Below are 144,179 nucleotides of genomic sequence, written 5' to 3'. Positions count from 1 at the left end.
ATGCATTGACTACTCCTTTCACTGCTCATTTTCTATTTGCTTTCATCAGCTCTTGGCTGCTGGGTGAGATGTTCTTCCTCTTGCTTGTCCTGTTCTTTACCTCACAGCTGCTTGTTTTGTTTTCCAGCTGCACCTTGGGTGCACCTGCACACACCTTTGCTCCTCTGGTTGTTCCACTGTTCACACAAGTATTTGAAATATTCCCACATTTAGTCTGGCTTTGCCATAACATTTACAAAGTGCTGCTACACTGTAATAAATTAGGATGCTAATATTTGGCTCCAAGGCAAAGTAGTATTAATTATATCCTGATTGATGAACTTCTAATTTATATGTGGCTGCTGCTCTCTGTGCAATGCAGGGTTTGAAAATTATTGTGTAGAAGCCCATCGGTGCAGAACAATTCCACTTTATTCTAAAAATGGAGATGATTATTCCCCAAATATTCTGAGACAAATACCAAAGAGGGTGTGTTCAGATCCCTGTCTTTTGGCCAATACCTTGAACTACTTGAGATTATGGATCTGGAAACTTTGGCTCTGGACCACAACAGCAGCCAGATGCAGTCATAATTCAGTCATAATTTTAGCTGTAATTTAGATAATTTCATTATAATACCTGGCCATGATGTGGAGGGGTCTCTGCCCATGGTGGGGGTTTGGAACTAGAAGATCTTTCAGTTCCTTTCCAACCCAAACCAATCATTCCAATATTTCATTGGGAAACTCAAGTTGCATTGATACAGATGCTTGGATTATATAGCATAATGTTACAAGTATTGCATGATATTAGATATTAAATTTTAGATATTAGATTTGTTAGGTATTTTGGGTAATAGAATGCTAGTCCTGCTACCTTTATTGACTGAAATGTTGCCAAGTGTCATTATCTTATCACCAATTTTCAGATCTGTTGTTTTATCCTTAAGTCACCAAATACTGCATTCGATGACTATGTGAATGGTTCCTTTCTTTTAAAATTAAAAATAAGAATGTCCAACATCCACTGTTATAAAAACCAGCCTGGAGGGAGATAAAAGGGCTTCCATGCCTCCTTATATCTTTTTTTGGTTCCTTAGGCTCCCAGAAATGGCCATGGAGGTGTGGTGGGTGCTCATGTGACATTCCTCATCCTGGCAGTTGGAATCCCAGCAAGAGAATCACATCTCTTATAGATTAGTCCATCATTAGTCCTGTCACACCAGGCCCTTGGAAAAAGTTTCTCTCTGTTTTTCTCCTAAGCTGAATAAGAACTACCATGAATATTAGTGTAAAACAACGTTATTTGACCAATACATAAATATTTCCCCTCTTCAAAGGTTTCTTTATTACATTCAGATTGAACTTTGGAGGGGGCTTGGAGCAGTAGTAGAAGGTTTCCCTGGCCATGGCAGGGGTGGAATGAGAGGAGTTTTAAGGTCACTTCCAACCAAAACCATTCTGGGACTCTCTGATTTTGTAGTTATATTTATATATATATACATACATATATATATATATTTTAAAAATTGAGATTTCCAGGCTAGATCTGCAGACAGAGAAAGCTTTCATTTTCTTTTTATAATACAGACAAAGGGATGAGATAAAAAGTTTTCCCATCTTCAGAGGAAAAGAAAATGTCTCTTCTTCCTTTCATGGCTTTTTTGGTGTTCATTTTAAAAGCATTCATGGGAAACAAGCGAAGAGGTGAAAGATTACTAACTGTATATCCATTTTATTGCAACTTCTGAAACACATTATTGCCTCCTGAATTGTGGAATAACAGGCAATCAGAAGAAGGAAAAAAAAAAAAAAAAGGGGGGGAGGGGGGAAATCCAGCAAGGACTAGACAGTCTGCTTTAAAATACTAGGATAAGATAGATTGGAGAGCCTCCAGTTATAAAGAATTTGCAGAGGTGTTCCAGTCCTGTTTCCACATTTGTAGAAAAAGTGTTTCTGTGTCCTCAGAGCTCAGAGGGGGCTGAGCATGGTGAGGAAGGAGCCCCAAAGCAGCAGGAAATTGGAGCTGCCCAGGCCCCAGGGGGATGCACACACAGTCAGTTTGCTCAAATTTGGCAACTACTCCTGTGCCCAAGCACCAAATTTCAGGGATGTAGAAAAGTGCTTGTTTCATGGACAGAAAAGACACCAATAAACCCAGCCCTGCAAGAACCTCACTTACCTGCCCTGCTTCTCCTAAAAACGGGGGGAAATGTGACTGGGAGAGCCTTTGTGCTTAGAGAGCAGCTTAGAAAAGCTCTGCCTGGAATGGAAGCTGCACAAGGGTCCCATGCAAACACCTGCCCAGGTGAGCTCTGCTGTGACCCCAGTGCAGCAGGGAGGGCAGAGGCAGGGACTGCACTGGGGAAGGGTTGTTCCAGCCACTGCATCCAGAAAAGCTCTATCCTGTGGGTGTTGGGAGAAAAACATTAAATATGCACAAGTGGTGCTGGCAGTGATGCTCTGGGAGAATTGGGAGCACAGACTTTGCCGCTGCGGCAGATGATTGCCTCGCTCTTTCAGGCAAAATAACAAAATATTTTGTCAGATCAGGTTCACAGAAACATATTGATGACTGCACACAGAGCCACGGGGTCTCGTTCAATAAACACTGAGGCTCTAATTGGCAGTTCTCAAGTAGACACAGCACCAGTGGCCACTGGAGGGCTCAAACACAGCTCAGGAATTGTTATCCCAGGTCCTGGGCTGTGCTCAGCCACCAAGGAGGAGACCTAAATGTCATCACACACCTGGGAGTGAATATTTGGGGATCTAATCTCAAGCATTGTCATTAGACAAGTCTAGGCATGAGGAGGATGCTAAGTTGTCCTAAAATGTAATTTGTGTACTCCTCTTTTGAGCTCCTTGTTGCTGAAGAACCTAAACCTATAGGACCTTCTATTCCTGATCCCCATCCCCAGTGCCTCCCCATCCCTGGAAGTGTCTGTTGGGGGTTAAGTTTGCTTTTCTTCTGTTCCCTCTTAGCTATAGAATTTTTCCCAGAGTTGCTGGGAAACACTGGCTGTTGGTATTTATGGGGACTTGAGAAAACAAATGGTTGGCTGTGCCAGTAAAAGGAGGGCAGGGCTTGGATGGAGCAAACTGGGATAGTGGGAAGTGTTCCTGCCCATGGCAAGGGGTGGCACTGGATGGGCTTTAGGGACCCTTCCAGCTCAAAGTGTTCTGGGATTCCATGATTCCATGACAATGCCATCACTGTTAGGCTCAGTGCTTCAGATGTAAAGCATCATTTCTTGTAAGACTTGCATTAAAAATGTTTTAATTTATCCTACTCTAGATCTGTTTAAGGAAAAATGAAGGCAAATGTTAACACATGGCAATTCTACCATTTTCACACCACAGCAGAGTAAGGTGCAATGTCACCAGAGAAGTGTGGCTTCTGTTAAATCAGATCATTACAAATTGGTGTTTTATTCCCTTATTTCTTGACTGCCAGAAAGCCTGGACAAACTCTGGATTCAAGAGGAAGAGGTTAACTAAGGAGATATTTAATAGTCCTGTGACATGAAGGAGATGTGTCTTACCTAGATGTTATAAAATAATATCTCATGCATTTTCACATGAAAAGAAGTGAAATGTGCTAACAGATTTTTCTGGGAATTGCTGTCACCTCTGGGTTATTAATCACCCTTATAAAGCAGCATAGAGATAACTGTTTGGATGAAGTTAAACAAGTCCATTTAGGAAGTACATTGACAGTATCAGTTAAAAATATCATCAGCTGCCAAGGCTGATGGCTGCAGTGCCAAACCAGGTTATATTTAACACTGGGAGCTGAAAGGGTCTTATTCAGATGGGAGTCCACCACACCAAAAAACATGGATCTTGGAGTGTGAGAAGGATTAAATTCTCCATGTTGAGTTGAAATTTTAAATATAAAGACACAATATTAGTTTAGGGAGTGTTTTGGTTTCAAAGACAGATATGAAAGGCAGGAGTCTCTCTTGAAATGGAAAATATAAACCCCCTCCCTCCAAATTATTATAATTTTGAAATTAAGGAGCACTCAGATAAAGATTTGGGAATAGGGATAACAGTTCTTTACTAGAAAAATAAAAAATAAAATAAAAATACAGTAACACAAAACAACAAAACACTGACAGAGTCAGAATACAACACTTGTATAAATACGTGCTTATGTGTAAAATAGAGATAGAAATCTGCATCCATATGCATATGTTAAAAATATTTCATTTTTATGAGTATTTATAACATTTAAACATACATATATAGAGAAAGAGATGTTCTGGGAGGTCCTTGAAGTCCTTCTGAGTTCTTTATTTGTGCCTGCAGCCAAAAATGAAAGTCAGAAAAAATTAATCAAAAGAGATGTTGAACTGACATTTTTAGTCCTTTTTCCAATGAGAAATTAATTGGGCAGCCACTTCTTTAAAGAGCAAGATCAAAGATGCTGAGTGCTGCAATCATGAAATCCATTCAATAACATAATTGATGAAGAGCCAAGATATTTTTTGCCGTACCAATCACACGCTCCCACCTCCCAAACTGATCTAAAGAGACAAACAGGAAAAACCAAAATCAAACACACACAGAAGTGAAAAAAAAAAAAACAACAGAGAAACCCCAGACCTAATTCAGATCATGGAGATGCAAAATATTGAAAATATTGCAAAGGATTCATCTGATAGGAATCTTTCTAAAAACAAATGAAACCATCAAAGTCAAAATTTGAACTGCTCAAAAATAATAATGCAATATCAGGGAAGGAAAAATAGAAAAGGTTTTTGGGAATGAACTCATTCATATGTCCATAGTAATTGCATGGGTATGGAAAATATAAGCATATCCCATCCTAAGGGGGAAGAGAATGGGCCCAAAAGTGTGGAAAATATGAGGATACAGTGGCATAGCTGATAGAACAATACAGGAAATAGAAAAGATTTAAAAGGGCTTAAGATGAATAGTTGGTTCTATCAGTGGGAGACAGTTTCTTGTTCTCTAAAATACAAATTTATATTTTATGCCCATTCATCCCCAAACAAATCCTTCATCTATAATATTCATTATAATGTACACCTTGCATTTTCTGGGAGATGGAAACAGACAAACTTTTTGTGCATCTATCTCAAATTAAAACTAAGTTTTAAAGCCATGACATCTATGAAAATAAAGTAAATCAAGTTTAAACATTAAATTTGTGAAAAAAAGGGATTTTCAAAATGTGCTTCAGTGTTTAGCCAAAAAAACATCAAAAATATACCAAGAGTTTCCGGTTCAGGGTAAAAGTATATTTGAAATTGTTATTTGGTTAAAATTGCAATAAGATTTGTATAAACAGTGAAGTTCTTTACCCTGTTAATTCCTGGTTATATATCATGAAGTTCCTGGTTAATACAGTTTTCCACAAATGATTTTATTCCTAGAAAAAAAAATCCCACTTTGGTAATTTCTTGTTTTACTTCCAAATGTGAATTGTATCATTTGCTCCACAATGTGTATTGGAAACCTTGTCTGGCAGTGTATTACTAAATCAAAGTTGATTCATAATTAAAACAAGTATTAACAACTGCTGCCACATAACTCAGCCTGTTACATTCCTTCCCTGAAAGAAAATAAAAGTCATGTCATGCATTGTTTATTCTTGAAAGGGAAAAATTTATTACATTCACAGTCTTCTCTTGTAATAGCTTTTAGAGCAAATAACTTTATTTTCATCTCATTTTTGTAGTGGAAACTGAAGTTCCATATGCATTTTCTGTGACAGCAATATAAAATATCCCAAGGCATTTTTCCAGCCCTGTTTTGTGGTGCAGTTCTGTTGGAGTTTAAATGCATGGGCCAGGTTTTGCCCAGTTTAGAATCAACATAAAGAGGATAAATAAAGTACCAAGATTCTATTAAATAAATTGGTTTTTGCTTAAACAATTATCCTTGCTTATAATTTGAGAGCTAAAATAATCAGAAAATAATTTGAGAGTAAAAACGGTGAGAAAATAATGCTTTTAATTATCACAAACTGAGTTTTGTACCACTAACTGACTAGCAGGGAATTTTTTTGTAGTACATCAATTATACAAATACATCACATTAAAGAGAATACTCATGCTCTCCTCCAATATATTTGGATACATTTCCTTTTGGGTTTTCTTTGTAACCTATAAAGTTTATTCAAGGTATTTAACCATTATGACTTTACCTCTTCATTTAAAAATAGAGTTTAAATTCATAGTCTTTGAATTTCAGGTCTGTGGTTCCCAAGTTTTGATTATGCTTCTGGGAATATGAAGAAATTGTGGAACCAAAGAATATCCTGAGCTGGAAGGAACCCACAGGGGTGCAACCCCAACAATCCCCCTCTGTGTAGAAGAATGATCTTAGTTTTGCATAGGGTTCATTTCCATACAAAGCAATCCATTTGAAATCCCAAGATGAGGAATCTGCTGACAGGAGATGAGGAAAAAATATTTTAGATGGAATATCTGCTGAACTGTGGCTACATTAAACCTCACCAAAGCACAAGCTTTTGTATCCCTGGTCATTTTGAATTTAAGTTCACATTGGAAGAAACAAGCTTTGTTTCTTACAATTTTATAACTGAGTTAGGTTTTTTAGAATAATATTTAATATATATTTAATAATATTTAATAATGTTTAATATATATAATCTTTATAATCCTTCTCTTTGTTTAAAACATTAATATTTCCTGAAATATGTATGTATGAGCTACCAAAGGCAGTTCTGGTGCTGCTGTTCAGAAATATGACTGTAAAATGCAGAGTGATCACTCAAGTACGGAATGAGAACTTAAAAACTGTCAGCCTAAATGATGGAAGATGGAATGTGCTTTTCCCTGAGCTAAATCCTCAGCTCCTACCTGGATAAACAGGAACCAAATTAAAGAGAACAGCACTTACAAGAACATCTTGTGTTTAAGTTCAGTGAAAACCATACTGACCTTCACTAATGGGCTTTATCCTCTCATAAAATACTCTCCTCAAATTAAAAAGAGGGAAAGAAGTGGTCAGTGCAGCAATTTCTCCAAATCAGAAAATCTCTTAACTGGGAATTCTTGCACTGATGTTCTCCCCTGTTTGAAATCACAGGAAGATATGTACAGGAGGGGCCGGATTTGAAATGGATTGGATGAAAGGCACACCAGCTCTCTTGACTCCAGGAAAAATCAAAGAGCCAAACAAATCAGGATTAGAGGAGAAGCAGGAATAAAGTCCATGTGTATGGCAGTAAATGTGTATTGCTGAAGGAGTGGGATGCTATTAAGGCATGAAAAAAACAGAATTGTGTTTCTTCTAGACAGCAGCTTTACAGGATTTAGGTCTTTCCATTCTATTGGCATCATAGCAGCTCCAAGGAGCTGGTACTAATGGGAAAATGGGAGGGAAAACATTGGTTAAATGGCAAAAAATCCAAATTAAATATGTCTATAAAGACTTTGGTAGAACACCATTTATCACTCTTCATTGGCCTTCCTTCACAATTTGGATGATTCTTCCCCAGTTATTTACACACCATCACCTGAATTGGATAACTCCATCCCTGAAATGGGAAGCTGCTGCATTCCTTCTGTTCTGAGTTCCATATTCCCATTTGCTCTCTGTCCTCACTCTGACCCAGTAACTCTGACAGTGATTTCTGTGTGATCAGCAGTCAGGTGTGTTCTACGAGCTGCCAAGACTGACCAAATGTGTGAGAATAATCCCTAGCTTGTGTGAGAATAATTGCTAGTTTGTGTTCTGGCCATTCCTCTTGGGAATGCAGCTCCACCTCCTCAGGCAAGTGAAGACAGGAATAGAATTTCCAGGGAAGCCACAGCAAATAACTGAGATTGCTTCAGTACCTGAATTTCCTTCAGTCACATTAAACAAGAACAAATCTTCTGTCTTTGCAAACACAGAATCCAAACCCGGGTTTCAGATACCAAGCAAGTATTTTTTTTGTTTGTTTGCTTGTTTTTATTTAATTTGAAGCAGAACAATCCACACACTTTCACATTGTTGAAAAACCCGGAGCCAGCATCTATTCTGTTAAGTCATTCCATTGACTGAAAATGCTCAATGTAAAAAACATCACACCTGGAAAATCTTGTGACAGATTCACAGTGCAAGAAATATGGTGTTTAAAGAATTTGGGATGAATTGAAGGTTTAGTACATGTTGTTTCACCCAACACTGAAGGTAACTCCCACTCTCTCACATTCACCCTCCCTGGTAACTCAGCTCTTTCTAGTAGACAAAGCATGGCTCAACCTTTTGAAATTAAGACATATTTTCTGATTATTTTAATATTAAAAATACAGCATTATTTTTCTCTAATATTATATAAAAATATTTTACTCCATGTAACCACTGACAGAGCTTTTTTCTTGGCTGACCTAGGATGGAAATTACATAATAAGATTTTCTGATATCTATTAGTGTAGGGAAATTAAGAAGCCCCTAAGCATGGATTATTAGAATTAAAAGAGCAATTTTTAAGATTTTTGCTATGATGAAGACTGAGACATTTGTGTCAACAGCAACACAAAAACATTCTGTAAACATCCTAAAGAATCATTTCCTTTTTAAGAAGTTATTTCACACAGAGGAGTTTATGAAAATACAGGAAGACTGTAGAAGCCACGATTCTGCCTTTATAATTTCATTTTTGCTGCTCTAAAGACAGTGGGAAGCACAGCTTGTGCTTCCTTGGTGTCTCTGGCACTTGGAGTCAGGAGAACCATGAAATGAAGCACTTCTGAACTCTGATTTTGTTTGTTTCTGGTTTTGTTTTTGTCTTACCAGAATGCAATTAATGATGGTGAGAAAATACAGTTTTCTCCAAAATATCAATTTCCACCTTGTTTATGACTTCCCTCTTGAATTAAAAAAAAAAAATATCTTGATTTGTATTAGATGCTGAGAATTTTTAAAGTTTTTCTTGGCATACTACATGTACAAGAAATAAAAGGTAATAGCCATGTGAAGAAGGACAAAGGAGATCCAGGCAGCTGCAGGATACTGCCTTTTTCCCTTTTCTCCCTAGTAAGTCCGGGATAAAACCCTTCTGGGGTTGGGAGGACAGTATTTCCTTCTACCTGCCTCTGGCCATGCCCCTGCACACAGCTCTGCCCAGCACTGATGTGCTGGGGAGGTTTCTCCTTAAAATCCCATGATTGAAGGAAAGGTATTTGGAATAAAGATTTTTTTTTTTTTTGCAGTAATCCCTGAATAGTATCTGTCTTTTTTTTTTTTTTTTTTTGGCTTCATTCAATGTAAATAATTCCATTTGCATAATTCAGGTACAGTGTGGAAAAGCTGCTGATCCTTGGACAACAAATGATTTACTGACTTAATAATTTTTCTTTAGGTCTTCAGAGTTCTGCAGTGCCAGGTTTTCCATATCCTGGGAATCACCTATTTCATAAAGAATGTGGATTACACTTAATGCCTAATTTCAGACTTCATACAGAAAATTAAATAGATTCATAACTCAAGTTTGTCTCAAATAAACAGTTGCACACAGGAAACATATCCTCAGGGTAGCTTAAGGGACAATTTCTTGAGAGAATTTGCAGCAGTAAACAAGTGTGGAGTAGAAGTTTGTCTAAAATTCTTCAAGATAAAAATTATGACAAAAAGTGACTTAAATAATTGTGATTTTACAAAGATTTCAAAGTCAAAGACATCAAACCAAATTTAATGAAAGACTTTTGAATTAAGAGCTTGAATGATGAAGTTTGGTGGTTTAACTCTTCTGTTACAGTCTGCAGCAGATCCAGGAGGAACATGACATTCACAATCTTGTGTACAAAATGAAAAGGGAGAAGAATTAGGAAGGATTCCAGGGTGAGGTCCTGGCACAGGGTGCCCAGAAAAGTTGTGGCTGCCCCTGGATCCCTGCAAGTGTCCAAGGCCAGGCTGGATGGGGCTTGGAGCAACCTGGGATAGTGGAAGGTGTCCCTGCCCATGGCAGGGGGTGGCACTGGATGGGCTTTGAGGTCTGTCCCAACCCAAGCCATCCTGGGGTTCCATGATTTCATCCTTGCTTTAAAATGCAGCGTGGTGCCAACCCAACCAGATGAGAACTGCAGGAAACAACTCATGGTGCTGTTATTATAAAATAAGTCAAAGCACAAGGATGCATATCATTTATCATCCATTATTTAAAAAGAGATCCACTTACCACAATTAATTTATCTAAGAAAGCACCATCAGAAGCCATTTACACAAAGTCTCAGAGGAGATCCATGTGCTTCTGTTAATGTGTGTTGAGACACTTAGAACAGGTGAGTCCTCAGGATCAGTTTGCCATTCTAAAGTAAATTAAACTTTTAAAGAACTTTGATGTCCCTTACTTATATTAGCAGAGCTCTCCTCTCCAAAGGCCACCAGTCATCCTTTCATTCTCTCTTCCATTCTGCTTTTGATGCTGGAGCAGTAAAAGTTGAGTAGAAGATCTTTCTGAATTTATCTTTTCTTGTTAGGTTTGCAGTGGAATTTCTCTGGTGGGTAAATAAACACTGGGAGTTATCCAAAGAGTCTAGGGAGATGAAGAGGAAGCTCATGGGAAATAGTGGCTTGCAGGGATGACTGAGAGTGAAGTAAATGACATCCCAAGGGACCAAAATGAGCTCCTGGACTCTCCACCTGCCCCTGCCTCCATCAGCCACTCAGGACATGCAGATCTGGGTTTGGAATTGATAAAATAAATGTCTCTAAAGCAGTGGGGACTTCCACAGCCCAGAAATGACACACCTTGGGTATCATCTATCTTATACTAAAATCCCAAAAAAGAAAAGGAATCTGGCTTCAAGTTTGTATTTATCACCTCTAATTCTTTTTACGTGCTGAATTATTCCTTCATTAACATGACAAAGAACATGGGAGAAGGAGAAATAATTTTCATGTCTAAATTTCCAGAAGGGACATTGGTTACTGCCACGTTCCACAGTGACATAATACACATTTTCTTGTCTTAAATGAGTTTTGTGATAACACGAAAACACCACCATAATCAATCTTATACAGCAAATTGAAATAACGACACTGGAAAAATAAAATCCATACATTAAGAACAAGAGAAAAGGTGCTGAGTTACAGATTTGGAGCAAATTTTGTAAGCTCTTGAGTTTTCATTCAGCCCATTCAGGCTGCCATAAAAGATGTTATCTTAATAACTCTGGATCACTTTCTACATGACAGATGCATTTTCAAAATCTATTAAACCTTCTCTCCACTAACAAACCTTTTTTTTGCCTAAAGGAAAAATGAAATGAGCAAAATGCTGCCTTTTCTGTAGTAATACAAAATTATGCTTTAATGGGAAAATGTTATTCTAATAACCATCCACGAAATGAGGTAATATACATTTGGGTTTCAGTTTCATGAAGGCTTTGATGATTGAATTAAATATAAAAATTAATATAATTGCAACATATTTCTATTTATTAGTTGAAATGTGTGCGGCACTGGCAGCAATGAGGTATTTTTAAGAGAGAGAAAAAAAATAAATAATGAAAGAGAAACCAGTCTCCCATGAAATCCCTAAAATTTTAGCTAACTTGCAATTACCTCTAAGAGCACTCATATTGAGTATAATTGTGAATTACTCTGCATCACATGCTTTGATGGCAATTTTGATTCTCTATGAGGGAGTGCAACTTAAGGTTTTTGCCTCCTTTTTTGAATATCAAGAATCAGCAAGTCCTAAATTCTCCCCCAATTAAACCATTTCTAAAGAATTATGTGTATCTCAAAATATTCCAGTTAAAGACAGAGGAAAAAAAACCCCTAATCCTACTTTTAAACCTAAGGTTAATATCTTGCCAAGGGAATATCTTATTTGGTAGTCTTCTAATAAAAAAAAAAATTTAAAACATCTTTGATTTTAGGAATAAAATTGATAGGGTTGAGCTCTGATCAACCTGATCAGGGGAAGGTGTCCCTGCCCATGGCATGGGCTTTAAGGCCCAAACCATCCTGGGATACTGGGATTTTGTGACTCTAAAATAATTTTACTGAAATTAAAATAAAAAATTGTCTTCTTTGATGTTTTTACTATTAAATATTATGCATTAAATGTGCATCATCAAGCATGTTTGAAAGCAAGACGATTGTGTATGTACCTGTTCCCAAAATACAGAATAAACTCAGAAGTCAATGTGTATTTCCCCTAAACTCTAGTGTTCTGAAGGCTCTTGTTTTACAATCTGCTGTAATATGGAATTTCCAAACAAGTAGGAGAGAGTCTGTGAAATAAAATATTGTTGGGATTGTGTTTCGAGTTTGAAGTTAATGACATTAGAAGATTGTAATCTCCAGAGAAAATGAAACATGAGAATTTCCTGTTTCTCTTGGGTGCCACTGATACTGATGTGGGTGTTGGTTACCTAAAAAATGTAAAATTGTGTCCTTTAATCAGGTCTTACCCTATTCTGTTCTTCCAGCTTTACTGATAAACACTGAAGATTTATTATTAAATAAACAATAATAAATAATATTAATAAATTAATGATTTGCTACTGGACACTCAGCAAATCCAGAAGCAGAGAAAGAGTGGCTATTAAAGCCACATAACAATTTTGGTTGTCTTTGTAAAATTAGGAATTGTTGGGTTTAATTGTGCTTTGCTAACCAGAGTTTGTAAAAAGTCCTGTTTGCTTGTTAATGTCTTAATTTAACCGTGGTTGTCAGTTAATAGATAGCAGTTATTTGTTGTGAAGAAAATCTAAATAGTTTTTCAGCCTATTGTTTTACTAAAATAGGTCTTCTATTGCTTAAAATGCCATGGTAAGGAAGTCTGGCATGCTTAGTAAAAGCAAAATCTCAGGTAAAAAACAGAAAGTGAACTGAAGACTCAACTCTAAAAATTCATTTGAGTATTGAATGTCTAATTCTGGAGTTAAATATTTTTTTATAGTGCAGGAAACAACATGATTACTTTGGTAAATGCTTTGGAGAGGAAAGATTCTTTCCCATTCTTATCAAAACCAAGAAGTATTTCAGTGTGCAGTCCATTAGAGGGTGAAGGAAATTATTCTTCTCTGGTCTGCACTTGCTGAGAAAGACAATGTCCTTTAACACTTTAGCCGTAAAACCCCCTCTCTAGATGATGCTTGCAAACCCTGGGGATTATCCACATGAAATGGTTGAGCAGCCACAAACAGATTTGAAATCTTTAAATCTGTGTCAAACCCTGTCCTGTGGACGATTTCAGGATTGACATTTTTCCCAGTTCTTCTGAGGAGTTTTCCTGACACCATCTCTCCTGGACTAAACTCATTTTTTTCCTGCCTCTTATAAAACAGAGGGACTTAGTTGAGTTTTTAAGAATCTGCTGGAGATAAGAAATATCAAATCCTCTGGGGCACTAAAAGGAATAAGTTATGACAGTTTTAAAAGAATATCTTTGGTCCAGATTACAAGACTTTATCCTAGGATAAGGAGGCTACAAGGGTCAAGCCCTTAAATTTGCTAAAACTGGTTAAATTTTTATTTTCGAACATTGGTTCTGTATCTGATGTGTCACCTCAACCACATCTCAGTTACCCAGAACCAGGCAGGCCTGATAACAGAGCACAAAACCTAATTCCTACACAATTATCCAGGCTAAGATGTGGATGATCTTCCTTGAATCTGTGTCCTCCTACAAAGCTGCTCTCAAGAACATCCCTGTGTATCCTCTTGTCCTTCCATCCTGGGACAGAAATGATTTGACACCTGGTTCTTCAGGATGTGCTATGTGAGTACAAATAATATGCAGCAGAAAGTGTTCCTATAAAGATGTGCAGAGGATGTAATCCAGACAGAGCCCAGAGAAGCAGGGGTTAAGCATCAGTAAATCCAGTACAAAGCCCACTTTAACAGTTATTAAATGATCTCTGTTGAAAAGTTGGATTTGTAAAGCTGTCAAGGGCTGCTACCACATGAGCACGAGGTGCAGGAAGGGAAAGTGATATCTTCCTGTAGATGCTTTGCTAAGTTCCTGGTATCTAAGGGAAAAGATGCTAAACTTTAATTAAGGAAAAAAAAAAAGTTGTATTGAGCAAAAAGATGTAAGAGGCACAGGGCTGATAGGAAATGCAGTTTGAGGAGGCTTTAGTGCTCTGCAGTTCAACTCCACAGCCTTGGGATCACGAGGAATTCTATTGTCCTGCCTATCTCCACACATCAGTAAGCAAATACCAGCAAAACCGTATTTCAGGTTGAGCTATTTGGAAATGCATTCCAAAATTCAGGTATTGGTGATGTGGTTTGATGGAGTGGTTAACAGATAGTAAGCTTTAAAGTTTTTCTCATGCCTAGAAGTACTTTAAATGTAATTTTAAACTTTTTAATTGATTTTTTAAAGATTGAAATTATATCTCAATGTGAAGATATGAATGAAATTATGATGAGAAATTGTATAATATACTGAAAACTGTAACGAGAAAGGAATTTGCTTATTTATTTTATTTACTTTGATTTTATAAAGCATTTCATAGATATAATACATTAGGCTTGGTTCAAAAACATTTGCAAGCTGATTTTGCCTGAAGATTTATAGTGCTCTACTCCTCTGGTATTGAGTGATTGTGATGGAAAGCAAAATAAATACATTCTAAGTTATTCTGTAACTTAGGAGAACTTCCTCCCCTTCACCTGTGAAAAATAAAAACCGACTCAGTTCTATTTTAATACAGAAATGTCATATGTCAGGTGTGTGCAGTCATACAGAAAACGCAGCAGAGAATCAAAAAATCATGGCATGGTGTGGTTGGAAGGGACCTTAAAGCCCAGCCATTGACACCCCATGCAATTTTTAAATTTAAATATTTTAAAACATTAAAAACTTTCATATAAAAAAATAGAAAGACAAGTAAGATTTTGTTTATGGGGTTTGTAATCTTTTATGCATCAAATCAAATTTGTTATGCCACAAGAAGAAATCCAGGTGCTTTATTGCATTTATAAGAATATTAAGGTGGGCAAGGCTGACAGAGAGCCAAAAATAATTCAGTGAGTACTGCTGATAACTGAACCTGGCAATAGCTCACCGTTGTCATGGAAGAACAGAATTTCCATGAAATATATAATAACCAAAATCCTGCTGTAACAGATATGCTGGGATTAACATAGAATCATGGAATGGACAGGGCTGGAAGGGTCCTCAAAATCATCTCATTCCCACCCCTGCCATGGGCTGGGACTCCTCCCACTATCCCAGGTGTCTCCAAGCCCTGTCCAGCCTGGCCTTGGACACTCCCAGGGATCCAGGGGAATTTCTGTGGGCACCCTGTGCCACCCTTGCAGGGAGAAATTCCTTCCTAACAATCCATCCAACCTGCAACAGACACCCCAGAGCCTGAGAGAATGGGCAGATTCCAGTGCTGGTGCTTTGAGAAATTTGGAATTTCCTGTCCAAGAATCATTTATATCTTTGCACAAGGGTACTGTGTTTATATTTTAAATAGGAGCAAATTTGCTCCTATAAACTGGAAAGGCCAGATTGGCCATGACATTTCATACCTTGGTGGAAACAAGTCTTCAAAAGTTGTTTTGTCACTGGACAGCTCTCAAGACTCTCTCAGGAGCCCTCCTTCTAGTGCAAGGTGTCCCTGCCCCTGGAATGAGATGAGCTTTGAGGTCCTTTCCATCCCAAAACATTCTGCAATTCTCTGGCCACACTGGTGGGTTTTATTCCCACTTAACCAGAGAAAACATGCCTGTCAGAGGAGTAGAAAATACCTCTGCCAGAACTGAATCTGTTGATGCAAAAAGCATGCTTTTTCCAACCCTAAAATTGGCAATTTAGAAGAATTGATAAAATAAAATCATTTCCCTATCGTTCGATTTATTGTCATTACTGTTGGGAAACTTGAGTCCCAGTGGGAGGATTTTGGGCTTTTCCTCTGCTCCCTGTGCATCCTGTGGGTGTTGAGCAGCCAGGAATCAGAGGCTGTGCTGATGCAAATCTTGGCTAGCATTGTAAGCCAATATTTGCTTGCATTGAAACTCTGTGTCCGTGGGGGATTTATTTCCAGGTGCCATTCCACAGGGCCTGCCTGCATTGCTCTGTCTGTTCCCCCAGCATCACACAAGGGGCATTTCCCAGGGAAGTTTTATGGTGTGACTGAAACTCTCCCAGCTTTCTAAAACAGAACCAAGGTCAGGGCTGGCAATGCTGTGCTCCTTAAGGTCAGGTCTGTGAATGAGACAAGGGTTAAATTGACTTTTTGGAGCTCTTCCAGCACAATCTGCTATTTTCTGCCTTCTGCACAACACAGCAGGCGGCAAGGCTTGTGTTCACCTTTTGTATGGCATCTTGTAAGTGTGGAAGGAGCTTTATTTCTAACTGTGTCAGCTGCACAGCCCAATCAGTAACTCACAGGGACACATCAGACTCAAACACACAGGATTTCTTTGTTTTCTTTATATGTTTATACACATTTGCAGAAATTTCTGCCTCCCATTTCTGGGAGTGACCAATCAGAGCTTCATCTTTGCAACAAATCCATCCTGTTTCTCCCCCCCCCCCCCCAAAAAAAAACTGCAATGAGCAAAATCTTGTCCCTCCAACAGTAGCCACAGAAAAGAGACCATTTTTGGCCTAGAAATGCTGAAATTCAGTTTGAGTTGCTTGGTCTGTTTCTGATAGGAGCTGAGATTTGATTTCATGGGATTCAGGATTAACCCCTCCTTATTAACCATTTTATAAAGTCTCAGAAGGTTTAAGTGGTTTAAGCATTGTGCTTCTTTATTTTACCCTATGTAAATCACAATTATTTTTTAAAAAATGCACTGTATATAGATATGTTTAACTTACCCCAGCCAGAGAAAGGCAACTTTGAACTTGCCCCATTTTCCACAGACTAATGCAGAGAGAGGGAATGAAAAGCACTCTGGAATAATGCATGTGATACCAGCAAATAAAGTTCAAACTAAAGGGTTTGAAACCAGTATCTATTCCATATATTTTATGGTTAAATCCATATTAGTGTCAGACTTCAACATATGGCTTCAAAAGCAAGAAAGGATGGGCTCCTTTGTGAATTTTACCTCAGGTAGATAAGTAGAAATGATGGTTAGGGAGATTGCTTAGGTCTTGATCCTCTTAAAAAATGTTAAATTTCTAAATGTTTGAAAAAGTAAATCAAAGCATTTGTGTTAAAATTTAAGCACAGAGGGAATATTTATACACCTGCAGGAGAAATGAGAGAGGTTCATCACCAAGTATGTTGTTATTTAGGAGCTTTAAAGTTTATAATATTTCTAGAGACGAGTTCATGTCTTCCTGACATCTGTTTTCTTTGCTAGTGACATCAAAGTCCCTCATCATTCCCAAATCTATTTATGCTCTGAGAGCAGTAAAACCATGGAAAAACCATGAAATCAGGTGTCTTGCAGGGATGATCTCTAGGAAGGCTCTTCAGGGGACACTTCTGCCACTTGGGAGACATCAGGGGACAGCTGCTGGGGATCTTTGCTCTTTTGCTTTGCTGCATGAATTCAATGGACTATGAAAACGAGGTGATCTATCCTAAAACATTCATTTTCATTATGGAGCAGGAACAACCAAGTGAATCTTTGGCCTGTTATCATGAATTTCACCTGACAAAGCAAACTTTGCCAAACACTTGGACACCTCATGGACTACACTTATGGACCCTATGGAAAAAAAATACACTGATTTTTCTGGAATCCTCAAGGTCTTTAAAGGTCATTATTCACTGAAAAACTAATATTGTCAGCTTTTGATCATGTTGTATTTTAAAGATACTGATTACAGACTCTCATTTATTACACAGAATATATATATATATATATATTTTTTTTTTTTTACAGTATGAAGGACATTCCAGGAAGTGAAGAGATGTAAAGAGGGTAAGAGCATGAAGCAACTCATATAAATGTGCTTGATCTTTCTCCATGGAAAATAGAGAAAACAAAAGAAGTTTTGTAGTATTTCATCAGTTAAAATAATCAGATTTTACAGGCAGTGTTAACCAAGATATTGGACAGTTAATAAATGATCTCATATTAAATCTATATTTGGAGTCTTGCTGCAACAAGCTCATTTCTCTACAAATACAAGAACTGCCACTGCTTTGTATTTAAATCTGTCTGATCTACCAAAATAAATCCATTTCCAACCAGTCATGCAAGATGAATCCCTGTGTAGTAATCCATTCAAGCATGCAGATAACATCCATTATTTGATAGTAGCTTCTGGAACATTTGCTCCCAAAAAAGACATGCAGCGACAAGATAAATAAAGCACAAACCCACCGGTTTGAATTCACTAAAAAAAAAAAAAAAAACCAAACAAAAAAAAACCTGCAGGAAAGCGTTAATTTTCCCAATGGTGAGAAAAAATAAGGTTTCACCTTGCATTAGAAAATACAGGTGGGTGTAAAGAGACAAGAATGCAAAATCCTACAAATAACCTCCAAAGTCAGCTCTTCAAGCTGAATCACACAATTTTGGATCTTAATTTTGCTTGTAGGTTGTCTGTTGGTTTCTTAAATGTCTTGCATTTGCTGTTGTCCTGGAACCACAGGATATTGAGTGGTGTAGTACCAACCACAGGAATTACCTGTTGTATTCCTGAAAAGTGAGTGCCACGTGCTTTGTACCAGATAACAGGGAAAGATCAGCACAGGGATCTCTGGAAACTTCCCTGTCTTGACCTATCACCCACAAATTGCAGTAAACCACACCCTGTAACCACATCTCACAGGATCAGGTATTTTAAAATCTGCTGGATTTTAAAACCTTGTCTCTGGTGCTACAAATGCATGTAAATATCCTAATTACCAAACTATTAATGAGATATGCCAGTTTGTGGCTTATCAGCATATGCAGTGAGATAAAGATGATTATCTGGGAGTGCTGCCACCAGTTCCTAGTGATAAACAGGATAGTAATGGGGGTTTGAGTGTCACATTGCTCCCCAAACACCTCCTTTAGATTAAACAACCCCAGCCCTTCTTGTCAATAGCTGCACCACATCTTCACTCAATGAGTCTCTGTTGTGTGCTCACCTCTGCTGGAGGAATTTCAGGGAAGCAAAGGGAAAACATTTAATGATTTCAAGGTGCAGAAGATGAATAGTTTTGTCATTTTCTATTGATTGAGCACATATCTACAAACTATTCAAATGTTAATTTCATTACTATGAAATTAGGAAAAGCTCAGCAAACATCCATTTTAAGAAGCTGGTGTAGAAAATGCCAATATCTGCAAAAAATGACTTATATCCTATATATTTTTATATTTGTATGGGTATGCAAGGGAATAAGGAATTTGTGTCTTCAATTCAACTGTTTTCCTAAGTATAATAAATATAATATAGTATAATATAATGTAATAGAATAGAATAGAATAGAATATATAGAATATATAGAATATATAGAATATAAAATATATATAATGTAGATAATATATCTATTCTACTGTCTGAGGAGCAAATTCATTAAGCAAAACACATACTGACCATGGATGGTAAAGAATATCTTTCACAAAACTTAAGCATTGCATAAAAGAACAAGTTAAATAAAATTTCAAAAATAAACATGAATAGAATAGAATAGAATAGAATAGAATAGAATAGAATAGAATAGAATAGAATAGAATAGAATAGAATAGAATAACATGGTTCTTTGGCAGTTATGAGATTATCCTTACAGACAAAATTACCCCACCCCGAAACTGTAAAATTATATAATAATAATAATAAAAAGCAGCACATTTGCTACTTTATTTACTTTGAAACTTGTTTGAAAATACAATCTGCAGAGGCCTGACCTTCAATTTTTCCTTCTTTTTTTATTCCCTCAGCAAGGATTAGAGAAGGCTGACTTTGGAGTCAGACACACAGAAGGCAATCCCTATAAAACACAAATTGAACTTCAGCATAAGAATATAAATTTCAAAAAAAAATGAAGATCCTCCCTCCTGAGGGCCAGGTTTCCAGAGTGTTTGTGGGATGGCCCTGAGTAGCTCTTCATGTCACAGGCCACTGGGTCACCAGTGCAAAGCTGTAAACTGAAGCCCAAGGAGAAGCAATGGGATTATGCCAGGACAGTGTCCTAAAATGTCCCATCTTTTCCAATGAGAGGCTCCTTCACCACTCCTGGGCCATGCTGCTTTTTCCACCTTGGATCCAGCTGCGGCTTCAGCTCAGGCAGCACTCAGGAAACAAAACCTGGCAGTGTAAGAAATTCTTTGTGTCCATGCAATCAGAGTGCAAGGTGCTGAGATTTGTGGGAGCTTAGTCTGGACTGCAGTGAGAACTTCCCCATGGTCAAGGACCACTCACATAAACTCTCTTGCCTTGAATTCTGGGAGCAACAAATCACTGCAAAACATGAGCCCTTGATGTCAGCCAGAGGTGGAGAGTAAAGTTGACAGTAGGGGAACAATGAGAGGAATTCTGAAAATTATTTCCAACGCACTTGAGAAGGAAACCTCTCTACAATGAACATCTCACTCCTCCCAGGAAAGGCACTGAGGTGTAAATGTGACATAGAAAGGTAAAGCCTGACAACCCAACCCATCCCATTTTCCTGGAGGAAAACTGAAGGGTAAACACTTAGGTCAGAGACAACAAAAACGAAAACATTTTTTTTCTTCTTTTATATAGAATAGCTTTTTGTAATGATTTTCATTGTGTTAGTAATGAGACTTTTCTGTACTGATAGGATCATTTGGACTATTAAAACATTTAGACTATTAAAACATTATTAGGCTGCTAAAACATTAATCAGAATCACCATAAATTTTTCATTTAAAGGTGCCTGTCTGCTGTGTTCCTTCTGCCTGCAACAAGCTTCCGACTATAAGGTTTTATTTCACCATGAGCTTGGGAGGAAATAACAAAGCTGCTGCTATCAAAGTTTCTGTCTGTACAAGACACAAACCAGTCTTTCCCAAGGATTAGGAACCATCTGGGTCTTTGAAGATCACTACAGACCAAAGCCACAGCAGATCTCCAGGGGAACATCAAGTCTGAATCCTCTGATGTTTCCTTTCAGTGCTGTTGCTCTCCCAAGTGATGTTACACAGAAAGCTGGGACAAAGTTCACATCAGAGCCATTTTTACTGTTTGCCAAAAACATTCTGGGAACAGAGAGAGGCTGCTGAATTCCAGTCCTAATAGGCAGAAAACCTGTGATATTTCAGTGTGGTACATCTGATTCCAAGTCAGATTTTATTTCTGATATAACCAACTCAGAGAGAAATGCTACTCCCCTAAAACACTGGCCACAAATATTTGTGAGTGACTGAGACCATCACGATGTTAAATCTGGCATAAATATCTCAACAAAATCCTGTGGTGCCTTGCTGTTTTTTACTAGAGAGAAGGATTAGGAAAGTGCCAAAGTCTCTGTAAAGTGTTTCAGTATTGAGTGTAGGAGAGACAATGGCCATTGGTGAGAAACTGCAGGATACTCCCTGGTGATTCTGAACATCTCGTCAAGACAAAAATGAATTTAGACATATGTATAGCAAAATTCAGAGAAGGAAAAAGCCTCATTTTCACACTCTGGATAAGTTAGGGGAAAAAATAGAGACATGGCCTTTGGGCTGGACTGCTCAGCTCCAACATTACCATTGTCATGGACCAATTTGAAGTTTCACCACTGTCACCTCCATTGGTGTGACACCAGACTTACCTCTGTGAAGAGCTGATGCTGTCTCAGCACTAAACTCAGCACTGTGGCACCTTTGCATCTCCCCTCAAAAGGGTCAAAAACCTCCAGAAACCCCATTTCAAGCTTAATTTGCTGTGGTTCCTCCTTACTACAAGGAGCCTCAGGCTGCTCCATGCTGCTGTGTCCAGCACATCATCTTCCTGGTGAGCTGACACCCAGCCAGTCTGGCAGCTGGAAATGCAGCGGTCATCATCACAAACTTTGGAACCAAAGAATTCCATCGAGAGCTCCTTGGAATTAAATGTCTAGTTCACACAGATGATGAGATCGGGAATACAATGATTATTTTTCTAAAACAAAGCACTTCCATGACAAACTACTTGGTTTTATTAAGTTCACAGAAGCCTGAAATTAAACAGTGAAAAAGCTGAGGAAAAAACAACAATCAAAAACTCAGACACCTGAATGCTCTTTCAGCTATGGAAGAGTTTTGAGACCAAGATTATCTCATCAGAATTATTTTCCTGCTATTAATTATAAGGATCTCTGCCTTAAAGTAGTCTGAGCCTCCATAATTTTATGCAGCTGTGATATTATTTTATCAAGAATAAGGATTGAAACACCATATAACTCCCAGATAAAATCATCACCATGCAAAAAGAGATATAGTCTGTAGAAATGTACCTTTTATTTATCTTGCTATTCTTAATGGGAAGGGGAAGGGGAAGGGGAAGGGGAAGGGGAAGGGGAAAGGAGAGTAAAAATAACATCAGGACTATGGTTTACAAACTAAGGGAATCTGTACCTCAAAATGTACTGGAAGACAAAGCTCAGGTTGCCTTTTTTACTTGTCATTTAATATGCAAGTTCACACCACTTTGAAAGGAAAACACCCACGGTGCCAAGGAAGTGATGAGGTTCTTTAATTTCCTTTGCCTGTTCATCTTTAGAAAACAGGATTTTCCATTGAACTTGAGAACTGTGATTTTGTATTGGATATACTCCTTTTTAAAGCTTCTTTTGCACAATCATATGTTTTCCCACTTTTCTAGCATATCTAAATGATTTGGTTAAAATATACAAATTTTAATGAACAGATCAGACTTTTGTGCATATCTCATCAAAGTTCTTTGTTGTTTGTTCCCCAGCTTTTAGAGAGAAAAAAATTGCTCGCTCTCCCTGAATGCTCAACCACCTGAATGCTTCAAAATAATTTTTGATTTACAGGATATCAGAAGTCTTCAAGCGTTTCAAGTCTGAACATGACAATAGATTTCAGAACTTTGTTTTCCCAGCCAGGCTCTGACAAAGCATCTTGACAGGAGCACAAAGAATGAAGAAAACCCCAGAAATCTGGCATTAATACATCAGAATTCTGATTTGTTGTGTCCAAATCCCTCCCTACACTGGGACTTTAAAATCTGTGCTGCAATAAAGAAATACATATATACGTGTTTTTGGGGAATTAAACACTGAAAAGAAAGGGGATTTTAATAAGTTTCTGTATCTAACAGGCAGATGGAAAGTTGATATTGAATAGTAAATTCTTCAGATTGCGTTTTCAGGATAATCCCAATTATGAAAAAGAAAGAATGTTGTGATTGATTCAGGAGCTCTAATGTAGCAATATTGAAGAAAATGAGTAACTTTATATAGAATCACAGAATAATTAAGGCTGGAAAAGGCCTCCAAGACCACTGAGTCCAACCTGTGATCCCTTTGCAGATCCTTCCTGCCCTCCAGCACATCCACATCCCACCCAAGCTATGCATATGTAGTGTCCTGAAATCAGAGTTATTAACACTTAAATATTCATATAAAAACCAGTATTACTGTGATTTTGAAGAAGTTTCTTTTTCCTTGCCATTTATAACTTCCAATATACCTGCAACTTCCAAATATACTTTAATTCCAGAATAAACATCACAATGTATCATGGTAGCAATGCATAAATGTGACCACGAGTTCCCAGAAATGTTTAATGTCTTTAGCAGACATTTTTTGTCTGACCTCATGCATTTTTGTCTGTTTAATGCAGCTCAACTGACACAAATCAGAGGAGAAGTGAGACAATTTAAAGATCTGATTCAGGAAAACCTGTCATCAATCAATCTGATTCCTGAGGTGGTTTTGAGGAGAACTGTTAACACAATGAGCAATCTCAACATTTTCTTTATGCTGGTTTTATTCTGCCCATTGATTTTGTGTCAGAGAGAGCGCAGAAAAGACTTGCTCACGTGTAACAATGGTGTTTCTGTCAGGCATCAGTAATGGGCGCAGACTTCCACAGGTGAAGGGAGCAGTACATGTGGAACTGGGATCTCAATTTTAAATTACTCAAATATTTCAACTTTGAGGGACTGCCTGAAATTAATACACTCAGCAGGTATAAATGCCCAGAAGCATTTTAGGAGTTTCTTATAGAAACTAACAGCAGAATCATTCTTGTTCGGTTCCTGCTGGGAAAAAAAAAATAACAGGATGAAAGGAAAACCTCCCTAGCTTAATTGGAAAGGATTCATATTTGTGACAGATATTTAAAGGCAGAGAATTTGGAGAAAATGCATCTTAAAAATGTTCTGAAGTCGGTGTTATAGCAGTTCTTTCTTTCAATGCAGGAGCTTACTCAGGAACTCATGTTCAAATCCTGGATTTAGTGCTGGCAAGTTTGACATTTCCAATAACTCTTTAATGTGTGACAAATCTTCCCAGGGCTTCATTACAGAGCCTTGCCTTTGACAGGCATTGCTTCTGTAGCTACATCAAACTGGATTTCTTTTTTGCTTTTTGGGTGGAAGAACCAAGCAATAAGTACAACAGGTGGAAAATTAGGAATTTGTTGCATTAAAATGCCATTCAAGGCAATCTAAAATTTACTTTCTTTTAATTATTATCTTCTAAGAGAGGAAAAATCTTCAGCAAATGGTCATGCTGAAATGCAGGAATAAAAGCACTATTTGCTGAAAACCCTGTTTCACTATTCAAATTGACTGTTCAAATTCAAATTAACAAATTAATTTGATGGGAAATCTGTGAAGAAAACACACACACAAAAATAATCCAGACATCTATTTCAGAAGTCATCAAAAACTGAGCAGGCCTTTTCAAAACCCTTGTGCCTGTCTGACCTAAAATATCTCAGAATAGCTGAGAGTGTGAATGCTGAAATAAAGCTTCCTGAGGTGGCTGTGAGGCAAAGGCAACTCCACAGCAATAAGAGAATGAGGGAACTAAATAAATAATATGGACAACTGGATAAAGCCAGTAAGGATGAGGTAGGTAAAAAATAAAATGTGCCACTGGCGGAAATAATGCAGTCTGGATTTTGGTTTTTCAACTCAGACATTACTGAGAAAAAGATCTCAGAGCATGCATCTATTGTTAAATTTTCCTCATTTCATCCCAAACTCCTTCTCTCAGACCCTTTCTACTCTTCCTTGGATCATCATAGAGAGCTTGGGAACATCTGACTGTTAATCCCTTCTCCACATCATTTGAATATGTTTTACAAAAATTTTTAATGTCTGTGAAACTTATACAAATTTAAAAATTCATATGACCACCAGTCAGATCATTGTTAGGTAATAAAACTGATTTATAGTAATGCAAAGCTGGAAATTCTCTTTCTGGGTAAGTGTTATGAAATTATGGTTAATGTCCTGGGGTATTTAGGGAAATTTAAAATTTGAAATGGCTTGTGGGTTTAAGGGCTTTAGAAAAATGGGTTGTGCTCTTTTACAGAGGGTTAAATTAGATTCCTTTCTTTTTGCTGAGCCCCAGCTCTAGATTTAGAGGGAAATTCTGTGTTGAGAGAGACCTTGGAAATTTATTCCCTTTTCCATAGAATCATAGAATGGCTTGGGTGGGAAGGGACCTTAATCTCATTCCAACCCCTACCAAGGGCAGGGACACCTTCCTCTGACCCTGAACACTTGCAAGGATGTGGGGCAGTCACAGATTCATCCCAGATTTCAGTTATCTTTGGATGAAGGTACACATGTACAGAGGTTTGAAAATCTGGGTAAACACAAGCAAGTCCCAGGAATGCAAGAAATGCTTACGATTTAACAACACAAAAACACAGTAATGACTTTTTATGCTTAGTATTAACCTGCAGAAGAATATATGGCACCAAAAATGACTCATTTTTACAACTTCTACTGGAAAGTATGTCAAATTAAATTCAAAAGTGAAAAGAATATATGTTAATAAAATAATGCTGTATAGGGTTTACTGAAGGACAGAGGACAAAACTGAAAACATCTTTCTAAACAAATATGTATTGAAGGTAAACTGAGAACAGAGTGCTTCCTTCTCATCTTCCACAGTGTTCTGATAGATTAAAATTCAAGTAGAAGAGTTTCTCACACTTTATCATTCATTAATAATGTTATTATTGGTAGACACATGGTCTGGCTAACCAGTTACTTAAAGTATATGGTGGCTATTGAAATTCTCTATGTTTTCTTTTCTAATATTTCAAAGATAAATAGAACTGCAAATTAATTCCCCTTTATCATAAAATACTATAATAAGCCTGAGAATACAACATTGATTTGCTCCACTCATTACCTTTTTCTTCCTCTTCATCCTCTCTGGTTTATTTTTATTTGCCATTCTTTCAAGACATACCTGGAAACTTGGATCTGGACTCCATTTTCCTTTCTTCATTTGGTTTGTGCTGCACCAGGTCAAAAGCACAAATTCTGCCCTAGGACAGATGTTTCTGTGATCTGCTTTTGGAAGAGGCCATAGTAGCCTAAAACTTTGAGCTGCAGTGATTACAATGGGTTCAGGGATAAAAAAAGGGCTGGAATAAATATTTATTGGAAATACTGGGTTGACAAATCACTTGAGCCATCGTAACAAAAAATACATTTTGGCTTATGTGAGTAATATTGAAATATGTGTAGGTTTTGTTCAATAGAGTGAGGGGAAAAGTTACTTCTGGAGGTTTTTCTTTACAGAAAACCAGCTCTGTTTTTATCAATGCTGGAATAAATTCATGATATCCTTTGTGATTTCCATAGGTTGAACCAACACTTCAGAGCTTCACAAACAGCTTCAGGAAGCAATCAGGATTTCCTTGTCATCAATCTGAACCCAAGCTTTCATTTTTTTCAAAGTGGATAGAATGATCAAAGGTTTTTTTTGAACTAAAATGACCCAAAAAACTTTCATTCAAATTTCTTTGTAATCCCATGTTTACATCTCAGTCAAGGGCCAGGTTTGGGTAAGGAATGTAGAGCAAGCACATGTAAAACTGAAGGATGAGTTATTTCATGGTTCTCCAATGGGTGGGAATCCCTGACCAGAAAGGTTCATAGGAGAGTGGACTAGTCCAATTTCAGCAAAACTGCTGATCAACATCACAATTAAATCCAACCAGAAAACACCCTCAAGATGAATCATCCATGCAACCTTCCTAAAACAAAAAATTCCTTTCTTTTTCTGGAAACACATCTTCCCAGGCATCTGCCTCCAAAGACTGAGAGAACATATTAACATAACTTTGAGAACATATGCCCAACCTTTGGTGTCCAGGAGGAAGATTTATGGCAGAGCTATTTCCATGCTACAGGCTCATGGTAAATATTTTAGTGAAACAAGCCATAACTCTGACACCACCTCAAAAACCACTTACCAAAGCGTGTTTCTGGAAGATATTTTGGTACCAGGTACTTGTTCTATGTAAATGTTATTACATTAGAGAAAAAATGCAGCTAGCTCTAAGTTCAGATGCCTTGTGCTTTGGTGACTTATTGGAGATGTGAGTGACACACATTAGACCAAGCATTTGCAGTTTTCCCGCTAAAAATTGAAAGATATCAAAGTAATAAAGAAGGGATTTCCGTGCTCATAGAAACTGGAAAAACAAATAGAGAAGTTTATTTTTAATGCTATTGTATATATTCTCTTACACCAATTCCATATTCATTGCATTTAAAAGTGGCAGAAAGCTCCCCCAAATTACAGTCTTTCCAGAAACCTTTAAAATATTTCCCATTAATTCACTTGCTTAGCTGTACTAATAATATCTATAACTTGCTCTTTTTTTGCCTGTTTTTGCAATTGCATTTCCAAAGAAGCAAATTCTGTTGCAACTGTGAATTTCTGAAGAAGCAGAATTCACCTAACCACAGGAATTCAATTATTTGGGGTGATGTAGATATTGTGGGCAAGTCACCGACTTGTCTTCAGCTGCCACGTTGAAAGTACAAGAGATTTGGGTTGGTCCCCTTTCAAATCTGCTGCTCCTTTAAAGGTCTCAGTCACTGTGAGGAAACACAAAAGTGCCAGAAATCTTTGTTTAAGCTGCTGCCATTCCTAAAAGTTCAACATGTTCTTCACTGCCATATCCATATGTTTTTTGAACACTTTCAGGGATGGTGATTCCCACCACTGTCCCAACACAGGACCACCCTTTCTGGGAATAGTTTCCCTGATATTCAACTTAAAGCTTCCCTGGCACAACTTGAGGCCATTTCCTCTCTTCCTGCTGTACAATGGGACGGGACTCATCACCATAACCTCATTTCTATGGGGTACCAGGCCTGTTAAAATTTTCTCACCTTGTTTGCAATAGGAGGTTGAATCTTCTGCAGATCAAATTGTTCTGCAGAGCCAAGACAGGCTTTTTTCTTCCCAAGCACCATGTTGTCCACACCACAGGACTCCAGTTATGGAAAAGGACCGCCAGGAGCTTGACTTTCAAGGGTGTCAAGGAAAATGGGGGAATTTTGCCTTTGATGTGTGCTGAGAAGACTAAAATTTTAGCTGGTGAGTGGAGGACCATCTGCTTTAAATCTCCAAGTTCACCTGATCCATTAGTCAGGCAACTCAAGAGGATGGCAAACTTACTGATGCAGATGATTTTGTGCTCCTGTGCTGCATCTGGATTCTATGTTGTAGCAACAGAGAAAAAATAAAACCTCAAATAAAAATCTCTTTTAAAAGTGCTTGTAAAAATCAGTGTTTCGCTTGTGTTGGGCTGTCCTCTAACACAGAGGTCAACAGCTCAGTCAAGTGTGAATTCCAGGGGACTTTCAGCTCTGGTTTTTCTGCATAAAGGTGTTTTGTCACCGCACATCTTTTATGTTTGGCAGTTTTCTAATTCAAGCCTCTCTGGAGACACAAAAAGCTCAGTTAAATCTGAAATAGCTGAAGGACAGAACAATGCAGGAGCAGTAATAAGACTATGCTGTTTTGCTCTAACTTTCAACAAGACTTGCATAATGTTCGTGTTTATGAATTTCTGTGTGTGAAGTGAGATTAATACTTTTGCAGCACACTTTTAATTTTTTACCCTTCACTTTCATTTAATTTAAAAAAGCCCAGAGTTATAATTTCTCCAGCATGCTACAGCTTGTTGTACAAATTCCCTCCCCAAAACAGCCTTCAGCCAATCTTGGAAAAACTCTAATTAAATTCAGCAAAAGGAACAATGAGCAAATATAAATGACAATTTTAAATGAAATCCGGATTAGCGTGTCAGCAAAAGAAATTCAGTTCAGGCCAGAAAAACTGTCAAAACAGTACAAGGATTAGAACTTATTCTGCAGGAAATAAGATGCAACTTTAGAGATCAGCTAATTAAAGTTTCCACTTGCCTTGTTTGGCACATTTTCTGTCAGAGGGTTTAAATACATGTCATGGCCCTGTGTGCTCCAATGGTTTGTAATTGACTTGTCCAGCCTCTCCTGAGCCCAGCTCTGCTCCTTGTCCGTGGTTGAGGGGCTGCATTTCAGCTCAGACACATGAAGAACAGAAAATGCCACCATTTAAGCAATTAAATAGCTACTGAGTATTTTTGCCTACAGCAAAACACATCCTGGTCCTTGCAGAGAGCAATTATATTACAATACATCGATTAAGTGGTCTGAATGTGTCATAATTAGTTGGTATTACCTGAAAAGAAAAGGTCAATATTCTAATTCTCCCTTAAATGTGGACTTCCATTGGCAACAAGGGGTTAGAGGGAGAAGGAAATTAAATACTTGGCTTCTTGCAGGGTAATTGAAGAATTACAAATGGATTATTGTTGAAGTCCTGGGGTGGCACCCATTTACAATCTTGGAACTTCCTCAAGCAAAGAGATTTAAAAAAAAACCCAGCCAAACAAAAAGGAACTAGTCAATGGATGTAGCATAAAATCCTGTCAAGAAATTTGAGCCAGAAAAGCTGGATTTGATGAAAAATACTGATATTAATGCATGAATTACCTGATTGATACATCAGAGAGTCATGAACCTTGTCTTGCTAGGTTCCATTTGAGGTTCTATATTATATAATTAGGGTGCACCAACCTGCTATTTTTGGAATCACTCAGAGGACCTCAGGGATGGGATTTTGGTCAGCAGTGGGGAATCCCAGCATTCTGAGACCTTGACAGGAGGAGTGGAATGTTGATATTCCTGGAATCTATGTGGATTTTTACATCTGTTTTCCCTTCAGAGCCTGCCAACAAGCTCCTGCTCTTCTTCCTTTGATCCCTATTATCCAGTTGTTCTCTTCTACTCCCTTTGAAAGTGGTTTTACCTGTAGGATGTGAGTTTTTATCCCTGTAACAACCACAGATTGACTGTTGTGATTAGGGTGAGACTCCTGGGGTACCTACATGTCTACAAAACCTAACCCACAACTATTTCTTCTGGATGGCAAAGACAATTCAATTGACATTTTAAAAAATTACTTTTTATCTCTAAAAAGTGAATTTACGCCAAAATGTTGATTGGTAAACAACTGTTATCAAACCTGAGAAATCTAAAATTCTCTCAGTCTAAGAAAAACAAGAAAAGTCCTGAGAATGTGCAGGCTTTACAAAGTCTCAGGTTTTTTGATTAGTAAAGGCAAAACTGTTTTATAAGGTGATAGATGTGATAGTGTTGAGAGATTATTGTCAAAGGTTGCTGAGAGATTCATTCTTTTTATTCATCATGGAGGAATGATGAATAAAAGGATAAAAGGAGGTGTTTCTATTATACCCTTTATTATTAAAATATTAGGTTTAGTCTATTATATTGCAATGCAGTGAGTACAGCCACCATCTGGAGATTGACTGCAACAGCTGCTCTAAAAACATGGCTAATTCCATCCCATTTTTACAGGAAAAGATAATGAATAACATGGACATGTGAAACACATTTCCCACTCTTGTGGCATAACAGGGAGAAAGTTGCTGCTTTATTTACTGGCCCAGCTCTCCTGACAGGACATTTCACTGCTTTGCCAAAGCAGATTGACTTTGTATTTTCCCTGTAATACTGTCAGTCTGGTCCATCTTAAGAAGACAGGGGATGAAAACTGGATGGGCTTTAAGGTCCCTTCCAACCCAAACCATTCTGGGATTCTCTGATTCTGATCCTCACATCAACCAGCCCCCAGGGATCCAGTGTCAAACACAGGGACTCCTGGATATGGAAATACTTCTGTTTATTATGAGTGGATGTTATTTTGATCTTGTATTGATCCCATCTCACAAAACAATATGATGAGAAAAAGCAAAGAACAGAATCTGAATGTCAAACCTCTCATGTGAGGATTTGTGCAAAAGCCCCATAACTTGGGGGCCTGTTTTTCAGAGGGATTTATGACATCCTGGAAGTGCACCTTGGGAAGGAAATCCATCCTTTCTAGATGGGCCATTTCATTAATCCTTAAAGCAGGGTCCTGTTAAAGGAACTGCTCCATGAGGAGTGCTGCTTCCTCATTGTCTTTCAAAGAGGATGCCAAGGGTAAGAAGTTGCAGTAACCAGATCTTAAGGGTTAAAAGGGGGATTTAGTTTTTTGGGTTATTTTTTGGTTCAGTTAAAAAATTACTTTGGTAGACAATACAGTTGCTTTCTAAATTATCATCCAGATGCTGTCTACAAGGAGAATGTGGTGAATCCACAACAACAAATAACCCCCAACAACCAAGAACAAAGAAACCCCAAACCAAAGCCCACCCAAAACATTTCTTCCTGATCAGTACAAAAGGAAGAATCTGTCTTTTAGACAGTTAAATTGTTTTAGAGAGAGGGAAAAACACAAGTGTGAAATATTTCCACATCTTTTCCCGCAAAATTATTTCCTCCTGTGTATTTTAGTAGAAAATGGCATTGCTTTCCCCTGACACTTACTCACTATTTCAATCTCTTTAGAGTTCCTGGAACAGGAATTGCTTCCATTTCAGAATGTATGAAAGAATTTCAACTCCTTTCATGGGATGGATGTGATGCTCATTTTTCCCTCTGCGCATTTGTTGGATGGGAGAAATAATTTTCTACCAATAGTTCAGACCATTAACTTGGACTTAATATTTCTTTGAGTCCAATATTCTGTGTTCAACTGAACCATATGTTCTTGAAACACTTATCCTGAAGACACTGAAATGAAAAATACCTATTATGCTTCTCTTTCCCCTGTTTCTTTTATAAATCACTTTTGCTCTTATGAATGTCTGGACCTTTCCAAATCCCCAGCCCAGTTCCAGTCAGAATCCATCTTCCCTGAGTTTCCAGCCCTGGTTTTCTGTGTGACTTTCTCTGCTGAATTAGTTTTTCTGAAATATCTGTTAATGGAAAGGGTTAGACTCCCTGATTGAGTTGCATTTCAGTCTTCTTTTAGAAAAGCTGAACAGGTCATATTCTTTAAATCTCTTATGTTATAGGTAATTTTTTCCAACACACTTTTCTTTACATGGCAAAGATTGTATTTGTAGATGATATTTCCATATCAAGTGAGCCAATCCTACATTTCAGCTGAAAATTACCCATTAAATACTATCTTTTCTCATTCACTCTCCTGTAGGGGCAGATGGATAAAACTATTTTTCCTGTCAAGCCATTCAAAGTCAGACAAGAAGACTCACGTTGCTTTGCATGCAAGGCCATCTAGACATTGTAGTTATGATTCTTTGATTGTGATTCCATGATTTTGTAAGCCATCCTTCACTTTTGCTCCTGGTCATGTAAGTATATTTGTAGTATATCAACAAGAGACATTCTGTATATCCGTGTATATGACCACAAAGCATGTTTGGTTTTTATCTTTATGCTGTATAAAAGTGATTTTTTAAATCTCAGAAATTAGGAGCTGTTCTATTTGGTCCTGGTATCATTAGAAATATTTATTTTAGCACATCTAAACCAAGCAAGCAAGAATTAATTGCTCAGCAAACAGGGTTTTAAAGAAAATCGTATTTTACTAAGTTAATACCTAATAACAGAGTTGGACAGCCTGTCTGAAATACTTTAAGGTCAGGATGCTTCCCTAAGACATGATGTTCCTTGAGGCAAGGTTCCCATGAACTCTTGTTCCAGGTTTAGGAAGAAAATCCATAATTGCTGCAATATTATCCCTGTCCCTTGCAGCACATGGGATTCTGCATCCTCAGACATTAGAATCCGGAGCAAAGTGGGGACTAATTTCCTCTGCCCTTTCAAATCACGGCATCAGGGGATGATAAAGGTTGGAAAGAGCCTCTGGAAATCTCCATTCCACCCCTGCTCTGCACAGACAGGGGATGTCAGGGTGCTCAGGGCTTTGCCCACTCCTGTTGGAGTATCTCCAAGTCAGGAAATTCAACTGCCCCCCTGGCAATTTTTGCTGGTGTTTGAAGCCTTTTCAGGCTTTTCACTCTGTGGTCACTGCACAGGTTAGACCATATTTCTGTGTGATATACGAGCCTACAAAGGACCCTGTGGAGCAGTAACTTCTGTGCCCCTGACACTGGGCCAAGCCAAGGTCTCCCAAGCCAGGTAAGACTGCTCTGTTCTGTTTTCCAGGACCATCACCAAGAATTATAATCACAGAAAACAAAGTTTCTACAGATTGTTAGTGGTGCTTTACTCCAATTTCCCATTGCAAGCCTGTATCAGCTATGCACAAGTTCTTCATTACATCTCCCCAAATGCTCTAGAAAGTCTTCCTAATAAATTAGTATTTCACACTAAAATAAATCACCTGGAATCTGTCTGCAAACTGACCTAGTACATGATGATTTGTGCAACAGGCAGTGTTGAAACAGGTCATTTCTAGAACAGCAGAATGGTTTGGGTTGGAAGGGACCTTAGAGATGATCTTGTTCCACCCCTGCCATGGGCAGGGACATTCTTGCCCTCAACATTTAAGTTAAGCTTATTTGTGGCTTGTGAGACATTTAAATTACATTAACCTCATTAAAGTAAATAAGATAATGTGATGTCAAACTCTTTTTTTGTAACACTTTGATATCTGCAGAAAATTACATATTTTTAGGCAAATTAATTTATCAGCCAAGCACTGCTGCTTTCTTTATTGGAAAGAGTGCAATTTTTCTGCTTTCTGTTTCTCCCTATGTTGGGCACATCCTTTGCTCAGGGCCCTAGAATTGTTCCAGACCTGGCTGGATGGAGTTTGGAGCAATCCAATCAAGAGGAAGATGTCCCTGCCCATGGCGGGGAAGGTCCCTTCCACCCCAAAACAATCTGGGATTTCATGATGTACAGAAGAACATACCAATATTCATAGATATTCAGGAAATTTTAGTGACCTTATGTAAAAACTGAGACAGTATTTCTGGAGTTTCATCTACTGAGAAAGAAATGTCACATTTCACAAAACAGGAGAGGTTTGGGAGTCACTGTTTGCATTCAGGTGAAGTATGGCCAAGTCTCTTCCCACTTCCCCCAGGCATTTTTGTGCTTTTATTCTACTTAGAATTTCTTACATATACACACCTTATCAGAGGATTTACATATTTATAGAATTGTTAGAATTTTCCATGTGAAACAAACATACCTAAACCCAGTGATTTGGAAATCCCAAATCCAGGCTAAGTGTAAACCTAGAAACGGGCATGAGCTGAAAGTACAGCAAAACACCCACGAATTTTAATTCCAAAAATCAAGTTTCAGCTTTTGAACTTGGAACCTTGTACCATACTTCCCTTGTCACTGTTTCTTCCCCTTCCTCATCTCCCTCCTCCAAATTCCCCAAATAGGGAATTTACATCCTTCAGTCAAGACAAATGCTAATATTCACAGTGGCATTTACATATTTACAAGTAGGCAAAGTCTAATGACATAGAAAGACTCTGCTTGAAAAAATAATTGGTAGGTTGCTAAATCAAAAAAACCCCTTACATTTCCAGTAAAGCACAAGAAAGAAGAAAATCATCAATTTATATTCATATTTAGGCTACATGAATCTTAAGACATGCTTTAATATGCGGTGTGTTATAAACAGCTTTTTAAAGTAGTTTTCTTGTTTGCAATAGGGTTTGTCATTTCATGAGGTACTTAGTGACTGAAATAGACCTTAATGGAAAAGAAGTATTAAATTTTTTTTTGTTTGTTTGTTTTTTGTATTTAAGGAAGCAGACTGTACTTTGATGTACTGATAAACCATTAGGAAATACTCACTGCTGAGCTTCAGAATTTGACACCAAGTGTTTGTGTGCTCAGTTTGGGTGACCATCTGACGTGTATAAGAATTTTTCTTTTATATTTTTTATATGTTAAATTATTCTCATCTCATTTCAACCCCTGCCGTGGGTAGGGAACCTTTCACTAAGACCAGGTCTTCTCTGGGCACACTCTGTCAATGCCTGAGCTGAGTAAATTAATTCTTTAATAATCATTGAAATTCTAAATTTAACAGCTACTACAAAACTTAATGTCTGCTTTGTTTTGTGTTTTGGTTTGTTTTGTTTTTGCTTTTTTAATTTAGAATGGGTCTTATACACTAGGATCATGTTTTATTTATCTAAAGTAATAATTATTGAAACAAGAGCATCATAACCAGAGCAATTTATCATGTGGAGCTGACGGTCTGACCACAAGTGAAGTCCTTGTGCCAAAACCATTCTATTCTACTCATAAATAAACAAGCCAAATTAATTCAATTTAAGCTTTCAAATTAGTAATCTAACATGTGAATAAATATTTATGAGTAGGTAGCTACTCGTATCCACTTCATGTTCACAAAATAATGTACTGGGAGCTGATGTTACTCCTCCCAACCCTAGTCCATGAAACCACACAGCCCTTCCTAAACCAGTGAAGTTTTGGGCAGAATCACAGGAGGCTGTGGTGAAATCTCCCTGCCTGGAATGATAATCCTCATGCAATCTTATAACTGATGCAATTTGGGATAATTTTGTGCTCCCAAAAGGCAAAAGTATTGCAAAGAATGGCAATAAACAAACAAGTTTTGTTAGATCACTCTCATACTCCCCTAATTGCTCCCTTGAGATATTCCCACCTTCATCTGTCCTGACACAGCTGTAAAACTTGGTATTCTATGGGAGCTGATCCCAAAGCAGCACTTTTTCCCATACCAATATTGGTATAGTATGTAAATATATTCAGATAAAGATGTTGACCTGGGCTGGCTGCCAGAGCCTACCCAGCTGCTCTCCTGATCTCCCTCCTCAGCTGTGCAGGGGAGAAAATGAGATGAAAAACCTCATGGATGGTGATTTAAAAAAAAAAAGAAAACAAACAAGGAGGTCACTTACCAATTATAGTCACAGGCAAAACAGACTCAGCTTGGGGAAAATCAATTGAGTTGATCACCAACTAAAATATGTTTGGATAAAAAAAGCAAAACCAGATTAGAGCAACACCTTCCACTACACACACCCCTAAACTCTCCCAAGGGGAGATGGGCAATGGGTGTCATGGTCAATCCAGAAAAGCCCCTCTCTGCTGCTCCTGCCTCCCCACACTTCAGTAATTTTAGAAAGAATTCCCAATGAATACATCTAGGAATTTCATGGGAAGTATTCCCTAGCACAAGTCCATGGGCAATTAACTGATGCTTCTAAGAGTGAAGTAACACTTATTAAAATGCAGTGCAGTCCTCAGGGCAACCTGCTCCCAAGTTCCCTGTATTTCAGAACAAGACTGACTTGAACTTTATAGCAGAACTGAAAAACAAAAAATACAAGCAATAAATGGATTACTGACAACAAACCCCAAACAAATAGAGCAGACATGTTCAACTTCTACAGGACAGCAATCAATAGGACTTGTGGGAAGAAAATTATTCTGATCCTCTTCAGGAACAGGACAAGGAGAAACACTAAATTGGTGAACGTGATTAGGATAAGAAACCAAGGCTTCTTATTAAATTTCTAAAAACACTTTGTGAGTGGTGTTTGTTTTGCTGCTTATTTTTCTGTTACATTAGTCTGTGTAAAATAACAATCCTGAAATGTCTGGGGATATTAAAAGAAAACACTTTGCATCTATTTCTTCTCACTGCAAGAGCTTGGATGTTCCTTCAGTTGTGAAAGCTGAACTGCTTTTTGCTCTCTATGCAGATATTTGGGTAAATAATATGTACTTAACTACTATCCCCACTTCCAATTTGCCCACTTACGTCCCTGTCCAGCTCCAATAAGGTATTTCATAATTTTTATATGCTGAGGATTAAAATAATAATAATCTTGCTTAGCACAAAAAAATTACTTAAATTTTTACTCACTGGATGACCAAGTCACTCACAAGAGGACCAAGGAGGCACAATGATGAAATATCATAATGATATGGAATGGTTTGGGTGGGAAGGGACCTTAAAGCCCATCCAGTGCCACCCCTGCCATGGGCAGGGACACCTTCCACAAGCCCAGGCTGCTCCAAGCACATCCAACCTGGCCTAGAACTCTGCCTAAAATCAGCATTTAATTCCAGCTATGCCAAAAAACTTCACAAACAAGCTGGCAACAACAGACCAAAACAAGTTAAAAAACCTCACACTCCTCTCCCTGCAAAAAAAAAAAAAAAAGCCCCCAACAAACAAAAACCCGCTTCTATTTAAATTAAATAATATTTAATAATCCATCTGCAGAAGTTAGGTTCATGTACTCACACCAAACCTACCTGATGGGTTAGGGAAAAAAGAGAGAACAGAAAAAGTCAATTTGGCCATGCACAGCATGGCAAAAAGAGGAATTTTTATTTCACAGTAAAATCTCAGTTTGATGGAGCAGGGTGTGAAGGCAGGAAGCTTCTTCAAGACACCAGATTCCTTATGGGAAGATTGACCCTATCCAACTATCCCAAAAAAATAAGTTGTGTGGGTTTTCCTAGTGCCCACCCTGTCCACGGGCAGCTGTGCCATCAGTGCCAGAACAGAAGCTGTGTCCACAGTCAAGGAATGGGGCAGGAAAGAAAACCTACACCAGCAGAAGGACCTCACTTCCTTGGATCTGAAACATCTGGGGACACCAACATGGAACCATGGAATAGTTTGAGTTGGAGGGGATCTCGAAGACCACTTGGTTCCAACCCCTGTCCCTCTAGGACAGGGATGTATTTTAGTTCCACTCATTTTTTCTTCTTCCCTTCACATAAATTTTAACTGAGGAGCATAATCTAAATCCCTAAAAATCAAATGTGCCTAAATGTCAGCAGATTAAATGTTGTCAGTGCTATGCAATCATTTTGGATAGAATTTCACCTCGGACAAAGGAAACTGAAAAATCTAAACAGTTCTCTCAGGTGCATTTGAAGAGAAGTCTATGCATAATTTTAATGTAGAAATTAATAAATCAGAGTCTTAGGCAAAAATCTGCATATTTTTTTAACTGCTAATTTTTATATGCTCTGAAGATTAAAATTACTATAGTTCAGACTAGTTTAATGACCACTCAATCAAGAGAGGTCACTGACTTTTAAGTCAACCTTGGGAATGAAGAACAGAGTCTTGTTTTACATTTGCCTAGAAAATTAATGATGCATTAAAACTTAATGGCAGTGGAGTCCATCACCCCTCATAAATGGTCCATCTCCATGTGTCAGTGTGTACATTAAAATGATGTGTCTTGGAGTAAATGAGAAAGGGATCAAAAATTAACCCCATCCTCTGCGTAATTACTGTGAGGTGATGGTTGGAATAAGCACTCTGACTTCTGACAGTGATGGAGATGCTTCCCCACCACAGACCTCTAGCTGGGAATGAGCTCCATATGGAGAGCCAAAGTCACCTCATGAAGCTCTGCTGACATCAGCATGAGTCAGACCCCATTAGGGTTTTATAAAACCTCATTAGAAGGTCAAATAAAAGAGTAAGGATTGCGAAGTGGCGAAAAATATTTTCTCTTCTGCAATATTTATTCCACATGTCAAGTATTCATAAGACTCCCCTCTTGAAGTGAGCAGCAGCAAACACAAGGGTTGATTACTACTAAGGGTTTTCCTTTGAAATGCAAAATCTCTGCACAGATTGAGCACATCATCTGTTACCCGAGGCAAGGGTGTCTCTCAGAGTAGTCAGAACAAATTCTCCTGAGCCCTGACTCTCCCTCATGGCCGGTGTTGGGACAGACGGAGTGGAGCTCACCCTGCTTAGTTTAAAACATAAAAGAGAAAACCCCCCAAAAGTTTCCAGCAAACAAAACTGATAGGTAAACAAAGGTTCCTCTCAAGTGGTTAGGAAGCCAGAGGAACTGAAAATCTTTATGCAGACTGCCCAAGATACTTGTAGTGAGGAATCATGGAATCACAGACTATCCTGAGTGGAAAGGAGCCCTTTCCTCCTTGAGGAAACCATTAAATACAACACTAAATTCCTTCCTGGAAAGCACCAGGAAGCTGCCCAGAAGGATTATAGAATTGTACAGATCCTCAGAAGAATGCAGACACAAACACAGCAGTAACTAATTCAGAACTTAGCTCCACATCCCATATGAGTCATGCTATTAAACATCCCAGCAACAGAAACTGTGACACTAACATGGCAGATATTACCAAAAATTTATTTCAGACCCTTTCAGAGCACCTTTTCGAAGTGAAATACTTTGAAATAAGGCATTGTTTGATGTGAATTATCTTTAAGAGGAGTAGAAAATCTTTCCCAGGGGACTTCCAATAACACCTCCTGACCTCTTCAAATGTATTTCAGACTAGAAGCCCCAATCTATGGCTCTAAAATCCTTTACTGATAGGGGAAATGGAAAAGCAATAACTGGCATCAGCTGAGATTCTGTTACTTCCTCAGCATTATTGCCCACGGGCTGCTGGGTATAAGGCACTTCTGCCTGGAACAATAAGAAAGTATCACTGGTGTAATTTAATTCATTAGAGAAGCTTCATGATCAATCATCCAGCCCTTGCTTCTGCTTAAAAACATCCCCTTCTGGCTGCAGCAGTGAATTGACTGAGGAGAAACACGGGAATTTTATTAGCAGGGAGCTCCCATCCCTGGGAGCGTCACAGAAGATGGAGCAAGCCTCGGGACAGTGATTCACTGCACTCCACATCCCTCACCCCACTCAATACAGCCCAGGCAGAAATTCCATTACAGCTAAATGGAAATCAATTACACTTTTCATAGGCTAACTGCAAGTCAATGGTTTTAAAGGATGAAAATCCAAAGTTCACTACAAGTTTCTTATTACCGAAGAAATCATTCAAAAGCAACCCAAGCCCTGAATATTCGGGGAGTTAATAGTTTGAAAAAAGATCAATACATTCAGTTAACAATTGAGGGTAGAGAAGGCTCATTTATTAGGTAAATCAGAAATTTCAGAGATCAAATTATAGAGATGGATCTTAAGCCATAACCATTTTGGTCCCAGATATGTACATTCTGCTGGTTGGAAGAGACCTTTAAATCATCAAGTCCAGCCATAAAACCACCATCACCACCACATCCAGCACTAAACCACGTCCTCAAGGGCCAAACCCACATGTTTTTTGAACACTTCCAAGCATGGCAACTCAGATACTTCCCAGGACATCTTTTTCCAACGCCTTACAAACCAGAAGAGTTGTAAGAGTCTTGCTACTGAGGCAAATTGAAAAGGAGTCATTTTGCAGTCTGCAAGTGACCTATACAGACATTTTTAGGGATTGCAGTCAGACATCTGGCATCCCCTTCCTTCGTCCCTGTGTGTCTGCTCAGCTTTAGTAACTTTGTCTGCTCCTCTTGAATTTTTATTGTGTTGTGTTGGCTTTGAAGAACAATTACCTGCTAAATGTTGCTGGCTTTTGCTTTAGCTTTGCAAATAAATGTGCTGGTGGCCGCTAAATGAAGTGCTAGAAGTAAAAACTATCAGAAATTATTGCTCTCTTTGCAAAATGAAGCCTGCTTCTAATGCAAAGAAACTCTGGTACCCAAAATAAAAACCTCTAGAGCTTAATCGTAGAAAATATGTTTCGGTTAATATTGAATTATTGACCTTCTCACAGAAGTACTGCTAGTTCAGGCAGTTTCTGTACAGCAAGGAAGTTTAGCATTAAAAATAAAGCCTACTGAAAATAGATTGACTGTGGAATTTTGCGCATTTGTGATTTCCAGGTATGAGCATAATTTTTATTGCAAAAGCCCAGAGACAATCCCATAAATCATTGTCCAGCAGCCATTGCACCTATACCTATAATGCCCTGAGAGCTTAAAAGGAATGTCAATATGGGCTGCTGCCCAAATGGGTGGGTTTTACTCACACTTGTACTCTGCTCCATCAGATTTCCAGTAGTTTGCTCCCACAGCTGGCAAGATGGATGGGAACCATTCATGGGAACAGGAGTGAGGAGAAGACCAATTTCCCACTGAGAATAACCCCCATACAGGTTCAAGATGAATAAATCATGAAATCAAAGCATAAATACTATGTTAATATTACATATTCACATGTATATTATGAATAATTTACTGTGACCAGCTCAGTTCTTCTGTATCCTTTCTCCAGGGAAAGTTATTGTGATGGGGAAAAGAATTCACCTGTTCCTTAATCCAGTTGTCTTAAACATGAATCTTTAAATTGTATTCAGAAAAGGCCAGATCTCAAATTTTAAATGTTTTATTTAAATTTTAAAGGGCATGCTCTTTAACTATCAGACCAGGTTCCTTGTAAAACAGATTACTTTCATTATTAATTATTTTCTTTTCTGTATCATTTCAGTTAATTTTTCTACTAAGTTTTCCCTTATGTTTTCCTTACAGTGCTGCTTTACATAATTTTCAAATCTCATTCAAACCCAGATGGGATTTAAGTCTAAATGGATATGTTTGTTATGTAGCTTTCAAAATAATAGGATTGCCTGCAAAATAAAATATTAAAAGGACACATCGTGCAGTTTTACTTGCAAATCCCAACTGGATCCTTACAACCACTATTTCAATATTCCAAAAGAAATACCACCTTTTTTTGGGGTTGGGGTTTTTTTGGGGTTTGTTTGTTTTGTTTTGTTCTGTTTTGGTTTTTTCCTACCTTAAAAAGTCTGCACTTGCAAGTCTCAATGGAGCTGCCAATTTTCCATAAATTTTTCTCAATCATTAAGCTCAAGGCTATCAGAAGTGTGGATATTGTTGTACCCTAACACTGGATCAATGTCACGTTCTCCATGTAATTGTATATAATTTTCCTATAAATATCTGATTTTTTGTTTTACGCTTAACTTTTGCAATTTTTTTTTTTTTTTTAACAGGCTTACTGTTCTGAGCCTTTAAATTGGTCTGGGTTTAAGTAATTGCTGTGCTACATTCAACCTTTAACCTCCACACTGTACAAAACCACTAATGAAATTTTTGTGAAAATAAAACTTTCAATGATTGACCATAAACTGTCAAGTAATGTCATGCATAAGAAATATCTCAAAACTATTCATGGATATTTTTCTTTATTCTCAGTCAAAAGAGTTAGGTGATGTTACCTGTTCATTACTTCAGTCCCAGAAGTGGGGGGAAAAAAAAAAAAAAAAAAGGTAAAAATCTTTTGTCACTTAAAAAGTTGTCCCTTGCACGTTATCTCAAGCCTTTTTTAGACCATTACAATTTTTAATTAGATGGAATATTTACACTGAGACAGGAAGTGAAGAAAAAGGACAAAGTTGTGATAAACAGAACAATAATCAGAACAAAAAAATGACACTGACTGAACAAATTAATACCAGAAATTAAATATTTGTAGTTTTGAAATGGTTTCTCAATAAGTTGATTTATTCATGGTACTGTATGTTGTGATTATGTGCATGCTAAACAAGTTTTATAATAAACCAGGGATACTGATACAAATAATAAATATCAATAGCAAATAGTCTCCAAAGTATGATATTTTTTAAATATTAGCATATAAAATATATTGTATATTTTTGCTGGCCATTTTTCTGTAGCGAACTTTTTAAGATACATCTCTCACTGTATTGTGGTAATTAAAAATTAGCTTTATGATTACAGAGAGACAACTGGAAGGCTGTTTTTAAAATATAGAGGCCACCACGAGTATGAGGTCAACATGTTGGGAGAGGCTTTGAGAGTCCACTGACAGGAACATACTGAATCCTCAAGAGCTTGAGTAAAAATCAGAATTTTCCAATCCTTGCAGTCATGTAAATGTTACAGGTGGGTAGAGGCAGCTTTAGGGCACAGGGTGTGTTTACAACATCTTGGAGATGCCAAGATCAATAGCACAGACAGGAAGAACACCAGAATAACTCTCTGATTATTAAATTGGAATTCACCTTCACTCACTGCACTTGATCTGTTCTACTTGGATTTTAGTCCATTATTCTGCTCTGGGGGGATGGCTCTAATCTGAATGCAGCATCTGTGGCAGCATCAAAATATTGAATCCATTTAATCAAGAGTGCTTTTGGAGCCTTGCAGAAATCCAAAATAAATATCATGTCAGTATTTAGTGTTGTTTCTCTGTGCTTCCTCCACTAAAACAGGCTTGGTTCTTGCCAAAAACACATTTCACATGTTGGTGGAGATTTAAATTTGATTACAGAAAGAAAAGTGTTGTGGCAGAAGGAGCTAGGCCTTCAGAAAATTTCTGTCACAGGTTTTAATGCTGGAAGGGAACATCAGGACCATAAATCACATTATGTGCCCCCACGGATTCTTGCAGCAAATCTCAAACATCTCTAAGAGACAATCACAGAGACTACCACAGTCCTAAGTCCATTTTTCAAATTTAAAGTTCTTGCTGTTTATTCACCTTTAGAAATTTTCACCCAGTTTCTCCAGCTAAATTGAGTAATTCTAGTTTCTGGGCAATAAGCTTCATATCCTTTCCCACCAAAAATCCCCTCTCTGATCAAATAATTCTTAATATTACCTTGGAAATAAGTCTATTACACTATATTACAGAAAATAAGTCTATATGGTCTGCTCCTTTTTCAGCTCTCAATTTTTTATTTTCTTAGGAAAATGGAAAAAACCTGTTCACCCTGTAAGAGAATTAATAATTAGGGTAATAATTAATAGACTGGTTAAGAGTTAGCTGAATAATACTTCTCCAAATAAAATTTCCCAGATCATAAGTATATTAAGAACAATTAGCAGAGAGTTTGCAATATTATTTAAACAAGATAGACCAACATAATTCCTGCCCTCATCATGTGTACCCAGGTATTGAACTCCATGGGTAAATACCATTAGTGTTAGAACTCTACTCTAAACGTTAAAATTGTCTGGTATTTGTCTTTCTCACTCTACACTCTGCTCAGTGAAGATGCAAATTGATCTCACTAATTTTCCATTTGTTCATGACTTAGAGAATTTTGTTACTACAGGCAGAAGAATACCAATCTTCTCTTTGTAGGCTTTCTTTTCAGACCCACAGAAATACACTTGATTTTAAAGTCACTCAGAACATAAACACACTGTTCTCATGGCAATGAAATACTCATTTGCTGAAATAAATTCCTATATGCTGCTTTATTATTCAGTGTTCTCCTCTGTTATACTCTCAGGCTGTTCATGGCTGAAGTGAATTGTCACACATACTACAGAGAATTTAATTATAATTGAATCATAATTTGTCAAAAAAATCTTTTATTACAAGGAAAGGAAAAAAAAAAGTAAGATAAATTCTTTTTTTAAACTATATGAATTTTAAATGGTGTGCAATGACTGTATACAGTTAGTGGGGCCTGCTGATTTATAGAAGAATTGACACAAAGTTTTATCTGAACAGCGTCCAAAGAGTCAATGCAGAGTGGATACTGAGGGCTCAGATTACAACCATTGCATGACCTCAGAATTTCCCTCTCACTTCCAAATCAATTGGCATTATCTGCTAGTTAATGGAATTAATATACAAAGAACCAAGGTGGGTGTAAACTTGAATTCAAAAATTTTATTTTCTCTTTATTCTGCTCATAAAGAAGAAAAACCTTCATGGTTATCTTAAACAACTGCTTCCCCAAAAGTGGATCCATAAAGAATACAGCTCCTGAGTGAAGTGACTGATCCATACAAGTGGGTTAGGAGAATTCTGCTTTGAAATGGTAGATTATGCTTTTCTGAGCTGCAGCTCAATGCCAAGGCTTGAGGACAACATGCTCTGAGTGAGTGGTCACCACAATTTCAACCCTTTTACAGTGGGGATATCTGGTCCCTGGTGCTTGAAACAGATCAGGGGAACAGGAGAATAGGAACTCTGATTGGTGATACTTAAGTCTTTATCTAAATTTTAGGTATTTGACCAAAACTGCTGAAACCAGGTTAAATGTCAGCTGTGTCAGCTGGTCTCCAGTTTTTAGTTTTATGTGTGCTCTCAGCCCTCTGAGTGAGGCTACACAGAAGTCTCCTCTCCAGAAATGTAACAGCAGACAAAATCAGCACAGAGGACAAAAACTGCAAGTCCACCCTCAGTCTAAGTGGTTGAAAAGTGGTGTCAATGGGGTTCATACAGAATCAATTTCCAAAATCCTCCAGAAACTGAGTTTTGAAATACCAAGACTGTTGTCTTCCCGGCCTTCAGAGTGCTATCAAAACGACAGCTCTGTGAATAGCACAACCATAGTTTTGAGTTTAATTATCTCAGAATACACTCCTGTGTGCTGCTGTGATCACAAAGGTCTGGGGGTTAAGATGGGATTATTCTAAACACAGGTCCACTAAAGGAAAGCTAAATGGGGTACTCTATTGGTTTCTTAACCTAAAGCAAGCTGTGTCTGGATCGCAACATGTTCCAGGAGGCAAACAGAAGTGGAGAAGCTCAGGTATTCCAGGAAAGTGTCCCTGCCCATGACAGGAGGTAGAAACCAGAGAACCAGGTCTCTTCCAGCGAAAACCCTTCTGTTAGTCCATAAAATACTGATAAAAAGTGCTTACCTCCTACTGTGAAGGCATGAAATGACAGAATTAGTGTGGAAGTAGGGCCGCTTAAAGGATTCAGGAGCCATTTCCTTCATATGAGATGGATCTTGTGGCTCAGAAAGCAACTGAGGCGTGAGGAGAGTCCATGCTCAGAAGTGTGGATGTGCAGCTATAACTGTGCTCAGCTCTTTTTACTTCAACCTTTAGCCTCGAGGAAAGAAAGAGTCAAGAGGAATCAGAGGTGCCTCCCCAATATCTGCAAAGATAAGTGAGGCCTTTGTGGCTGTTTCAAGAGCCCAAGTCCATAGTCCCTCTTGCTCTTCAAGGAAGGCATTTCACAGATCTGACGGCACAGTCGCAAAGCTCGCAGCCGAACTGAGGCTTTCTTTCTACCCCTGGCAACGATTAACCTTTTCCCTCAGATCTCCCAAGGCAAGATGAAAGATCCCTAAAGATCAGCAAGGGAGTGTGACCCACTCTATTAAGGGCTTTAAACATTAAGACCAAGAGCCTGAACCCCATCAAAACACCAACAAGCAGTTTGTGTGCCGCAGAACAGCGGGAAGGATCAAAAAGCCCCCGCCCAAACTTTGTAGGAATTGTCCTGCTCTGTCCTGCATGAACTGGAGGTAATTGCAGAGCTTCTTCTGGCAGCATGGAGCATGTTTGAAGTAGTTTGACGGTGATCTGACAAAGACATGTAATAATGTTATGTCAAAGGAGCAGGAGTGCTGCAGGCCAGAGACACTGTAAGGCTGGAAAAGAACCAGGTGGAGTGGGGCTTCCTCTAGATTCCAACAGCACCACGCACCTTCTGCTGGCAAATGCAGGAGAGCTGCCTTCTCCTCTGGGAATGGTCTCTCTAAATTCCCATATTAATTTGGCTGTGGTTGGTTATAACCATAGTTTAGACCTTTCACGACTTGAATGCAATGAAAAGAATCACTTAGAATAAGTTATAGAGGAAGGAAATCACTGTTCTTAATAGTAATTTATGGGGTGACAGTTTGAAAATGATGAGGGAATGGCTGAAGTTGTGTCAGAGAAAGTTTAGGTTGGCTGTTCAGGAAAGGTTCTTCCCCAGAGGGTGTTTGGAACTGAACAGGCTCCCCAGGGAATGGGCACAGCCCCAAGGCTGCCAGAGCTCCAGGAGTGTTTGGGCAAAGCTCCCAGGGATGCACAGGGTGGGATTGTTGGGGTGTCAGTGCAAGGATAAGGGTTGGACTGAATGATCCCTGTGGGTCCCTTCCTACTCAGGATATTCCAGAACTCTGTGAGCAAGCCAAGTCAATGTATATTAAAAGATCCAATTATGGAGAAGCAATCCTGTAAGGATAACTAATTTATTAAGAGCAACAAGGGTATTATGAAATCGTGAATTATATGCCTCATATAACCTGTTAATTATGACCACTACATAGTCAAGGTGATATAAACATTAGGTGAATCCAGCTGATTAAAAAAATGATTATGTTTGCTATGTGAATCCCAGTGTGGCCCAAGTAAATTACTTATAGAAATAGCCAGGTAACTGTCAAGCTGTGAACTTTTCCTCCTGGAGGGGTGCTGTGCTCTGACCTCACCTGGGCCAGGTAAGTCTGCTTGGAAGCTGTAGAATTGAGTTTCCATTGTTCAACATGTTGTCCCAAGGGAAAAGCCTGCTGGAGCTGAGGTGTTTCTGTGTGACAAATACGATTGGGCTGAACATTATTCACAGCTTTGTCAACACTTCTCCGGAGTGTTTGAAGAAGTTATTCAAGAACTCTTTGAGTGGAAAAAAAAAATGTTTATTTGAAACATAATGGATGTGTGCAGAAGAAAATCAAAAATTGTGTAGATGACAGATTTTTTTTATAGCTATGGAATGAATAATGTTTTAATCCTTTGCACAGGAGAACGGGTGAGGGAACAAAATAAATCTCTTAAAGGTCACAGGTGGTGCTTTGTCTTCATAACAAAAAAGTTGAGCTCCACAGTTTATAAAGAGACTCTTTTTTTTCTGCTGCCTATAATAAGACCTACAGGCTTATTACTCTCCCCTTAGTATTATTTAAACAGGCCAGGAAACTATTTTCTTAGTCAGCTTTAAACGTATTGAACTGTTTTGTGGCTGTTTTGTGGCTCCTGGCTTTGGAATAATGAAGTTTTCAGCAGCAGTAATATCAACACCTTTGCAATAGTTTCTTTTGTTTGTCTGGAGCAAAAGAAATCAACAAAAACAGAGAAAAACAAACAAGAGTTTGTCTGTTTCTTAAAATATGGGTATTAAAGTCATCAGCCACAGGTGTTCTAATTAATGAAATAAAGGAAAATTGAGGAAGAAAAGGCAGTGTTCAGCACACTAGTTGTTTGAAAATGCTTGATAACATTGCAGTGGTTCCCAAATAAAGGCAAAACAAAAGCATAGAGAGAAAATACAGAGTTTTGGCCCCAGAACCATCCCTGGAAAATGTGTACAGTAAGTCAGAGTTGCTGAATGAGGCTATAAACTTCCTTGATCTTTCTGGTGGAAAAAAACACTGAAAAAGGATTTTGAAAGTAAATACAACTGTGTTTAGAGAGAAGAAATAAACAGATTCATCAAATATGTGAGAACTGGCTTTTCCCCTAACTAATGGTAACATTCCAAAACTTCAAAGATTTTAATTTATAAAACCTGTAATTCTTAATTGGGATGAATCACATCTCAAGATGTGATTCCAACTTGCTGAAAATTATTTGCAGGTGGGAATAGTTTTGGAGTCTTCTTCAATACTCTGTCCACTTTGACATCTTTCTCTCCACTTAGGCATTTTTTTTTTAATATGTTCTGGTGATTAGTCTACAACAACTTATGTTTGATATTTTTGAGGATTCAAGAATGAGTGGTTTGGTTGAGAGCATAACTGGGAGACTTGTATTTACTAAAACCTCTATTAAGTGCCTGAATGAAAAAGAACATTATATATATATATATATATATATATAAAGGGGAAAAAGGTAAATATTTAATTATAGTATTGTTTGCTCATAGAGAAATTCTTCCTCTCCAGCACTCTTGACAATAATAAACCATTAAAAATTACCAGATTTTCTGTTTAAACTTGGGGCAAGGAATATGGGAGCTTGGGATATTCAGCAAACAGCTAAGGGGGCATTAGTGGGATATAAGTTTGAGTGAGAAATTTACTTACAGAAGAATTGAAAGCCCTGTTTTAAACCCTCCTTTAAACACTCCAGTGCTGGAAGAACCCTCTAGAACCTTCTAAACCAACTGCTTATTTCAGTCCCACAAAAGCAGGGGTTTTCTTTTTTTTTCCTTTTTCCTCCTGCCTTTTATAACCTAAGTGTTTCACTGTGTTACAAACCCTGGTTCATTTGTAGTAAAACACTCACTAGACATTTGTAAGACTCTTGCCACTGATTTCCTAGGAACAAGGTTGATTTCCAAGCACTTTTATCATGAGAACATAGGCTGTAAAGCCCCAATAATTTTAGAAAGCTCCTTAAGTAACTAGTTTAAATTGCTACTAAATTCTTTAAATGAGAGTTTGTTTTACAGACAAATTTGGAATGCGCTACTGAATTCAAGGACATCACACTCAGCTAGATTTTCCAAATAATACATACATATATATATATCTACACACACACACACACACATATATACATTCTATTCCAAGAATTTTGGGAACTCACCTTTCATTTTCCTTCTGCATCTGTATTTTTAAGCATTTTCAAATCTGCTTTTTAAAAATAAGGATTTTGCCAACACTGGATTTAAGTGAAGATTGTTTTCAGTAATAAATTTTCTTCCTTAGATGTGCATGGAATGCTTTGCCTGGAAGGAACTGTACTCCTGACTGAAGCTTATTATGGGGTCAAAGAAAGAGTAAACAAGTGGAAAAAAATGAGTAGAGAACTCCATTATCCCATCCTTCATTTATAATTTTTAATTTTTTTTCCATTGGAATGGTTGTAGATCCCTCCATTTACTATCCCAAAAAAACTTTTTCAACTGGTTCCTGTTGAATTTCACTTGAATTTCGCAATTAAACTTAGTGAAATACGAAGATCCTGAGCAGTCTTTTTTCAGAAGTGATGAATACAAGATATTGGGAATACAGGGAAACTATTACTGCTGATGCAGCCTTTCAATATTAATCCAAATCTGCCCAGACATTAGAAACAGATAATTGTGAGTGAAATGTTGGCTTATTAAAGATGCATTTGAAAGTACATTTTAATATACTGATTTAAGAGAGATTGTCCCACAGAAGCATGGGATTGTATAGGCTGGAAAAAACCTCCAAGATCATCCAGTCCCAGCTTTGAATACCATGGTGCCCATTAAAGCAATCAAACCAGAAAGCAGAATAGCCAAAATGAGACTTTACACACTGGACAAGGGTCCCCAAATGCCTGGCTGTCACTGAGCATGTTCAACCTCAAAAATAAAATTGTAAGAAGCAAATCAAAAACAATTATGAAAGCCCATCCTTCCTAATTCAGAAGAATACCAATAAACAGACAAAGTAGTTCTGTTTCTTTCAAGAACGCAGAAAAGGAAGTTTCAGCCAAGGAAATGCATTGGAAATTAGGAATTTGCATTAATTTCCCTGTCTGAAAACCAAAAGATCCGAGCTAAAACGTTGCAAACAGAGTCTGTGAAAACTCTGCCTTCAAAGTCCTGGGAGTTTTGAGCCCTTCCCCACAGCCTCCCTGTCAGGGGAACACTGGCACACCAGTCAAACAACCAAAATAGCAAACATCTTCTGGGAACACATCCTTTCACTCTTCTAAAGCAAACTCCCAGAAAACAAACACAATCCAAAGTACTTCTGCATCTCCAAAGATACATTCTGCTGGGAAAACACCATCAGAGGAGGAAAAGCAAAGTGAACACCAATGCATCCCGCAGAAAAACCCTGACTCACACATTTCCATAGCATTGCAGAGAAAGCCAAGTTTCACTTTTGAAATGTTAAGAGGGTTTTGTTTGTTTTGTTTTGTTTTGTTTTGTTTTTCAATCAACAGAGTTCAGAGGCTGAAACACCGAGCCATCAGTGATCTCACATGGAAGTGTTGTCACTAAGTGTGGCTTCAAAACAGACAATTTAAAGTCTTCATGGCCATCATGCTTTAACAAACATCATCACTGTCTTCATTATAGGGGGTGTTTTGAAATCTAAACCTGAACAAGTGATGGAGCAGCATAACTTTTTGTAGGGGACTGAGCTATTCCCAAGGCACTCAGAGCAGTGGATCAGAGCTGGAGCACGGACCTGTTTCCTGCAAAAAGCAGCTGCATCCCAAGCAAAAGGCAGTGAATATTTGGCTGCCTTGCACCAAGGCATGAGCACACTGATATAGTGAAGCTGGCAGTGATACAAAATGCCTTTAGCTACACTTTTTGTGAGAGGAAGACACTCTGAGCATAACTCTACACATTTACATAAATATCGGCAACCACAAAGGGGTCAGCAGAGACCCGTGGTACAGTTGCACAGAAAGAGCAAGGGAAAACACTTAGAAACTGTGGAATCAGCAAGATAAAAATAGGGAATTGAGAAATAGGAGAGCTATGTGCTGGGACCAGGTAATTCTACAGAATAAGCAAGAAAGGAGCCTGCTGAAACCAGAAAAAGTCTTGGTCTCAAAAATAATTTAAACTCCGTCAAGGGCAGATGAGCTTATCCCCCTTTCTTTTGGGAGAAGGGTGTATTCCCAGAAAAGGGAAAGAAAATCTGGGGAGGAAACAGGATTTTGATCGTGCCACACTCCCCACCATGAGTGAGGTGTCCTCACAGCTCCTCCTGCTCCATATGGCACAGGAGGGATAACTGCAGAGGAATTTGCTTTTGGCTTCTTCCTCAGAGAGGGTGTGCAGCACAGATTGCTTCCTTGGAAAACATAGCAAGCATGGAATACAGAAATATGCCCCAACTATTTATAAAACCTCCTCTCAAGCAAGTAGAGTGATACCTGTGTTCAAAGAAAGCACTTATCATATAAAGATAGATTTTCACTCAATTCCTCCTGAGTGCCCAGGCCAGAAAAGACAGAAAGTGAACTGGCCTCAGGCAACCAGGAGTCCCTTGGTTTACCTTTGCAGTCACCACAGGAAAATCACTCTTGTATTTTAGAAATGTAAAAAATATTGCATTTGGATTAAATAAATAGTCCTGACAGCATAAGGCAAATCATGTTTCTTTGGCCCATGTAATTAGGGCAGTGAGAAATGAGCTATTTACACTGGTAATGTCAGGCTGTTATCAGTAGGATTAATTTATCTGCAGAGACATTCCCTGGTGACCCCAAGATCCTGTATTATATTTATGCTACATTTTGGAGATTTATTAATTGAGAGAGTTAGGAAGGATATTGCAAACACTTTTAGATTCACTGGAACAAAAGAAAAGAACAAAAACTAAATTTAAGGATTTTATTGTAAATTTGTTCCCTACAGTCCAATGTTAACTCTGGGAATTTGACTCAGATCTGTGAATTGAAGAAACATTCCCTGGATCTTACTGCAGTTTTCCATTCAGCAGCTTCCCCCTGAAATGCTGTTATTAGCATTCCCAGAAAAACCTCCAGAGCAGAACCAGGCTCAAGAATGCATTTATCAGCAGATGCAATAATAGCAAATTTATTGCCCTGAGGAGGCAGCTCTTGCAGATTATATATATATTTTTTCGGACACTGACCTCTGAATTATTTGGTAATCAGTTTATTTGTTGGCCTTATGAGACACAGAGAACGACTGAAACTGTTTACTGACTGCATGCCTCCAATTTCCTTTTTCATTTCAAGACTTGGAGCATTTGCTTGGGGCTAATTGGCTAATGCTTGTTCAAACTGACTCCTGCTTTAAATCCCCTCCCAAAGGAAGAACTCAGGGCAGCTATTAGAGAAATGAGGCTGTAGGTTTTCTTTCCTACAGAATTCTCACAAGATTTCTTTGTCCTTCTTGCCTCCCTTTCCTTCTCTTGCTGATGCTGTTTCTGCACCTCAGAACACCCAGCTTTAGTGGATGAGGTCAGCACATGTCCAGATCCCTGCTCCAGATGGAGAATTAAACTATTCAGTGAGTCCTGCAAAGCTGCACAATATTTCATTGCAGTAAAGACAATAGTGCTGAAATTTGAGTGCTATTAATGCAATGTTCTCCCAGGAGATACTGTGGCTATAGAATGTTCCATGTTGATCAACAAAATCTGACAATGCACAATTTCTAGTTCCCCACAGGAGATGTTCTTCAGACAGGTGTCCCTCACTAGTTTTTCTCCTATTTCTCAATGTATTCCATCTAACCCTGCATAGATGTCATTTTGGGAGAGAGGTTCTTTGCTTGCTCTTGGTGTTGAATTTTTTTTTCCCTCCAGATTTTGTTCTGAGTCTTCACATATGCAAAAAGTAACCAGAAATTAAACTTCCCCCCAACAGAGCTCATGCAAGTCTGGGGTATGCACTGAAATCCTACTATTGGTAAATTCAAGTGGGAAAATACAGGAGAGAGTTTCTCAAGAAGGTCCAGTTCATACAAATATTTGCTATCATCAGGGTGGCCTTTTCTCTAAAACCACATTTCAGCGTGATAAGAGATGTACTTCAACCAAAATGGGAAGAGGAAGCAGATAATCAGAATTTTGGGGTATTTGCTAAAAAACCCTCCTTTGCCATTAATGAATTCCTTTAAATCTTACCCCAAGTCTCCAACTGGAAATACATTCTAAGGAAATAATTAAAACCCTTCTGCCAGAATGAAAATACCCTATTACAACATTTTCACCATAAATACACCCTCCTGTATGCTGAGGTGATTACTGCTTTGTGGGACCTTTAATTTATCTGTTCTAGGTGACAATTATCAAGCAGAATCACAGCTATTATTCTTTAAATCTAATCAGCTATGGTCTAGTTTACTTCCAGATGTATCCTATTGACTAAAAAAGAAAACTCTAATAATTCACAGTTTCTCTGGGATCAGTTTGTCATAATTTGATTAATTCCCTCCTCATCTTCTTCTTGCTTTCTAATGTTATAAATCAGCCTAATCAAATTATTGTCAATTTGTCTGTAAGGCAGCAAAAAGACAGATTGTCTTTGCTGTCAGCAGTTGGCAGAAGTCTGAAATACAGAGTTTGTTAAAACTTATGAATAAGCAAAAAGTACAGACTCAAAAAACTGCAGGTTCCTTCCAGTGCTCCATAGACAGGGTATATATTAATCATCCATGCAATTTCATCTCCTTCTTATGCTCTGTCTTAAACGCAGGAGTTTTGAATCAAATTCATCACTGTAAATAACCAGAGCGGGGTGGAGGCAAGAAGAGGAGATTTCTGCAAAGCAGTGATTCATGAGGGACATTTTGATTTTGCTTGGTATGTCTTGTCTGAATTTCTTTTCAATTGCTCAGCCTGGAGGCCATATTTCATTTTTGTTTGTTATCCAGCCCATAGTGCTGCACTGGAGGAAACATGGAATGCCAGCATTCTTCCCCAAAACAAAGCCAGATTTCCTTGGGAAATGATTCTCCTTGGAAGTGCCTTTGGCTCCCGTAATATTCCATGTGCAGTTTTCGCGAAGAATTCACATCCTCCCTCATTTTATAACCTCAAGCTACTCTAGTGATTAATCTAGTTAATTTAAGTGTTGAGAACATGCTTAGGTCGAACTTTTGATTTTACTGACTTTTCTAAAAACTTCTAAAGAGCAAGTACAACTAATTAAGAATCTTCTTGCTGCCAATATTACATAATGAAACTAAATCACAGAATTATATAGTAACTGGGAATAATCTGATTCTGAGAATGTCATGATTTATTTCCCCCAAAATGAGAGGATTGCTAGGGAATAAGGAACAGAAACCTCACCTGGAGCAGTCTTCTGACTAAAGACTCATTTTGAAAATGGCAAAATAGAAATTGGAATGAGAAGGAAAATAATTCAGTTTTATGTAGGTGTCATTATGTTTGGCTTAAAGCTCACAAAAACCAAACATTAAAGGAATTGCAGTTAAGCCTATAATATCATTAAATGAAGAAAACAGAATGATGCAATGTTCCTGATGAGAGCTCAGGATTGATGTGTGGCGGGAAATTTTTTCTTAGGATGAGAACAAAGCCTGTGTACATAGGAATAAAATACTACAAACTTACACAAAGCATGTTGATTCACTGACAGGAACATCTTTGCTTCTGTCCTTGCTCCAGCTGGAGTTCTTGCCCTGGTATTTTACAGCTCTGGGCAGGCATTGAGAAAACTGTCACACTTGCCAAGCCATTAGACTGTAAAACTTTTATTCTCCCATTAAAGCAGTGGAAGATGAGCCTGGACCAGACTGTCCAGTACAACAGAAAGGGAAAAATCCAGGTAAATAGAGTTGATCCAACACAACTGCAGCATTAGGGACTCTTCTGTTCTGCTGAGTGACAAAGGGACCAGAAGGGTAGATTTAATCTCTTCTGGTGTTTGTGATATCACAAATTCACATTGTCAGTGCAGCACTGGGAAGCTAAAGGCTTCCCAAATGATCAACACTGGTATTTTATCAACAGCTCCTCGCCCCTTGTCCTCACCAGACACATCTTCTGCTGTGACTGGTGCAGAATTCCCAATCTATGAAAGAATCCACAGGTATTAGGAGTCTCTCTCTTCTTCATGGAGAGAGAAACAGAAAGTTTGAGTGAACTTCCCTGGTCAATTTTTCTTCCAAATCACTCCAGAGCTGCATCTATCTGGATTTCTTCATTGTGAAAGCTCACATTCTAAATTCCACAAACAAAAAACAATTGTATGGGGAATTCCAAAGGCTTGTTCATGTTCAGTAACACCATATTCATTTTTTAATTGAGCTATTCACAGATGTAAATGTTTCACACAAATGTTCTGGAAAAAAATCCCCAATAGCAACAGAAAACACTGGAAAGTGAGCTGGGAAGATGAGGTGAAACTTAAGACTGGCACCTGAACTCTCTTCCTTGTGGCAAATATTTCCTCTGTCACATTCTCCACAAATATATAATTTACAGGGTTCTTTTGAAAAAAAAATTACATGAGAAATTATCAACATATAACCAGCGTTCTTGAGCTCTGACACTTTGAAAATCAAACCCATCTAGTCTAAGCCAGAGAAAATGTGGCATAGATATGAAATGAAGGTCTGCTCATGAAATGAGACTCAGGGTGCCTAATTAATGCTCCACAAAATCAAGGGAGGAACATCAAAAAAGCACCAATTATTACAAAAATAATGAAATTTTGTGGGTAAAATGAGAAAGTTCCTTCACACCAGCCCACAGAAACCAAGTACCAGGACTTGTACTCCTTGGATGAGCTTGGACAGGTGATCATTTCCAGCACAGTGGGAAGCAGTGGGAAGCAGCTGTCTCATTTGCAGGTCTTGCAGATGTCAAGCAGCCTCCTGGCTTTAATCAGAAATTTCCTCTTCTAATAGTCTTTATGCTTCACAAGGGAGGAGGTGCTGCTCCTGGACTTCTCTCACCAAGGAAACTGGGATGGGAGGATTTAAAAGAACGACTGATTAGGCCAATTTCAAGCTCCAAACTTCACTGGATTCGTTCACTCAGAAGACACCACCTGCTAACAGTTAAATGTTAATTAAGATCAGGACTACAAGTGCAAAACCAGTAGCTTTCAACCCCCACTAATTCTAACCCAGCTCTGAGTACAGAGTATTTTGGAGGTAATGCTGAATTGTTGGTGACATGAGAGAGAAATGAAAACCCAAGAAGAGCAGGTGATGAAAAAGAAAATAATTGCTCACCTCCAAAGAGCCCCTGAGTGATGGCAACAACCACCACCCTCCACTGTCTGGCAATTTCTTTAGTTTATGCTAAAATTACAGAGTGTGGCCAAAGTTTTAAATCTTTCCTTGTTTCTCTCTTATCTACAGCAAGCTTTTTTTTTTTCTTGTCTGAGAAATACTCCCAAAACTTTGCCTCAGAGGTAAGACAAAAATGAATGACAGCCCTAATAAGTTGTTGGATGCATTATGTGGTCACAGACATGAAATCAGTTCTTCAGCTTTCCCCTCCTGCTACACTGTACTATTTACCTGTTATAATTAAATACATAACTTATTTTTAATTTGGCCTGAATGGCCTAGAGATTAAGCAGGACCTACTGGAACCTACAACTCTCTGTGACCCAGAACACCTTATTAAAAAAAAAACAAAAAAAACCAAAAACCAAATTAGGTGTATTGAAAATTGTGAAGCAATTTCCTCTTGCCCAAGAATTCAGAGAGTGATAACAATAATGTTTATTTCCCTAACATGAATAAGCCTTAATTTTGTCTATTATAGCTGAAGATGAACAAACAAAACAATTGAACTGAAATTAAACCTTCTCCCTCTACTGTTATAAGGGAGATAACTGGGATATGAGACAGGGAAGAATAATATTCTCAAATATCAAACCCTAAATGATAAAAGAAGAAGCCTCTACCAGTTATTATTTCCCAGATTTTTCACTCATTTACCCTTTTAGTCTCACTTTAGCTAATTTAATCCACTCGGCATTGAAACAAAGATTCCCTGCTCCCCATCTGCTCTGTTCTTCTGATTTGTTCCCTTTTTCAGCCCCAAGAATTTAATTCCCGCCAGGAGCTCACAAAGCACAACCTCACAAACATATTTTCATCAAATAGAAAAATAAGTCAACAAATTCATGAGGGCCACAATACCTTGCATCCATGGGTAAGTAAGGGGTCTTTATAAAGTCATGAAATGTTCCCTGTGTAGCTTCCTAAAATAGCAACTTTCTGAGAGAGCAAATGAAATTGTGTGATTGTCACATCCCCACGTGTTCAGCAGAACCTGAAGGATATTTAGCTTATGCAGATGGTTTGAAAAGGGAATGTTTTAAATTAGGCTCAGATTTTAGTCTGACAGGGAACAAATACAAAATATGGGAGTTTGAAGTACATGGAAATGCAGGAATTGTTGCAGAGAGGGGAGCAGCTGCAGGGATGCTCAATGTATGATATAAAATCAGGGACTGGTTTGGGTTGGAAGGGACCTTAAAGATTATCTTGCTCTGCTCCCTGTCGTGTGCAGGGACAACTCCCACTATCCCAGGTAGCTCCAAGCCATCTCCAGCCTGGCCTGGGACAATTTCAGGGATCCAGGGACAGCCACAGCTTCTCTGGGCACCCTGTGCCAGGGCCTGCCCACCCTCACAGAAAAGAATTACAGCACTGCAAACATATTTTATCCGCTTCTCATAAGGTCTCTGTAAGAACTGCTGCAAAGCTTTTGCTCCAGTAGGTAATATTTTCACTTCAGCCAACAGAGATCTGGGAAATGAAATAAAGCATCAATGCAGTTTGTTCCTGAAATAGTCACAAAATTGTCATATTTCTGACTTGACAGAAACTGCACTTTCTAGTCTATAGACTATTTCAATCTTCCCAAAAGTTTCTTCAATTTAGGGGAAACATTTGTGGCAAAGGAGTCCTCAGGAGCTGCACATTTGAAGTAGTGATGAGTAATCTTCGACATTTGGACTCAGAGTTCTACAAACTCCCCTTTCCTGAAGGAGTGGGGAGAGGATGGCTCAATGAAAATGTCAGAGGCTGTGTTCTCCTGCAGGCCTGTCTGAATGCTGACAAAGTCCTTTTCCAATTTCTTTTAAAATGGATTTGGGAAACGTTTATTAGTTCCTCCTGAAGTGCCTGTAATTACTTTGTCTGTGCTGCTCAGTCTAGGCCTGCAGGCTGCTTTGCACAGACATCTCTTGTCCTCCTGTGCTGTGTGCTCTGACAGCAGATATTAACTCTCCAATACAGAAAAAGTTCAGATGTAATTTGCCATCCTAATCCATGCAAACTTGCTACAGATGATGCTGAGAATTCCTTCAGAGCTGATTTTGCACAAGTAGTAATGGATGTTCTGTGGTGATACAGCTTCACTTATGATTTTATTCATATCACAGAATGATTTAGGTTTGAGATCATTGAGTCCAAGCTCAATCCTCACCCTGCCACCCAGCCCTGAGCAATGAGTGCCACATCCAGACCTTCCTTGGCCACCCCCAGGGATGGGGACTCCAACACCTCCATGTGGGGCACTACAACCTGCTTGGACTGCACAGCTGGTTTGGGTGTTAAATAAGAGATTTCACCCACCTGTGCTCCACCCTGGGCTGCAGACACCACTGGGAGCTGGGAGGTACGTTCCCAGGCCTGAGCAATCAGCTCTGGATGAGTGACTTTGTAATCCCCTATAAAAAAAGGAACCCTACAACAAACCAGGCTGTTTGCCCCAAGAAACTCTGGGGACTGTGTCCTCTTCGTCTCAGACCCCTGCCCTGCTCTCTGACATCCCTGGGCAGCCCCTGGCAATATTTAACAACCCTTTCCATGGAGAAATTCCTCCTGATATTCCTGATGAAGAGCTCTTAAAGGAAGCATCACTCTTCAGCAGTGGGGGTTTTATGGAGTGTGGGTACACTGGTTGAGAAACAGCTCTTCATCATCCCACTTAGCTACTCAGTCCATTTTCCTTAAGTCTGGGAACACACATTCAGTTCATTTCCAGAAAAATTCCTAATCAGAAGATGCTCTCCAGAGGGATTTCTTAGGCAATAGCTGGAATTCAATTGACAGGATCAGATCAGAGCCAGTCTAACCCCAAATCCTCTGAATTCTGAGTGTCCATCCCTGCTCTGCTGTTCAGGTCTGTTCCTGGTGCAGTGTTTGGTGAGGCAGACACAGCTGTCCATCCAAACTGAGGATTTATGCAGTGCAGAAATATTTCTGCACCAGCCTGAAATAAAATTACACCATGGGGGAAAATCCCCATCTGGCCTTGAGAAATTTTATCTGCATTTTCCCAATCTCCATGATAAAGTAACAGTCACAGGCCAATTTTAGGAATAATCTCTGCAATGGGATTGATTTCCCTGACGATTTTGGGGTCTTCCATTTCTTTCTATGCCTGTAGGAACTATTCAGAAAATCTTCTTTTCAGGAAAATACCTCATTTGTTGTCATGTATCAGCTTCATTCCAAATATTCATACATTTTAGAAGTCTTTAAGCTTCTAATTTGCATCATAAACATAAGAAAAATCTCCATAAAATGTTACATTATAATAAGTTCTCTTAGACACAAAAGGTATTACAAGAAGTTTTCAACTTCAAGTCCTGGGGTCTGTTAATTTTCTATCTGCAAATAAAACCATTTTCCAGTGGCAAATTTAATCAATATCCTATAATACTCTTTTGAGCTGTCATTTAAATGTTTGTCACAAATTATCTCTGTGAAATGGCCCAGGAGATTGCAGAGCAAGTATTTTTACTGCTGGTATCTACAGACCAATATCCTGAGAGAATAACCCAGAACAGCCTCAAATTTTAAGCACAAGCTGATTTATTTGCAAATTTATTTTGTGAATTTCCCTTGTGGATCCTTTTAGTGTTGTTCCTGATATAAAAATGGATATTCTTTCTGGACACTGAGCATTAATTTATTTAAAAGTATAATGAATGTGAGGATATTTTTTCCCCTTTGTGATTTTATTTAGTAACCCCAACTTTCAGTTGAAAATCCAACCTGCATTGATTAGAAGAAATATGAGTTTCCTAAAGTCAACATTGCTTAAAAATTACTATTTCATTGCTCTGGATCTGTTTAATTGAGATAAATAAGATAATGCATAATCAAAAAATCCAGCTTCAATTCTTCTTGACCACCTTAAGAAAAAAAAAAAATTGCTGAAAGCATATAAAACTTTGCAATATTTTAATTTTCTATTCTACAATAACCCTGAGTTATCTTCTGCAATGAAACTTGAAAGCACAGTGCTGATAATGTTTCAGAAATGAGACTTTCCCAGAATTATTAAATTGGAAACAAAAGCAAAAAGTATTTCAGCAGAGATCAGCTTTTCCATGGTTTTCAAACATAATTCTACCTTGAGTTAAATGTTTATCAGCAGGAATGCAATAGAACAGTACAATTTTTCTACTTTTTTCCCCTAATTTTCTCATCATGCCTATTGCCAGCCTGTTGTCCATACTCATCTAATTACTGAGGCACTTAAAGGAAAGGCAGATTATCAAGAGATTATTTTGGTTGTGAGACTGCAGGATAAATATGATAGGAGAGGATAAATATGATAGGAGAGGATAAAAAGAAGTGAGACCTGAGAGAATGGAGTTTATTGTCTTCTCTCAAGGCATTCCCAGGACAGGAAAACACTGGAAGCACAGTTTACAAACCAGGCAGCAAGACCAGCTGCTCCTTGTTTTGCCATTTGGTTTGGAACTGATTCCTGCACATCTCAGCCTAAGTACTTCAGAGAAGAAACGTTATTCTTTTTCATAAACCAGTTGTTTTAAGAGGGCAATTTTCCACAGGCATAAGACTTACCTAAAATCATCCATATAACCTCAGTGACTGAAATTTATCTTATTGAAGTTTACTTGACTGCCATGGCTTAAAAATCATTAATTCATTACCTATCCCCCAAAGAAAGATGTTGCAATAGAGCAGTTTGAATTTGGGGCAATTTTTTTTTAATATCAAATACTTTAAATACTTTTGAGACTCCAGAAATGCACTGGCTCAAGGATCAGCATCTCCTGTCACTTCAGAATGATCAAAGAAAGCATTCTTTAGGAAGGAAAGGTCAAATGGACAAATTATTGCTGCATACCCCTGAGCTGTCTTTTGAAAGTTTAAGAAAATGAGGAAGATCTTGTGTGCATAAAGACTGGTTCTGTATATCAGAAAACATTAAAAGGAAGTGGTTTAGATTATCTAATTTCCAAACTGCGTCTGGATTCTCCTTAAATTCATTTAATAAGGTTCTGTTTCATTAATAATTTCCAGACTGATTTTATTCTTCTCAATTATAACTTAAGAGGCCAATTATAAACAGGTTTGTGTGTCATAATCATGACATCTTTCCAGTGGAGTGGTAGGAAATTATGCGGATTTAGAGTGTCCCAGAGGAACACATTGCTGTCAAACAACAATTGACTGCAAGAGCAATCACCTAATTCCATTATTGGCAGAAGGGCTAATGTGGACTTTTACTTTATCCAATTCCATGTCCCTTTTGCCTTATCAGAAAATCTGGATAACCACCTTGGCATCTATTTAGATCAATCTTGTGCCAATCAAACTCAAATCAGGAGTTCTGACTCTGCAGGATTTAGGAACATTTACTGTTGTCAAGTATTTACCAGGAGATGGCTTCAAAAATTTCCTGAATTATGGAAGCAAATTTAGCAGCAGGACAAGGAGGTACCAACCCCCCATTTTTCATTTCAAATAGGTCTGGAAAAATATGTTCAAGTATTATTGAAACTAAAAAATCCACACATACTGAGGGAAAAAAAAAAAAAAAAAGAGAGAATTAGAGTTGTTGAGGAACCTGAAGTGAGAGGTACCAGTTTAAAAAGTCTTATCAATTAAAAGGACTAATTTGGCCAATAATTACAGTGTTTTGACTTGAATTTCCTGGGAATTTTAATAATAGAAATTCATTAGCCTTGTTTCCCAGATTTCCAGAACATTTATCTAGAATTTTTAATGAAGCAGATGATCCTGTCACAAATTGAATATATAAGGAAAAGGAGGAAAAGTAGGCACAAAGAATAATAAAGGTTGGGAAAGATTTTTAAGATGGCCAAATCCAACCATCAACCCAGCACTGTGTTCACCTCTAAACCCAAGCACCACATCTATAGGGTTCTGGAGCTTAATAATAATAACTAAAATAAACAATAAACTTAATAAAAAAACTTAAATAAACTTAAATAAATATTTCAATTCCAATTCTTGAAAAGACATCAGAATATTTTTTCCAAGGGTCCTATAATACTCCATGATTATATTGAGGCTTTTCCAGACATATAGAGATGCACAGAACCTTCTTTTGGTAGGAATTACACAATAAGGTCTCTTAAAAATGCCCTTTCCTTAGCTCAGAGTGGCCAAAGGAAAACTCTTGGTGCAGGAGGCTCTAAGAAGATGCTCCATGTAGGAACTGTGCATGCATTTTTCTCCTGCACTGCAGACAATTTTTGCAGCAATTTCTGCAGCTCCAAGTATGATGTGGACAGTTTCCTAATGCTTGTCCTCTTCCACATAGTCAGGTTTTCAGCTTACAAAAGATCCCTTCGGGAGAAAAAAAATATTTCTTAAGAAAATAAAAGAAATTAGGCCCAAAGTGAAAGTCAAAAATCAATAGAAAGTCCTAAATATAAAGAAAGGAAAATGATACTGGGGAGGGAAAAAGCCTTCCTTTGATCAAAGAGGCCATTTAAAATAATATGGCCTACAGTTATTTCTAATGAAGTTTTAAAGCATAAATGAGGCTTAGCATTATAGAAAGGAAAAGATTAGCACTGGACTAAGTCAAGCATTTTCTTTAAGTTTGGGCATAAAATTCTTTGAAATGTCTGTGGCATCGTGAGCACTTATAATATAGGGCAGGTTTTCCACTGCTGGTAAATGAAAATCAGAGGGGTTCCCATCACTTTTTAAATAACTGCATTTCAAATTCTCACATATCTATTTTTAAAGAAAACTGCCAAATTAATTTTATTTTCAGATATTACAGGAAGCTTAAAAATTTATTATGGAGGCCAAAGTATTAAAAGAGAAAATAATCAAGTCCAAATGAACTTTTAATGCTTAGCACATAAATTACTGTCTTTGTGCAATAATTAAAGCAGAGTTCATGAAAAAAATCTGTCCCAGCTTCATCTCAGATGGTTTCAAAACTGAGGGATTCTTTCATATTTATTTTATAGAAAATAGAAAATTGTTATTTCCAAAGCCTTTAAAAGACATTTTCTTTTTAATCTGCGCCAAAAAAAATCCCAGACATGAACATGTAAACAATGCCAGGTATGGAAAAGTCCTGATCCTTGCTCTGGTCCTAGAACACCATACAAAGATTTTGTGACACTGCTGAGTGGCCACAGTGGGATTCTGGCAAAGCTTTGGCTCGATGGTCTTGGAGTTTCTTTTCCAGCCTTAATGACTCTGTGATTCCATGAATAAATAAAAGTAGAAGATTGCAAAATATTCTTTTTAATATAAACCGTATTTGTAGCACTTAAATTATATTTTTCAGATTAGTCTCCATTTAATTGCACCATATTGGACAGAGGAAATTATGGACTATGTAAATGAGGTTGGTGAACCAAAATATGCCATGAATCCTTAAAAAGCTCACACTAACCAGTGGCAGAGATGAAAACTCTTCAGTGAAACTGGAGAAAGTATTTGAGCTCGAGTTTCTTTCTATCTAAACTGGAAAGCCATCCAGAATTAGGGGAGATGGTAATTTTTCTGCTGTTCATAATTCCAGTCTCATTTCTTACCATAAATTATTTATATGAGCATTTACTGATTAAAAAACCCCAAATAAATAAAACTTAGGGATGTTTAGGTATTTATTATTCAGTTTTACAGGCTTTTTGTTTTGTTTTGGTTTGTTTTTTTCTTTTCCTTAAAAGTAAAACCCTCACTTAGCCACGAACAATTCTGCAAGTCCATGCCAGGGGTAAGGTTGTAGCACAGAGAACTGGATGGACTGTGGGAATGAGCCTTGCATTCAACTGAAACATTCCTCTAATTCCTAATTTCACAACATTATCTCCTGGAATTTAGAGGGAAGGTGAATATTCCCAGTAAATACCATGTGGCACCAGTACGGGGAACAAGAGTTTTGGGAGCAATGTAAATGTCCCCCATCCTCATGATTTCCATATTTAAATTAATTTAAATCTTTTTTTTTTTGGTTACAGTCTCTGTAACCTGCAAATGTTTCTTCAGAACATAAGGAGCCGCCTTCTGATATTTGTTGGCTGCTTCCCAAAAGAAGTTCTGCTTTATCTGGCATTTTGTCTGTTCTAATGATTTTAAAGCCTACCTATATTTTAGAAAATTGATCCTTGCAGGCAAAATATGTTATTTCAATTCTTCCCAGATTTCAATAATGTTATATTTAAGCTGTTAAAGCAGATGGCAAATTTTCATTTTTAAAATAAGGGAAAACACGGCTGTTTATGAGTCTAACCCTATTTCACTGTTAGCTATGTATGAAAAGAGCAGAAAAAACATTTTAGAGATCATTGGTTTGTCTTCTCATCCCAGTGTGGCTCTTTTTGAGGTGTTTTTAAAAATACTGACGTGAGACTTAAACAACTGAAGAGCTGAGAACATAAATGAAGGTAAAATCCTTATTTAAGGAACAGTAAAACTTATTAATTTACTTAAAAGCAGGTGATGTGAAAATGAAAAACAAAATCACAAAGTCAATGTAATGTGAAATTAAAGACAAAGTGAATTAAAATGCAATAAATTCCCACTTACATCACTGCAAACAAGGTTTTTGATTTTTATTACTTAGGAGTTCTGTTGCTCTGGTGACACGAGGAACAGTAAAGCTTGGCTTAGACAGGACCTGGAGGAGTGTGAGCCAATCCTGTAGGTCCAGCTCCAAGAGATTCGTTTGTCCTATCTCATTAGCCCCTTTCCAGATTTTTTTTTTTTCCACCCCAAAGGTTGAATAAACTGGGATTGCTTAACACAGGTGGATTTGAAAAAAATAAAGAAAAGAAAAGAAAACTCTGGAATCTTCAAGCACATAAGTTTGTACAAAAAGAAGAGGAATGATTTAGTGTGAACATGGGAATAATGGTGAACCAGGAGAGATTCTGGGAACTGGAGAACTCTAAGCTGGGCCAATGGTCACTATGTAAAAACAATCACTTTGTGCATTCCCTTCTAGCCCAAGATCTGCTTCCCAAGTTTTATTTCACTCATCCTTTTCACAGAGAAGTTTCACTAAATGTGACATCCTGAAATGCCTTTAGCACGACACACCACAGCAGGCAGGCAACTGCACTTGTTTACAGATTATTGTAGCTCTCATCCTTCAATTGGAGAGGAAATTCCTGTATCCACTCAGGAATTGTTCTGAATAAAAGTCTAGTGATACATTATCTAGAGCTACAAGTTTCTTTTAAAAAGTCCCCATTCAGTAACATCCTTTTTTCATGTCACATCATATTAAGCCAGATGAACGACTCGAATTGCAGATGTTTTCTACCTTCAGCTCAGAGAGCTGAATTCTTTCTCAGAGCTGAGAAGTCAAATCTCCAGGATAAAGCCATGGAATTACCTGCATTGTCCCTGGCAGTAGCCAGGTTGTAAATGCAGGTGTGATACAGAAGAGCACTGGCCCTCTGAACTATTCAAACTGGTGGAACCTGGCCATGACTGGATTTCTGCAGAGCTCTGGGACATTGCCTTAAAAATGAGCTGGAGGAGGCTTTTTAAATTATTGTTTTCCTTCTCCAAATAATTTCCTTATTCTACCCTTTCCTGAGCTGGAATAGGAGTTCAAGAGTCCAATTACTAATTGACAGCTTTTGTCTGATGTTACTGTCATAATGAAGCACTCTTCATGTACACATTGGATGTTCTCTGATTTAATTATAAGCAAACATTTTCCACAAAAAGCACTTTAATTATCTGTTTTCTCTCAGTGTTTTAGAGTTCAGTATCCAGAGAGCCTGCAGGGTCTTCCCTACCTTCAACATGTTGCTCCTCAGGGGACAGGGAGCTACTGGTGGCTGTCCCTGGGAAATCCAAGTTTTGAACATAATCATGTTGTAACACTAAATTACTAATTACAACACTAAATTGCTAATTGTCAAGTGTTTAAAGCATGATGATGGTTTCAAAATCAAATGTATTTCTTCCTCAAATCTTCCTTCTACTTTGACTCAAATTACCTGGCTTAGCTGGCCAAGCAAAATTCAGAATCAAGCTGCTTTTAAATTTCATTGTGGACCAGCTTTCTAAATCAGAGTGAAAGCTTGTTTTTGTTTTCTCTATAGATATACTACACATGGGATTAGATTTGAGCCATCTGTCTCAGTGCTCCAGAGTTTGACATCAGTATTCTGGAAATGGATTCTGCCTTGGAATGTAAAGACCACAGAATGAAGGCAGGCTCAGAAGGAAGGCTCAGGGAAAGTTTTCAGTACAACCTGGAGGCTTTTCTACAGTGGGACACAGGGGGAAGCCACCAGATGTTTGTCTGGTCTTGCAGCAGTCCATAAAATGAGCAGGTGCAAAGAGCAGGATGAAAAGCCAGGAACTCGAGATTAATTTGCACCATTTTATTCTCAGAGACACCTGCAATTAAACAAAAGGTGGAAGCACCATCAATCCCAGAAAAAGCAGAGCTGAAATCCTCTCAGTTTATTTGTAATACTTGTGCAAACAAAAAGCTTGGGGGGAACATTGAAGAGCAGAACCCTTGCAGAGGGATGTTCAGCTTTGGGAGTCTGCTACAAGTCTGCCAGAATTTGAGGTGATTTTCCATCAGTCTCTTTTTCAAAGGTTCTACAAATCCCTTTCAGAGAACTCCTCCCTAAGGCTTTGTTTTCTAATAATCAGTATTTAACATATGGAATCGTTCTGTCTCAAGAAGTGTGTTCTAAACAACATCCTCTCAGGGTAAATACAACAGAAATTCTTCTCTCAAATTATCCAGCCAAAAAGCTTTTAATTTTAAATGCCAAAGATTGCAAGCATTTTCTAAAATAATTAATCTATTGGGTCATATTTTATTCCTCAGGATCAGATAAATCTCCTGCCAAATACAGGAAATCACCTCCCTAGTGTGTCTCTGTTTTTATTCCAGGATCAGAGTTATTTCTACATAGCAGAATTATTCCTTTCTGTTAATTAGGAATAGGTTCTACACCACACAACTATATAAAGCTAAAGTAAAGCTATTGCTGGTTTCAGCCATACGTGTGTTTGAAACAAAAAAAGTCAGGAAGCTGGAAGGTTAAACAGATGATCTTCAGCCTAAAATCATATAAAAGAGCAGCTCTCCTGTACATGGCAGTAGAAAAAGACAAGCTGAGATTAAGCTGAGTGTGTTTTAGGAAGGCAGGGTAACATTCCAGCTGCTTTCCCAGGAATATCCACTGCCAGGTAATCTGGGCTGGGCTGAACAGCTGACAAAACCCCTGGAAAAATAATTATCATTAAGCAAAAGTAAAGAAAGAAATTCTTATAAATATTTTTTTAAATAGATTCATAAAGGAACATAAGTGTGCATTATTGAGGATGAAACTGCTGCTCATCCAGCACATCAGGATAAAGGGTAATGATCAATTTAAATGGAAGTGTGACTGTGAAAACACCAGTATTTAATGGTGATTATGGCTCTGGGAAAGGTGAAGAGAAATGTAAGTCAATCTGAAGCATTCCTCTATTCAGAAAGCTTTCAGGTATGTCTGTGATGTCCTTTTCCTTGAATGACAGATTAATATGTCCTGGGAGTGGTCCAGGCCAGGTTGGATGGGGCTTGGAACAACCTAGGCTAGTGGGAGGTGTCCCTGCCCATGGCAGGGGGTGGCACTGGATGGGTTTAGGATCCCTTCCAGCCCAAATCATTCTATGATCCTGTTAAATCTACTAAAGCTTCTTTTTCGTTTGTTTTTTACAAAATGATTTGGAAAAAAAACCTGATCTGTCGCCAAAATTCATTAAATCTTAAAATCAAAAGATGAACCCTATGGCACCTCTGTGCCTTCCTCTAACTCATTCCTGAGACCTTCTGGTTTGAGCAGCACAGTCCTGGAACAGGACAATTCACTGGATTCAGTCAGAGGAAATATAATGGCATTGAACTCAGAAACTGCTCCCTGCAGTCCAAATGGTGACAGAGCCTCATTAAACACAGAGAATTTCTCTGTCCATCTTCAGGTTCTGCAGGGCACCAGAAGCACAGATCCTACCAAAGTATTTAAATATCTGCTCACTCAGCTCAGCACAGCAATGCATATTCCAGAGTCCTTTACCACAAATGTCCCAAAGAAAGAAAAATGTCAGCAAGGATATAAACGTTCAATTTATGGACAGCCAAAGTAATACCTTAGAAATAACCTGCCAGAAATAATTAGGATATTGGTTTTAATAATGAGGAATAAGGACAACAGTAGATTTATCTTATCTGTTCAAACAGGGTCCACTGTAAATCCATCAGGGGGTTTAATCAGACAATGAGATGCTCTGGGAAGTCTCCTGAGCTCTGCTCTGCCTTGTATAAGCACATTTCAGTAATTGTTTCCAGTGCCCTTTGTACTGCCTAGATGAATGATGAATAGTTATTAAAAGCATGGCTCACAAGGGTTATTTATGCGACATATTTCACAAAATGCATGTTTAATTAAAAATCAGCAGTGCAATTATGAGCATCATAAAGGAAATAACAAAAGCAATATTAAACTGTTAATTAGGAGTTTTTTCTCTTCAAAATGAAGTCAAGGCACTCCATGTGCATACATAAAATCCCTCATTGAAGGTATTTTACTTACTTCTGTTGGTATTAGCAAAAATATTAATCAAAATGTGGAAGAAAAGCAGCTTTCACTGAACAGTCCTTTTGGGAGCAAAGACTTTCAGTCAAAGAATCAGCTAATTTCTCTCTAATTTGATTTCATGTTTTATACCTGCTCTTTGCAGGTAGCAGGTAATCCTAGAACCACAGAATCACTGGATGGTTTGGGTTGGAAGCGGCCTTAAAGCCCATCTATCCCACCCTCTGCCATGGGCAGGGACACCTTCCACTATCCCAGGGTGTTCCAAGCCCATCCAGTCTTTCCTTGGACACTCCCAGGGATGGGGCAGACACAGCTTCTCTGGGCACCCTGTTGACTTCCCATTTTTATTTCTGTGTGGTGAAATCATTCATCATCTCTCCTTATGAGCTAGAAGAATCATTCTGAAATAGCTTTCCACAGAACCAATATTTATGAGGTTCATTTGCCTCCACAAGCAAATCAAGAAGTACTAAAAATGGATTTAAAACCTGGAAGATTCAGATAAACATACTGTAATTGATGAAGCAACGAGTTTAATATCTGGTTGTGCTTTCTGGCCACAAAACAACACAAGTCATTAGGTGGTGGGGCTCACCAATTCCACAGCTTCCAGTTATGATGAGATCTGGGAGATTTTGTGTCATTACTTATCTCTAAATTCTACTTTATATGCTGTGCTTCTTCACCCGTCACAATGATTCTGCAACCTAAATGTTAAAAAGGAAAACAAGAAACCCCCTTATTTTTGAAATCAGGTTAAACATTCCCCATGAAAACACACCTGTTCAAGTATTCATTCAGAGCTGATAAGCTTCATGCATTTTTGAAGAGCCATTTTCTGCACCACTTACCAGCAATGTCACACTGTCAATGCAGCAGTGATATTCCTACACATTAAAGCACACATTAATCAGCAGCACAAAGAATGGATTTCTGTAGTTAAAAATGCAAACAAGAGTCAATAGAAATCTGCCACTAGGCTGCAGGCTGATATCACCCAAGTCACAAAAAAAAAATATATATATTAAAGCCACTGAAAAAATACCTTTGGCTGAAGATAGGCCTGGGCAGGTAACGTCAGTAGCTCCTCATGAAGGAGTTTGTGATTCCCATTAATAGGGCTATGGATTAAAGCCACAATAATAACTGGCAGTGCTTTAATATAAAGTTACAACTTCTTATTAAAGAGCTTCATATCATCTAAAAGTCACTGTGAATGGAGGGTTTAGATTCACCATGTCAGGTTTAAACTTTAAAAACCTGGACCAAACCTTTACTTGTTCATTAATTGACACCACAGTGCATGCTAACATTGAGTTCTTAATTATCATCCCTACAAACACAGAAATGTCCATTTTTAACCCTCATATTCTGCCTTGATCACATGTTTACAGCACTATTACAAACAAGCTGTGGGTCTGCTGGTAGATAAAACCAGCACTGAGAGATAAAAGAAACAATGGGATGGATTCCACCAATTGAGGAATGGAAAAAAATATTTGTATTATATCTTTACAAAAAACTGCAGGTTTGCTGATAAATGAAATTGGGTATTGAAAGATTAAAGAAGCAATGGGGAAATACCATTAATTCTATAAGAATTAAAAATTAAAAGGGAGGGTTGTAGATTAGAGGGGAATCTCAGGTATCAGGTGTTCTGGGAAGTCGGTGCCTCTCAGAAAGAGAAAGGAGAAAAGAGAGAGGGAAATGCAGATGGGAAATTGGGATAAAAAGGAGGCTGCATCCTCCAAAAACCTGAGAGATCCCAGGGGAATGCCCCATGGCCTCTCCCTTTATTAGAATTAAGCAAAAAGGCCTCCTCTGTCTCCTTTTTGGACATAAAGCTCTGTGTTTCTGGATAAATTTTCCAGAGCTGGTCTCTAAATACATTGCAAAAGGAGGGTCAGGCTATGAATTCTCCCAAGAATTTTTATATCTAGACAATAGCTGAGGAATTTTGTCCTTAGTGTGGTAAAAGTTTTAAAGCTTAGGTAAGGGGTTGTTTTGAGAGCAAGAAAAATGCAGAGCTCAGGTCATGCCAGGACTGTTCAGGGCTGCCAGAGGTACTTAGAAACAGAAACAAAACCTCCCCTGAGAAATATTTCATCCTAACTGTGGCTGAGATCTCTGGCAAAGGCTTAGTCAAGAGCTGGTGTGAGGCTTAAGGATGGGTTTATGGATCAGCTTGAAGGGAAAAAGCCCTTAAGCTTCAGATGAAGCAGGATTGGAAGAGGAAAACCAGGGAACTTGTAAACTGCAAAAAGAGTATTCCCTGAGAAATGATTCCTTTGGGCAATGACTTGAGAGCCTTGTCTAAAGCTCAGCTGTGTGTCAGGGTCAAGAGGAAAGAAAAGCCTTGAGCTCCAGTCCCAGTGTCTCTGCAGGAGGGAATCTGGCAAGATCCCTTCCATTTCTCCTTCCAAAGTAGGCAGTAATAACAAAATCGTGTATGCCAAGTTCATTCTCCTCAAAGTGAAGGATTCCCTTCTCTGCCTGGAATTGCCAGTCCTGATGAGCTAAAGGCAGGGAGGCTCTCTCAGAAATGAGCTGTGTGTCCCTTTTCCACATACAATGACAGAGCAGATTTAAAATCTGAGGCACAAGGAGGAATCCATGCTCCTGTACCATGGCATAAAAGAGTAACATACTTGTGAGATGGACAGCAGCAGTTCTGCACTCTCACTGCATTCCCCCAGAGGTGCTCTGCTACACATCAATATTTGGAAGTGATAAATTCAACAAATCTTTTAAAAAAAATGTACAGAAAGCTTCAGCAGGACTTCAGGCTATGAAGTATATCAAGTACATAAAAGAAAAAAAAAAGAAAAAAAAATTACATCTAAGTGCTTCTGCCCATCTGCTATGAAGCTTGCCTCTGTTTTCTACCCAAGGGGTACAGATACCTGTGCTACTTGGACTGGAAAATGAGGGGAAACTTATCCCCTCTGGAAAGAAAGAGACTTGGCAGTGACTGCAATTTTGATGATTGAATTAGTCATAGCCTGCCTATATTTGCAATAGTTTCTTCCTTAACAAGAAACTTTCTGCCTTTCCAATAAATGATACATTTGAGATATTCCTCTGCTAATAACTGCATCTCTCACATTTGGGAGAAAATGGCACAATTATTTGGTAACTGAAGGTAATTTACTCTGTAATTTAGTTATTTTCCCTTGTGGTTCAAACCGTATAATAGTTCCTAAAATAAATCAGATTCATAAAAACTGCACAAATATACCTGCAATGAATCTTTACGTGTAAATAAGGGAGGTAGAAAAACAGAGAGATTATCTAACTTGCTTAAGGACATGAAAATAGTAAAGGTTATGGTGGAAAAGTAAGTGATGAATCCCAAGTCAGGCTGATTCATTATGCTACATTGTTATTTGCCAAAAAAATTGATTTTTTCTGCCACCAAAGAAAGATCAACAAGAAGGCTTCAGTGATGGACACCAACAATATTTACAAAAGGACAACAGTTGGAAAGTCCAGATGATTTTTTACTCCACTGTGTTTAATTAAAGAGCAAGAGCACTGTTGTTAGACAGCTTAGGAAAAAAATCATCTTTTGATCAAGCAATTAAAGAGTCCTTAAAGACATCCTAGCAATCCCTGCAAATCTTTAAATATTTTCCCTATTGTGAACCTGAGACTCAAGAGATATCAAAATTTCAACTCATGTGTTAGAGGTTGTTCTCTCAGGAGTCTGATGCACCTTGCAGCAAATATTTCTGTATTTCTTTCTGTGTTTTGGAACACATATTTGGGATGAAACTCTGCCCTACATATCTCTATCCTGGATGCCCATTGAGAGAAAAAATTGTCAGAAGAAGCTGTTTATCCAAGTGTTGAAAATTGGGAGCAGTCAGAGAACAATGTCCTAACTTTTTCCTTGATATCATCCCTGACATACTAAAAAATGATCTCCTTGAGGAGAATATCATCAGTTTGAGTAAAAACTGCTGTTTCTTTGTTGCATTAACCATTATCATTGTAATTAAACCAGAATTTGAATTAAAGCTCATATCTCAATACCCATGTGAACCCACTGACTGACATTTTGTGTTTCATACAAACCCAACCCCTCTCCCTCAGCATTTTGCCCATGTGCTGCCCGCTCACCTGTGAACAGAGCTCCTGATATGCCTCTTCCAAGGTTAATAATGACTTATGGACCATGGTACAAATACAGGAAAATGATGGGAGTCAGTGTTTTTTGAGCAGTCTCTTCAGGCTATGTCAGTTAGAATTTGCAGCTTTAAGAATGATGATATTTTTATGATGTTTTATGTCTTTGACATGTCATGTTTTATGTCTCATTTTATGATGTTATTATGTCTTTGGCATGGAAGAAATTACAAAACAGTGGTAGAGGTGAGGATTTCCTTTCACTCTGTGTAATGCAACTCAAAATAAGGCTCCACTTTGGTCTCTAATATTTGCTGAGTAGCAGATATGTGTGGTTAATGTAACAACTTGTGCTGCTTTGGAGAGACATAATGAAAACCTATTTTAATTCTCTTTTCTCTTAAAATTTCAGTGACTTGGCAAGACTTCTTCCTTTCTACACCCTTCAGAATTGCAGAATGATTAATCAATTAAGGTTGGAAAAGACTCCTGAGATCACCAAGTCCAGCTAACACCACATTCCCTTTCCTACTAAGTCACGTCCCCAAGTGCCACATCCACAGGATTTTGAGCACATTCCAGGGTTGGTGATTTCCCTGGGCAGCCTGGGAACGCTCACCTGAAGAAGAGAAGTTTTGAGATGACCAAATTGTGGTCTTGTGGTGCCTGAATAAGCTGACAAGAAAGATGCAGAGACACTATTTACAAGGGGTTGAGGGACAGGACAAGGGGGAATGGATTCCCACTGCCAGAGGGCAGGGTTAAGTGGGATATTGGGAAGGAATTGTTCCCTGTGAGGGTGGTGAGGCCCTGGCACAGGGTGCCCAGAGAAGCTGTGGCTGCCCCTGGATCCCTGAGAGTGTCCAGGGCCAAGCTGGATGGGGCTTGGAGCAGCCTGGGACAGTGGAAGGTGTCCCTGCCATGGCAGGGGTGGCACTGGATGGGCTTTAAGGTCCCTCCAAACCCAGGCCACTCCAGGATTCTCTCTCTGGAAGGATGAGGATGTGCCAGCTCTCCCTTGTGCTGCACTGCTATTCCCAGTTACAAGGCTGACACCTGATCCAGGACTTTCTTATTATTTGGCTGTAACAGAGTCAAAACTTGGAGAGCAGAAAGAACAAAACTCTCTGGAAGATGAATGGCAAGAAGAAGCTGAAGCAGAATATGGAAGATATGCTGGCTAATGAAATGCTTCAATAGCCTACTGCTGCACCTTAAACTCCATGTTTTGGCAGCTGATTACTTGCTGGTGACTTATTTCTAGGTGAGTTTGCCATTGGCAGAAGTAGGGTGTGCAAGTGACCCAGCCCAAACATGGATTCAGGAATATTTCAGCAAAACAAGCCCTGATGCAGCTGTGCTGCACAGGAATAACTGTGCTCTCAGTGTGTCCTAAGTCAAACAAACTGCTCTGGAGGCATCACAGAGGGGACAATATTTTTTTCAGAGATAAGCTATAGCAAAAGAAGTATTTCAATAGAATTCAGTTTTTGTTCCCTACCTGGATCTCCTGCCAGCTCATAATTTCCTATCTAATAAAGACAAAATAAGCTTATAAGGGTTGAAGCAGGAAACTGTTGTGTAGGTATCCTAATTTTATGACAATGGCATTAAAAGAGAAATTAAAAGTGAAAATTTAGCATTTAAGCAGGTGTTTTAAATGGGTAAGTGGTGCATTTTCCTTTCTAGTTTAACCATGTGTTGCAGAAGAACCATCATTTGAAAATTTTTTATCAGATTGGTCCTAAGCTTGAGTTATGTGTAGTTTTGAGAATAACTGTTGACACAATATTAGATTATAAAGAAGCATATAAATTACAAAAAAAAAAAGGTATAGAAATATGGAGGGAATGATATTTTCATGTTTAAAATATTAACTTGCCCTGTATGAAGAATATCAACATAAATATAAAATCACAGACTGATTTGGGTTGAAACTCCTCCAGTCCCACCCCCTGCCATGGGCAGAGACACCTTCCACTATCCCAGGTTGCTCCAAGCCCATCCAGTTGGAATATGGAGGTAGAAAATGAAGTACACAGATCTATAGCTCACCTGAGCATTCAGACACCAATTCAATGAGATTCTAGAGGATGTGTTTTTCTCCATTTCCTTCATATTACAACAAAAGTTATTCACCTGCAAAATTTCCCCTAAAATGAAGATGTTGATGCACCATGAAATCCATTTTCTGTTCTGCAGGAGGCTGTTTATAATTCTTTTCTTTATAATTAGCTAATCATATCCCAAATCTGTTACCTCACAAAGAATCTCCAAGCCTATTAGAGAAGATAATTCAGGAACAGACAGGAATAATCAAGAGGATGTTCAAGTATTCCTTCTTTTGTTTGCCAGACAGTATTATTATGGAAATTATTCTGAAAACATCAGCCAGGCTGAGGAGATCTCTGTTCTAATCACAGTAATTTGTCACATCAAAAAAGGCTCCTGAATGGTGTTAGAGGGTGCCAAGTCCAGCAGTTCCAGGGAGCTGCTGAGAGTCCCAGTTGTCAGTTCAGCTGAGCCCCACTCCCACACACCCCCCCAGGATAAGTGAGGGCATCACCAGACACACAGGTGCCTTCAGGCAGAAAGTGGTGCCTTTACCAGCCCCAGTCACCACCCAGCCTTCAGCCATCTACCACTGATCCAGCAGCACTTCATCCCCTCAAACACCCCACAAAGGCTTCTCCAGGATTCCCTGTTCCTGATGGGTCTGCAGCACTGGCTGTCTGTGCTCCCACTCCAGCTGCTGGCTCTTTGTTGGCTGATCCAGCTTGAGGTTTTCCAGCTCAACACAGCTCCCTCCCCACAGCCACCCAGAAGGCAGAGAGAGGGATGAGTGAGGATATAGGTTAGGATATAGGCTAAAGGGCTCAGTAAGAGAAGCATTGTCTCCAGCAACCTCCTCACCCTCAGATCATCCCTTGGAACCCTCACCCCTCTCTTTTTCCCTGCCAAACCACCTTGATCCCTCCCTTTCCCCACTTTTGGTTCATTTTCTGAGAATTCCAGACTGGTTTGTATCGGATGGGACCTTACAGTTTATCCAGTCCCACCCTGCCATGGGCAGGGACACCTCCCACTAGCCCAGGTTGCTCCAAGCCCCATCCAACCTGCCCTTGGACACTTCCAGGGATCCAGGGGCATCCACATATGCTATAGAAAGTCCCATCCACATCCAAAACCTCAAAGTGAGTTTTACACACTGCCTAAACCTTCTTCCCTTGCACCTCAAGCATCACACAGGAAGCCCCAGGACCTGGACCTGACACTTTACTTCAGATTTCAGATCTTCTGTCTCTTTTGGGAGGAATCCTTCTCCTTGGATGGGCTAATCCAGCTCTTTTCTGGCAGGGGATCACTTGGGGATAGCTGGTTTTTCCTGGGTCCCAGCATTCCCCCACTCATCCTTGTTCCTCTGATACTCCTGGTTTCCCATCCCATCCCATCCCATCCCATCCCATCCCATCCCATCCCATCCCATCCCATCCCATCCCATCCCATCCCATCCCATCCCATCCCAGTGCCCCTTGACCTAAGACAGGTCGGTCTTTCTTTTCAATCTGGAGAGTTTTTTACAGCAATCTGTGCCATGAGAGTGCTCTGCTCTTGGCAAAGAGCAGTAGTTACCTTCCAACAGAGCCTGGTTTCTCTTAGTCCTGGGCAGAGCCACAGTCCAGAGCAGCAGAGAGTTCCAGCACTCCAAACCTGAGAATCAAATGGTGTTTTGTCATCCAACCAACATGGAAGATGAAACACTGGGGATACAGTTAAATTGGCTTTATACATTATGGGACCAACCCCTATCATTTATAGAAATATAAATCCCTATCGTATAAAGAAATACAGAATATTTTATACTGATAGAAATTAAGGGAGAATAATTGGATGTCTCAAATGTGGACAAAAGTTACAGTATTTTGTCACAAAACCCACAATGGTGAAAAATGAGAGAAGTCTCCTCACAAAAATAACTTTAAAAAAATAGCGTACAATGCATAATTTTCTTTATTTAATAGTCAGATTTCTAACACACTAATTGTTTTTGTGGCGAATAATAGAAATAGTTAACAAAGACAAGAACATTTATAAAACTCCAAAGAACTATTTTTGTCTCAAGTTAGAACTCTATTAGCCTTCTCTGATAAATTAGCACAGGAGATTATTTTTTAAATGAATCTCTAATTAGACTTCATTAATGGCAATGTTATCTCTTGCAAATTCCTTTCTTTCATTAAGGAGATGTTTCCTACTTTTCATATGAAATATTCAAGCCAATTATTTTAAGGTGAACACAACTTTAAAATTATACAGCCTGAAGATGGATGGTATTTCCAAAGACAGAGGAAGAACTGAGGTTGTACTTCCATTAACAAATGACCTGGCTGATTGTTTAGACTTTAGCAACAGTCTCCTTATCTCATTTAATATCTAGGTGTCCCTTGACTCTGTGGCTTTAATAAAGAGAGAGATTATGGGTGGTAGGGGGTTTGACAGAGTCTCCTTCTTTGAAACCTCCAGTAACCAATAGCAAGAACAAAACCTAGCAGTATTTTTTATTTATTGATTCATTTAGAAAAAGAGATGGAGTGAGAGGGATAAGAAGAAAGAGAGCTATTGATGTTCTTTGTCTCCTGGTAATAATTCTCATGGAGATTAGAGCAAATATAATAGATACTTTTTCTTTTAAAAAGCACATTTCTTCAGTTTGTTTTTTTCAGTCTTTAAATGCAACAAGATTTTGTATAATCTATCAAAATGATCTGAGCAAAATGCTGTTATTATGTGAAGGAATAAAGGTAGAGAGACAAAGGATTCTCTGCTGAATACACAATGAGCATGAATGCAAAAGCACAGAATACACTTAATTTTAGCTAACTCTGAATATCCTTGTTTGTACAGGAGTCTGCTCCTTTACTTCTGACACAAAAGAAAGTGCTGGTCAACTGCCAATTCTGGTACAGATTATTCTTTAAAGATGAAGTTATAGATAAAAGAGTAAAAAAGGAGTAAAAATCTCTTTTGATTTTAGCTTCAGCCAGTCCTAGGTTTTGACATTTTATTATTTTTGGGTTGTCCTGTTGAATTTGTCTCCTGACTAATTCTATCTTTTCATAAGTAAAGTAAATTCCTTTTTCCATTAATGTTTAAAGGACCTCTGTTTTATGTTGCTTTATCCAATACTGAACCTAAGTCAGCTGGTTCTTAGTACCAGAAATTTAGGAAAAAATAATATTACAACATGATAAAAATCCAGGGACAACTAGGATTCCAACCAGGACTAGGTCATCCATCTGTCAAAAGTTTGGGTTTTTTTTCTCAAATAACTAATTTTAGAAATCGGAATTCTTTTGTTCTCTCCAGTCCAAATCAGTGGTGAGTCTTGGGAAATGGTGATGGAAATATGACAACAAAGAGGGGAAGGGAGACTAAAACATCTGGGAAAGGATGTCTTTAACCAAACCCCTACCTAGAAATAAACTGTCCTTCAGTGCTGCACAGGCCTTGGGAATCCTTTCAGAACATTAGTTTTGCATTATTTCTCCCATTATCAGTTTATAATTCTGGTTTTCCTCAAAGAGCTTATCAAAGAATTGGTCCAATTATTTTAGGTAATTCTGGTACCTCTCAGTTTGGGAAGAAGAGCCTGTTTTTCAGCAATTGCTGCTTTTGGCCATTATTTACCTCCAAGGGTTAGTATTTCTAGAAGCTTCACAGATGAAGATTTTGAGCTAGAATTACATGACATTGTAAAGAAATGGCATCAAGGTGTGTTAAATTCTAGAACTTATTTTGTAAAACAATATTTACTTATTGGTAAAACTCTACTCATTTGTTTTTCTCTACAATTGGCATGTTCCTCACTGGCTGAAATAATGTGGAACAGGGTAAGGATTTTATTAAAATCAGAATTGTCATCCAGTAATAGCACTGTTGGCTTTGAGTGAGCTTCTCCCTTTTTTTAGTTGATTGTGGGTTTGGACACAAAGCATTTAATTCTCTATTGCAGGATTTGTTCAGACGAGTTTAAAAAAATAAGTTGCTGTGATTTGTTTACAAACTGGAAGAAATAACAGACTGAGAGGAGGGCATGGAAGAAAATTTTTCTGGAGATGCTCTCTAGAAAGCAAATATTGTCCTGTTGGCATCAGATAGAGATCCAGCTTTCTTAAACAGATTTTAAAGAAGAGCCAGGAAACAACATTTTACATTTTTGACTGAACCAGGGTAAAAAAATGGACACATCAGCACCAAATTGAGTCTGGGGATTTTGTTCTCCTTCTGTCTGACCAAGAACTCATCATTTTTTTCAGTTGCTATAAGTTGGTTATTAAAATGGTCACATTGAATCAAAAAGTTTTTTCTGCTCTTGGATCTTGTGTTCCACGTGGCCAAACTGATGTTACAAAATAAGTGTGAATCCCAAGGGATTCCTTAGCCAAAAGGAGATTGTGTAAAGTTTCCATGGAAAGGGAGTGTCTGCTCCTTTAAGGGCATCAGGCCAAAGACCTTTTTCAATGTGAAAAGGGACAGTAAGAACAGGGGACAAAACAGGGCAGGGACACAAACGTGGCAGATGTTAGGGAGGCAGAACAAACTTGGTCAGCCACACTAACTGAGGAGGATGGGAGGCTGCTTATTCCAGTGAGTTTATCTGATCAGAGACACTGTCACTTGGGAAACAGGAGCAGAGGGATAAACCTGACAGAACAAGCTTGGAGACACCCCCAGATTTCACCCATCTCACTGAAGTGCCACAGTCAGTGTCCCCTGGGGGATGTGTTCCTGTCTGTGGGGTCAAACCTGTGTCCCTCAGCCTGCCCCCACCCCACTCATCCTCCTTTCCAGTTTCTCTGTGGATGTGCTGGGAACAGGTGCCAGTAGCCATCACCTTGCACTGCAAGCCCTGACCTGCAGTTAGATTCTCTTTGTAATGGGCCTTATCCTCTTATCCATCTCCTTGGTGACTGTAAGGGTGCCTTTAATGAGAGACCTTGCTTGCAGAGAAACCTTGGAAGTCTGTTTCCCTTTAGTCTCCTTCATCCATAGCTTCTTGTTTTATTCATTAAACTCAGCCAACCATTTCAGTTCCACAGAAATTGAAAGTTTCCACTCATTGAAATCCTGCTTTTTCTGTGACAAGTCAGAAAACTATGAAAAGGTTTGGCTGTTGTTACAAGAAAATAATCACAGGACCATAAAATTTTTGTCTTTCTGTTTATCCTGTGTGGAACTCCAGAGCTGCCTGGTTTTGATAAAATTTTATTGATAGAGTTCAGTTTTTTTCTCTCCATTTTTTCTGAACTATAAGTGACCTAACTTGAAAAAAAATTATAATACCACCTAATAGGATCTCCTTATCACTTTAGGGACATCCCTTATCTCTTCAGGGAGAGGTGTCCAAGTTAAGAATTTTCTGTCACACGGCTGAGCTTCTCTAAGCTACTTTTGTATTGATGGGTTTGAAATTTCATCTTTATTAAATGAGCCATTTTTAATATATTTACATTTTGGCACATTTTAGGTAAGCGACACAGAATTTCTTGAATGACTGCTCCTTTGAAGACCCATCTTCTGCAAACTCTTTAAAAAAAAAATGTTAAATATATGAAAAACTTTGTAGCTTAATAGAAACAGAGTATTTATTGTTCTATGCAATACTTGATTGATCTTTTTTATTTCATAAATTTATTTTTGACAGACACATAAGGCCTACTAGAAAAATCATGGAACTTAGAACAAACCCCACATAGAAAAATGCAGGAAAAATAACCAGATGTACATTATTTAGTTTAGAACATTATAACATAAGAAGAATTTTTCTGGAACCTGAAGCAGGAGTTTTGAAATTCTCTGCTCTAGGCTATTTCATTTGACCTGGAGTATCATTCATAGTAAGCAGTTAATATATCTGCATCTAATGTCAAAACTGAGACAGTGAAAATTAGTATCTTTGGAAATTCTGTTTACGTATCACATTGCAATATGGAACTGCTTTGGATTTGTATTTTATATAAAATCTCTGTATTTTATGCCTAAATATTGAAGAATATAAGGATTACTAATTATTGATGCTTTTAAAAGTGTTTTGCAAGTGCTGTAAAATTGCAAGAGCTCATACAAAATTTCTCCATTTTCAAATCCATGAATATAATTTTAAATTGGAAACTTAATTGACAACTCCATCTTTGGAGAGACGAATTTCATGGATTAGTTCTTCCCTGCTTACAACGCAGCCAGATGTCAGATAAAAATATTCAGTATAACTCTCACAGGAAACACCTTCAATGTATTTCCATTTAATTTTCAGATTGAAAAGGAATTCTCTCTGTTCTGGTACTGTTCCTACAACTGAGATGTGGATCCACACAATTCCATGTTGTGCCCAGTTACTGCTGCTGGTGGGCAGCGACATCAGGACTGGGCCAGCCAGGAAATCCATAAATAAAGATGTAAGAGATGTAGGTATAGACATAAATATGGTGCAAATATAGATGGGAAGGATGAATTGGCCTCGAAACATAAAGGCTTTAATGTAAAAAACGTAGAAACCTCACAAAGAAGGCACGCATCCAGAGACCCTGGAACCCAGAGATCACACCTATGCACAGGGTGGGGTGCAGGGCTCAGGATCCAATAGATAACAAGGATAAAGAACAAAACCATGTATGTGGCTGGCAAACACAAAACCAAGAACAAAACCAAGAACAGCACCTTGTTTGTAGCAAACTGGTTAACATACTGGTTCCCATAAGACAACTCTTCTTTCTGTTCTCTTGCTGTGACATGAAAGAATATCCTTCTTCCTAGCTAAGTACTCCCCGGGGTACAGGTGAAGCCAGCTCCCTGTCCCTACCCACCAGGCCTGCTTTCACACTCAGTAAAATTCTGTGTAAATCTGATTCCCACCATAAGGGAGGCTAAAAATTTTCGTTCATTAACCTATGAAATCTGAAGGAATCCTATTCTTTCTGGAAGAGAAGTAAATCTGGGCTGTGTTCCAACCCTTATTCATTTACCTCTGCTATTCACAACCCTCAGCTCCCTGCATCATTGGATAAAGCTCTTCCCACAGGTGAGATCCTGTCACTTTTCCCAGCATAATTCATGGAATTGTGCCTGGGGGACACTGTGGCTCCAAACGAGCTGGCAGAGCTGGTCCCAGGAAAATGAAACGTTGGACAATGAGTTCAAGAAGACATTCAAAGAACAGAGGGTGTTTTCAAACATGCCCTGAGTGAACAATCTTTTTACTGAGTAGCTGCAGAGTAACTCTAAAAGTCAGAGCTCTCACCTTGTCCAGGAGCTTGGACAATAAGGATAAAGCAGCGTCCATGGTATTATCCAGCTGTTTGCTGAAGCAGCATTTGGACAAACAGAGCCATGACTGCTCCCCAGTCCCTGTCTCCACCATCTCCAGCCCATCAATTCCCTGCTGGAAATCTGTTCCCTCTGTAGATTCTCCCGCTACTGAGACGTGCTGATTGCCCTTCACTCAGGGAGGTGCTGGGGAGACTGTGGTGATGCTGGGGGGAATTGTTCTGGAGGAAGCCAATAACATACAGTGAGAAAAAAAAAGTGCTTCATTCAGTGTGCCAGATTCTTACACCTGGACAGGTAACAGCCATTTGGGTCAGAATCCCAGAATCCCAGAATCCCAGAATCAAAGTTTGGGAAAATCCTCTAAGCCCAACAAGTCCAAGCCGTGCCTGATCCCCACTGTGTCACCAGTGCAGAGCTCTGAGTGCCACGTCCAGCCCTTCCTGGGACACCCCCAGGGATGGGGACTCCAACACCTCCCTGAAAAACCCTGTTCAAGGTCTGACCCCCCTTTCCAGGAAGAAATTCCTCCTGATGTCCAACCTGACCCTCCTGGTAAAGTTCGAGGCCATTCCCTCTCATCCTGTCCCTTGTTCCCTGGGAGAAATTAGTCCAAATGGAAGACTTTAAAAATTATTTCTCACCAATAAAAAAGCTTTTCTGTTTGCCTGAAGTAATTGAACAAAGGAAGCAGATATTGCCCTCTTTAATTGTTATCTTGGCCAGGTTAATATCCATGGGGCAGGCTAATTATGGGAGCTTAAATCCTCATTGCTATTGACATTTCCTTCCATGTCAGGCTTGTTTATGCCTTCCTATATTTGAGCTATTTGAGAATATATTGAAAACCTGTAAACTTAGAGAAATATAGGGAAGATCAAATAAGATTTGAAGTGTTTTGTGGTTTTCTTTCATCTTGTGTGACGTGAAGATTAAATCTTAACATTAAAAATCTTTCTGTACAAACATGAATGAGTGGTGTTGGTTCACACATGTTGTAAAACTGCACCCTGCATTTGTTTATAGCCATGTTAGGTGGGCTTAATGTGTTAAAATTTAAGGTTTTTTTTTATTTTGAATGAGAGTAGACTGTATGAAATGAGATATCTGCAAAGACTGGGAGAGAACAGCTACTTGAAAAAGAAGTAACATCTGAAAGTATTCCTAAAATTTGGAGAGTTCCAGATCCTAATCATCAAAAATGGAAAATACAATTTTTCTTCTCCTGCATTGATAATCTTCTGTTAAAAGAAGAAAAGAAGATCCCAGTTTTATTTCTTCCCCATAAGAACAATGAAACACAGGACAAGATCATAAATATTGCCATTCTTTAGTGCTGGGGTAGAGCTTTTGGAAATGATAAGGCATAAAAACACACAGTACACTATAAAATATCAAAGGGACTCATTCTTTTCTGCCCAAGTTTATTATGCTAATAAACAGAAACAATTTCAAAGAATAATTTTATGCAGGTAAACCAATCATAATAATCATCCTTTTATTCAAAGCATGCAACACTCAGGAAATCTAATGTCAGGAATTCTCACAGCTCTGAGTAAGCAATCCAGTAGTTCTTGTGATAAATCTTCATTACATAACCCAACTATTGTCCCAGCATTCTTCTGTGATTTTGAGAAATTCTATAGTTTTTAAATGGGAAATTAAATAAATAAAGAACATGGAAACCCCAAGCCAATAAAACAAAAACAAAAAAAACCAACCCAACCCAGTTTGGGTATTTGCTGCAGTGCTTCTAAAATTCATCAGAGTCTGAGCCCTCTTAAGGTTAATTAGAAGAGGATTTAACTCTAATCTGTCTCACAGACTCAGTTATGTGACCATTTCCACACTGTGTATACTTCTTATTCCAAAATTTTGCCATCTGCATACTCACATGTCAGGTCATGTTTGGAATTTGTCTGGGATTTTTACTGAGGAAGGAAAACACACAAGCAGTCCCTTGATACAGAATAGTTTGATTTCTTCTGTTGTAATTCTTCATCCTATAAATACATGTTGAGCCAGCAAGTTAATTTATTAATATTTAAATAACTCTTATTTAGGGTGGCTATAAATAAGGATAAATTGTGGTTGCTGAGAAAATAACTCCAAGAGGCAGATTTCTAAATACATGTAAATACTGACTGCCATACTCAGGCTTCAGGTCTGCTTCTCACCTCCCTCCACAAAAAATGTGGGGAATGGGAAGCTCTCCTGCAGAAGTAGCTTCTTTCTAACATAAAAACTGAATATTTGTTTGTTCAAGCTGTAAATGATCACTGAGTTAAGATGGCTCCAAGTGAACGTGACTGCTCACAAACTGATATCTTGGATAAAACTGAAGTTACAGTCTCAAACATGTTTTGCATGTGTTAATTGCTTGCAAGAACAACAATAAATGCACTTAGGTAATTTTTAAGATAACTTTTAAAATAGGAACATTTCAGTGAAGAGGAAAGGGAAGGAAAAGGAAAATAAATGTGAGGGAGTTTATTTAGGTTAGTGTAGGTGAATGTATCTTCATCACAGGGAGATGTTAGGGATCATCCCATAAAGAACAGAAAAATGACAAATTGATCAGTAATTGAACTTGGAAAAGAATATGTGAAATGCTCATTTTAAATTTCAAGTATACTTGCAAACTATGTACAATATTTATGCATATAAAGGGTTACATTTTATCCCTTAGAATGAAAAGGGAAAAACCCACATCTCCTTATGCATTAAAAGAGAATATAAGTTGCAGAAATTCAAAGTGCATTTGTTAACATGAAGCTGTCCCTCTTTTCCATCAGATACTCTTGATCCGTGGCAGATGCCTCATACAATTCAATGTCAGCAATAAGCCAGTGCAGAATAAAAGACTCAAGCAAAGTAGGACAGGAACAAAAATGAGCCCTGGTGTCATTTCCAGGCGCAGAATTGCTGTCATCCTCTCAGCATATCCCATGGCTGCAGGGGATTTGTGGAAATCTTGGTTTTCTGAGTTTCTAACACCTTCTTTCCATGCCATCCCTTTAGTTTGTGTGCAGGCAGCTTCAGCAGAAGGGAGGTCTGTGCAGGTTAACCCACGATTATGTTCTTCCTGCAGAAAACTGACCCTTTGGATTCCACATCTTTACTTCATCACCTGGGACTTCAACTAAGCTCAGAAGGAAAAAGATCTCCAAAGTGATTCCAGTTCTGCAAGGTCAGCTCTGACTTCACCACAGCCCACTTCAGTCAGCCTTCCCATCTGCATCCCTGGATTGTCCAAGGCCAGGCTGGACAGGGCTTGGAGCAGCCTGGGATAGTGGAAGGTGTCCCTGCCCATGGCAGGGGGTGGCATTGCATGGACTTCAGTCCCAAATTATTCAGGGATTCCATGGCCATGCTGTCCTCTGCACTGTGCTTCCTACTCCTGAAGGATCAGCATGTGGATGTTTGTTTGTCCTTTTTGAAAAGAGGCAAAGTGAAAAATTAATGTCTCCTTTCTGAGATGGAGACATGGGATGCCAGGGAACTTGGGAGCAAAAGTTCTGGAGTTTAACAGAACCACAGAGTCACAGGATGGTTTGGGTGAGCAGAGACCACAAAGATCACCCAGCTCCACCCCCTGCCATGGGCAGGGCCACTTTCCACTGCCCCAGGTTCCTCCAAGCCCTGTACAACCTGGCCTGGGACACTTCCAGGGGTGTGGCAGCCCCAGCTTCTCTGGGCAACCTCTGCTCCTGAGGGGCTGCTACAGAAAATTTGCAGCAGTGAGCACATGTCAGCACAAATAAATGAATATATAAAAGAAACTGCACTACCCTCAGTGACAATTTGAAAAGAAAAACTTCCCAGATGGTGAAACTCAACAATAGAATGTGTTGTCAGTACTTTGATATTGGGAAGCAGTTGCTTTGTGTGATATCATATGGTAACAACCTCTTTACCAGAATCCAGAGCTATTAAATAAAATAAATATTTTTTTTTAAAAAAAGACAATTTTGATATTTTGCTGTTTCTGGTAATGTGCTATTTCATGCATGTGATATGTATGGAGTGGGAGATATGGCCCTATACCAGGTCTGCATCCTTTCTCTTCTCAAAGGAAGAAAAATTGATATTTAGCTATTCTTTGTCTTCATAACCACATGAAAATTACAGCTGGTGGTGTGGGATCAAATGGAATTCTCAGTTGGCATTACTCATCTGTGGAATCACAGACTGTGTATTTTAAACTAGCCCTTGATATTTTTGCAAAAAAGTTTATTATGGAATTGTAACTACTGTGTTATCCCTTAAAAAATATGAACCATCATAAATCAAATTGCAAAAGATAGGAAAGCAAAATTCATAATTTCCAAGCTTTCAGGTCCTATGACTTATGACTTTGTCACTGAGCAACTGTTGCCAAAAAAAATCTGCATCTTAATTCACAATTCCAAGAAAGATGACACCAGCTTTCTGTAAATGATCAAGGTTATAATGTATATTGCAAATCTTTTTGCTTCCTCTGGTTGAAAAATAACCTCAATAAATTTTTAGGGTCTTTTGTATATTTATTTTTCTCATTACCTATTACCACATCTAGAAATTAGGTGTTTAAGAATGCTGTCTGCAAGCCACTGATGTAGATTTGTGAAAAAACAGGCTGTGTTTAAAACAAGGTAAAGTGTCAACAGTTCATATTCACTTTTTTATACTTCAGAAAGTTTTCCAGAACTTCTCTGGATTACTCCAACACAACAGAAGTGTACTGTGTGCTTTTTCAGGTATTTTTTTGCTTACTTATTTTGCTTCCCTGGTTCCAGGGAAAATATGCAGCACATAAAATTTGGGTGGACTCATGTTAAGAACTTTCTATGAGGTTTTCACCAAACTTAAGGAGAACTTATAGCATGCACCATGTTACAGCCACACAGTACCTGCAGTAATCTGCAAATCTGTGGGATTTATGGAGTTGTGTCCTTGCTATTCTCTTAAGTCCTTAGCTACAACTTTGATAAACAACAGAGGAAATGTTTGAGCTGCTGGATGCTTTTCCTGACCCCATCAAGAGCTTATTGCGCTTCCCACTTTTCCATTGCTGCTAGGGGGTGGCAGATCTGATGGAAAACCTTTAGAAAATCAATACCCTTCTCAAGTGAGGAATAACAGGAAGCTGGGATCCTTGAAGAAGCCCCAAGAAAAAACTTGAGCTGCTCCTGAGAGTGGTGTGGTTACACATACATGAAACTAATTACATGTCAGATGTTGCTGGATTGAAATCTTGAGATAAAAAGCCATCTGGTAGATTTTCATTACTTATCATAACAGTCTTGCTGAAAAAAAGCATAAAAACTCATTACAGAGTACAGGCTGTAATATTAAAACCTAAATTGCAGAAAACACAAGAAATTAAAAAGTGTAATGAATATAGCACATTGTGCAGTTTAAGATTAAATTAAATTCAAATCAGTTGTTAAAATTACTAAGTAATAGACCACAATGTTGCATTTAATTTTGAGGATAAAAGTTGCTGTAGAAATAATTGTATTAACCATATAATTATCTATAGATTGGACAAGTAGTGAAAATAGTCAAAGTTTAATATTCTGTATTGCAGACGTACACAGTAGAATAACAAAGCTATTTTACAATGATGTACAAAAAAAGCCCAATGAGATTACTTACAAATTTTTACACTTACTTTTAAGAACTTTCCATTAGATTCCCAATCATTTTTCAAACAACCACTTGTTGCTTGAGAAATCAGGCTAATAAAAAACATTTCTTGCAGTCATGGATTAATTTTTCATAATTTCTTTACTGTGTGCCCAAAACCCCAAATAAACAAACCATTTAAAAAATTCCCAGGTTAAGTTATTCTTTAAGAAGATCAGTGACAAAGACATCAGTGATTTTTAATTTGAGCATTATTTATTAGTGTTGAAGGAGTCGTTCATAGAAGTTACTTGAATTTGAATAGAGGTTAATTGCTAATTCTATAAACCTTCAATGTTTCCACTGTCTTTAGAAGGTGAACCTTCTTATTGACTTATCAGTGTCTGTGTATCATAAGAGTTTATTAACTATATATATATATGTGTATATATATATATATATAAAATAGTTTATTAACTAGTCTATCATTCTATCTTGTAAAATGTTACTGGGACTTCACCCTTATCTATGACTAGATAGTCCCTGTTTTCATTTTTCATTTCCCTGAAATTATTCCATAGGATACTACCAACCACACTGTATTAGTTTTGGAAAACACATGGTCTAATTCCACAGGTTTAAGTTCAAAAACATTGAATATACAAAATTAAAATGTAACCTTGCAGGATATAATTATCAATTATATTTTCAGAGAATTAAAATCCAGCCTCAGAGGTTAATCAGCCAATTGAGAATTGCACATTTCTCTTTTTATGATGAGAAAATCTCTTGTACTTTGTGAAGTAGGGAGGATTCAGAATAAAAGTAAATGGTTCCTGTGAGGAAATTTTGGAGGAATTGAAAACCATTTTTCAGGGTTTTTGCACTTTGATGGAAGATTCAGGAAGGAAAGAAAATAAAATGAGCCAACTTAAAATAGTGTACTTTCTTTATTGTTCTTTCCATTTATATTTTCTAAGTAGTGTGAGTAGAATAGCAATAAAAGAAATTCTTTTACTAAGAGCCATAAGTAGTAACAGTTCAGAAAGCTTCCTGAACTGCAAATGTGAACATCTACATGGAATCCAGAATGGTTTGGGATGGAAGGGACTTAAAGCCCGTCCAGTGCCATCCCCTGCCATGGGAAGGGGCACCTTCCACTAGCCCAGGTTGCTCCAAGTCCCATCCAGCCTGGCCTTGGACACTTCCAGGAATCCAGGGGCAGCCACAGCTTCTCTGGGCACCATGTGCCAGTACACTTTCCAATAAACATTAATATTTTCTTTTAAAGTTCTTGTACATATTTGCATCTATACTGAAACACAAAGCACTTTAAACAATTTTTACTATAAAAAATAAACCAAGCACTGTTTATATTATGTTGGGGAATTAAACTGAAATTAGCTTCCCCTTGAGACTACTGATATCTTGGCTTGAACAATGCTAAAGAAGATCCATTTCTCCAGAAGTGCAATTCCCTGGACATGGAGAAATCCATCTTTGTGTCATCAGAACAGTTACTGAACGTCCCAAGCCTGATCTGCAAACAGACCAAATGCCACAATCAGACAATCAGGCTCCCAGGAAATATTGATTTACAGCTGGAAAAGGCACCAGAAATGCAAGGATTAGCAGCATTTCAAGCACAGCTCAGTGTCATTAAAAGTGTGATTTTTATCTTGTTGTGCCAGGGGAGGTTAAGATTGTAGCTTAGGAAAAACTTAATCACAGAAAGAGCTGTAAGCCCTGGGCATCAGTGCCCACTGCAGTGGTGGAGTCCCCATCCCTGGAAGGATTTAAAAGATGTCCAATGTGACACCTGAAGGAATGGGTTAATGGTGGCTTTGGCAGTGCTGGGGAAATGGTTGGTCTTGGAGGGTGTTCCAACTTAAAATATTCAGTGATTATGATTCTGTAATTGTGATTCTGTGTCTTTGTGTTGAAGGTGCCATTTCTAAGGGAAGATGTTCTTGCAGCTGCCAGGCAACCATTTGCTCAGAAATGATCATGTGCCTGTATTCACACTGTCCAGGTGATTAATTTGGTAGAATTTGAGTGAAGTACTGATGGACGTTATTTCAAAATAAGCAAAACCCTTTGGTGGTGTGAATCAGATTCATCTCCAGCCTAAAATAAAATGGACTCACAAAGAACTATTAATTTTGAAGACCTGGCTGTTAGAAAACCCACATGGAGCTGTGTCATTATCAATGAATTTGGATCATTAATTCTCCAAATCACAGAACCACTGGAAAAGCCCTCCAAGACCATTGAACAACTGATCCCCACCGTGTCACCCACCCTAGAGCACGGAGTGCCACGTCCAGGCCTTCCTGGGACACCTCCAGGGATGGGGACTCCAACACCTCCCTGGACAGCCCCTTCCAATTCTAAGCAGCACCTTCCATGGTGCTGGGGATAAATTCAGATGTTCAGTGTGCCTATTGCAAATAATTTGTGTAAGGCCCTCTCTGATCTTCTAGGAAATCCTTAGATATTTGGTTATCTTTTGAAATTATAGATGGTTCAAACCTAGGAACAACTCTTGAAATGTGTTTAGTTTTGTAGCTTTTCGGGGTAGCAGACAATCCTTTACAATAACATCCACAGCTCTCTGCAGGCCACAAAAACTCTCCCGGACGAGGCTGCAGGGAAAGATAACTTTTCACTGCTGACTCTAAATCAAGTTTTCAGAACAGCACCAGAACTCAAAGTTCTTGTATTAGGCAACTCCCATCCATAAAGACCCCAATGTGCTCCATAAAGGAATTACTTCAGCTCCAAGTAGAATGGAATCTTTTTAAAGATGGGTCTCAGCACCAAACTCAAAGGGAAGAAAATAAACAAATCTCATTCAAAGCATTTAAGACATTCTAAGTAAGCCAAATGTATTTGCTTGAAATGGAATCTAGGTTTACATCTCTTTCTTTTGGAAAAAAAATTATGAATCTTTCATGATGGGAGATATGGAATGGCTTCAGTGAGAGGATTTGCCTGCAGTGATTATTTATTCCCTTTTCTTAGTTTTTAATTCTGCCAATATTTTCAGGGAATGCAGAAAACTTGGAGGAGTGTTAACAGAAATCCTGCAGTGAATTGCATGTGCCATCTACTGCAGAAAAGTAGTTAATACTTAATAAACCACCACAAGGGACGTGGGGGAAATGAATCTATCATGTGTGAATAGTTAAAAAGGGCAGTGGGTGCCAGTGTGCTTAAGAAGTACCAGAAAGAAAAGGTTGTTAAAATTATAGTCCCCTGGAAAAGAGAAGGGAATAGCTGTTGAAGAAAATACACTAACATGGGATAAGGAAATAAAAGGGCAAAACCATGCACCAGATTCAAAAATTGCAACAGATTGCATGTAGGGATCAAGAAAATTTTTTGCTGTGGCATCAAGAAACTCTCATCAAATCCTGAGGCAAAGGGAAGGCTTGAGATGCAGAATAGAACGTACTGAAATTCTCAACGATTTTGCAGAATAATTAAGAGGAAAAAGCTGCTTCTATATTAAATCCAAGGAAAGCATTATAGAATAAAAAGTATAAATTATTGATTCTAACTAATAGATGTGCTAAAAGGGCTAGTGCAAGTAATTAATTATTTCAGTGGTCAGACTAAGCAGATAATTTTCTCTCTCCCTCTTTCTTTCCACATTTTTTGCACATTTGTCCGTAGACAAGTGGCATTGATAAATATTCTACTGAAAACAGTGAAGTCAAGGGAATGCATAGTTGGAGAAGAATTCAGGATTCTTTTTCTGTGACTTTGAGTTGATCTATGTGAGAAGCTTTAGACTTAAAAGAGAAATGTGCTGGGCTTAGTTTTTCCAGAAACTATCCTTATCCCTCCTACAAGGTATTATTTTGAGGATGCAGCTTTTACAAAAGAAAATACTAACCACTAATAGAGAAAAAATAACCCTCATTCTTCCCTTAAGAGGACAAGTCAGAGTTCAAACAAGTTATTCCAAAGGCATAATTGTGACTATTGTATTTTTTCTTACATTTTAATTAAAAATCTTATTCCGTCTTTTATGTGTATTGGCTTTGTCAAAAATGTCATTTCTGGTGAATCAAATTATTTCCTAATTCATGTTCAATTCACCAAATTGTTTTAACAATAAAATAGCAAAGAAAACAAAAATCAGTTTGCTTGTTTTCATGTTGACATAATGTTCTAATAGAATTTCTACAGACTCACTAAAACCAAAGTGGATTTTAAGCAACAAAATGATTAAATTTTTGTTCTGTAAGAATAATTTAAACCATTGTTTTCTCATTGAATTGAATAATCAAATGTTTGGACAGATCCCAAGAGAGTTGTTGGCATCTTTTTAACCACTTTCTAGGCCCTTGATTCATCCTCCATATTCCTGTGTCCAGTTGGCTTAAGATGATCCATGAAATTGTCTTATCCCCTCTGTCTTCACCCTCCATCAGAAATGGTCTCAAGTTGTGCCAGGGGAGGGTCAGATTAGATATTAGGGGAAATTTCCTCACAAAAAGGTTTGCCAAGCTTTGGACCAGGCTGCCCAGGGCAGTGGTAGAATCCCTGGAAGTGTTCAAAAACCACGTGGATGTGGCATAGAGGACAGGGTTTAGTGGTGACCGTGGTGGGACTTGGTGATCCCAGAGGGCTTTTCCAGCCTTAGGACTCCGTGGTTCCATTGCTTGGATTGTTACTGGGCAGGACAGGGTGTCCCAGAGTGGAGAGAGGCCCTGCTGTGGACAGCATGGAAGTGCTCAGGTTCTCAGGTTGTTCTCTGTGCAGGAATCTTGACCTGAGCTGTTTTTCCATGATCAAACCCTCTGCTCTCCAGCACTAAGGTTGGTGTATATTCATCATCTCCATTCCCAGCTTTCTGAGCCGTGCTGGGTCATATCAGCACACAACCCCATAACCTCTGATAAGCTCCTGGGAGATGACTGCCTCATTCATTTTTTATTTTGTCTCTTTTCCCTGATCCTGAAGAAGTGGCAAGTCTAGAGATGTCTCCATGCATAACATACCCACATACCCCAAACTGACAGCTCCACTTTCACTTGGACTGTCTGTACAACCCCATCCTGTGAACTGTGGGATGAAGTAAAGCAATACTGCCTGCAGAAGAATGTGTGGTTATCCTTCCCTCAGCTTCCTGGTGAGAACATCATGATGATTTGTGCACTGCTGGAACACCCTAAATCTGCTTTCTCTGCTCAAACCAGCTGTCAAGAGAAGCTTCAGCCAGATCTGAGCCTCCTGCCCTTTCTCTCTGCACTGTGACCCCGGGAAATGAAAAGTTTTGTCTCTTCTGGGCAAGTGTAAGTCTTAGAATCACTAAATTACTGAATCATGGAATCATTAAGGCTGGAAAAGAACTCTAGGATCACCACAATTTGCCATCAAACCTGCACAACCACCATGCTTCCAATGCACACATCCCATTTTAATTGACTTAAAAACAATTACTACCATAAGTTTTAAAGTAGCAGTTGTTTTTGAGGTGTCTTTATCACCTCTGAAACCATTTTGAACTGTAATTGTGTACTTTGGCTGGGATGAATAGCATTTAAATCTGTCACTGCTAAATTATTTTGTGGTACGTATTTTCCAGCTGAGCATCAATTTGTTGGCTTAGAGTTGCTTACATTAAAAGCTGTGAATTTACAGTGATGTATGTGCATGTTCTGTTATCAATATAATTCAATTAATGTATTACTATCATTCATTATCTTACTGTATCAACAGATGCATTCATAACAAGCTTTTCTATTAATATATTTCATACGATAAACAAACCCAATAGTAAATGTTCTAATATTACTGACCGTAACAAATTAGTAGAGAAAATATATTTAAAGCCTTGAAATAATTTTAAAGGAACCTTGAAATGTTTCTAACAACATCTCTCCCCTGCTTAATGCCATTTTTGAGAAGAAATAGAGATGGCTTTTTGCAGCAAAGTCAACTTGCCACATGTCCCAGTGATAAAATAATTTGTTCTACTTGTCATTGCAACTGATTTTCTGGGTTAGTAAAAAAACCCCAAACAACAGAGATTTTAATTCACTGGCAATTGAAAGAAATAATGAGAAATAAATTGTTTTTTTCTGTGCTATGCCTAATTTTCTTCTCAAACCAGGATGTTACAAGTACTGGTCGTGCTACAAGGAAATCTTGATGAGCAGATGATGTCAAGGCTTCAATTTTTACAGGAGATATGAAAATTTTATTTTTAGTAGAAGAAACAGAGAAGTACTAAACGCTAGGTATTCCTCTGTGTAGTGTGATCCTCTCCAAATCATTCCAATTCTTATATCAAATTTCACCTGTGAATTTTAATTAAGCATTTCTGCTCTTCAAGCAGTGCAAGTATCCAGATTTTAACCAATCTAATTATGGTTCTTCCTTTCAAAGGCACAGAGAGACAATATTTTTCTAGCACATTTTCCTCCCTGGAATGTAGATAACAATTACATGTTTCCAAATTGTGCAGCATCTTCAAAAGCAAATCAAGGCGCAGCAAAGGAGACCAAAGTGATAATTTGAAAACAAAACTGAAATACTGTCAACAAAATAATAAACCCCACATTAACTCCATTGGTGTCTGTCAAGAGTTGTTTATGTTCCAGGGCCAGAATTCTGAAAAAAAAACCCAAACCAAAACAAAGAAAAACCTTTCCTATTGGGTCTTTCACTTTATTTTAGATTGTTCAGGTAGCTGCTAAAAAGTATTTATTATTTTTTATACCTTCTTTCTGAATTGCATTTTAAAATATTTTGAGTTGATAGGAAATATTGGAATCTTGTTCAATAATTCTCATTGCATTACCTGTGACATCCTGAAGAGAGCAGTGAGCTCTTGGTGGCACAACAAATGTGGGAAATAAAAGAACATGGTTTTTTAAGAGATTCACAACAAGTACTCACTAGAAGTCAAAGCACAGCCCATGAATGGCACGGTTACTTCTTGGTGTCCTTGTGGATGTCAAAAGTCAATTGCTTTTATTGAAAAGCAAAATAGAAAATCTCTGAGAAAGGATTGATAATTATGCTTGAACTGAAGGTCAACTTTTCAATAAAAGCTAATTTAATTGCCTATAAATTGTCTATTCCACTTGTTTAAGTGAAGAGCTTTAGAGAGCTCAACACTGAACACAGCTTTTATATATGTAATACATACATTTGCACACAGCTACCTGCACAGAGCTCTTGTGAGTCCCTGCCTGGAATACAGTGCCATAAGAACATCAGAAGGACACAGAACTGTTGGAGCAAGTCCAGAGGAATCCATGAAGTTGCCAGGCTGGTAGAGCTGGGAATGTTGAGCCTGGAGAAGGAAAGGTTGTGTGGAGATCTCACAGCAACTTCCAGGGTCTGCAGGGACTACACAGAACTGGAGAGGGATAACTCATCAGGAACTGGAGTGACAGGACACAGGGGGGAATGGCTTCCCACTGCCACAGGGCAGGGTTAGATGGGATACTAGGGAGGAATTGTTCCCTGGGAGGGTGGGCAGGCTCTGGATCCCTGGAAGTGTCCAAGGTCAGGCTGGATGGGGCTTGGAGCAACCTTGGCTAGTGGAAAATGTCCCTGCCCATGGCAGGGGAGGAGTGAGACAGGTTTTAAAGTCTTCCAACCCAAACCACTCCGTGATTATGTGATTTGGGGACGTGATTTACTGGTGGACATGGTGGTGGTGCCGAGTTGATGGCTGGACTCGATGATCTTAAAGGTCGTTTCCACCCTTAGCTATTCTATGATTCCTCATAATATTCCGAGGTGTTGTATGTTGGGTCTGTGTAAAAACTTTGTAACTTTCTAAGATATCATCCTTCTATTTCTTTCAGCAATTTTACACCCCTGTGGCAGCACTGGTTTTTCCTGAGTGTTAGCTGATTTTTTCCAAATACTGGGGTAGTAAACAGATAAACAATAGATTGTGGAAAACCTCGTACTGGAGATTTTTAATGCAAGTTCAAGAAGAGTTCAAGGAGTAGCTATCAAAATAGCTACAAATCCACGAGTGCTCATTTTGTGCTGGGTTTCTTTTGCATTTTTTCTTATTTCTTCTTGTTTCAAACGGTACTTCATTGCTTCCTCATTTTTGAAATGAACGTTTGCATGCACTCACCAAGATAGACTGACAAAAAATATTCACAGCAAAAATTCAGCATAGATAAGACTTCTTTCATTTCTTAATAGTATACACTATAAATGCAATTTGGAGGAGGAAAGAGGATCTGGAAAGAAAAGTTCTTGCTTATATCAGTCCTCCCCATTCTAGATGTAGTCCACAGGACTTAGCAGCCTATCTATTGCTTTGCAGAAATGTGCAGGGAAAAAATGCATCTCTCAGTAAATGAGATCCTCACTCAAAAAAAAAAAAAGATGACTGAGCTGCAGATATGAGATGTGGCGGGTGAATTTTAATTTGAGCTCTTTCTGTGTTGTGAATCCTCTGCATGAGCTACAAAGTGAAAAATATTTCTTACTGCTGAAGTAACGCCTGAAGAGATGATCTCTATCTCCTGGTTACTGGATTATTTTCCTCATTACATGTTCCCAGTTCTGTATCCTATAAAAAAAAAAAAAAAAAAGCCGCTACTTAGTTTATAACATAAAATCCCAATATTTTGCCTAATTTCCATGTTATAGTCAAATTTACTGTTGTCATTTGGCAAAATGCAGCATGTGTTGATTAGCATTAAGGAATAGGAAAAGCACAAGTCCAAGTGTGGTGCAACTGCTGTGCTATTAATGTGTTATTAAACAAATTAAATCTTTAAATCATGCAGATTCACTGGAATTCCCTTTGATCAATGCCAGCATTAGGAAGTTGCTTTTCTTATTGCTGTACATTGGAACACCTTCCTGACATAAATACCCTAAGGACTGGAAATGGGCATTAAATCTGCTCTCAGATCCGGAATTTCAGATGAAGCGTTAAAGTAGGCCAGGATTAAATGAACTCCACATTTCTTTTTATTGCTTCACCCAGGCTACTTCCATTATGTGGAAATCTTTTAATAAAATATTTCCCATATATCAAAAGAGAGCTGCTCAAAAGTGCAGGATTCATTTCAGGAGAAACTGAGTGTGTACCTTGACTGGAAATATCTTTTAGTGGGTAGAGAGCAGAAATGTCTTTCTGGAGTAAACCTGATTTTTCAAAGGTAGATAAAACACCTTTATAACTATGGTTAAATTTGCAATTTAGAAAATAAAACCAAAGAAAACCTTTTAATTTTACCTCATAACCAAAGTATTAATGCTCATATGCACTGAAATATTTATCAAACTGTCCGTCACAAAGTGCTTTTTTCTATCCGCAGCATTCAGTCACTAAAGATAAACTAAAATGTACTATTTAATTGTGTCAGGAGTTAATTTCAAAGTTTTCTTTTATTTCTGGTTCTGTTCCCACACTTTAAACCATATTATTGTTGCTTGTAATCACACTGAACTATAAAAATACAGAAAATTCTTAAATAAACGGAATTTTAAAAAAATTTAAAAGGCCCGCAGGCTAGAAACCTCTAATTTTCTAATAATGAAAACATGACATTCTAATTAGAAAATGTGTGAGTTTTTATCTGGTGTCACTGCAATATCTGACTTTTCTTCGCTCTTTGATTCAATCTGCATTTTAAGATAAAATGAGAGGGTGACAACTGCACAAGAACTTTGAGTTGCTTCCTGTTCTGATGCATCCAGTCGACAAGGAAGTGCTGCCTGGATGATAGCCACAAGAAGGGATTCCAGGGATTTTCTGAAGCAGAGCTTTAGTAAGTAAGACAAGGTTGTATGTAGCTGGAATTAAAAATAAATAAACAAAAATCTCTAGTAACCCCCAAAGTTTTAATTTGTGATCAAATGTATAAAATCTAAAAATATAAATAACTATCGCGTCACAAAATCAGGGTCAGCTAAGTACTAAGACATTGTTTTGTGAGGTCTTTTCATTCTTCCCAGTGAAATCTAGATCAGGGAGAATTCTTTCCTCTCACAGCACAAATGCTGTCTGAGAATGATGGTCCTACAAAGTAGCACTGTAAAGGTCTGTACACAGCAGGGAAAGCTGCATTAAAAGTGTTTTAAGAGGTGTTTTATTATCTGCCTCTTCTTCCAGGAAAGAGTTGCTATTTATCCCTGTGGCTTGATAAGGGATTCAGTTTGGGAGCTGTATTTCACTGCTGGTCACCAGACTCACAGCTATGCCTTTTTTTCCAGCTGACAGGGAAACATTTAAAACATGAGCACTGAAGTGATTGCTCTTCCAGCTTTTTCTACTTTAGAGTTTCCAGATTTTTTGTGCCAACTTGACTCCTTTCTGCTTGTTTGAGGGCGCTGAGGAACCCTTCACCAGAGTTTGAACTGGACAACTCTGGTATAATAATAAATCCTGGACTTGTTTCTGAAATTTCCTAACAGGACAAACTCTTTTTGCCAGTTTTGCACGTTCCGGCTGAGCATAACTTTGCAAAGGGCTCTGTTGTGGGAAAACCAGGGAGATCAGAGGTTTGAGTTACCAGTGGTGAATTGAGAGCTCCAGACATAACTCAGTGAGCTTTCCCTTCAGAAAATGGATATGCACAGCACAAGAGCCTGATACCCTTCCTGTGACTAAGTCAGCTCACCTCCTCACGCTGCAGGCCCCTCATATTCCTGTCAGGAAGAAAAAGTGAGTTTTCTTTTCCAGGAAATGAGTGAGTTGAGACTTGGATTCTTAAAAATACATCACTAAGATAATTCCTTCTGCTTTCCACTGTGGAGTGGGATGATCCTTTTCTTCAGGACTGCTGCCTATAATTTTGATATGTGTTTCTGGAGACAGCTTGTTACAGGCATTAAAAACATCCAAAAAACCCCAGCAGCAGAGCCCATTCCTGAAATACTCTGTAAAAGTGTTCACCACTGCGACAGTAACCACAACAACAACAGCAAAAGCTATTCCATTTCTTAAATTGACTTTTGTTTTTTTGCAATTAATGTCTCTTCTTGTCAAAAATACAGTTTGGAATCATACTATGCAGAAATCCCTACCATGAATTAAAATAATATATTTGTGTCTTTCTATCAGGGTGTGGGAAGTGCCAATGCCACCTTTGCTTTGGAGGGCTGTAATTTCAGGGGTTGGCTCTAGTGCAGCTTGAACAAGGCCCATGATTAACTCTTATTGTTTAATGTATTCACTGTGCTAAAAGCTTTCCTTGAAGAAGTTCAGCAAATATTAGATTTTCTGGAGAGGCCGTGCAGTAAACATTTAAGCTCTTGGATTAGTATGTACATCCATCAGAGGCTTCTCTTTCCAATTATCAGCACTTCAGAGCTTTTTTTATGAAAAAGGCACTGTGCAGTGCAAGGGAAGGGCCAAGAATAATTGACATTCACCCTGCAGAGAGCAGATCACCTGCTCCAAGGAACAGAAAACTAAAAAAAGCATCACAGACAGGAGTGTTTCCTCCAGCTTGTGAGGAAAGAAAAGCCCTGGGGGAAGCTGACATTCAACTCTGTGCTGGGAGCAGTGGCTTTCAACAGCAGCTGGATAAAGTGACTCCCATTCACCGTGGATGGCTTGAGGGCAACCATAAAACACCAGGCAGGAGCCCTTGCAGAATTATCGAGGACAGAATGGGGGTGATTTGGGTATATGGGGAGAAACTGAAGACAAAGTGGGATGCCAGTGATGGTCTGAAGCAGGATTTTTTTCATCCTGAGTGAATTGGGAGGGTACTGCTTTTCCACAGCCCCATGGCTATTTATAATGATTCCAAAACTTTGGTGATCTGTCCTGCAGAGTCTGGCCTGGTGTTTGGCATCTTTGACCTGCACACACACCCCTGATATCAACACTGGCCTCTCAGGAGCAGCCCCCCGCTGAAAAATTCCCAAAACTGCATGAATATAGCAGAAAAATCTGATTCACATCATCCTCTTTACTATGTAAATATCTGAAGCCCTCAGGCCCATTGAGGTTCTCCTCCAAAAAGCCTCTGTTCCTGAGCAGGGACAACTCTCCAGGCCACCCCTCATACTGGGCAGGGAGAGGCTGGGGACATTTTGGCACACATTTAACATTTAAGATACACACAGAAAGTTCACATGGCAATCTTTGTGTCCCATACTAACTTCAGGTGTATTAAATAGTTGAGTGTTCACCACCAACCCATCTGTTCCTAACTGGATATTTTACATACCTAAATTTACCAGTAAAAGCTCAATAATCTATCTGCTTGGTCACATTTATCTGAGTGATCTCTGCACCATCCTGAACTGCTTTGTCCAGTGTGTCCCACCCTTGGTAGCACTGCCTTAGCCTGTGAGGTGGCCCAGAGAGCAGCTCCCCATGGCTCGTGGGGTGGGTGTGTTCAGGGATCCCAGGGTCATGGATCTGCCAGGACAGCCCCAGGAGGGGCCAGGACAAGGCACTGGTTCCTTGGGAGTCCTTGTTTGGAGCCCCACCTCCGCTGTGTATCCCTGGGCTCTGCTGGAAGATTTGGCCTCTGAAGGCTGAATTTGGGCTCCTCCTCCTGCCATCCCCTCTTGGAGCTCCCTGGGGACATGCAGAGGAGCTTTATTACCTCAGCATATCACCACATGACATCACCTCTAAAATATGTGGGAGAAAGAGTCTCTGTTCATGGGGCTTCAGTGACAGGGACTCCAAACCCACAGCAATTTATTTATGCAGAATACCACCTTTACTCTTTTCTCCCCTAAGCTGAGCAGTTTATGGAGTGAGGTAAGGTTAGCTGCCTTCAGCTTTTTGCTTCAGCTTTCACAAGCCCAGTTGTAAAGGTACCCTTCAAACATCCTTGTTGGCACCTTGAACAACAAATATGCACTGGGATGGTAACACATAGAAAGAAATGTCATTTACACTTGGAAAAGCTTAAATAAAAGAGAGTGGCTGAAGGTGAGTTAGTAAGCCAATTAGTCCAGTAGCATCCCTTCAGAAGTCACAATTAACATCTCTCTGTTATCAGCTAAAATATTTCAGGGTTTTTTCCTGATTCTCTTGCTCATTAGGATAAAAACTTTGGTTTCAGGAGGAGTGTGACACAAGCCTGTTGTTTAATGCCCTTGAGATGACCCCTGTGCAGAAATCCATGGACAGGGGCTATCACAGGAATCACTTGAAGGATGAGGGAAAGTATCTGTGCTAAGAGATTTAATAAAACTGTTGAGGGTTTAAAGTTATAAATAAACTTGAAAATCTGAAACTCTTAGCTACTTCCAATATTTTGAAGTCACTAAATTGGGTAGTCTTGTTGTTGGCATATTTACATATTGAATAAAAACACATCTACTGATTAATCTTTTCACTGCAGACTTTTCTGAAGATGCAGTGGGGGTGGAACAAAATGGTCTTTAAATTTTCTTCCCACCCAAGTCATTCTGGGATTCTGTGATTGTATCACTAGTCACAGATGGCTCTTTCTTGCAATGTAAAGTTGTTTTCCTCACATTTCTAGTTAGGCTGTACCAAGAATGTTTTTAATCGTGTATAACCATTTCAACATGTGAATACAAAAGGAAAAAAAAATTAAAGGAAAAAAAAATTTTAAAAAGCTAAAGGGAATGGAAATATTTTGTAAGTTAGGATACAAAAGACATGTAAAATCTCTTCCTAAAAGCAGTAGAAGATTTTGACATAATCAGAATAATGTTAAATCACTGAGGAGAGGTCTTGAAATGAAATAACAAAGGTATTTTTAAAAAATCTAATTTTTTTTTTTGTGATTAGCTAATTAAAAAAAAAAAAATCAGTGTTCTTTGCAAGAGATACAATATGGGATAATGCTCACTGATTTTGGCCTTCATGCTTGCTCCCTGTGTTCTCTGTTGCATATGTGAATTATCAAAATAAATGTTTTGCCTGATCTGCTGTCAGTACTCTATAAAACCGCAGCTGTGTTATCAGTGTAGTTATTAGAGACATGAATTGTGTCTCCCTGCATAAGCTGCACACATTATTTTCCATGGGTGTGTGAACAGGATGCCAGATCCCTGGCAGTTTTGCAGGTCTGGACAACTTGTCTGGAACCTCATGCTAGCGAGCGAGGGGATGCTGGGAGCTGATTACTGCAGGCCAGGTGAACTCTGTGAAAAACCCTCACTTGTTTTGGTTTCAGTGATTTTCTGGTTGTTTGTTTTCCTTATTAAGCATTACTGGGTTTCTTTCCCCTCTAAAACTACAACAAATGGGGTTCTCTGCCCTGTTTATTCTGCAGAGACACCACACCAGATGGGGCACCCAAGCCCAGAGCTGGGGGAAAGTCTGTTCCAGATGGCAAAGTGAAATATTGCTAAATATGCCTGCAAGGTATTTGAGCACAGCGTGACAGACAGCCAGAACAAACAGAGATGGAGGAAACGCAGGATAAACAACAGCTGAGGAAAGGCTGCCTTTTTGTGGATGCTCCAGCCCGTGTCTAAGGAGACACATGGAGATGATGCTTGGAGCAGGGAACAAGACAAAGAGGTTGTAAGAGAGCTCTGGAGATGGGCACTGCAGCACAGTTCCAACTGGAACAGTCCCACCATCAGGCTCTTTTTAAAGAACATGGAAATTTAGTTATAACAGCTTTAGGGATTTTGGTTTTTAGGGAAGGCAGCACATTTCTAGAGAGATTGCCCTGGGTGTTGCTAAAAACTTTCTTTCATTAAACTACTCTCTAAATCATTTTGGCTCTGGTTGTGCAATGAGGAGGGTCCAGAAAACACCAAGATCTGTCTCCTTTTAGATGCATCCCCTTGGCTTCTGGTGGATTCTTCTGGAAATGGGTCTGGTGGGGAGGCACAGGGGACTGGCTCCACCTGCATGTGCAGAGGCTTTAACCTGACACCCTGGCATTACAAGGGCATGTTCCTAGCCCACATTCATTATTGGACCTTTGCCCTCAGATACTCCTACATATTGTTACACTCACCACACCCCTGGGTCTTTGGAGGTTGCCCCTCCTACCCCGAGGGGCATTTATACATTTGTTATTTTACATTAATAATACCTTCCTTTTTCAGGCAACTCCAATGTTCCCATCTCTCTGTCCTTAGGCCACAGATTTCCCAGCTGGACTGGTCCTGTTATAGCCACCCCAGGCAGCCATAGATCCCCTGTGCTCAGCTCTTGCAAAGCTTGTTAATTCCTGGGAGGAGCTATACCCTTGACAATTTTAATTCCTTGTTTGATCTTTTCTGGTTTTCAATGCCTTTATGCTTGAGCAAGGCTTCTCTACTGACTTCTTTCCTGATGTGTTTCCAAGAAGTTATAGGACATCCCAAGTCTCTCACCTTTTAGAAGAGGTTGAGCTATGCTGCAGATATTTTAAGCATGGAAAAGACTGTATAAATTGTGAAATTCCTAAACCCAGATTAGAACTCTGTTGTTTTAACAACTCATTAACTGGAAAAAAAAAATCAAGAAAGTTTATTATAAAATGAAAAAAAAGCCCAAGGGCTGAACTAAAACATGATATTTTTGTTTTTTTCATAGATCAATAGTAAAATTAAGAACCATAGAAACATGGAATAGTTTGTGTTTGAAGGGGCCTTACAGCCTGGCATGCCATCCCCTGCCATGGGCAGGGACACTTCCCTACTGTCCCAGGTTGCTCCAAGACCTGTCCAACCTGGCCTTGGACACTTCCAGAGATCCAGCTTCCCTGTAGCCTGTGTCAGGACCTGATATCTAGACAGTTTTATTGCCAGTATTTTAGGGGTTATGGAATCTTTCAAAGGTAATGCTTTATTTCTATAGGAAAATAATTCCTCATCACCCTTTGTCCAACTGCTTTTCTCTTATAAGTCTCTTTCTCCAAACTGAGGCTTATTTTCTTGTCTTCAAGGTAAAGTCCACCACCTTCAGTGACTGGATTGGAGAAAGGATTGGGAAAATCATCAAATACTGTGTGATACAGGACAGTCCTGACAGCAGAGCCAAGGGGAAAAGGGACCATATCACAGCTTTAGATATTGTCCTGTTTTTATAAAAGCCTCTGTGAGGCTTTCAGAAAATGCACAAGAGCATTGTCTACTTTGGGAGATAAATTTCCTCATCTACCAGCGGGAATGAATGCCACCTTGCCCACCTTGAGTGCCTAAAGTCATAGGCATTAAGTTTTTTGGGAGAGCAGCATTGCTGTCAGCAGCTGTGCTGCCGTGTAGTGAAAGATTAATGTGATCCATAAGAAAAAGACAAGGAATATAACACAACCCAGAGGCAAGAGTGCTTGTGATGCTGTGCTGGTCTTCACTCTGAGACTGTTTCTGTAGTTTTTATTAAACTTTGATTAGCTGTCAGTGCATTCTAAAGACCACACTGAGCTGCTTGGCTTTCTGGAGGGCCCAGTGTTTCTAAAGCACTCTGGAAGCAGAGATCTGGGCTCACTGGGGATGCTCAAAGACAAACTGGGAAGCAGTTGGAGCTGGTTATTGCCTAACCTTGGGGTTAGTAAGGAGAGACTCTGCAGGACTCTGCTCCAGACTTCAGCAAAGCAGAATTTATGAAGCAATATTGAGTGCCACAGAGCAGTGGAGAGTATTGAGGTTGGAACGGGAGCAATAACGGGTTTTGGGGGGTGGAAAAAGATAGGCAGGCAATTTTCAGGATTGAAGGATTATGGCATAATGCTGCTTTGGAAATCACACCTTGGACTGTACAAATTCTCCACCAATACTTGGATCCAAATATGAAAAAGAGCCCTTGAGGTCAAATCCAGATGAAAAACCACATGAGCTGAAGTGATGCAGATCCCATGTTAAGACTAGAATTTCCAAGTTTTCATGAAGTCCGTTTAACCCAGGAATCATTATTAGTTCTTTCACAGTGACTGGAACATTTAAAATTCCACCATTTTCTCTGCTTTTGCTCACCCCTGTCACCTGTTCCTTGGGGTCCTGTCAGTGGGAGCAGTTTCCTGAGTACAAGGGAGAGGTGGGGGTGCAGCAAGTAGTCAGCCTCCAAAGGCTTTCCCAAGCCCAGCACACTGATATTTGGGACTTCCTCCTGTTCCTGGTGACTCTGCTTGAGGTCACTCCTGCAGCAGTGCCAAGATGTGCTGCCTGCTTTGTACATCTGCAAGCTAAAAACCTTATGCCCCATATTTACTACCTGTTTTACATATTTTATGCATGCAATTATTAGTGATTTATCTTTACAGCCCTTGGACCACGGCATCATGCTGTGCTCTGACTTTAAGTCATCAGCTTGTCCCTTGTGTTGGCATTTTTGGGAGCCTTTGTACCATTCCTGTTTGGTTACTGGTTTTATCAAGGTTGTAGTTGCAGAGTTTTGCTGATCACCTAAATTATGTTTTGTTTACACACTCTAATAATGCAGATGTCATTCTTCTAGGATTGTTAACAGTTCATTCTGGAGAAATACTGACCTCTTAGAAGGCACACAGGACACAATGCTTGGGGAATTAATTGCCATTTCCACCACACCAGTCAAATCAGGGGTACAGACAGAATTATTTAACATCATTTTCATGATGCTCAGTAATAAATACATGGAGTACAAATGTGTTCAATTTTGGGTAAGATCTACCCTAAATATTTACAAGAGGAAAAAATATCTGACATCAAATATAACAACTAAATGAAATTAAATTAAAACTGTGTCTATAGTTTAGTTCCTTGCAAATATTGATCAATAATATAAGGTCAGATCAGAGCTATTTAAACTTCTTTTCCAATTTATCCAACATGACAAAACCCGTGGTGAATTACAGACAAAATAGCACAGAGTATTCAGATACTTCTTTGACTATGAATGTGTTTTTTTAATTAAACATATTAAATTGATTGATATTAAATATGAGAATGATTTATGCAGAGATAACACTTAAAAGAGCACAGCTCTGCCACACTGGGATGGCTATCTAAGCATTATAGTGTACATAAATTCTGTTTTGGTTCATTCTGTACTGTTTGCACAGTACATTTCAAATGGGAAGAAGGCAATCCACAGTCTTCCTTACTCTCCTGTTCCCTGGTCTTGCACTCCAGCCAGCACACAGTAGGAATCTGGAAATGCACGGGAATTTTCTACATCCCTACATAAAGGAAAAGTCATAGGGATGACTCACACTAAACCTTTCATTATAGGAAATACAGACACCTGCTTGACTTTATGGAGAAATTTCTCTTCCTTTCTCCAAATACAAAGTTCCAGGAGCAATGCTCTGGATCTGATTTACAGGAAGACTGGAGATACAAGGACACTGTTAAAAAGATGGGCACATCCTCAGTGTTTTGAGGGTTTTTCTTGTATTTTAAAGAATACCAGAAATTATTGAAAAAGTCCAGAAGAATTAATGGGAGCAGACCAGAGGTTATCTCTTTACCTTGGGGGCCAGGAAGGGAAGATTTGAAACAGCAGTGCAGATGCTGATTAATGTAAAAGGTTAATAAAGGGCAGGATACACAGAATTATCTCATAATAAGGGCATTCAACTTAAGGAATTAAAAGCCTCAATAAGAAAATTATTCACAATTATTAATATTCATTGATTCTGGTGAGTATACAGCTGTGTTTTAAAGTGCCTGGAAAAACAAGAAACTCTTGTTTCAAGGCAAAATTAGTCAGACTTAATAAAAGTAAATGGCTGAGGGTGCATGGTCAGCCACCTGCTACTATTTGCTTTGTTCATAGAAAAACATTTTCTTAGAACTATGATCTATCTTTATTTTTTAAAAAATTATCATTATTGTTTTCTATAATTTGTCACTTTCCCATATAGGTTTTCCACCTTCTGAAATGAATTGAAATCCATGAGTTAAAGAAAGCCAACAGAAAAATGCTGACAAGATTGAAAAGATGTTCATAAGGAAGCACACTTAAAATTACCTATAACTACCACATTTTAATTTACTAAACCCATTCCAGCCTTGGAGACTTTTTAATGTTCTCATTGATCCAAGGATCCAAAGATGCAGTAAATGTTGTCTCCCATGGGGTAGCCAGAACAGTTATTCCCATCATTTCTTCCACCTGGAGCATTTCACTGCTTTGACCACTTAACAAGTGATAGGAAGAGAGAGAATGGCCTCAAGTTGTGCCAAGGGAGGTTGGATATTAGGAAAAATTTCTTTACTGATGGTCAAGCACTCGAATAGGCTGCCCATGGTAGAGTCACCATCCATGAAGTGCTCAAAAAACAAGTGGATGTAACAATTCAGAATGTGGTTTAGTGACAGGGTGGGTTTTATTCAAAGGTTTGATGGTCTTGGAGGTCTTTTACAGCCTTAATAATTCCATAATTCCATGATTCCATGATTCAGAGACCTGACCATAAGCAGTGGTCCAGCACACACTGCTACTGAACATGCCTGGGCATAGATGGTAACTTCCAGGAGAGATAGTTCTCAAGAAGGGAAGGAATAAAGAGGCAGACCTCAGAGTGAGAAAATTACATCAGTCTGGTTTTTGTCCCAGAATTTTACATCTTTATGAAAACACACAAATGAAAAAATATCCCATAAATTTCAATGTTGTCTGAGACTGAGAGGAACTGATTGTTTTCTAGATCATGGCGTTCAGATGAAACTGTAAATTCTTAGCTCTTGTGAAATTAAAATTACAGTTCAGAAGTCCAACCAGTTATGTGCCCAACCTGAAGATCTGAAAACATTTAAAATTAACAATGGAGTCTCTTCTTAATCTTTAGTATTCCTGGTAATCACTTCTAATTAAATAATCTGTTTGACATCCATAACATTAATTTTTGAAGAAAATCCTATGGTTCACACATGGAAGTATTCAAAGTGTGTGGAAATGGTGTTTAGAGTATGGCCCTGGTACCATTAGGTTAATGGTTAGATTCATTGTAGAGATCTTTTCCAGTTTATATGTTTCTATGATTCTATAATACCTTCAAATAAACCTCTAGAGTTATTCTTTTGTAATATCCCAAGCTATAATTTATTTCTTTATTTCATGTCACTGCATCCTTTCTCTTATCCTCATATCTTGAATTTTGAATCTGAGTATGAGAAATAGATGGGTTCTTAGAAGAGAGGAATTGTGGTGGATGAGACAGCTCTGAAGCCAATTTCATGTGTAATTTAAAGGAGGAAAAATTCTTTTTCTAAGCTGTGCTCATTGAAGGCAATCATCAGGTAGCACTGGATCCTGAAGCGGTGTCTCACTGATTTCAGTGTAACCAGCTTCTCTTTAATTAGTTTTTATTTATTTCAGGGTAATAAAAACTAACATATGCAGCAATTTTAAAGCATTCTTCTCCTTTTAATGCATTAAAGTGGAAGCAGAGTTCCTTTGCATAATTGCATTAGTAAACAGATTAATTTACATTTCAATTTACATTAGCAGTGTAATTGGGATTCCAAAGTGTAATATACAGGAAGGAATGAAAGCAGGAACAAAGTTCCACAGCTACCAAAGGATGGAGATGGCAGACTCTAATTAAGACACTCTTTTGTCAAGCCTTATCTCTGAGGTTTGCAAGATTAACTTGAAACAAAATGGCTGGCTTTTATCTACCCTGTTACTGGTTTTATTTCCACAATTTAAAAGGATTCCTTTGGAGATTTATGTGAGGAAGGCCGCTGTCTTTCCAGTACCACTGGCCCTATTTTGGGATAAATGGTGTAGCTAAGAGGAATATTAATTCTGCCTCAGTGGCCCTTGCTCTTGCCTCAGAGAGGTTTCATTTGTAAAGTTTTATTTCTGAGGGCAGTTTGTTTACTCTGAGGCTACACGCTGAGTAACACATCCCACAGGGGTGGTTAAGTTCTGTGACAAATAAATACATTGGTACTCTGCAATAGCACAACTATTTGTGCAAAAAAAATGAGTGGCCAGCTCCCACTTTGGGAAGCTTAGAGTGAGCACTCATACAGAACACATGGCATTTGAGTCAGCAGCATGCCCTGGGGCTGATGGGATCCTGGGGAAAGAACACCCAGCTGGTCAGGAAGTGACCCTGCCCCTCTGTCCAGCCCTGGGAAGAACATCTGGAGTGACACTGCCCCTGTGTGCAGCACTGCAGGCACATCTGGAGTGATCCTGCCCTTCTGCCCAGCCCTGGGAAGAACATCTGGAGTGACCCTGCCCCTCTGTCCAGCCCTGGGGACACCTCTGGGGTGCTGTGCCCAGCTCTGGATCCTCAGCACAGCAGGCACAGGGAGCTCCTGGAGCAGAGTTGAGGAAGGGCCTGGAGCATCTGGGTGTCCAGAAAAGGCTGAGGGAAATGGGGCTGCTCAGCCTGGAGAGGAGCCCCAGCTGAGAGGGGCCCAGCCCTGTCTGTCCCTGGGTCTGTCTGTCTGTCTGTCTGTCTGTCTGTCTGTCTGTCTGTCCCCAGGCCCAGCCATGGCCCCAGAGCCACGGGCAGGGACTGAGCCCAGCAATTCCCTGCACAGGAGCCGAGCTGCTGCCCCGGGCAGGGCCCAGCCCTGGCAGAGTGTGCAGAGGGGCCGGGCAGTCCCTGGGGATGTTCCAGAGCTGTGAGCACACACTCCTGTGCCCTGGGCTCTGGGGTGGCCCTGGTGACCTTCTCTGGACCCTTCCAACCCAACCCATTTTGAGATTCTGTGACATGAACAGCTTCCCTCTGAGCTCAGGCAAAAGAAGTCCTGGTGAAGTTAATCAGCTTCCAATGGAGCAGAATCTTAAAAAAAACCCAACCAAACAAAAAACAACTCAATGGCATATTAAAGATAGGAAATTCTTGGTTTTCAGTGCATTAAAAAAAAAAAAAATTGACAGCTACCCAGACCACACGGAACAAGTGACTCAGTAACACGGCTGAACCCAAACAGAGCCTGGAAATGTAGAATTCTGTATTAAACACAGAGCACTGCACACTTTGGAGCCATTATGGCTTTTTAATGCAATAATAGAACCTAGATGGGTGCCTGGGTGAATTATCATTATAGGCAGAAATCAGTCCAAGTAAAACAGTCAGGGCTCAGGTGGCTTCTTTGAAGCTGTTTTTAATTTGGGGATTTTAAAATTTACTCAGGATTTGGTGATCAAATCTAGTCAGAAAAAAGTAGGAAACGAAACCCATATACAGATTTCTATAGACCTGCAGGCTGACTTGTGACTTGTGCAGTGTCCTGTTTTTCACTAAGCATCATCCTAAATGGTGCAGAGGGTATTTAAAAATCCTCCTGGAAGAAGGTATTATGGAAATCCTGCTGGAAGAAGTCTCACTGGGACCTCCTGCAAGGTAGTAGGTAGGCTTAAACCAAAAACATGGTATTAAAAACCATATCCAAAATACGGTTACAGATTTGTAAATTACATTCTGTTTGGCTATTTTGGTCCAATCTTTTAAATTTAATAAAGTATTGACTTCATCTGGCAGTCTCACAACTGTCCTAAAGAGAATATTTTAATCAGTGTTGAGCTTCCCTGTTACAAGCAGACTGTTCCTTCATTATTAATATTAAACTTGATAAACAGATATTTCCTAATGCAATTTCTTAATTTCCTAATTTCCTAATGTAATTTCTTGATAGAGCTCATTGCCATCCTACCTGCTTGCTTTCACAAGATTTTATATTGTCACTAATTTTCTCATATTGTCTGATTTATATTAATCTGATGAGTATTTCCTCACAGTAATTGCTTTCATTACTCCTTTTCTGAAAGTCCACATTCCACAGGATCTTCTTGGAAGTGGGGCAGTAAATAAATAAGGCTTCATGCATGTAATGATGTTCAGTAGTTATTGTTCACATTTTTTCTTCTGCTACAGAATCTAATAAAACATTTGAAAATTTAATTATCTGAAACAGTTTGATAGAGAACTTCTGGAAGACAATTACTCTGATACCAAAGTCAGTTATCACAAGATATTAGAGCTGACCTTCAAAACCAAGCATGCTAAGTAAGGATTCAAGTGCTCTGGTGCTGTAATCCAACATTATCTGGAAATTGTTCTCTCCCATTGGGTGAAGAAAAGTCATTTTATAGTGCACTGCAGGATAGAGATTTTCATTTATTTAACCTTTCAGAACAACTTTAAGTGGATGAGCTTTCTAGCAAGGTTTAAGACATTATCTGGCTTTGTAACATCTGCTTTATCAGAAATATGCTTTAAAGGGACATGCCAAGCAGCACACTCTCTCTGGTACCTCACTCAAACTGCTGAGTGAAGTCTCTTTGTTTTATGAAGGAGGATAATCCTAATTCCAGGCATGACTGGATTGTTTTTCCCTAGCCTTGAGTATCTATTAATACATAGGAAATTCAGTTTGGAGACAAAAAAGAGTCTTCCAATGATCACTATGTGATCATATGGCTTAACTTTGCTGACATATGAACCCATGGAAATAAATACCCTGTGCAATATCTAACTAAAATAAACCACAAGACTAAGGTAGGCTAATCCTTAGAATTCCTTAATGGCTCTTGTGCTCAGCAATCAGTGTCTCATAGGGTGCTTCCAATATTTACTATATTCTTGCCTACAGTGACTTCAGTTATTTGAAAAAAAAAATGGAATGCTAATTAAAAATCACACCCTGATAGGAAACTTTCTCTTGGTTAGTAGCACTTATTTCTAAAATAGAAATAAATAGGTATTCCAACTTAATTTAGCTTACACTGAAGTGAAGGGGTGATGATCTTTGCCATATTTATGTCAGGGTACACTGTGGGCCAGGAGTCAGGGAATCTGAGCCTGAGCAGGGTGTGTCCCACTACATCAAAATTAGTTATGTTCCATGTGCACAGACATGAACATCCTTGGAATTTGCATATTTTCCTTTGGCTGTGGTGTAAGGATGCATACATATATATTTGACAAAACAGTCATAACATCTGATGTTTCCCTTGCTTTGTCTCAAATCCTGTTGTAATTTTTCAGTAACATAAGAAGACTTTTGCCTGTGAGCCATTTAACTTCACCTAAATTTTATCAACATACACAGCTACCACACATCCCATATTGCTCATGCATTAAAATTATATTAAAGAATTCCAAAAAGCCTTTGCAGTAGAATTTTTGGGTTGATTTAGCAAATACAGTGTGCTGGGTTGGCTGCAGGTCATGACGTGATTTAATCAGCCAGTGAACACTGGGGTTATTACATCATCACAGGCATATTCAGGGTGATAGCAATTAATGAAGTGAAAATGAGCCACTGAGTGAGATACAGATGGGACCTGTTGCCACAGTAACCCAATGTGACATTGCTGTGATAAACTCCTAACTCAATTCACCGGGAGTAAGCATTTCTTCCCTGGATATGCCAGCTTACTTAGAGGTTCAAGGTTTATTACAGAGCCTGGTCCACTTTTAGTAGTGCTTTATATCATACTGTTTTTAGCTATAAAATGAAATAAGTTCAAGAAAGGAGTCTCAATTCCTCATCTCTCTGCATTGTTTAGTACCTGTACAAAAAAAATCCTAATATATATTTAAAAAACAAGTGACTGAACAAATCCTACTCGATATGATTCAAAATAACAATAACTCAGGGTTCAAGAGATTTGCAGGATGTAATTCTTTTACAGAACAGGTTTGCTGCAGCAGCCACAGTCTGGCTGCTCTACAGCCTCTCCCAGTCTGTGGACTCAAAAAATAAACCCTCAAACTTTTTGTGTCAGGTGATGGTTTCAGTAATGCTTGTAAAGGGCTGCCAGTAGCTGGGTGTTCTGGATGCTTGCAGAAACTTCCTTTGAAAAGTCATCTATTGACAAATGATATCTCCTCCTCATCCCCAAGGATGTGACCCTTTCTTCCCTTGAGCTCACCTTGGACACAACATTATTATTTCATGTCTTGCAGCTCACTTTCCTGTGCTAAAGAGAGTGGTTGATCATGTCATACCTGAACTGTCAGCCTTCTGCAGTGCACTGTTGCCTGAGGGACTCAAAGGTATGATTCTCATTAACTCTTCATGAAAGTCAAAGCCTTCCATAATGCATCTCCAAATCCTGTGCTGGGGCTTTGCTGTTCCTGTATGGAACACTCCTGATGGACAGATTCTGCTGGGCAGTTTCCCCTTTCCCAGTGCTGTTACCTCAGCTCTGCTTTGACTTTTGATGTGCTGTGAAATTCTGATGAACAAATGTCTATTAAATCCTTTTACAATGAGGAAAAAATAACTATAAGGTTATTCAAAATGAGCTGATGCCTTCCATCTTTAGCCTTTGAGTGAAGTGTTGCTGTTACAGGTATTTAGTCTCACAAATCTATGTGAATATCAAAGACCAGCTACATTCTTGACTTCTAAAGGAAGAACCAGGTAAAGGTTCACAAAGTAGATATTTCCTCCAAATTCTCATTCCAGGCAATCTGCTTTACCAGTGCTCTTTAAAGTTAGTCCCAAACAGGACAAGTATTGTGAGGGCTGCCCAGAGAAGCTGTGGCTGCCCTTGGATTCCTGGAAGTGTCCAAGGCCAGGTTGGATGGGGCTTGGAGCACTCTGGGATAGTGGAAGGTGTCCCTGCCCATGGCAGAGGGTGGCACTGGATGGGCTTTGTGGTCCTTTCCAACCCAAACCATTCTATGTTTCTATGATCCTGTGAAATCCTTAAAGGTCAGCACCTACAAATACTAATAACAGAAAGATTTGTTCTCTTAGAGCCAGAAAACTGACCTATTTGGTTATCACCTAATATTGTCTCTGCTGTTTGCAACCAGAATTCATTTTTCACTGAATGCAATGTAAAATGTAAATATGATGTGCAACTCTCAAAAAACCCCCCAAACAATTCTCATTTAAAGTAAATTTGTTATTACTTGGAAACATTTGAGGTTTTAAATGCTTTGTTAAACATCCAGGAAACTTATGAACTATCAGGTCTCATCAATAAACAAGGCTTCACCAAGGGTCAAGCCTTGCCTGACCATCCTGGTGACCTTAGATAGTGATATACCCTTAAAAATTATATTTTATGTTGGAGGGAAGGCTTTGAGGGTAGTGCCAGGATTTCAATAAGCAGCCATGGCGTCCTGCAGTTATTGCAAACCTGGAGTTCCTGTTGTGCACATGGAATAACTCTGGTAGCACCAAGTCCAGGAGTTTGACATTGTGACTGTAATTGCATTAACAGTCCATTTAATATTTTCAACCTTATGCATTCTACCAAGTGGTCATACTGATTTTACATATTTTTTAATGTTACATTTTCTTCCATATATTAAAATACTGGCTAGGAAACCTTTCTGTGTGCTTATGAGAAAATCATAAGTTACAAAACTTGCAGCCAGACCAGTTCAGTGGAAGGTTCACATTTTTACCACCTGTGCACACTCTCAAACAGAAACACACTTTATAAATTTAGCACTCTATTAGCTAACAAATTAAAATACCCTAGGGGATCTAATCTGCCCAAGAATGTGACCCACCTCTATATCTTTTTTCTTCTTTTCTGCCTAAATCCATGTTCTTACCTCTTCCTTTTTAATTTAGTGAGTCATGTAGCTCCAAATACTCAAATTGTCACCGTACTATAATTTTATTCATATACATTCCACAGCTCATTTGATATCATTAATGTCAAGATTGAATGGCCTCTTACAAGCAATGATTCATTAGCACAGCACATTCATTATTATGTTTGTCTTTCAACAGATTTTCCTTCATTTATCTATCAGCACTGGAAGTTTCTCATGAAATTCCACCGTTTATTGGTGCAATAATAGATCTGTGAACATCTGCTTTTTTATTTGCTGTTTGTTTCAGGAGCAGTCCTGAGGCAAGTTCAGGTTCTGTCAGCACAGGAGGGGAGCTGATTGGTGATGTTTCATTTATGTGTGTGTTCTGCTTTTTTGGTGTATTGGTTTTACCTTGCCTTTGATTAAAACTGAATTTACAGCCTCAAAATCAAGTGTTCAGATATGCAGGGACTAAGTCTGCCTAATTAGGCAGGACTGAGCGGTTAAAGTAAGGCAAGAGCTGTATTGAGAGAAATTTGCGTCTCTAAAATGTAGATGCTGAAAGTTCTTTCATGGAATCAGTAAAACCTGAGAGAAAATGAAATGAGATGTGACCAAATCCTTCTGCTTTTCCCAAAACTTTTGCTAGATATATTCGCTAATTATAATTAAATAAGCATTTTTCCCATTTTAAAGAATTTACAAAATTTCACGAGCAAAGATTTAGCACTTTCCACCTGAAAATTTGTGTCTTCATCATGCAAGGGGATTATTTGTGTAATAATAATTTGTGTAGTAATAATTTGTGTAATAATTTGTGTTGGTAACCTGTGCCAGAGCCTTACTGCCCTCTCAGAGAAGAATTTTTTCTAATAACTTTCCCTTGGATTTTGTTCTTGGAATACTTAATACAATTACTACAACTAGCTGAGACATTAGGCCACAGCTGGAGTAATTTGGCATTAACAACTTGCCTATAGAATAACAATGTTTAATATTGTCTCTATTCATACTAATTCTTTATATGTATATCAACTGCTATCTTAGCCTTAGGTTCTTAATATATCACTGAAACCTTTGGTGTTTTCCCTGTCTTCACCAGCTGCCCCTGAAAACAATTTGAAATCAGTTCTGAATATAAAACATCTTTAATCAGTAGCAGTTACAGATGAGGAATCAAAGGCAAAATTAGTGATTAATCTTTTTATTCTTTTTGTTTCCTTTCTTTTTTATCAAAGAGTGTCCTAGACAGAAATTATGTAATTTGATAGATATTATAGGAAAAATTTTAATTTGTACTCTGTTTTATCAATTTGTACATGAAGGGTTTTTACCAACAATTATTTTATTGAACTGAATGAATGCTACAAAGGAATAAAACAATCAGTTCTATTCAAAGCTCTCAAGTACTCACCATTCTTCCCTGAAACTGAGAAAACAGGGAAAATCCCCCAGCTGTGTAAGGATATGTGGAAGGAGATAGTCTGCTTTTTGGTCAAGGACATTCTCAATGCAAAAAAAAATCAATTAGAAAAGGAACATTTAAACAAGAACATTCAGGAAAAAAAAGCCTGCTCATGAGCAGAACAAACCTGTCTGAGGAGATGTGGACTGACAGAGGGTTTGTTTGGCAGTAAGAGTGCCTAAGGAAGAACCTTGCCAAACTGGGATTACAGGGAAAAAGGAGACAAACACACAGAGAGACAGAGACCTGATTTGGGTGTTCAATGTCAAACTCACCGCTGCCTTGGAGAGCACTGGATCATTGCCTGCACCTGTAACTGGACACTGTGCTGGGGCTGATCCTATTTAATGCATCCTTTTCAGGACAACGAAATCTCAGTGTTTAAGAGCCTTTCCTGTAGGCCAAGGGTGACTGTCCCTTGCTTGTAGTGCCAGACATCTCCAGGATCACATCCCCTCTGGTAGAGTGGTCTTTCACATGGCTTAAGTTATCCTTAATGCATTCCAGGAGCCTCCTGGATTCCCTACAGCTACTTTCCAGCAGATGTTAGAGGGGTTGGAGTTGTGCAGCAGGATGAGAGCCTGGGAGCAGGCCACTCCTTTAGCTGGAAAAAGATATCCTCATCCATCAGCTCCCCTAGTTCAGGGATGAGCCAACAGAAGGAATTTTAGTGGTTCTATAAGAATTTATTAAATATATGATATCAAGAAGAGGGGGCTGTGTAAGGCATACTGGATGTGTAGGAGAAGGGCTGTTAGCAGGGAAAAGAGGGATTGGGGTGGATTTGAGAAGGAACAGCCATGGACAACAGAGGAAAAAGGAGATAAAAGAGAAGGTCATGTATAGAAATGTTGCTCAGGACAGCGGGAGGGATCTCCTACAGCCCCAAATCCACCACAGCCAGGTACCTCTAACATTTTCCTGGTTGTGTCTTAGCTGCTCAGAACAGACAAATGAAAAGCACTTTCAGTTTTTGGTTCCAGAGATGAAGCCACAGTTAATTAAAGGTGAAATTACAGCCTAGTATGACTTAAGCAAAGGCTCAGTTCTGCTTCCTCAATTCTGGCTTGCAGGATTTGTCTTGCTCCCATTTCCACACATAACTTTTGGAAGTGCCAGGGCTGTCTACTCAGAACTTTCTTTTCCCAGCCTGGTTGTTTAAAGGTACTGTCAGCATTGCCAATGCCATTTGGAAATTTGGAACCTAATTTCTGGTGTCCAGAATATTGCCTGAGGGAAGTGCTTTAAATTGGTGTGGGAAAATCAGTTTCACCTTAAAATGTGAGGTAAGGAGTAAACACTGCTCTGCTACTGAATAATTGAGGCAGGGCATGACTTTCATCATGAAATTGGAGAATCTAGCTGCCAGGTTTGTGAGTAAAGAACAGGTAAATGCAATCTGAGAAACTAAAAAATAATCTTTAGCATGTGCTGTTATGAACGAGGATGGGGATTTTTTAAGTATTAGATTTTGAGAAAAAAGGAGAAAGGACACTGGCTGCAGTTCTTTAGAGTGCCTGGGTGAGGAAGCAAAAAGTATTCAAATATTAAAAAACTTTTAAAAGTATTTTTCCCTCGGGGAAAACAAAAGGATCAGTGACTTAAAATGGCAGTTGCAAATCAGGGGAAGGGGAAAAGGAGAGGGAGAGGGAGATTTCTTTCCCTATCCTGCACAAGCAATAATATGAAAGTAAGTAGAGCTGATAATAAAGGAAAGGATTATAAACACATATATGTTTATATATTCCCTCCTCTCAGTCTTAGATTTTTAAAATTTTCTTTTCATTTCACAACAAAAAGCATCTTCTCTTAGAAGGAAGAACAATTCAAACATTTCAATATAAGATATACTTGAAAATTTTAAATTTTTGGTAAAGACACATCTGGACTAAAGAAAATTATATTCTTGGGTTTCACGTTTTCTCTGCATTCCTTTCTTGATGTTACTGTCGATTTCAGATTTGTATTTCACTGCATTTGAACAGAAAGGAAAATTAACTGCAGTGAGCGAGCCTTGGACTATTGGGAAGAGAAGGAAATGACATTTGGCATTTTAAATTTACTGCTCCATTAAATCAAATATTTACCCTGCAGACCACAAAAATTGTATCAGGATAGTGATACTCGGATGCACTTGGACAGAATCATTTTCTGAGGGTGTGAATTTGCCCTGAGGGACTCTCCTGAGTCTACTCCATTAGGGAACTGTGCATGGGAAGGGCTCCTTCCTTTTCCTAACTGATTTCTTTCTCTGTCCTGCACTGAGCACCGGCAATAATATAAAAGTAAGTAGAGATGATAATTAAGTGCTTCTAACCTAATGTATCCAGACAAAAAGGTAAATGCAAATGGGATTCATTCCTATGGGCGAGGCACAATAGAATGTTTCTTCCACTTATTTCCAGTCAGGCTCACCTCAGCTCCCACCAAAGTCAAATCCTGTGATCCCCCTGTCACGCCAGCAATAGAAATGAATTCTGCCCCCACATATCTCAATGGGATTAGTGTGCACTGCACACCAATGTCAACCAAGGCCTCATGTTTTTGTGGTTCTTATGTGCTAGGCCACCAAATCCACACAGTCCAAAAGACATGGTTTTCCCTAGCCTCTACCTGGCTAGAGGCAGAGCCCCTCTAAGCCTGGCTATCCTTCTTTCCCTGGACATGTCTTGGAGATTCCTTCAAGGGGATCAGACATGTCAGCATCATCATCATACCTGGCAACTGGAACTGCTTTTTTTCGGTGGAACTTCCTCTCTGTGTCTTGCTCGCCTTCAATTGGGTCTTCCGTGAATCATGCAGGAAGAACCACAGCTCAGCTCATGGGGGGTACTCTGTCTGGGGGACATCTGTGTTTGGTACCAGAACCTCTGATCTGTATTGCCCAGATTTGGAGAAGGTCCTCTTTAACCTCATCCCTGAGTGATTCTCCTCTACCTTATCTTTTAATTTCTGCAGACGTGTTTCCACAGCTGCAATTCTTGCATGTGTTAGGCCATGCGTGGCATCTGCATATGCTTGGACCCAAATTGTACAAGTTTTCTCCACATCACGTATATACATGGTGACTAGTCTGGATTCTTAGTTATTAGGTCATCTGAGAAGACAATCTCTGCCACTGCCATTTCTCTCAAGCATTGAATCCCTTGTTCTGCTGTCTTCCGCTGGGTTTGCTGCATACAGAGATATCTGCACACAGATATCCTTGTGCCACACTTCCCAGGACCCGTTCCCAGAGACTGTGAGGGTTAGCTCCCCTCATCATTCCTTGGTTGATGACAGGATCATGTGACAGGAATCCCAAATGCCTCGTTTCAGAACCATCCAGAATTGTAACCTCACCTGCAGCATCCCAAAGATGGACTAGCCAACTAATTATATGTTCATCAGGTCACTGGGTGCAATCCTTTCTTAGCCCACAAAGGTTTTTCAGGGAAAGGGACTCAAAGGTGACTTCTGATTTTGAGTCAGTTGCTGGAGCTGGCTTTTAAGGTCCTTCCCCCATCATTGTCCACTGGCTGATTGGTTTTGGTTGTGTGCTTCTTTCCCACAGCTGCAACTAAGCCAGCAGCTTAGGCTCACTGTTTGGTTTTGCTGCTGGCTCAGGCTCACTGTCTGGTTTAGCTACAACCTGAGTAGCTGGAGTGCTGGCTGCAGCCTGAGTGACTGGGGTAGATTTATCTCCCTGTCCCCTGCCTCTATCTGCTGCCCTACAGTATCTAGCAGTGTGTGGTAAGTATATGCCAGGGCCCAGCTCACTGCAATGATCTTTTTCTCCTTAGTCACTGTTGCAATTCTGTTGCAAATATCTCCCCACCTCACCTGGGTTCTAAATTTGTTCACCTGGAAAATCCCAGATTATAGGACCAGAAAATTCCTTCAAGGTCTGGTCCATTCCCATTCTCCACACCACTCAAGATTTTCCACACCTGGGTCTACTCCTGGGTCAGGGGTCTTGTCAGCCCCTCTGGGCATACCAGCCCTCACTCCAGACACACTGCAGACCATATAGAGGAAGCTTAACAGATAAAATACCAGGAAAACAGTCTTTTTAACATTCGGGGGAAACTAAACATTCTCAAAAACTTAACATTCTCATCCCCTGCTCCTGCTCTAACAAACTGGCTGCAATTACTAATAAGCCCCCAAAACATGCTACTGGAACTGGGATACAGAGTAGGACAAAGAAACCATAAACCATACATAACCTCAGTGCTTTTGTAAACTCCCTATAAATCATTATCACCACTCCCAGCATAATAGCAACTCGAATCCCTGCCCATCTTCTGTAAAAGCTACATGTTAGAGACAACATCCAGCTATCTCTGGATAAGAAAATAAGCCTAGGGACCAGAAGGGTATTAAAACCTCAAAAAAGCCTAGGGACCAGAGACATATGAAGGTCTCCACCAAGAGGGACTTTATGAATTCAAGCAGTATGGCTACTGACTGCTTTACCCCAATACCGAGTAAGTACAACCAAAATGCAATTAGTACAGGTTTTCTCCACTTTCACAAACCACGTGCTGGGTGCTAAAAAAGTGTCTGTCCTGATTTGGGGCAAATTTAGGAGGAAAGTTCCAAATGGGGTCCCTCTAGAAAGCAAATTCAAGCGGCCTCTCTCCTCACCTGTTTGGGACATAAACCTCCTTGGAGAGAAGTGGAAAAAACCCTGCTTATTTAACAAATAAAGTGCTCACAAACATGAAAAAAAAGAATAATATTAAAAAAATGGAACCTCTCGTGCTGAAGAGATGACAAGTTCAAAGAGAGTCCTTTTGTACTTCAGAGTCCTTTTCATGGGTGGGCAAACTGCGCGCTTCTCCTCCCCCGCTTCGCTCCCAGAACCAGTCTGAAAAGTGCAGAACTTCATAGCCAGCATAAACAGAACAGACAATTGGGGAGACAAGCATAATGAAGTCACCCTGGGACACCAGGTTTTCTGTGTCATTCAGAAAGAGAGTGGAAATAGTGATATGGGAGTAAAACTCCCTGAAAGAAGATTGTGAATTGGTCTCTTCTCCCAGGCAGCTAAAGATACAGGGGAAACAACCCCAAGGTGGGCCAGCAGGAGTTCGGGTTGGATTTTAGGAAGAAAATCTTCACTTAAAGCATGGTCAAACCCTGGAACAGTGGTGGAGTCCCCATCCTTGGAAGTGTCAGAAAAACAAGCAGATGTGGCATTTCAGGATAAGATTTAGTGGGCAGGTTGAACTTGAAGATTCTGAAGATCTTTTTCAACTTGCCGTGACTCCATGGGATAAAATACAAAGCTATTTTGGTTGTAAAGCAAAGCTGTCTGGCATCTGTAGCATAACAGAGAGCAGGAACCAGTGTCACATAGACAAACAGTGAAGCTGAGACTGCAAGAAAGGAATCCTGTCAGTGCTGTTGTTTACAAAACATTAAAGTGTACTGTCCCACCAGAAAAAGTAATCAGAAAACTCATTTTTGGGTTATTAGTGAATCGCTCTGGAAGGCAGCAGAAGGGTGATGAGGAGTCTGAAGTTTTATCTTCCTTTTGCTTCCTGAAACACATCTTTTACCACAACAATCCAATCTCCACAAAGCCAGTCTGGACGATGAAGGAAGAAATTTGATTGTGTTTCTTAGTTTATCATCTCTGTTCTGCAGCGAAAATCATTCTGTGAATGGCCAGCACCTTTGAAAAGAAAACCCTGAGATGTTAGATTCTTTTGGAGGAGAAATTAGGAATTCATATTTGGGAATTTGTGTCATTATTTGACAAGGACATGGCATATTCTTGGGTGGGGTTTTTCAGTCTGATGATTTGACAAGGAGAAGTGATGCAAGAGCAAATGTCTGCGAAGGGTTTAAAGTGATGATTGGCTTTGCTTTGCTGAAAAATACACTTCTAGGGAATAAATTAAATGAAAAAATATGTTTTCTACTGAAAGTAAGGTAGCATTCCCCCTCAATGGCCTGTATCCATCTAACTTGAGGAGGAAAATGGACATTGGACTGCACAGCTGAATCAGGATGGCTTATAAATATCTTATGGATACCTCACGAAAAATTCTGTTTTACAAATATTTACTAATATCTCACAACAAAACTCCAGTAGCTACAGATGCTCATTTTAATTGCAGAAGAAAAAAATAAATAAAGGAAGAGGGCAAGATGGTGAGCTCCACAATTTATTTGATAGATCAAATGGAAACAGGAATCAAGTCCAATACTTTACAACCCTTTCCATGAAGAAACTATTCAAAATATCCAATCAAAACCTCCCCTGGAGTACTTGAGGCCATTTTACTTCCAAGCTTGTGTACACATATCCATGGGGTTTTTTTAAAAAGAAGAATCTGGAATTCTAAATGCTTCAGAGGGTTTTTTGTCAAATTTCTCAGATATGTGCCAAATACAAATTCTTCCTACATTTTTTAAATCAAATCTTATCTCTCAGATGACTTTCTCTATCTTCACAGAGGTCAGAAGGGAAGAAATAACTTCTGTAAAATCTGTAATAGTTATGCAACATAAGAGATCATATTTTTTCTCCTTTATTTTTGCCATAAAACAGTGAGATTAATGACTTTAAGTGCCCAAAGCATTAAAAACTGTAAGAATAATAGACTTTCAGGTTGATGAAGAAGTTCACATCATTAAAATAAAATTTTCCATATCAGACTCTTTCAGACTTTCCAATTTTGAATAGGGGGAAGAAGAGGTGACTTCAGTGAGAGCAGAGAAGTGAGTGACCCCAATTCTGTTCTATATCACTGGCATTGGGGTATAAATATATACTGGAGTGAATGGTTAAACAGGAAAAACTACTTTAATTTTGAGGAATAGTGCAATTTAGAGTGTTAGCATAATTCATAGATGAGAAAATAAGTGCTGAATTTCTCTGTACAAAGTGTTTCTTATATTTTCTTCTTTATGAGAGATATCCAACTTTTACAAGTTTGCCAGTTTTTGTCTCATCAGTGAAAAAAATGATATCATTTTTATGGATTTCAGTGACATCAGTCATAAGAAATTCTGTCATCTGACATCTACAAAATTTTCTCTTAAGCAGTATAAAAGTGAAAATTCTTATAATCATAGGAATTCTTAAACAAAGTTAAAATTCTTATATTCTTCAATAATTTGAAGTCTTTCTCAAACCAGTGTTGATGTTAATATGGAGCCAGTGCAAGTCTCCATGAATTCATTTCATTGAAGTTTATTGGTATTATTCTGACCTAGTAATTTATTAAAAATGGGATATCAGAATTCCTTGAGTCAATGAAGGGTTATGTTAATATAGGCTGTACATGTTTCCATTTCTTGCCTTATCCCAGAGCTTGAAGCCTGTTTTCAGTTGAACACTTTTTCCTTTGACAAAATCATTTGGGAACAGGGGCAAGAAAATTTATTGTACAAATAAACCCAAATTCAGGTCAGTGTCTCCTTCACTGCTGGCATTTGTCCAGGATAGGATCCAAAGCCATAATTCAGTTTGATACAGATTTTTTCACAGTTCTTATGAACTAAGGCTCCCTGAAATTTTCCCTGGAATGATACATTTCACCTTCTGCCTTGCCCCTTGTTCTTTACCCTTGCACAGTTGACTGCCTTTAAAATCTATGCCTCTTTAATTAATTTTAGAAACTTTGTCCTAGGGACACTGTCGTATAAAATCACTTTTTCACAAGGTGAAAGAGAAAATGCGATATCCTCTGAAAGTTTCCTGGGTAGGGATTGTTAATGGGGTCACTTTGGAATCTGAGATTCATCAAAATACCTCACAGTCTTCATGGCCATTAATCTATTGGTTTAAAGACCAGATTTTTGTGTCTTTATCAGTATAATAAAATATAATAATATGAATGTCTTTAAATGTGTGCCAGCTGCTCTCCTCAGCCTTTTCTTCACCTTGCAATAAGTCTTAAATACACAGACTGAAGCCAGATGTCTTTTGAGAAGGTTTTTACCTCCACCTTCCCCTCAGCTACATAATAAATCCAAAGTGTAAACATCAATCTACTAAATTAAAAAGAAAAAAAAAAAAAAAAGAAAAAGTACAAAAAATGCATGCGTCTTTTAAAAAAAAAAAAATATTGTCTGTGGAAATAATTTCCCCTTTTAGTGTGTTTATATATTCCCATACATGTATTTTTGGGTGTGTCTAAGCAGGTGTGTGTGTGTTCAGGAATTATTGTGTGAATATGCATGAACAGAGTAGAGGTCTGGAGCTCAAAAAGAACCCCTCTGGCTGCAAGAAATATTTTTCCTGCTGCACAAGAAATGGAAGGAATGAAAAATTAAAACCTGGGCTTAAAATGGCATTGTCACTGATGGTTTTAAAATATAAAATAAATAATTTTTTTTTAAAATGGCACAAAACTGTGCCCTTAAGAATGAATTTGGTATTGAATTAAGCTGAAAACCTTACCTAAATGGAAAATGAAATCAAGTAATAAATTTCTACAAATTAGAAAGAAGAATTTGTAAATTTGGATAAATTTTTCTTGTAAATTTTTAAACAGTGATGGGACTCTGGAGACTCGATACTATGAGGATCAGTTGAGGGAGCTGGGAAAGGGGCTCAGCCTGGAGAAAAGGAGGCTCAGGGGGAGCTCCTGGCTCTGCACAGCTCCCTGACAGGAGGGGACAGCTGGCGGGGCTTGGGATCTGCACTCAGGGAACAGGGACAGGAGGAGAGGGAATGGCCTCAGGCTGGGCCAGGGGAGGCTCAGGGTGGACACCAGGAGGAATTTCTTCCTGGAAAGGGTGGTCAGACCTTGAAGGGGCTGCACAGAGAGGTGTTGGAGTCCCCATCCCTGGAGGTGTTCCAAGAAGGGCTGGACGTGGCCCTCAGAGCTTTGGTGACACGGTGGGGATCGGAAACAGGTTAGACTCAATGATCCTGGAGGGCTTTTCCAACCAGAGTGAATCCATGATTCCATGATTCAGTGAACAGGACATTTCCAGAAGCATGAGCTATAATATTAATCTATGATGTTATCATTTTTTCTCATTTCAAGATGATTTAAAAACTTTAATGAGTTTGTTGTAGGCACTGATCCCAGCGGAATGTGCTTGGATGATTTCCTTTCCTAAGGGTGTATGCTGGGAAAACTCCAGCAGGTCCCATTGGCACAGCTCTGAATGTGTATCTGGAAGTTTTCTCTTTGTAGTTAATTCCAAGTCAGTGTCAACCACTTCAGGGTTGGCTTCCTAAGAGCTAGAACAGGAATTTGTAAAAACTCCACATCAGAATGATCTCTTGTGCTGGACTTTTGAGGAGCCAGCTGTGCTGTCAGACACCAGTTGTGGTGGGGATGGGGAAGAGAAGACAAAAATAGGTAAAATTTCTTTTCCTGACATGATTGCAAGTAGTTTTAGATTTTTTTCAGCAGCACCTGGCATCTTTTGTATGGCCCATAACCTTCTGAGGATAATTTTTTAAATGTGTGAGATGTCACTTCCCTTGAAAGAGAAAAATAAATTATGTGAGATGTTGAAAATAGTTCTTATCCATTAAGTTCCAGTCTGACATTCTTTCCTATTTTTCATAATGGATGCCTGTAAAAAGTTTATGATAATGGATATTCCAAACCACAATCCTCCTGGTATCATTTTTCTTACAGTGGAATCTGCAAGGGAGAAGTTTTGATTTGTCATTCGTTATATACATAGGTAAAACCATTATTTTTTCTGTAACACAATCCATTCTTTCAATAGAAAAGAATTCTAATATTTATATTGTCTAATAGAAGGTGTCCCTGCCCATGGCAGGAGGTGGGATCATGATGAGCTTTACAGACCCTTCCAACCCAAACTATTCTGGGATTCTGTGATGATTCCACGATATATGCACTGACTTTTCCAGAATTCTCAAACTTCATGAAACTGCTCTATCTCTTTAAATTAAAGGTTTTTTGGACTCTTTAGTGTGGAATAGTGAGTGAAGGAAAGGCTGTTGAGTCCAAGAAGGAAATATTCCTAGGATAACGAGAAAGTTTGATACAGCCCATTCTCCTACAGAGTGTGAATTCCATACTCCCAGCACTTATAAACATTTTAGTATGGTAGAAGGAGGTGTATGTGCAGCTATTTCCCCCAACACCCACTTATGCACCTGTTTACTGGATAACTTAAAATACTCTTTCTTCTTGTTAATATTATCTACCAACTTTTAAATATTATTTTCCAACTTATTAATACTATCTACCAATATCATTGTCAATGGCAGTAAAGGTATTGTCTGTTTCTGCAAGATGTTTTATGGCAAAAGGTTTCCACATCCTCAGCAATTTAGAAAAGGATGTGCAGACACCCAGACTTTAGGGGTACCGGGTTGAGGGTATCTACTCACTGCAAGGTTTTGTGAAATGTAAGTGCTTTTTTGTGTCCATCTTTGAGATTCTTTCCTAGATCCAGAGACCACTCCTAGGTTTTTTTTTCCTGGCTGATTGTCTTTACACCATTGTAGATATAGATAGATATAAATATACATGATAAAGATATATAGATATAGATTAGATATCTAGATAGATAAATAGATAGGTGGATAGGTAGATAGATAGATAGATAGATAGATAGATAGATAGATAGATAGATAGATAGATAGATAGATAAATAGATATAGATATAGATATAGATAGATATAGATAGATATACAGATATAGATGATATAGATAGATATAGATTAGATATAGATAGATCTAGATTAGATATAGATGGATGTATTTTAATGCTTATCACCAGAGATAAAGAGATAAAGGATTAACCATTTACCATCCTTGGAGAAGCTGATACAGATTAGCAGTTCCATGCCTCGACCTTATTAACTCAAGTTATTTTTTATGGTTTTGACAACTTTTTTGCCAGATAGCTACCCTTACATCCCTGAATGTGTTGTGATTAGAATTCCTAAAATTAGTGGAAGGAAGGAACGAAGGAGGGAGGGAAGGAAGGAAAGAAGGAAGGAAGGAAGGAAGGAAGGAAGGAAGGAAGGAAGGAAGGAAGGAAGGAAGGAAGGAAGGAAGGAAGGAAGGAAGGAAGGAAGGAAGGAAGGAAGGAAGGAAGGAAGGAAGGGAGGGAGGGAGGGAGGGAAAGTTTTCATGTCTTGTCCTCAGAATAAGGAGTCCAGACCTGTGAGAGGGCACCTGTAAATTTGGATATATTGTTTAATTTTAGAAGAACCAACACCCAGAGTAATTCTCAGTTTTCCTCTACATCTGGGTAGGATTTATGAATTCCTACTTGTTTATCAATAATCAATGCGAATTCTCTTAAAGCTCTGCAAAAAAAAATGACAATGTCTTTGTTCTAGGTGTTTTAAGGAAAAATGATCAGTTCAGGCACTTCTTAAAGAAACTTAGAGGAAGTCAAAATGGAATGTTTTGACAGTAAAGTATAAAGTGATATTACAGTTATGTCAATGCTGCCATTTGAGTCTCATGAGCAAAGGAGATAATTTGCTTAAAAACAGAGAATTAAAGTTCAGAGGAGATTAAACAAGCTAGGAGAAATACAAAGAGGGAATAATATAATTAAGTGAAAAGACAGGGATGTGAAAATGAAAAAAAAAAAAATACTGCCACAGAGTGCATGCTGGAAATAATGGAGTTAAGCAGTTTAAGAGAAAAAGAACTAACAATACTTGCCATATTTTTATATTGCAAGGACTATATGCCTTGAGAAACTTTCAGTGGGTGAGCTTGTGATTTACATTTATGAAACACTAGCACAAACAAAAAAATGTTGAATATAATCTAAGTGATTAAAAAAGAATACAAAGGACCATTGTAATTATTTCAGCATTTATGCCTCCTCTCTCTCTTCCTGACCTCTGGCACAGGCCACAGTGTTACATTCCTTTTGAAGTGTCCAATTCCTTATGACAAAATTGGTTTCCCAGTGATTTTTAATGATTTACTCACCTTGACTGGCTGCCTTGTGTCCCAGCTGTGTTTTTTTGTAGGCTGTGAGAACCAGAAGCCCTTTCCCCCATTGCTCCATGGATTGTTGTAAGTTTGGCAGCTCCAGGTTGCTCCTCCTTGTCCCTGCTTCTGCGTTCCCAATGCTAATTGTTGTAGAAGTTGACTGGCAACATCGATTTTTTTTTCCCTGTGTACAAGCTCTAATTGCTTATTTCCTGCAAAAGTTGACATAATTAATTGGTAATGATTTTCTTTTTTCTTCAGGCAGAGCACACTCTGCTTTGACATTAGAGATAAGCTGATAGGGCAGGCCCTACAAAAATAATGAGGACACTGTCTTTTCAAGTGGAGTTTGAGTCTCTGTTGGCTTTATCCCACAGAAAAAGGAATCTGCTTGGTCAATTGGCATTTTAAAGTGGCCAGAACTGAAGAGCTCCTTTAAACTGGATATGAACATTCACTCCTTGGATGTATTCAACCTCAGCTGTGTGACAAGACACAAGGGCAGGGTTACATGGAATATTGGGAAGGAATTGTTCCCTGTGAGCGTGGGGAAGCCCTGGCACAGGGTGCCAGAGAAGTTGTGGCTCCCCTGGATCCCTTAAAGTGTCCAAGGCCAGGTTGGATGGGGCTTGAAACTACTGGGGTGGTGGAAGGTGTCCCTGCTCATGACACAGGGTGGCACTGGATGGGCTTTAAAGTCTCTTCTAGAATATCTCAGAGCCATGACAATGAAGAACTTCTGTTATTTTCTTCTTTGAAAACCTCAGGGGAATTTACAAAAAAGAACAAAAGTGTCCAGTGGGTTGGCGTGGATTTTTGTTGGTTGCTTTCAAATAGTTGTTTTTTGTTTCTTTTAATGAAATGCCTCTTCTGGGTTTATTTGAGTTTGGGCTTAGTTATTTAAACTTTCTAATTTATATTAAACAATAGCCTCCATTGTACTCTAATAACAGTAAACTATTTTTATTTAAGTAAAATGGGAATGTACAGGGGCTACACTTCAAACCAGCAATCCAACTGTGTTAGAAATGGAACTGGAAATATCAGGCTTTAGCAATCCTCACATTTCTCTCCTCAGAATTTGCTCCTCAGAAGTATCCTACCAGAATCCTACCCTGTGTAATTCCCATGTCTCCAGTCTCCAGAAAAACTGAAGGAACAGGAAAGTCTAGATCCCTGGGAAAACAAGTGATATATACAGTGCTTAATTCTTTTAATACAGCAGAAACATAAAATTACAGGACAAGGAAAGGACACAAGTTAAAATCACTTTTTTTTTTACTTTTCTGTGATCCACAGTTTGACTTCTGACTTGACTTACTGCTTGATTGCAATATTTTTGGCCATAGCCTCATATTTGCAATTTAAGTGTTTTAAAATTGGAAGCAGTTCTTGCACTGGGTAACAACACTGTGAAGAACAACTAGGCCAAGTTTTTGCTTTTGAATTTTTTGCAAATCATTGGAGTGTCAATGTCCTTTAATTTTTAAACTTTCCAACTCTTCGAAAGATCCTCTTAGTTTTACACGCTTTTGAACTGAACTTTAACACCATTAGGAATAGCTGCAGTTCACAAGTTTAAGAATTGTTCCTAAGAGTCTGGGATTAAGGGCCAAAATGATTTAATTTTGTATCTGCACAGGGCTGAGTCCCAGTAGAACAATTACCACAGAACCAGGATCACGGAGATCAGGGAAGTCAGAGCTGCTATAAACCATTTATACAGGCACCCCAGTGCATGTGAAAAATGGGACTGAGGGGCAATGTCCACTGCTCATTAATTAAAAGTAATTTCTCTGCATCCGCAACACACGGATATACAATATAATCTATGTATACATGAGGCAGAATGGTCATGGTTATTAACTGAATAGCTATTTCACAACAAAAAATGCTGAAACAATGCAAGATCCACACTTGCTCAAATGGGCCAGGACTTCATCCTAAATATGTGCTTAGGGTTTGCTTTCTTTTGAAGCCTCAAGGAACTTAATCCCTGACTTTCCTCCATATCAAATTGGGTTTCATTTCAGCACTTGTGAAAACCAACAAGGTGAAAGAAACCTGAAACAATAAGGTTTCATTTTTATGTTGAAACTTTAAAGTTTATACTTCTTAATAAGAAACCGGTACCAAATATTCTGGTTCACATCTGCACTGAAACAGAAGGATAGGAGACTTTCTGGATTAAGGAAACTTGTAAAGTTTATAATTTTTATAGTTTTGAATAGGAAATCCTGACAAGATCAACTATTCTCTTTCATGCCTGCATTAAAACAGAATTTATAACATTTAAAATCCTTACAAACACACTAGAATATTCTTATTCTATTAAAAAATGACATAAACTTGCAGTTTGTCAATGAAGTCAGGGCTTCCTGTCCACTTACACTTCATTCCTGTCTTTAGGAAAACCAACTGTGGAATGCAGTGTTATTCACCAAAAATCTCCACCGTGCATTGATTTCATCTCAGGATCTTCTTAAGTGTTCACTGCCTTCAAATATGTATCAACTCTCTCTTTTCCTTTTTCAATTTGTTCAAATTAAGATTTAATTCCACAGTTTCTTCACATTGTAAATGACAAACAACTTCCTTTGATTTATTTTTGAGTTTTTGCATATTCCTTTCCATCTACATTTTGCAAGTCAAGAATTACTGTGAACAACTGTTCTCTGTTAATGATTCTTAACCCTTCTTTTTCTCTACTGAGAAGCTCAAGTTTAGACAGTTCATTCTAGAAGCCATCCCATAACTGTAAATTTTCTTGCTAATAAAAACGTTATTGAAAGAAATTTAAAATTTTCAGAATATTGTAAAACCTTCTGTACATTTGAATTAAAATCTCCACCAGGCGTAAAAATTGTTTTATCTATGTGTGATTTTAGGAACATGCCCTGCAAGTGTGACCTAAGCTAAATGTTCACTCTTTGTTTTTGCTACACTGTAAGTGCTCTTACGTGGTTTTTTTTTATATTGAATTTTGCAAATATTCAATTGAGCTAATTAAATTTTAACATGGAAATCATCAAAAGAGCAATTTTGGGGGGAAAAATATGCCCCATCTCTGCTGCAAAAATTGCTTTTACCACTTGGCAAGCCTGAGACCTTCAGCAGTTTTTCTTTTTTCCACCTCCCTGTTAACTCATCTTTTTAAAAATACCATGGGAGATAGGAAATGGAGCCGATTCCACATTATTACAGTAATGGAAGCTCTCTGTTCACAGCCTTTCATTTTGATTGTATCTCTTTCATAAAGTACAGAAAAAACCCTGGAGTATGAACATTTGGCATGTCCAAATTGCTTTAATCTTGCAATGATTTTACACTTGAAAGGCCAAACAGCACTACTCAATATTTGCTGCAGATTCAATCCTAATTTATTTCTTCTTCCAAACATTTGTTTTTTATTTGACAGACAGGAAAACACACTATCCACAAATTTCGTTGGGAACTGGGCTGGAACAATGTTGTGTCTTATCTACAAGACACAGTTCTTTGAGACTTTTTATGAAATATATTACCAAAATTATTTTGTTTTCTAGAGGTAATTCCTGAAATAATACAGAACTGCAAAATCTCATGTTTTGTCACGTTAAATAGATATAAACTTGTGTATATAATAGTCATTAAACTGAATGTTATACACTCACATGCAATGTGCATACATTCAATTTTACAATGTAAATGTGTTATTCCCTTTATATATCTACAAACACACTTTGTTTTGCAACGTTCCCATTCCTCCTGCACTCCTTAAGGTTTTTTTTTTCTGTGGATTTATAGGTTCAAATCCCAGATAACAGCCTATGGTTGTAAAGGTTAGCAAAAAAAAAGTGAGTTTGGAAAGAATGGGACTGAAAATCTGTGGGTCAAAGGGATAGAGAACTGGGATTATCTGGGAATAAAAGTTGTACAGTGACATTTGTCCTCAAAAAGAACTCGGGTTAGGAAAGCCAAGAAGGTAGGCTGGCAATGTGAGATTTTAGAGCTATTGGAAGAGACTGTAGAAAAACTGGGATGGTGGAAAATAAACTACATAATTTAGATGAAAATAGTTAGTGGCTGAATTAGAATAAGGAAGGGATAAAGAAATGTTTGAAGGTGTTGGGAATAGGCAGTTGTATCTCTACTCAGCACAGCTCAAACTGTCTAGAAAGTTACCAAAGTAATTCCATTTTCCTTCAGTTGCAGCAGATAACAATATTAATTGCTTAAACCTTTGTCTCCCAGAATCCACCTGCTTTCGTTTCATCTCCTTGAATTCTTTGGACAGTTCTGAAGCTGCCATGAATTATTTCCTGGGATTTTGACATGTCTCCTACCTTGCCAAGACACAAATATAAAATGAGTTTTGCTTCTGTATTTCACACTCCACTCAGGTTGGATACCCATGAGAAAAATGGGCTCTCAGTTGAGGTGGTGTGGGTCATGGAGTAGCCAAAAGGTGAGAACACTTCCAACCCTATTCTCATTTTTAACACTCAGTTATAAAGTTCTAGGTGTTTTCAATCTAATATCTTTACTGCTCAAGAAAATCGTGTATGGAATCACTGAGTGAAATATGAACTCAGGAAAATTAAACTGCATTTAGTTCTTAGACGTCTGGAAGCAGAGAAAGTGTCAATTCATCTGCACTTCAGACTGTTTTCTTTTATTTCTGGGAAAAATTACTGCCGATAAGCACATATTGTTGTCTCACCTCTTTTCCCATTGGAGTAGATTGAGGGCAATTCTAAGGACTTTTAATTTCCCAGAATAAATGAGTTTTGTGAGTGTCTGAGGATAAAAAAGCTTTTCTTCAGTAAATAAGTGGAACTTTTGAAGTGAATTCAGCCTTTCTGGCATAGCTGTACCTTCAGAATTAGGGAGCATCCTGAAGAAAACGTCTTCTTGCAAGTGGATTTATTGTCTGGAAAAAATGTTAGATTTCTTTAAAACAGCTCTGCAAATCTAAGACCTCTCCTATCCTTACAGTGAATAACTAAAGTAGCAATAGTTATAACAGCACCAGAACTTGTTGGAAAAAGGAAATTAATTCTGTTTCCATGACTGAAATAAATTAATGAAGTTAATGAAAACTCACTTGGGTTTTAAGTGTCCAGTTGGTTGGTTGGAAAAAAATCATTCTCAGGAAACTAAGGCCATCTCTCAGTCCTAAAATCTTTGATATAGTGGAAGAATTTGGGCCCCATCATCCTGCAGGAGATTCAAAGCATTAAAATGTTCAATATTTACAGTTTAAAATATGTTTTTTTCTGATTTTGGGAAGCAGCTTCCAGCCATGTGTGCACACCAAGAAAACTATTAATTAAAAATGCTCACGCAGAGAATCCCTTTGCACTTGGACAATAAGAGCTGCAAAAGAGTTGAAAGCAAACATCTGCAGCTACTGTATTCCAGGTTATTGGTAATTATTCCCTTTGGAATTTATTAGTCTTGTGTAAGCAAAATAAACTCTCCAGTTTAGAGCAGGCAATAGAAGTCCCTCCCCTGGCACCTGTAAAGTCTCCACAGCTCCTGTCTAAGCGCTTTAGGAAAGGTTGGGTTGAATTCCCCAAAGCCAAATCACAGCACAATGCAGGGTTCTTGTTCCACTTTCCAGGCATTTAAGTATCTTTTCCAACTTCCACAAGATAAATCTATCTGCAGCCAGAGTCTTTCCAGCTCCAGAAAAGCCCCAGGTGCTGAATAATTCCAAATCTTTGCCTAAAAATGAACTGAAATGCAACACTCACAAATTATGCACAACCACTTTTTTTTTTTTTTGAGTCTGTTTAATCTGTACACTCTTAATTACTCTTATTGCTCCTCTGCAAGATTTTTATTGCATTATTGATCCTTCAGAAACTGCTACAACAAGTTCCCCTGTCATTATTTTAATAAAGGCAAATAACTTTTAAACAGAAAAGACTACAAAGCATTTCTATTATGCAGCAAAAACATGGCTTAATTTCAAGATTTTTCCTTTATTTTTCTACAGGATATTTGAATCTCAAGATTTTTGAGTTTTTTTCACAAGTGTTTGGATATCAATTTAGTCATCTTTAAGAGCTGAGATTAAAACATGCTGTAAATATCATCTAAATGTTCAGCAGAGTTTGCACCCATCCCCACTATGTAGCTGAAACCCTCCCAGGGAGATCTTCAAGTTTATATGATTTTTTTTCAGTTTTCAAGACCTTGGAAAAAATTATCTTGTGCACGAGAACTTAAGCTCTCAAAAAACATTTATCCTCATTTCTCATGCAAATGTTTATTGATTGATTGATTGATTGATTTATAATTCAAACAATTTTAGATTTTTATAATGTCATCCATGATCTTTATTTGCCATTAAAGTAACTGTTAGGAAAATACCTTCACCATCTTTTCAAATGCTATATAATATATAATAATATATAATATATAAAAAGTAGTATAATATAAACTAGTAATAATATAAACTAGTAATTATTGCTTATCTAGAGTCATATGTGATCCATTAATCAATTGGTTAATTTAGGATGAAAAAGCCCTCTGACTCCATAGGGCCCAGACTCCTTTTCACAACAGGTCAAACCAGATCGGGGTTCTGAGACCTGACCAGTCAAGTTTTGAAAATCTTTAGGGGTGGAGATTCCTGGGCAAACTGTTCCAATGTTTGATCATTTTCAAAATTACAAAACAAAACAAAACAAAGCAAAAACCCAAACACAGACCAAAAAACCCACCCAAAAAAAACCCCAATTTAATTAATGGCATAATTCAAATAATGAAGTTAGATTTCATTGTGCTCCTATTGTCTCTGTTGCCTCTTGCCGTGTCACCGTCCACTGGATTTCTCTTGACTGCACCTTCCTGTGTTAGTTGTTCCTAAAACACCCCATGATTTTTAATCAATGATTTAATAATTAATTTCCTTTTCAGTACCATATGGACACAGATTAATAATGAAGTCACTATTATAAACCAATAAATAAAGAAAGAGACAATATTTTCCACAGTTTCAGACCCATGGATCACCAAGAGAATGAATAAGTCATAAGAACAGTATTGCCAACTTTTTAAATTATGGCAGGATTTTGGGAATTTATGTAGGGAAAGAGAGCATCCTTGTGCCTCATTCTGGAGTGAACAAATTCAACCCTTCTGGATGATCCTGGGATATTTCTGAAGCTGGACATGTGCCAAGGCCAGCAACACAATCAGTGTAATTACATTTATGTTTGTCGGCCAGGCTAACCAGGGGATCACTGCTGCTTATGCACGAGGAATTTGTGGAAGCTTTAAGTTTCTACTCTAATCTGCCAATTTTCCTGCTCCGTCTTCCTTCTCTTACCTTCTTCCTGCAGTAGAAAGGGTTCCACCCTTCTTATTAAACCCTTCTTAGAAAGGGTTTCAACCTTCTTCAGCAGGAGAGATCCTCTACACTGCAGAGACTTCCTGGTTATCACTGAATATGCCAAAATTCCAGCACAGAACAAGAAAACACAGAGAGACTGTTGTCATTTAATCTCCAGGAGGTGAATATGGACTTGCACCCTTGAATACAGAACCACAGGATCATGGAATCACAGAAGGGCTTGGACTGGCCCTCACAGAGAAGAACCACTGTATAATAAAGACCTTTGTACTAAGATAAATTATTACTTCAATTTCCCTATTATCAAATAATGAAAAGAGTCATTAATATGGAGATTATTCAATAAATGTGGAACATAGGAAATGCTCTGTTGCTCTGATGCCACTGGCAGCCCATGAATTGAACTTGGAAGCAGTTTCCTCCTTCCTGCCAAGCAAAGAGGTGGCACCCAAGGTTTACCTTGTGTGTTTATCTTTGTACCAATTAAAACCTGAAAACTCTTTAACTCTGTGTGTTGCAGTTAATTCTGATTCATTCATTCATTTCAGGGGACAGCTGGAGCCCATATGGTATTTAAGGTACCAGTTTGGATACAAACTCATTGGTCCACAAAATGTCCCTAAAAAAGTACATGTGCAGCAATGTTGTCACAATTAGATTTGGTGAATTAATATTAAACCAGATACTTCAGCCATCAAAGGTTGAATGGAATGCAGAATTCTCAAGTAAAGGCAGGTCCAGATGATATCATGTACCTTACAACTTGCACTATATTCCATGATTAAAAAATGAAATTTGTGGTTCTTCCTTCTTAAGAACGGAAAGAATTATTCAAACGACACCAATGAGCTCATCCGAGGACACAGTTATGGTGAATTGAGTGCAACAGTGCTAGGGCAAAGTTTAATCTCAAAAGGAAGATCAAAATGGCATTTTGTGTAAAACCTGATTTGCAGCTCATCGCCAGGACTAAAATCTTGCATATGGCCATCTTGAAATTTGTTTATCAGAGGAGGCAGAAAAAACACCCTGATATCTTTTGTGTCAAAGACAAGGGTGATTTGTTTCACATATTTCTTCCTTTTGTGCCACCCTCCTTTCCTTTGCCAAGCTCTTCTGTGCATGCTGGAAAACTCCTCTGTTTGATTACCATGTCCTGGTGACAAAATGCTGAGTCCATTCTGATTATTAATGATAATGAGAAATAAAAAAATCAGATGAGAGGGTCCATAAATCCCTGGGAGAGAAGGCTTAGGCTAAATGTTTGTGTTGTTGTGGTGATTATCAGAGCTAATACATCCTCCCATCTCTAATAGCAACATGAGGCCAGGTTCTCAGGGGGGACAAATCATTCTGGTTCTTGTACCGTAAAGGATTTTTCTTGGTTGGCATGTTGAGTTTGTTTTATTTCCATGTTTTTGTTCTAAACAATGAATTAATGTCTCTTTCCTCCCACAGTACAGCTCCTCCATAATGGGAACTCTGACTTGTGTAATTGAATATATCTTTTCTCCAAAACCCAAGCAATGCATAATACCCCATTTTTCAAGCATTTCACAGAATACCTAGATTTAAAGTCCTTTATTTTTTTCTATATTATTTTGTCATCTGTGACAAAGCAAAACAATGACCTGGAAATTTTGATTTTTAAAAAAGACAAACAAAACTCAAAGACTGACCTGAAAATGCCAGTTCTTTTACCTGCTGGATTTGCTGTTAAATCAAGAGCTACCCCAGTAAATCCCAAGAGTTCAGGATGTTGGAGACAGCAATATTACTTTTGTTAGAGCAGCAGCTCTGTCTCGTTGAGAGTACAGACCAAGGTGTCTTGTAACTTGTCCAGTCAAGCATTGAAGAAAAATGACTCAATCCATTTTCCAAATCTGTGTGCTTTCTCTACAATTATTTCCTAATGTGCCTTTTTGACAAATTGTCAGGAAAGGAAGTTAGCAGGTTTGGCTTCTCTGGTCAGACATGCCAAGCAACAAGGAGCCAAGACCTCTGACTGGGAATACAGCCTGGAAAGGTGATGACTAAGCAGACTTGGAGTCTGCAATATCAGGGAGAAAGCAAATGTGGGCAGTGGTGACAGTCCTGTCCTGGGTGTTTGTCTGAGAAAAGGCATCAAAGTGGAGGAATTGACCAGAAAATAAATTATTACTTTGTTTTTAATAAGGGAGATGCATAGAAACTTTTTTTTTTTTAATAGTGAGAGATCCAGTCCATTACATGGGTCTGTTTATGCATTGCGAAGTGTTTATTTTCATAATTTCAATAAATATAATGTCTAAGCCAAGTGATTAGAAAGCACATGGAATTTGCACTGATTCCATGTATTAAAGGAATATATGTTTTGTTTAAATTAATGTGTTGTGCCCCAAATGCTTACTGGGAAAGCAGACCAGAAGGGAAATGGCACAAGGTTTCCATCTGGAGCAAAGTACATCCAGCTTTATACTTTTCCACATTTATTTAACAATATCAACCCTCTGTGAGATCTGATTTCTCAGAACTGAAATATTTGATTACATTTGCAAATTCAAAATTTGAGATATTGGCATGCATTTCTACCTAGGGTGTGTTTGGAGGGAAGGGAATGGTGCTGCCCTGCCACAAGGCAGGGGATCTTTCAAAAAGCATGGGAACTCCAGTTTATGAAGGACATGATGACAAAACAGCTGGAAATTACCTTTAGGTATTTGCTGAAGAAAGGTAGCACTGCGGGGTAGTCTCAATTAATGAGGGGAAATAAAGAGAAACTGTGGCTGCCCCTGGATCCCTGGCAGTGTCCAAGGCCAGGCTGGATGGGTGTTGGAGCAACCTGGGACAGTGGAAGCTGTCCCTGCCATGGCAGGGGGTGGCGCTGGATGGGATTTTAGGTTCTTTCCAACCCAAACCACTCTGGGATTCTGAGTCTTCCCCCTTTTGAACACTGAGAGCCTCTGCAGTCATTCTAGCACATGAAGAAGCGTGCTGCCTGTTTAAAACCAGACAGTACTTTTGTGACAGTTAAAATGTTTTCATTTAATGCCCATGCTTCTCTTTAGGCTTACAAAGTGCTTTTAGGCACTGCCAGCTCTGTATAAATGTGAGATCATTTCTCTCATTGAAATGTTTCAATTATCTATCATGCTATAGGATTTGTAGAATATTACAATTCCAGACTGATTTGTGTTGAAAGGGACTTTAAATTCCATCCAGTGCCACACCCTGCCATGGCAGGGACACCTTCCCCTATCCCAGGTTGTTCCAAGCCCCATCCACCCTGGCCTTGGACACTGCCAGGGATCCAGGGGCAGCCACAGCTTCTCTGGGCACCCCGTGCCAGGACCTCACCACCCTCACAGGGAGCAATTCCTTCCCAATATCCCATCTAACCCTGCCCTCTGGCAGTGGGAAGCCATTCCCTGTGTCCTGTCCCTCCAGGCCTTGACCTTGATAGGACAATGAGGAATGGCTTTGCACTGACACACAATAGGTTTAAATTAGATGTTAGGAATAAACCATGAGCTAAGAGGATTGGAGCACCTGACCTGGAGAAAGGCTGAGAAAATTGGGAATGCTCAGCCTGGAGAAGGGCGTGTTGTGTGGAGACCTCACAGCAACTTCCAGGATCTGTAAGGGCTACAAGGAAAGTAGAGCGGGACAATCCGTCGGAAACTGTGGTCACAGGACAATTTCCTTCCAATGCAAACCACTCTGGGGTTCTATGATTCTATGTTTTAGTTAGAAAACTTTGTTCTTGTGGCAGACAAAGGAAGAAAAAGGACAAGGTTAATATGTTATAGAAATGTAAGAATGTAGAAATATCATATGTAATGCTATAGAAAGAGGGAGAATAAAGGGTGGCAGCACGTCTTGTTCATCCAGCAGCATTTTGTGTGTTGTATTACAATTACTAAAAGAATATTTTCTATTAAAGAATTACTAAACTTAAAAAACAAAACCAAAACAACAAACCATTCCATGCCATTATTTTTCCCTGTTTGTCAAGAAGGGAAGACTCACCAAATGCGACCTGACTTGTGGCTGACCATTTGCAGCATCAGTGGAGCACAATTCACTTAGAATTCGGGTTAACTCATGTGAAAGTGTGGAAATGCTCTCCCTGCTGCTGGGACACGCTTCCCTGCCCCAGGGATCTCAGCAGTCCAAGGGAAGCTGTGCATGGAGAAACCCCAGGGGTTGCTCACAAAAGGGCAGAGAAATTTATCAAAATTGATGGAAAGTTCTCTGCGCTTTGAAGAATACTGAAGCTTTGCATGACAAACTGAGCTTGTTTGGGGGGAGTGGAACAGGGATAGAATGAACCTGCTCCCAGGGATGCTGCATGGAGTAATCCTGCTCCCAGGGCAGATAGGACAGTGGAAACGCTGACCTGGGCATGCTGTGCCCAAGGAAACACACAGCCCTGGGCTTTAGAGCCAGTGATTGGCAATTTTACTGCTTTAATGGGAATATAATCAGAGTTTGAAAATGTGACCTACAGGGAGGCAAAAAAAACCAAAACCAAACAAACCTCTCAAACAATAAATCAACAACAAAAATAACTTTACCAAAATCAGGGTTGTAAGGGAAGTTTCAACTATTTTAAGGACAAGTTTTGAGAACTGTATTATCTTTTGCTTCTTGGGAAAAAAGATCAGCACAGCAACTAGAAGGCTGTTGGGTTGTCAGAGTGAACAGAGAAGGTGATCAGTGACACTAGAATTACAGTATCTGAATGAGAAGGACTCAGGCAAAGGGACTAAATTGTCACATTTACAACATCTGCAGCATTCCACATTGGAACTAACTGGAACATTTTGCCTTGATGAAGTTCAAAGAGAATTTTGCAGCACAGCAGAGCAATAAAGTTGCATTTGTCCTCATCAAGATTTTCAACCTGAAATTAAGGAGAAAAGAAGGGTCAGATAATACAGAAACCACCATTCCAGACTCCTTCCTTTGAAAGGGAACTGAAATAGAAGTTGAATTTGCCTCACTGGTGAAATCCAGCTCTATGATCTTTGAGAACTCTGCTGATTATCAGCATTTTTAGCTGATGAACAGAACTGAAGAATGAATAGAAGTTAAAATAGTGAACAGTAAGTTATAATTCTTTTTTGGGGTGTAAGGAGAAGCTCTGTGTGATGCCCTTTGCTGGTGGTGCCAATAGAGAACTGCAGATAGAAGTATTTGGAAGCTCCAAAAAATTCCATTCCCCACCCCCAGTGGTACTCCTAGCTGGTAGCAAATCTCTCCTTCATTGCCATGAAGGCTCCAAGCCTTAGCCTAAAGAATTTAAAGTTTAAACATGAACCAGCTGTCTACAGCTCCCAAACAAATCAATGGAAATATGTGCTTGGACATTTAATTATGGAGGTTGGGTTTTGCAAGGTATTCAGTTCTAAAAGGAACTAAAACGTCCTAAAAGTAACTCAAAATTTCTGAAAACACAAAACCCTCTGGTCAGAGGTGCAGGAGTGAGGCAGGAAGAGAAATGTGTCTCACACTCTTTCTTTAAAGAAGGAGGATCTGGTCCTGGTAAAATGGAGAGGTGTTGTTTATACTCCATATGGGATATAAGGGAATAAGGTTTAGAAAAGTTGTCTCTCACCACTTCCAAGATGATGCCTTCATCTATCACATTTATTTAATATGGGAAAAAAAACGAGAAAGGAAAAATATTTTAAAAACAGACATTTAGACAGTATAGAGTTATTAAATTCCTAGAGGATCCATGAAAACTGGGAAGAGTAGAAACAAGAATTTTTGGGTGATTGAAAGGGGGAAGCAGAGCCCTGGTTAGAAACTCATGTGAGCTCAGAAATTCCCAAGTGACTGAGAAAGGCACAATGGGAATGTGCAGCCAGTCATAGGAGAGTAGAAGCAAATCTGCTTCAGCAGAAAAAATTAAATGGATCAAGTTGCACTCAGAATTTGTATTTCAATATTTCAGGTAATTCCTTCCTGTTCCTTCTTTAAAATAAATGTATTTTCCCACAGACTGTATCTTGTTCTTACATTTACCAGAAGCCTCAGTGTCTTGGTACTTATTCTGCTAAAACCTCCATTCCAGACCTGTTTCCAAAATGTTCACAGGGACATTTTTGGTGCATTATTCCAGATTATCAATATCTTCTACTTCAGAAACATTCATTGTGGAATGGCATTGGAAAAGACAGGTCAGATACCTCGAATAAAGGGCAGCAGGGCCAGGAGTTGTACTTGATGATCCTTGTGTGCCTTTTCTCACCCAGGATATTCTGTAATTCTGTGGAGAAAAAAAAAAAAAAGAAAGAAATAAAAAAAAAAGAAGATTTTCCTTTAGTTAGAGAGAATTTTCCTTTCATACACACATGTGTATATATATATAAATAAATAAAATCTGGAGAGAAAAGTTGAAAAACAGAGAGAAATTTCTGGTTTAGTGGCTGAAGTCACGTACAGGAAATGTCTCTTGAGGTGACTTTTCACTTCCAGGTGTGCCAGAGGTTCCGTGTGTTTTCTGTGTCCTGAGTATTGAATATATTCTGTGTAATCTGCTCTGTGAGGTACCTGCTGCTCTACACTCCTCATCAGAGACACTGATAAAAGGAGAACCAAAAGAGAAATGTCAGGGGCAAGAGAGAGGGACACCTGTGTGCTTTAACCTGTGTGCTTTGCTATTCTCTTGTCTCCATCCTTTCTCTGGGAAGAAAAAGGAAAAGCAAAGATTGGTAGGGAACAAAAGGGTTTTTTTTCTTTTTTGCAGATTAATGTATAACAACACTCATGGAAAAGAGAACAGGATTTTTGGATGCACATTTGCTGGGCTCTCTGATATTTTTCCCAGTTTTCTTCTACTACAAAGTAAATAGTTATTTTTAAGAAAGACCTTCCTGCTCTGCAGAAATTAATTTGTTGCTAGACATTGTAGTATGATCTAAAGAATAACTGAAAAGCTAAAAATCACTAATATTCTCAAATTTGTGCCTACCCAGTGCCTAAATTGATGTTTTCTTCTACTCTGCCTTGAAAAGGTTGGGTACCAGGTGGAGGAATATTCCAATTAACATCCCAAAATTATGTTTTAAATTTACTACAAATAAAACAATTTTGTTCTACTGTAGCAGCAGCCTCGGGAGGAAATGATTTCTGACATCTTCCTTTGTTCTAGGAGAGATGCTCCTGGTGATGTTCCTCTTTCATCAACACCTCCATGTACCAGACAGCTCTGAACTGGATTTCCAAACATTTTAGCTTAAACTAGAGAAAAAACTGATTACCGAAAGCAATGAATATTCCATTAACTGGAAAAGCAAAGGAACAAGCAGCAGCAAACAAACAGACAAAACCTAAGGCAACACACTCCAAATGTTTGGGGTATTTAATTTCAGCTGCTCAGACACAGAAGGGTTTGATTTCAAGAAAAATTCAGGACTCAGGCTGATATCAACAGGCTCATTGGAAGCAAAGCCTTTTGAGCAAACACAATTTAGGTGCCTAAAATAATTTTCTGTTCTGTCTTGTTTATAGAAATAAAGAATTTCCTTCAAGCTGAAGTAAACAGATTTATGGAGACAGAAGTTGTGCTGAGTGATTTTCACTCCATCAGGTCAGGGCAGCACACTCCATAATACAAGAAAACAAATATTTGTTACTCTCTCTTTATCCAATAGATTTTGGCTTTAAGTTTTTTTTTTTCCCTTGCAACATAAAGGATCCAGAGGTTGTAGACAGACATTTTTATAGCTTAATGTAAATCACTTGAAGTAGAAATAATACTCCTTTCCTGCTGTATTGTAATTTCTATTCCACAGGCCAGCATTGTTATTTGACCTTTCCAAACAAATATCAAATTGTTTCGATAACAAATGGCAATACCCTTTGGTTCTCCCACTGGGGAAAAGTGACCACTTGTGACACTGTCCTTGTTAGCATTCCTGGTTAGTGGGATGTTCTCAGCCAGTGACTGACATTTATTTCTTATGAATAACAAATCAGCTCTTGGGTCTGAGCTTTCCACAAGGAAGTTAGGACACATCAGAGGTGCCAGTGCATCACTGCTTTGTGGCTGTGACCAAGCACTCTCATTGTGCTGCGTGTTTAGGTGATAAACACACTTTGTCCTCCAGAGATGTAAACCATGCCCTGTGATGGATGGCCTCTGCTTGGACTCAAAGCATCAACACCACTTCAGATTGTTTTAGTGCAGAGAGGAAACTGCTTTTGTTCAGATCAGAGCTGTACTCTGATGACTCTTGTGGGTCCCTTCCCATTCAGTGGTTCTGTGATATCACAACAACTGGAGTCATTATGTTTATTGTCCATCTGATATAATATGGTTCAACTTTAGTTACTTGGTGAGGAAAACCCCACAAGCAGACTTTTAAAAATGTGGTTTGTGTTTTTCTTTCACTGTTTACAGCTCATTTGGGTCTCTATTCAGCAGCTTCTCTTTGTAGCCCCAAGGATATAGCAAAATGAAGCAGAGCCTTCACAGAGAAAAGAAAATTACCTATTTTTCCTTTTACACAGTAATTGCTTTTCCAAACAAAATCAAGCACAGTCTTGGGGCACAGTGATCAAGAAATTATAGAATTCTCAATATTTGGTGAAATCAGAAGGAACATCAATAAGACTTTTACATTGGACTTCTGGAGGGCAGACTTTGACTTATTTAGGAGACTTATTCAGAGAGTTCCTTGGGAAGCAGCCCTTAAAAACAAAGGAGTTCAGGAAAGGTGGACAGGCTTCCAAACAGAGATCTTGAGGGCACAGAACAAACTGTGCCTGTGTGCTGAAAGGCGAGTCGAGGAGGCAAATGTCCAGCCTGGATGGGCAAGGAGCTTTTGGAGGAACTTAGGAATAAAAAAAGGATCTAGCATCTTTGGAAGGAGGTTCAGATCTCTCAGGAAGTATTTAAGGGGGCTGCTAGAACTTGTAGGAAAAAAAATTAGAGAGGCCAAGGCTCTGTTTGAACTTAATTTGGCAACTTTTGTAAAGGATAAAAAAAGTGTTTTTACAAATATATTGAAGGTAAAAGGAATGGTAAGACCAAACTTTATTCTTTATTAGATGAGGGAGGGAATTTAGTAACTGC

This window comes from Catharus ustulatus, chromosome 9 (assembly GCF_009819885.2).
Source record: "Catharus ustulatus isolate bCatUst1 chromosome 9, bCatUst1.pri.v2, whole genome shotgun sequence".
NCBI classification, from domain to species: domain Eukaryota; kingdom Metazoa; phylum Chordata; class Aves; order Passeriformes; family Turdidae; genus Catharus; species Catharus ustulatus.
Note: the sequence above shows the minus strand (reverse complement) of the source record.